The sequence below is a fragment of the Centruroides vittatus genome, unplaced genomic scaffold (assembly GCF_030686945.1).
Source record: "Centruroides vittatus isolate TY-2023 unplaced genomic scaffold, ASM3068694v2 contig_89, whole genome shotgun sequence".
Classification (NCBI taxonomy): Eukaryota; Metazoa; Arthropoda; class Arachnida; order Scorpiones; family Buthidae; genus Centruroides; species Centruroides vittatus.
This window is the reverse complement of record NW_027122580.1, coordinates 310,031-420,582: the sequence shown is the minus strand read 5'-3', so window position 1 is coordinate 420,582 and position 110,552 is coordinate 310,031. Positions and strand designations below refer to the sequence as shown.

Here is a 110,552-nt window from a genome sequence, read left to right as displayed (position 1 = left end):
GGACCCATATATTGGCAAAGTCATTGTTTAACTGAGTGAATGACAAACTGACAAACAGATTGACTCATCTATAGTCTATATTGTGCCTACAGCATTCGAGTCATACTTCGAGCGATTGAAATAAGCTGATTTCCTGTTTTGACAGTTTGCATTGTCAAAAACTGACAGAAACGGTTTTTCGCTCGATAATTTCCAATTGAATTAATTGAATTTCATTTTAATTATTTCCAGATCGGGAGATAGAATTAAAATTTAAATAAGTCCACCTGATGTTACTGTAAATGTTCATTTCAATTTACTGTAATATATACTCGTGTATAAAATCGCAGCTTTTTAAAATGAGCTTTTTTCTTTCTTTGTCATTCCTCTTTCTTTAAAGTTTTAACGGAGGACAAACTCGTGTGTTTATTACTAATTCAAAATCTCCTGTCGATAGTATCTTCGATGATAGTTCTTGTATTAGTAAACAAAGTCCGAATGGCGTTTAGCATCCGTTTTAGTCATCGAATTGCAGTCTCGTACAATATCATTAAATGATCTTTGGCTCGGGGGTTAAATAATTGACGTTAATAGTTAAAAATATCGGATTTTTTCACGTGATTAAGCTGTACCCAATGCTCATTTGCTGTATAATTAGGTCGCTTAAAGGTTTGCGGGCATAATCATTAGTAAATTTACATTATTTCCAATAGGTCTACCGTTCCGGGTTCTCCCCCTTTTTCTGCAGAACCATTAGAGGTTCCCTACCCCTATAGGTTTCCTTTTCTCACTCATAAATCAAGTTAAGCCCTTGTAACAATGATCCCGATACCGACGTTGACGATAATTTGATGATCGACTTGGGTTTTATGCGATAAATAAATCAGTCGATAGGGTTTAAATAAGGACAGGGCATATAAAAATTGTTTGCTTAAATCAATAAAGATGGTCATCGAGATAAGTTCCAGTTCTGTTTGAGCGTATGTTAATAAGAAGGCAGGGGGAAAAGGGTGGAAATTTAACTGATAGTAATCAAAATAGTTTGCGTTTTTTGGGGTGATTATGTTTTTGGACTCGTTGGACGAGTATAACAGTCTAATTTTAGCCAATAGAAGCGAAACGAGTTGGATTTTACACCTCTTCAAATAGGAGACAGAGTAAGGTTTGCATTTCTCCTTTATTCTTAGCTGTAAGATTACTTAATTTCCCTAAATTGATCATTTTTAAATTTTTCTCCCATCTTTTATAACCTCGAGGGATATTTCTGGCGTTGAGACGAACGAAGCTACACTCCGTACACTCCCGTAATCTAGGGAACTTTCTGTGAAACGAAATTTTTCTGTATTTTCTTTTTTAAATGGAAAGGGGCTCAGTAAATTGATATTTGCGAGTGGCTACACCTTAAGGATAACAAAGGGTTTTTATTTAATTATTAAACATAGCCTAAAGGCTTGGCAATTTTACATAGATTTTTGTCCATCCTCGAAAATGGGTTCAGCGAACAGGTTCGTGTCCGTGGTATGTTGACCTCCCGCTGGAATTGGTGTCGATATGGAAGATAAAAATGCCTCAATCCTTCTTATGGGTGTAACGAAACGATCGAAACGGAAAAAAGGATAGATATACAGCAGTGGATTAATTTAAATTTTGAACTGATTTAAACGAGTAAAACGAATATTTTCGTATTCCCCGTCGAGGGTAACTGATTTCACATTCTACAGTTATTGGATAAACGTGACATGTCAAAATAATGATGTAAGCAGTAACTAAAAAGTTCTTATCGCGAGTGGAAAGGAGCAGATGTGTGCATTAATAAAGAACACATCACTCAACCACCGACAAATTTTACCGTTCCGATACGAAAGATGATTTATTCGTAAAACATGAAAAATGACCTTGAGTCGAAATTTGCTAACATCTGCATTTCGCCTTCGTATTCTCAAAATTAAGCATTCGAGCTCGGTGTCCTTTCCGTACTCGAAAAAACGATATCAGAACAAAAGCAATTATGTTTTTTAAATAATAACATTGTTTTATAGCGGAAACACACCACTTCCATCTGCATTAATCCTCCGGATATTCGTTAGTAGAACCGTAGATCGAGTACAACCAGGTGTCACGTGTCGACCTTGACAATGAACTCCTCGTCTTCTATATGTATAGTGTTTTTTATACGTAATCGAGGGTGTGGTATTTCCTCTCTTGCCCCATCTACACCTCCATCGCAGCTTGAAATTAAATGACGTCACGTGTCCTTCATTTACGTAACGATCTTGGTTACTTCCACAACGTGAGAACCCGTTTTTTGCATAGATCTTGTAGAGTTGCTTAATGAATAGAAATGTGTTGTCGGTTAACGAGAATCTTTTCCAGTTCTTAACACGATGACGACATACGAAAGGGTTGTAAAATATTAATTATATTTTTATAAACTGTTGATAGACTAAATTGAAACGCTTCCTTCTCAGATATTTTTCTATTAAATTTAGAGGCAACCATTCATAAATAATTGCCCATAATAGGCATACAATTTCGCTCTCGTGTCTTCATTGTTTTTATATATATAATAACGCTGGGCTCGAATGGAAGGTTGATGACAAAAGCTCTATTACAACTCCTTAAAATGCTTCTGTATTAATGAGCCAGGAGGTAAAGGGGTGCAGCAATTTTCTCAAAATCGCTCAGTCCCTTCTCTTCGGCGAATATCCCCTGTAGAGAGAAACACAAATGTCTGGGTAGAGCGAGAAAACGGTCGCTTAAGGGCAACAAATGAATTTAGTTTTATCTGATAGAACTTAATATAAACCTACTACTTTAAAGGTTTGTAAATGTAACTTTTTGTGTTTTTTAAAGTAAAATTTTTTAAAAGAAAATCCCAATGTTTAACTGTTGAAAGGGAATACTAACAAATCTCGCGTCTTTAAATTTAATTAATTTTTAATTACATATTTTAATTTAGTTATTTTAAGAGAGTTTTAATTTTGAAGCGAATTTTTCAATCCTCCGAGTATTAAAAATGTGTTTTTTTGACAACAGAAAATCCATTTGGAATGGAAACAAACACAACGTATTTGCAAGAATCCTTGTCGATAACCACTTTTACAAACAGCAATCTTCCTGTGTTAAACTTTATCTAAAGCTCTGTGCCTAAATACTCCTGGGAAACACACCTCGTACAAGAATGTGGCAGTGGTATTTCCGAAAAAGGACGTCACGTGGTCAAACACCAGAACCAAGGTCCAATTTTGCCCATTAGATGTAATTGCCTGCTGTCCATAGATAAAGCCACCTGGTCGAGAACTGGAAATGTATTGTTTACACTCAGTTTAATCCCTCGAATGTCAATAGTCATTGAGGGATTTGTCATATTTTTTAAATATTTCGTTCGAAACTCATTTGCATAACGATAAATTTCAAGTGAAGAGAATTAACGACACATCGAACAAGGAATTTGTGTCTGATTCCTTAATTAGAAAAGCGTCCAGACGGATGATTACAAAAGGATTAGACTCGAATATCACAATGCAATTTTGAATTGTTGTTCTTTTATTGTGATATATTCAACAAGACAAAGGTTGTCGACTAATTATTTGAACAATTTCTTATGTGAATATGAATGGGGACGACGCGAAATTGTTTTAAACATATGAATTATTCTGTATTAATTAATATAATTAGACTAAATTGATTCTGGAAAGAGTCCAATTAATCTTTAATTCTGGCTGGGATACAGTTTATATTTATAGTAACTCTACTCTAGGATATATAGATATAATTGTAACATTGTCAGGTAGTATTGTTTCATCCATTGTTTATTTACTTAGCCTTAAGTTAAAAAGCGCATTTACCGTTAATATATTTAAGCAAGAAAGCATATTTTCTATAGATTTACATTATACGAAAAGGTCTTAGCGTGGACATAAAATAGGGATTTAGTTGTTCCGTTAAGACCTTATCTATCTCGAACCCCGAGTGTTTACACATAAATGTGTTAATGCCTGGAAAATGTTTGTCGTTAAAGATTCTTTAATCTCTTTAGCTAGTCCATGGCCGCAACTTGTAAAAAAAGCAATCGAAACTCGTGTTCCTTAATGGTATAAAGGAGAGAGCGTGGGCCGAATTGTGCTTCACTTGGAGAACAAGTTCTAATTGAGTTTCGTTCTAATTTCTAGCGCGGTAATCAACGAAAATATTAAGTTGTGACCATTTAGAGAAAATTCTAATCTTCCGGTGGGTCGTTGGAGTTAAAGATCATCCACCCATTCTCGTTTCTTTCACGATTTAGTCTATCGTGACAAAACAAGTTAAACACGCCAGTTTCTAGTGTTCCTGTCATGTGGCGCGTGAGAACAATGCCACGCTTAACTCACGAAAGTGACATAGACAAGTTAAAGAAATCACCCAAGGAGCAATAAAACAAGTTATTTTTCCTCTAAAAGTTTCTTTCGGACAAAAATTTCCCTGAAAACAATTGATTCGAAATTCCCAATTTTCTGTTTAATGATTGGCTTAGAACTCTTTTATTACTGTTTATGAAAACCTGTACGGAGAAACGCGTATGACAATTGGACTTGTCACGTTGCTGGCCTGTCAAAGAAAGCTGTTGACAGCCAGCTGGTCACGCAGCTGGGGTCCGTCTCCTTTACGTGACCCCTCCACGTCATTTCCGGGACGATTAGCCACTAAAACCATTATTTTAAATGTGTTATTAATTCCCTGTCTAAAATTACTTTCTGATCAAATTTTACAATCGTCTTTCCATCCGTTCAAGAACTTTTAGGGATTTAATTTTTTAAAAAAACGGACGATTAGGGAATTTTTCTCGAGAATTAACTAAAAATGCCTTAACTTTATTAATTTGAAAGTTAATGTACTTTTAGGGATTTTAGGGAAACGAAAATGAATCAACTTTTCGGTTAACCCGTAAAATAAAGCGGCAATGCCGTTTCCTATAAACAGACAAAAGAGCTTTGAAATTATACGTTTTATAAACGAAACATTCTTTAAAACTCAGAATTAGCATGCATAAAATTTCCCATTGGCATCCAAAACAAAGCTCGAAAATGTCGTCGTCTAACGTAGATGACATTTATCATTATTTTAGCTATTTATACAGAAATAACAAGGAAATGGCGCTATGTTAAATAAAGAAAGAAGCTCGTTACATACAAAATTACGGCTGAGATAACCGTTATTTTATGAAGAAACACACAATTTTTTCTTTTCTTCCGTTTCTAAATTATCCTTACGAATAAAACAATTTTCCATTCTGTTTTTCTGTCGATTTTCTAAAAATAGCGAGAAAAAATAATAATAAGGATAAATATTCAAAAATGTATCCTACAACTTATTTATAAACAATTATATATGCACTGCCACCTCAAAACAAGCGAAAATGCATACAAAGGCCATATTTTTATTCCCTCGCGGAGACCGTCGTTCGGAGGTCTGTGTATTCTTTACGTGCAACGTCAACAATTGTCAACACAATTAAGGATACGAGTTAACATTTATGCTAATTTTATTCTTCTGGCTATTTTAAATTATTTACAACTTAAATAATTTAACACCGGATCAAACAAACTACCCATTTATCTTAGGCAGATTATTAGTTTTTAAACCGTCCCTTTTGTATTTCGTTGTATGCGTTCGGTATATTATAACACATATATAATTTTGATGAACAACTGTAGATGTTTTGGAATTCGTCAGGTCAGACACACAGAGAAAGATTTCTCAGAAAAGCAGTATTCTATGAGTTTCTTATAACAAAGAACGTGACTGATTTGTTACCGCCTGACACATACACATGACAGTATGACATGTGTCTCTGGTGGTACCAAAAAAAGCTTCGTGTTTTTCTATTAATAGAGAGCTTAATGTAGCGCTACTGTTATATGTTTGAAGAAAAATATGAAAAGATAAACGTTTCTGGTGTTTCTGAATTATTCATAAGGAAATTTTACTCGATATAGGTTGGAGTTTGTTTAACTTGTTTATTTATTCATTACCGAAGTACAGGGAGAAAATGGTAGACGATAGCATCGTTAATCCCTTACCTTCTATGTACGATTGAATTTATTAAGTATTAGATATATTTTGAACACCTGGAGGAAGGAATTAACACTGTTCTTTAAGATCGAAGACAATAAAATCGAGAAACAAGAGTCCGAGTAGTGTCAATTCCTTGAAAAAACACCAAGTCGGTTTTAGATTTTGTTCTTTTTCTGTTGTGTCCCGGCAACAAATCGAATTTTATCGTAGTCCCACCTAAACAAGATTTACGTAGATTTAATTAGGGATGAAAAAAATCGCTTTAGTTCCAAGAGTGTCACTGGTGTTAAACACGGCATAACGTCTTGTATTAGGTAACAAAGAGTGGGGGATTTTGTGAAAACGATTTGGTCTTGTTCATCAAAACATCATAAAAGTAGACCTGGTCTAGATAGATGTGATATATTATAGTTTTGGATCTTATTGTCATCGTCGTTTGTCATCGTAGCCAATTACCTCAAACGCAACTTGCTGATAACTGCTACTAGATCCTATTTCTGTCTTTAACTGCTATGCAAGACCTACTTTCTAAAGTATTCTTACCTTATAGTTGTAATAATACTTCAGATCTGTATAATTAACCCTACCGATCGAAGGGAGGTTCACTTTGCAAATATAGAAAATTCTCGACAGATGGAACCACGAGCGAATCGACACCGATTTGAATTCTTCAGCTCCCGTTGGCTTACCAAAATGGAGGAGGTATTTTGATGAATCAAATGAAATTATGACGTAAAAAATAAGCTTTCTGAGACTAAAATGGGAATAATATAACACGTTTCTCTTACGAAAATTGGAATAATTGCATTAATATAGGGATATACGGAAACTTCTGTCGATAGACCTATATAGATGCAAATCCCGAATAAGATATTGTTGGAGTTTTCAACTGTATGCCGATAGCCCTACTGAAAAGGTCTGTTTGGCCAAATGCATTTAAGGAATTTATCGAAGTAGTATAGGGAGATATTTGCATATTTTCTTACATTTTAAACCATATGCAGAGTCGGATATGGAAAGCGGGCCTCCACAAAAGGAAAATAATAAAAAAGGAGAGAGACGAAACACAGGGTGATATATCTATAAATGACGTATAAATCTAAAGTAAATTAGATTTTGCACGCGTGTTAGTCGCTACAGGGTCTCCACTGCTGTCAGCGCCCTTGGGGCTACATAAATAAATCCGTCCCCTCTTTATGTTAATTAAACGGGTATCGATGGACTAAACTAAGATAAAATTCGTCAATGCTTAATTAGAGAATTTCCTAATAATGTAATGAAAATGATTATTTAGTTTCATAAAATAATAAAACTCGAATTGTCTCGCAGAATTCATCCTATCAAAAATTACGACTTTGGCTTGTACGCGTGTAGTTTTAATCCTCCACGATGAGGAAGATAATGTTTACTTGAGTGATATATTTAGACAGGTTGTCAGCAGTTAAGTCTACAAGAAAGCGTACTTGAATATCTCCTGGTTTACATTGTATTAACTACGTAGGCATATTCAATGCTTGCCAGTTATTTTGACTTTGTAGCAACCACCAACTACTCTTCTAAACCTCTTTTCCCTATCTTATCCAACTTCTCTTAGTCACAATCCCCTAACAATGGTCGTACATCGCATATTCTTATATACGTTTCAACCAATTTTAAGTGCTCAGACACTTCAAATGCACTCAAATACACCTATTGGTGACTGAGTGTACTAGAATAATTTTCATCATAATCATATATCGTATTCGTCACTATATATTTTTACAGGGCTAGACTTAAATTTGTGGCCCTAAGTTGTAACACGTAGGCTAACAAGTCCTTCCCTTCCGTCAAATAATGATACGTGCCCTAAGCCGCAGCTTGTTAAGCTTAAGTGTAAATTCAGCCCGTGCCTCCGTATTCCCTACTTCAAAACGATTATGTAGTTATGAATATAAATTTGTGCATTGTAAGCTAGATTATTACGTTTAGCACATGCACTGGCGTATTTTTCTACGATACGTTCTACCGAATTTTGAAAAAAAACAGGCGATATGATCCACAATCGGCCATTTTCAATAACTGAGCAACCACGGATTATGGAAAGTTCGTACAAAGTTTCTGTAATGCATTGTCGATTTATTGCGTTATATCTTTATAATTATATACCAATAATCACTGTGGCCTGTTGAAAAAATGGCTGGATTCCAAGGATCCAAAGGATGGCTCTAGTCGTGTTAATTTAATGGTCCTATATATTAGGTAGAGAATGCCATTTTATAAATTACGATTTTGCCACATTTATATAAAAAATGTAGGTTATAAAAATTGAAATTACGAAAACGAGATCAGGTAGACGAATAACGAGAATATTAAATCGGGACTGTCTAGGTCGAGACGGAACGTGCCTACTTGGATTGGTGGTGAAGTGGAAAGTGAGAATAAAAATGGCCGAATTAGTAAGTAAGAACCGAAATAATTAAGAGATTTTCCGGTTAAACAGTAGGAATAACCGCGAAGCAGAGAGGCAAAGAAAATGGCATTTGTAAGCCGGGCCTACTCCAATTTCACTCGACAATCTATTGAACTAACTGCGATCAAGTATTTGACAAGAAAGCATGGAAAGTCTGTCTGCAAAGGAGCCAACGAAGCCAATTTAAGCTCTTCTTCTCCTTCTTTTTTCGCTTCGTGTCTCTTCCGACACTCATAACGCTTGTCACTCGGATTGATCGACAATCTGATACCGGATACAGAATTTCTCATTAGTCCAAAAAGTGTTAAAGTTAATGACAAATTAAAAATGCAAAACTTAATTAACTTATACGTTTAAATATTTATTCGATGGCTCCTGACCTTGCGGACCGATTATCGATTATTAAGTCGGGTAGACATAATGACGCCTCCGACACGTCACAAACGGATATTGGTTGGAAACGCGTGACGTCGGACGACGGTGTTTTTAAATTTCAAAAATTTAAAAAACGTCACAATTTGAATTTACATACCGGAAAGGTTACGAGTTGCTAATACTATAGCGGTATAAATCTAGTAGCTGTTTTATAACTATAGGAGTATGGCTTTGGAAAGATAACATTGTAATTGTTTAAAGAAATTTATACTCGTTTTTTGCTATATTATTTATAACCCTTCTTAAGAACAGAAGGAATAAATAAAATAAATAAATAAGTAAATAAAGATAAGCCGGGCCTAAAAACAAGAAAGAAAATTGGTTATATTTTTCCGTAGTAAAAATTTGATGCGGATTTTTATAAAATATTCATAAATATCGATTTAACTCTTAAACAGGATCAAAAAAGGGCTGGAAAAAAGCGGAATGGGAAGTGGATTAAATAATTATCGGCTGGAAAATCCCATCCGGGAATGTAATTAAATTTGAATATTCGGGGTATTTCTCAACTCGGTGCAGGACAATGATTATTTATCCGACCATCGATGCGTGTTATAAATAGACGAGTGCCTTTTTTCTTGCATTTTTTCCTGTTATGTTATTAAATATCGACTTGTCTCGTAGGGCATTGAAAAGGAGATGTGAAAGAGAAACCAATCTGTCGCCTGGACGATTGACAAACACGTCATGTGACAACTGTCACCGAGTTCCACTCGTACATTTCTAATCCTTTCCAAACACACGCAACTTTTTCCCTGTGGCGGAATCGACGTCGAAAAAAATTCCCCCACTTTAATTAGGGTATTAATAATAAGGATTTAAGATATAGAATTTGTCTTTTTTAATAAATACGTTTAACTCTAACCTAATTTTTAAGTCGTAGTCTATCGCCGAATGAACGTGTACACATTTGCCCCTTTCTTCTTACATAATTTACTTTATTATGCATATTACTATTATTTTAAATGTTAAAAGTTGTATAATGAGGTAACCTGGTCACATTTTATCAATAAAAATGTTTAAAATTACGCTTAATATCGTTTTGCCCCCTCACCCGAAACGATATAATGCACGTTCCGTGTGTGTTTTTAGAAGAAACTGCTACATTATCGAATGGACCAGGGTGCGTAGATTAAGAAGACGATTCTTCGGTTAAACTTTCTTTAGTTTTTCGGGGGTAAATATTTTTTTTATGACGGCCTTTCATTAATGAAATTATTAGAGATGCAGGCGTGCATTATCATCATCTTTCTCTACGGTTTTGCTATCTTTAATATAAGAGACATTACTAGACTTCTTTGGCTAGATGTAATACCCTTTTTCTCTTCTTCTTCTTCTCGCATTCTCTGCTGCTCTTTGCTGTTATCGTCCATTTGCTTTATCTCTAGCTAAAGGCCTACAACTCACCAGCAGCATTAACCAGTTTTCCTCATCATTCTTTCAGTTCAGGCGCCAACACACGGAACTTATCGTATTTTTCGAAATGTCTTTTAATTGTAATTATAATTCTCCATTAACATCGACCCTAAAACTATAAACGTTAATAGTTCATTTAAATAATTGGTCGATACTTTTTATTTAGAAAGACGTTTTTCCATTTTACGGCGCATTCATTTCCTTCAAAATAAAAACATTTTTATAGTGATCGTGAGTAAAATATATGCAGTGTCACGTGCTCAAAATGCAGTCTCATGCTGCGCGTGCTATACTAGCCACAGCCGAGCGTGTGGATAGTTTTGGATAAAATTTCCAGCGTGTATACGTATGGAGATGGAATATTTTTCTAGGTGTCGGCACGTTAAGCACTCCGCGAACGTTTTTTGTCACCCGACCTAGATGTTCACAATGCTACAATAGATGAGTTTCTCGCCATCTTAGCTGCAATTGATAGACTTTAACGTCTACATCGATGACAGCAATCTATAGTCTGGCTTTTGTGTAAAAAACGTGACCGAACCCAAGCAATTGTCATTTGTAAAGGCAAAACAGACAGATTCTTCGGGACGAGTGAAGTTTGCTCTCTTCTTACCGGCCAAAAACTCTTTTTTTCTACTTTTTTACTTTATGAAATGTTCGTATTTTGACAAATTGCTTTTCGTTCGAAGCAATTCGAAGACTTCTTCTTCTTCTCCTTCTTTTCTCTTACAACTCAGTGACTGATTGCAGCCACCGAACGTGATTTGAACTTTGATACACGTAATGGACCGAAGTATCGTGTTCTAAAGAAATAATAATAAAAAATAATAACGTTTTAATCATTTTATCCGCTATAAAACACGCTTTAAATCCATAAATTACAGTAATTTATCTGTAAAATAACCTATTTTATAATCTTTATATATTGTTACATAAACTGCAAAAAAATAAATAAAGAGTCTTGTGACATTTTGACCAAAATTCCGACGATGCCTTGCTCAAGTACGTTGACGTCACGGTGAAAACGCGATTTAAAAATGACGTTAAGAAAGAATTTTTGACATTTTTTAAATTTCGTGTTAAATTTTGAAGGCGTTAATTTAAGAAATGGCCGAAAAAATCACACATCGGTTACGTAATTACACGTAAATGATGTTTTACGTAAGCAATGGGGGTCATAAAATGGAGTCGAAGAAGCCTGGTCAATGTCCTTCTTAATCTAAATTAGTGACGTTAATGATGACGTAAGTTCATTACTCGATAATAGTCCAACTGTCAAATTTAGGTCTATATAAAAATCTACACGCCATATACACCCTTTTTTATATACTGCATGTATTATAGAAAGTAAAGCTTAAAAATAAAAGAAAAATTCGATACGTTCGGTCTTTCTTCGCTTACATTTTAATGACTGGCGTAATGTATATTTTTTCCTTTAAAATTGATAAAAATTCTCTATATTTAATATTTATATCGCAATATTTTTCTTTCTCAACCTTTATTCGAAATAATTTTAACGTTTGCAATTGTAGAAACAGAAAAAAATGAGATATTTAAAAAGGAATGATCAAAAATAGGTCGAGACACCGTTTCCTTATATTAACGGGCACAAAAAACTGCCAAATATTCGTCATTTTCGTCTCGCTTGTATTTTACACGCCTCGAGTTGGCCAACAGGTAGAACGCGATCCCTCGGACACTGCTTTTTGTAGTGTTTCCGACGACGTCTACGTAATAAAAGAGCAGCAGCCAGCAAAAGAGATGTCGGAAAAGACTAATTTAACTCCGTAAAGATCTAATCTTAGGAATTTTTACAGTTTTCTTAATCTTAAAAGCCAATTTTATGCCTCGATTAAAGACATTTAAAATTAATGAAAATTTACTATTTAAAGATTTAATTTTGCTTTTTTTACGCAGATTTTTCAATTTTTTTTGTTTTTTTCCCTATTCGTCGGCACGTAGATTGCCGAGAAAATTGGATTATTATTAAATATTCCTTTAAATTTATCTTTATAAGGAGCTCGAATCGAATAAAATAAGGTATTTTTCGCCACCGGTAAACAAAGAGATGGCCACGTTTTAACACAAACCATGCAGAACTTAACCCCTCTTCGCCTATAATGAGATATTTTTAAAACGATCGGTCTTGAAAATATTCAAATAAATCCATTGTTAGCAGAGATTTAAAGGAGGAAAACATAATCGAGTCGTATCATTAATAAACATGAAACTAACTGGATCATAATAATGGATAAACTAGAAACTCAATTAAATATGAATAATTTAACTTGTTTACATTTAGGAAGATAAATAGTATTAATTATTTTGTATAAATTGCCGACTCGACTCGGATCCTTTATCGAAAAAGTCGAGTCCCTTCGGATCACGGCCGGGATTTGTCAAAGACTCGAAAAAATGATTAAATTATAATTTTAAATGTCAAACTAAGACGGTTGCGAGTTACTTTAAGAGCATTTAAACCTTTAAATTTTCCTGCCAGCCGCAAAAACGGGTAAAGAGATAACCGTGTTGGGCGCGCTGTGAGAAGTTGATCGGATTGATCCCGACCGTATTGCGAAGGCCGAAAAAGTACACAACTCGGGAAAAAATCTCTTTATAGGCCCTGCTTATACCGGTTGTTAAAGAATGTTTTTGTTGTACCGGTTTTTTACAAACTAAAACTACATTCCGCTCCTTCTTGCGATTCCGGTTCCTCATCCCGTTCCTCGTTCAATGAGATCTTGCCGTGACAAAAGCCACGGATTGCAAATTAAAGAGCCGACAATTCGGAGCATTTCTACTAAAACGTAACGTTGTTTATCTGTTCTCGCACCACTCGATAACAATTATTACAGCCGTTTGAAACGAATGCCATAGTCTTAATACGACATTATTGCTAAGCATTGTTTATGTAAAAGATTTCAATGTCATTTATGTAATTTCGCTGTTTGTTTAAGTGCGTAAGAGTGCAATCGAGATTTGTGGTGATCAATCGCTTCCGGGTTTAATTGTTCGTGTGATATGCACGAGCTTAAACTGTCGCCGGGATTAACTCAATCGCCGTGTTAAAGCACTCGAGAATCATTTCGGGTGATAAAATCCTATCTGAATCTACGTTTAAAACAGCTAAGAGAGGTTTCGAGGACGAGAGGGGCAAAAGAAGTAAATTGCCCTGGGCCCCGAGGAAGTAGAACCCCTATACAATGTTTTTTCCGTTTACTTCCTTTACTCGAATATAATAATTTCCTTTACTACAGGACCCCCACTATATATTTTGCTCTAGATTCTTCATTACCTTTTGGGCAGCCCTATATATACAAAATATCAGTTATATGATTCTCTATTTATAGTTATAAAGTAAAAATTTAATTTTAATTAAATTTAATTGCATTACTAAATTTAAAAAGGGAATTGTTACCCTTGTTAAAGTTTAGGACATACTTTGAAAGACACGTGACATTAAATAAGCGGAGTACTCGAAACCATTGTGGAAGTCGCCAGCCATCCATTGAAAAACAGTTTAGCGGACGTAGAATATATTTGTACGAAAGACGGAAAGGGACAATAGAAGAAACGCGGAAGTAGACGTTCGACACACCCCCTTCAGCCAGTAGAGGAGGAGACGCAGTGCGGTACACGTGACCCACGCCATTCGATTAAAGAATGCCATTGTGGAGATACGGGCCACCGCCCGATGACCACTTTTTATTGCACCCCAAAATAGATGGTTACACCTTTCAAACCACCAAAACTTAGCAATTTTTCAAGTTTCTACTCGATTTTCAAATTCCGTTACCTGTTTAATCGATGGAACACCCTCCGAGTTGGAAGTATACCAAAAACTGCGTCGGTAGAAGCACAATTGGAAGTAATAAAAAAGGAAACATTCCCGACTTTAATAACTCGGATATTCCAAACCCGCAACAATGGAAATATAGAAAAGAAGTCGAAATGATCAATCTAATCATGCGTGGATAATAGAAAACTATTGATAATTCGGGATAGTCGGAGTTAAACCGAGTGTGGACCACCTCATCCATTATCATGTCCGTACAACATTAGAGTAACGATTAATGATGCTATGCGATAGAAATTCGCATTAAAGGCGGCGATTCGATGGTCTTCGTTTCATTACGGTCGTGCGTCGTGTCTAAATGACAGACATATGGATTCGATGCTCGAACCCCCGCATTAACCCGCACTCGAAATTAATTAATTGTACAAACATTGGTTATAAAATATTCATTCTGTTGTTGCCATTGTTAAATACTTAAGGGTTTTTTGTAATGATTAAGTACTAACAATTGTAGAGCGGTAAAAATCAATTATTTTAAGTAAGAGTGTCGAGATTCCTTTCGTAGATACATTAGAGTAGGTCGACAATCGAATTACCGAAAGGGAAATTGAATTTTCCTACTTGTTCGATACTAAACACAAATTGAAATTTCGATTAAACCTCTTAAATTAACCAAGAAAACTTGACGATTTTCTTAAGTGTTATATTACTATTTTTGCACGTTTTGCAGCCCCAATCTCCGAAAAATCGAAAAGGTTCTTGCATCGGAAGGATCGGGATGAGTGGTTAACGATCGATCCCGAAGAATCATCTCGAAAGCCCGAGCGGCCAGCTCAAACTACGGATTCGTCAATTACGAATCAAATGCCCATCGACCACTTTGACCTATTCTGTGACCTTAATTCTTCGGGATTTCCGAATGATGTTTCCAGTTATTTATTCTATAAACAACGCAATTCTTAAGAGGAGCCATCTTTGTGCACGTGGCCGGCAATCAAGTTTTTCGTAGAAAAAACTTTAAATAACTGTAAAATAGTTGGTCATTTATATTTGAAAACGCTTAAAGAGGCAAGATGGAGCCTGGTATCCATCTGGTGAAGAAGTGAAAGATGATGATGGAAAGGAAGAGTATGATGGAAGCCATTGTTGTTACGACGTCAGCTAGGAAAGAGTGCAATCGTTTTTCAAATCAATAAATAGTGATGCCTCCGGGGGTATACGATATAATATTAATATACCGCTTTTAGGAAATGATCAAAATGAAATATTTGAGGTAAGATGACAAGCCCGTGTTACAACATCCATTTATAGTAAGTAATGTTGCGTTTGAATATTTCGAGATTGATATTGTCTTGTATTCTATTGCCGAGTGAGGAATACGAATAGAGTGGGCATGAATAAATAATTTGAATGATTTCCATTTGGGTGTAAAGGTTTGTTTCCATTTTTTATGCCCATTTCTAACACAATCAATGCGGGTACTCGCGTATGGCACGTGGTTCTCTAATCATTTTCGTAGGTACTAACTTGATTGGAATCATTCGTATTATCCCCTAAAACACTGGCAAATGTATCGCAGTGTACTGTACGTGTACGAATTTTACGGTAAAGTAGGAATAATTTAACTCTTTCTTTTCGAAATTACATACAAAAGGAAAGATTATGAAAGGCCAAACGAGGAAAATAAACTGTATTGCAAAATATACTCACGCAATTTTATAGAATTTAACTCTTATTTTTATTTTATTTTATAAACTTAACCAGGAAACTTGGAAGATTAATATAAACTTTCGAATATTCTTATCGAATAAGACGAAACGTCTCGGGTAAAATCATTTAACAGCGTTAAAATCTATTAGAAAGCCAATGTTTTATTTTGAAAAATTCACTAGGGAAAGCGGAATTTTTCTGCACGATTACCAACCGCGTATTGTGAATAATCAGGGTTTAAATCCAACTTTCGGAGACATTTTTATGTCGCAATTATGTCGTCACGCGTCATACCCCCATAAGTCGAATGCAAAAAAACATTTTTACTACGCTCCACATTGAAAAGTATTAATGACGGGCTTAAAATTATGTAATTTAAGATATTAGTGTTATTTAAATGTGTATTGCACTAGTCCAATTGGCATAAAACCAATTTTCCGCCACACAATACCTCGAGATTGCGGAAAGTAGAGGACTATAACTGCGGGTCCCCACGGTTTCGAGGGTATTTCGTGAAGATTCCTTAAGGTCTTGTATATCGAGCAGTTGCGTAAGATAAAAGAGCGTTTACAATAGATTGAAAATCTCCAACTATTCAACTAGTTGTCATCCAAAAATAGAAAAAAGAATTGGAAAACTGGAACGAGTTTCGATGCTATTATTATTGTGAATCGACGCTTGGAAGCAAGCCAGATACCAAATGACTGAGGCTGTACAGCCTGCCGAGTTAATTTGATGACGGATCGGACATCCAACTTCTGCACTTACACAAATCAATGTCCTCTGTCGAGACAACATCTTACCATTCTTTCGATGATCACGGCGAAATTTTTGACTCTTCCACACCTCCGACATCGGCATCTGGGGAATAAGGTTATGCCCTTTCGAATACTTCGACATCCAACATTGGCATTTACTTATTGAGGTCTTCTCTCGGTCTTTGGACAGATTTTCTGTTTATAATCTTAAAAAAGTGTCTGACGTTGAGAATTTTCGTGTTTTCTACATTTTTAACATGGATAAAACGAGTTGGAAGTTAGAAGACGAATAAGATTTTGTATGGGATATAAATTGGACCCAAACTCTGTTTAAGCAGCATCGTCTTACCGTTTTCTGATACTAATTGTACATAATTAACATTTACCATGGCGTGTGATACGGAGATGACGAAAAAATGTGACATAAACTCTACAAGTGCTCGGTCCTCCGTTAAGAAAAGTTTCTATTTCAATAGGAACCTGTTCGGCTAACAATTCTAATAGTTTTATGCCACATCAAAACTTTGCTGATATGACAAAAATTAGTATTGTCTTATCATCCCTTAGATTCGGTATATCTCGAAAGATATCTGTTGACTTTTATTCTACTAGAGATTTTAAAGAGAATTGGAAAAGTATAGATTCACGAGACACACCCACAGGATATATCTTTATAGAGAAGCGAAAGCACACCACGAAGATATTGCTGTCAGAATAGAGACTCATATCCTGCTAAAAACGCATCCTTCTATATCCAGAGGATATGAGTTTCTTCCAAGATAACTACAGGATTATTACTAAAGATAAGAGAAAATCTATCGAGTCGGAGATATATTCCTCTGTACGTTGCTATAAAAGATATACAACGAATGGCCGTTAAACACGTGTTTAAGGCGAATTTAGAAGCAGGTAAAACTCGTATTACTCTAAATTAATATTTTATACATTTAAAAATAGAATTTTAGTAACAGTTTCTCGGACGTGATTGCCAAAATTCTCATCCTGGTATCAATAATTTATACAATATCAAAGCATTGGCTCGGATGTTATAATAACAACAAAATAATAACGAAAAATGATATAATTTTTTAGGTTATAAATACACCTATCAATCTAGTTGTACAAGGTCAAAGTTAAAAAAAAGAAAAAATGGCAGAGAAAAAGAATCTTTCAATCCGAGTCAGGAAACATCCAGTTCCTGTTTTGGCTTATACTTTCTAAGAATTACAGGCTTGGTAAGATGACAAAAGTAAACACTCTTTCCGTTCTGTTTTATCCAATAAATACGATAGATATTACGTGAGATCACAGATGAAGCTTTCTTAGAAAGATATATATAAAAATCGAAGAGTAAATTATCGGTCAGACATCCTTACTAACGTTGCAGTTTCCCAAGATGGTGCGAGACTCCGCGCATATCTGTCGATACGTATATATTATTCATAATTGTGTAAACAAAATCTCTGTTGGCTCTCGCATAATTAGTTTCCATACAAATCACGTACTGACAGCGGCAGTTTAAATATAAGCAATTTTAATTCATTTCGAATTAAAAATACGCTATTTTAACTGTCAAATGACGTTTAAAAGTAGATTCGAGTTTAAAAAAACGCACGCTGGTTTAATTAAGCGCAAGTGTATAAAAGAAGTGCGTTAGGCCGGAAATTTCGCTTTAGTCGAATCTGTGTATTTACGAAACGAGTAAAAGTGCAGACAAACGTCTGCGCACCAGTCGCAAACACACAGACTAACGTATTGATTAAAGTACTTTTGGAGTTATGTTGGCAAACTTGCTCGCGACTGTCTGGCACTTCGTAGTGGTTTTCGATGTTCCGTCGTTAAAATTTCCTGTTGAGCCGCAACCGTGTTATCGGGAATATATCTTTAACCCCCCTTCGATTTTTTCTTCTCCTTCTTCACCTTCACCAAATGGATTACCTCGGCGCTTAATTACGATCCGTATTTTTGCTTATTCAGTCGTCATCTTTGCCATTTATTCTATGCCACCGAGCATCCCTACGACTATAAATTTCGAGCGTGATAACACATCGATTAAGAGCGATGCGAAGGATATTTTCGTCCGCAGCCTTGAACTATTTGTGCCTCGTTATTAATATTTTTCCGGCTTTAAAATGGTTATTTGTTTTTTAAAATCGTATTTCGTATGCGTGAGTGATGCTTGGCATTAGTAAAAAATGGATGCTAAATACAATATTTAGAGTCGGATGGAAGATGTCGATGGCTTACCCGTGGACGGGAAGCGCATTATCTAGATGTTATGCTACGAGAACATACGCACGGGGATGCGAGCTGCAGGAAATATCGTCGAACGGAAACTACAAGCGGTGGCCGTGCGTCATTACGGTTTCTTTAAAGGTCGGATGTAAGTATTTCTAAGGAAACGTCGCTAAAATAACAGAGTTTAGCCAACTCGCCGGTGTCTCCATCTGGTTAATGACGGTCGCACTAAGAATTTTCCTCGTCCTCCGGTACAATACGGAAAAGCGTTTATCATTGCAGCTTCTTCGAACAGAAAATGGATCAGAAAAATAACCGATCTAAGGAGAACGTTTGAGGTATTGTCGAACCGTATCTAATACAATTAACCTACATCCGTGACAGTGGACTGTGAATTCGACCTTAACTTTCTCGCTTCAATCGAAATAATTTGTTTTACTTTCGCATCATCGTGGATCGAATTCTCCTATAATCATTTCTCCCTCCTTCGCTGGCAGGATTATTCGCCATTGTTTCGAAAATTACGCAAAAAACATGGAAAATAACGGCATTACTTTCGATATTTTCATGTAAATATTTATGCCAGAGTCATCTTTCTAATTAAAGATTCTTTGGGAACATTTCGCATTCTCGGTTAAGCTGGCAGAGTGCATTGTTAGCGTTTGGAAAGGTGCCAAAGGAGAAGTATTCGATGCGCTGTTACTATGCTCCAGAAGTTACATTTTATGACAACTTTAAAGAGGATTTATTTAGATAAAGGCATAATTTGTGCTCTATTCATATATCTTACTTATCGGAGCCAAGGCATTCGCGTATCGATGCCGTACACTTCCCTACATGCGTTACGATATTCGATATGCGATATCGAATATCGCGTAACACAGAACGTTACGCCTACCTCACCCAGATATTCTTCGCATCTCTTTGTTAAGAATTCTTACAAGTTTCTATCGTGCTAAAGAAATCGTGTTGCCAATCGGAAGCAATGACAGTAAACCACACTCGTAATCCCGTATTACATCGATGGATGTTGGAACATAAACGAGTAAAATATATTTGAAATTTTTCTGGGAAATTTATTAGAATCGTTTAGCAATAAACGAACAAAACGGCCCAAGATGCGTGTTTCGTCAATGGCATTCGAAAAACCGAATACTTCGGAAGGACGGTTACATTAAAGGGAATAATTCGTGGAAGAGTATCACGAAGCACGGTTAATCCGCTGCTACAATTCTATAAATAGGATATTGACTCGCCACTGATTTATAGCGTACGTTATGTGAATACATAGATCACCCCAACCAGGTGCGAACCATTGGAAAAAAATCAGAACTGGTTTCACGTATTCCGGTTTTTGACTTTTTACATCTCTAAATACACACCGCGCAGCGCATTCGGGGAATCTAGTTGTGGGATCACGTGACCACGGGGATCACCGACCTCTTCTGGTCCGAACCCGGGGACTCGAAAAAAATGAGCTGCGGTCACGTGAACTCCCAGGTGTCGCTGGTTGAAAAAATCACGTGTATCCACCTATAAATATTCCCCTCGACGAGCAACAGACGTTTAGCATGTGACTCATTCGGCATACATTGTTTTATGGCAGAGTTCAATCGCCTCTGTACCGAACGTTTTAAAAGTGTTGCGGGGAAAAAAGGAGAAATCAGAAAGACGTATTCGATCATTTTCGGAAAGATAACCCAAGTTATTACGATTGGAAATTAATGGATAAATCGGCACAGACAATTACGATCTATTAACGAGTTGTAGAGAATGGAGACAGAAAAGGAACTAAGAACAGCTGGCGAGACAAGGACCAAGAATTGATGTCTAATAACCACGCCCTCCAATCGTGACTTTAGTTTGCCGTTAGAAAAGACTCGTCTATTCTTTTCCTGCCACTTCAAATTCTCAAATTTACATTTATTAAACTTATAGAAAACGTATTCGATTCTGCCGTCTCCGTCTGCGGTATCCTCGTATGGGAAAAGTGCAACGTGGAATATAACTATAAATATAACCGGCACTAAACGAACAAACGAATTGGTTCAAAATACGACAGACTAATACGTAACGAATATTACGCGGAACACGACTACCGGCAAGCTCTACCGACTAGTCAATGGCGACAAGTCTAACTAGCGCCGTACGGAAGAAGCTTATAACTATAAATAACCGAGTGTATCTAAACGATCGACCGCAGCGTTTAATCTTCGATATATTCGATTCTTCGCGCATACCCCCCGGACACAAGAGATAACAATTAAAATGTTAGTTAATTCTCAATCAAAAGCCACGAAATTCGTCTTTTTTCAACGAGAAATGAAAAAATCGACTGGATATTATCTTTAAACTTTAATAAATGTCGTACGACCGGTTGCGAGTATCATTCGTTAGTCATATTTATAGAATATATCGAGTTATATTGACTAATAATTCTTCTTACGTCTTTACGACGAAAAGCCGGCATAAATCTTTGTATAAGTCGAGGCCTCCTCGGCTTAATCGAAGCTAGGCCGCTGCGCCCGACTGCTTGCCGTTATCTTATCTCCGGTTGTGCCAAAACTAAATAAAAATTCGTAACAATTTCGTACGATAACGGTGGATCCAGAGCCGAATTTAGAATCGTTACGGCCCTGTGCCGAATCCTCCTCGGCCGAATAGTAATCAGCCATATTTACGAACCGATTTGCGAATAAAACCGGGCCCTAAGCCGTGGCTTAGCTAGCTTATACGCGCACTGGCGGGCCCCTTTAAATATCTGGAAACTACGGTATTTTTGGCAGAGATTCCGCTTTTAATTATACACACGCACAATTTTCTTATATTTTGATTTTTTCCGCGTATTCCTTACACGAAATAAAATAGACGAAGGCAGAATAGACGTTAGAGTATATAATGGACGCGCTTATCTTTTACTTGGGCTATTCTCGGGACAGAAGTAAGAAAACAGGATACCGTGGATGGACGGATATCCAAGCAGATAATGTATTGCCAAAACAAAAGACGTGACAGTCGCAGAGTGTATCGAAGAGCTACAATCAATCCAAACAGTAATCGTATATAACGAATGTCCTGTTCGAACGACGGCCGAAAATATAACGAAAGGCTCGAAAACGACGTCAGAGTCAAGGATAACAGTTTCGAAATTTAAATTTATGAGTTAAAAATTTTATCATTTCGGCGTAAATTTCCTCGTTAATTTCGACAGAAATTTCCCTATTCTAACCCTATTATTAATTACCATACATACGTGCAGTACTTTCCTGGCGAAAATAACTTACGATAATGGCATTTACCTTCACACGTTTCCATCGTACAAGTTTATACGGTTTATATTTTTAATAAAATGTATAAATATTAAACAGGATTAGTGCCAAAGCGAAAACTTTTTTGAAAGGAGAAACTCACACTCGAATTTTGTTTGGGGAAAAACAAAAGAATCGGTCGAAAGACGAGAATTTCTTTTTAAAATTTCGGGTTATGTTAATTAGACGAAAGCCGATAAAAAAGAAAGGAAAACGGAGACAAAAGCGAATTCTTATTCGAAAATTTATGCGCGGAATTATCGAGACATTTAATTGCCAACTCGACCAGTTACAAATACGCCGAGACGAGTCTTCCTCCAGGAACGGGATATTCAAATAGATTTTTTACAGTAGGATACGGTCGTTTGGCCGGGTCGCGCCCGCCACCCGTGCCGCCGACGACGCGACGCGTGGCGACAAAGTTTTCCTCTTTCTTCCTCGTAATAGGGCCATCGCTAATAATCGGGTATCGTCGAGTATTTAAGTTTCGGCTTTATCCAAACTTATTTCGAACAAAAGAATAAAATATATAAATATTACGTGTCGGGCGCCGTGTTTAAACGTTTATCCGTACGGGAAAGGACGGACCGGCGTAAGTAATAAATTACAAATTTTCGTTGCGTTTTAATATACGTTATTAATTATTATTGTCTCGACGTAACGATAAGCTTGGTTACGAATCTATCCTTTACACCGTTCCGCCCGCAACGGGGAAAATCGTTTATTCCTATCCGTCACTGGCCTTTAAGAGAATTCGATTCGAACAGAATGGGAATTATTTTAACTAAGACATTTCGTCGGAGGAATTCGTTAGAGATCGTTACGCGAGACCGGTCCGATTCTCGGATTTCCACGTTGACTTTATCCGGCATAATTAAGGCCGTCGTTTCGATAAATTCTCCACGAATAAATATTAAAAAGGGTCGAGATTTATTAAGTCGATCATTTTCGGATTAATTTCCAGCTTTTTAATCGAATCCGAAAACGTTTTTGATTTATATCGGGAAATAATTAAACCGTTGGCTCTAACGACCGCAACTAGGCTAATGCCTAGGAAATTTTATAATAAAATCCTTTCGATACATTATTCTGTCCGGTTCTTTGCCAAAATCCGCGAGAAAACAAAATAATCCGTCTTTTTATCTATTATAATTCGAAAGTAACTAAATCGATTTTCTCTTTTTAGGTGTAAATGTTTTAAATATTTATACTTTAATACGTACTTAATTTTATATTATCCGGTCTATTATCTTCCTTTATATATTAATACACCCACCCACATTATATATATATATATATATAAGCGCGTGTATCTATATCCGATATACCGTATATATCGTATATAAGCATTTGGCGTTTGGGGAGGCGGTCGGCCGGGGCGGAAGGGGTCGATTTGCCCGACATTTTACACAAATGCAAACACCGGTATCGATGTCGCGTCCCGTCACCGTCCGTTACTTACGCGTAGAGTTTAAGAAACTTTTCCTGCCACGGAACACTCGGCCGTTTAGTACAGTATACGAGGTAGAAATAAAATAAATAAGTAAATCTAAGCGTTAAGAAAAAACAAATATTCATTTTCAAATGTTAATTATTTAAAGCCGAGCGAACTAACGCGTACGCCGGGTAAAATTACGTGGTTAACGGCTCGGACGTTTTCCGAATCCGCATCGAGTGGCGCCGTCTGTCGAAAAAGTCTTTTGCTTTTAAGCGGCGTGTTTCGTCTGGAAGTCGGCTAGAACCGAAGAACCCTTTACTAGTATTTTCTTATATAAAACACACATTACGTCGGGGGCGCGTGCATGACCAATATAGGCAAATGCGACATTTAAATAACTTAGGTGGCACTGGCGTTTTGGTCCGCTCTTACGCCACATTTCTTCTTCGATACTAGATTTTGAAGAAATGACAATTTGCAATTTCGTTTCTTCTCCGACCGTACGTGTTTCGGCGCCAGTACTCGCTCCTCTCCCGTTAAACTTCGGTGGATAATTTTTGAATAATATTTGATATAATCGAAAAAACAGAATTGTTTTATAAAGATAACTTTAGAATAAAAAATAATAAGACTATAAATAAGAAATTGCCAAATAATATAAAAGTAAACGAATAACACAAAATAGTAAAAGACCGCGACGCGGGAAAGTACGAGTAAATACGAATCGTGTCGAATAATGCGAAAACGGTAACGAAAAGTAAACGTCCGGAACGAATCGGATACCGAGTAAAACGAAAAACGGTCGAAAGCGCCGGTGCCAAAATAAGTGTTAAATAGAGAATAATTCAAAAAAGTAGTAAGAATTATTCTACAGAATATTATAATAAGAGAAACGTTCCGGACTCGCGGTGATTATCGTCGTTCGCTCTCCGCGGAACCGAGTTGGCAAACGTGGTCTACGCGAACCACTTTCGTAGTCTTATCGGTGCCACGCGAATTTCTTCTTATTAGTCGAGTGAATTTTGCACCACTTTTTAAAGTCGTTTTTTCCGTGTCGGGTGGCCGCCAACTATTCCGTACGTAACGTAATTATTCGTTAGGACGCGGTCGCCGTGCCGGGCTTCGATTTTGAATCGTATTTTTAATTTATTTCGTTTAAAATATACGCTCTCCACCTCCAATTACTAATTAGTACCGTAGTATCTTGCCCCCGTTCGTCGTACTTTCCCTTTAACGACGGAGTCGTGCCGGTCGTCTATCGACTGCTTTCGGGGAAAAAGTTTTCCATCGAAATAACTCGACTTCTCGTTTGCGCCCGAGGTTCGTGTATAGCTAATTGGGGCCTCTCGCCCCTAAGGTTTCCGTATCCGGTCTTCTCTTTCGTCTATCTGACCCCGTTCTCGAGAAAGACGGACGGACGATAGTGGGAATTTATAGGTGTACGATTTTTTCAAATTTCGGCCCAATAAAAGATTTGCCGAAAGTACATCGTCGTACGCGACAGAGGGGAAGAAAGTTGTCGAAAGTGGCTCAAAAAATATACATTATAATTACGCATTAATTGTACATTGATAATTAATGAATGGTGGATCTTTCTTTTCTCTGATTGTTTTTTTCTTTTTGCTTTGCCAGAATTTCTCTCGTCGTTTTTCGTGAATTTGGGAGGGCGGTTGCGCCCTACTTCCCCACTCGTACGTCCATGTATACGTATGTATTATGTGTATGTATATATATATATATTTATTTTTATAATTCAGTACCAATTAAACGACGTAAGTAACGTATAAGATTGATCAGTCATTTTGTTACGGACCGAAAATTTATGGTTAAACGTACATTATATTTACGTGTATAGGTCGGTGTACATTTCGGCCATAAATTTTTTGGTTTATAACGAAATAACTAATAAAATCTGTACGTTTATTCAGCTTAATTGGCATTAAAGTATAAAAAATAATTGCAAACAGAATACGTTGCGGTATAATTTTAAGAAATGAAAGAAAGATGAATGGTGGATAATTTAGCGAATTTTACTATTTAAGATTAATATTTTCGAACAGCGGCGCAAAGAAAGATATTATATCATTGTATCGATGATTGGTTATATTAATTATACCATTATATTATATATTTTAATACGATTCGTACAAAAAAAGAAAGATTAATAGTTAATATTGTCCATTCTTAAGCTGTTAAAGACCGTTAGGTTAGGGTCGTTAAGGTCGACCTTTTCGAATTTGCTCCCTTTCAATTTTACAACAATTCAAACGTGTGTCTGGCGATATAAAATTAAAAACATGTTGGAGAGATCATTGGCAATTAAGATAAGAGTTTCGAGCAATTACCGAAACGTAACACGACGATTCCATTAATAATGTCAATGACTTCCACGTTGAATCGTAACGTTTTACTTAACATCTGTGCTCTAATAAATGCCATTGTTTTATACTTTCTCCCCAAAAGAAACCTCATTTTCCCCTTTTACAAAGTTACGTCCAGGTAGAAAAATTTTACCAACGAGTTATATATTTACTGTACCTAAACCAACACTGGCTGTCGTATGGTCTGGGCACGGTCCGGTGACGATACGGCAGAGATTTAAAATCGAATTCGTATAATTAATTCAAAACGAAAATGTATATTTGCAAATGAAAATTTTACCAACAAACGATATTAAATTTTCAAAGCATTCCCACTAAACACGTGTACAAACGATTTTAATTATTAGTGCTTCTTGCTTTTTAATTAAACTTAAATATATATTCCCAGAAACGTCTAATTAAAATGTTAAAATATCTGTAAATAGAAAAATGTCTTTTAAATATCTTATATTAAGATATTTTAATATTTTATCTCTTACCGCATTGCAGTTCGGCTACGAAATTCTAATAGAAATTTATACCAACGATTCCGTTACAGACAGAGATTATTATTATAAAAAACGATTAACGGATGCGGAAGAGTCGGTTAGCCGTTGTAAAGACTCGACTAAATTAAGTTAACACGCGGGTGTTCTGGTTTAATACGTCAATGGCGGCATTTAAAAAGAAGTCTTTTACCTCCGAGTCTCGGGCCACAGCCGCCGAGCTACCCCGGTAAGTTCAACATAGATTCGAAGACAAATGAGACGTGGAAACGTATCGTTATACGAGAACAACAATAGCGTATACTTAAAAGACGTCGGCCACCTAATTTTGATTAAGGACAACTTATATTTTAATAAATTATAATGTTAGATTTTTAAATGATTAAGAAAGTAAATTTTAAATAAGAAATACGATTGAGATAACGGGGTCGAATTTTCAAATTTCGGTCGTTACTGCGCCGCGTATTTTCGAGCGGATTAGCTCTATTAAACTAGATAAATTGAGACGAAAGTTCCGGTTACTCGTTCGTACCTCGTTATTTGCCGATTATATTATTAATTAGCATTTAATACGCCCGTTGGAAAAGTCCAAGCACTGTACATTTGGTAAATGCGCTAATATAAAGAAAGGACGTTCACTCTAGGAGCGGCGGGTGAAGAAAAAACCAGATTGCGGCCTTTCGGGCCCGTGGCGAAACGACGTTAGTCTATAGAGTTGTCGGGCGGGTGTTAAGAGCCGTTATTCGGTCGGTCGCGCCGAGTGGGGCGGTGGCAAACAGGGAAAGATGCTAACGACGGCACCAAATGTTTCTGATGGTCGAATATCGATCGAAATCAGCGGATGCTTCGCTCGAATTGCCAATTTAAGTCCGACTATTACCGACCGTGCCGTAATCGATGCATTTAATACATTATTGGCAACAATCGCGTTTTTAATCTTTTTAAAATTTCCTTAGAAAATCTATTATGGTTTTTCTCATTAAACTGTTAAATTCGTAGAGGCGACCGGCCCTCGACACCCATCTTCGTTCCTACATTAAAAATGCGTGCGTAACGATGGATTAAAAGGCCTTTCGTACATTTAGGACGATTACGAACGTGTCGAGCGCTATTCGATGCGGTGGCGCATTTTTAGTTTTACCACCGATTAGCCGATATTTAGAAACTGGAAGAAGGAAACGAACGAACTCGATCGGGGTCTTACCCCGGCCTTCGGGAAACAATTTGATTTTCGTCTGTAACTTTTTCGCCGGAGAAATGAATTCACTTTATTCTAGTTTGCCGCTTTTTAGTAAACAACGTTATTTACAGGAAAGCCTTCTTAGTAATAAAAATAAAAATGTCCTCCGATTTGCAGATTTCTTACTAAATTATATCGAATTATATTATACGAAACGTATAATATAAAAATTTATTGCTTGTTGACCGACTATTTATTGATCTCTTGTTACGTCATTAATAATGAGATTTTGACGATATGACTGGCTGGCCGTCGTTCTCGATATTAGATCGTAATTCCTTTCAGGACGGAACAGTTAATTTTCCGTTTTCGTATCCTATAATTCAACCCGATTCTTATCTAAACTCGACCAGGTAGAGGATATTTTTGTCCCAACTTCTCGTAAATATCAACAATTTTGACTGGCAATCGCAGATAAAACGGTCACGCCGTACTTTCCGATGCGAGTTCTTCGTCTTTAACCCAACCGTACGCAATAAAAGCCTATTATTTCTGTCAATATTAGATTTATTTAACGAAAGTTGTGTCGAGAATACGAGTTGGGTGCCGCATTATTAATGCAGTGATTTAATTATAAAAGTTACTGGCGAGTATTTTATGCCGAAAGATTTGCGCTATCTCGAAAATACGTTTAGTTAGGATTAATGTATATTCGTAGCCGACCCGGCCACGCACATTGAGATACTTAGCTATTTATCTTCTTAACGAGAAACGAAATAGTTAAGTCGACGATTTGTACCGCTCGAAAGATAAGGCTTTATTAATGTTAAAAACGAGACTGGTTTCCCCGTTTTTGTCTTTTAAATATCTGCAATATCGCGGTGCATTTCCGTTTTATTCTTTTTGTCAGTTTTTTCCACGCTGGCTAAGGTTAAGGTCTCCGCATCTCGACTTTTTCGTCAATAAAAAAGCCTTTCGTAATTTCCTTCTTCCCACCGGCCTTACGGACGATTTTTACCGACCGTCTAATGGAATGCCAATGCTAATGAAAAGATGTTTTCTAAATAGGCTACTTCTATTGAAAATAACATATTGTGATTTCTATCATTTGAATTTAAAGATCAAAATACCGACAGTTAACTCTGGCTTTATTGTTGCTGTAATGTCCTTCGTTTGCAGGAAACAAATTGGCACGTCCATTATTTCGTATCTTTCGTTAATGTTTTCCTTTAATTGTGAAAATCTAAATTTCCTTAACAGAATTATTAGAAAATATTTCTAGCGTTTATCGATTTGTGTGTTTTGCTTTTAAAAATTTTATTTTTTATCGTCGAACAATACTCCACAAAGCTACTATCACCAAGCTTTATTCTTATTGAATATTCTTTTAAGCGGAATTTTATAACATTTCCCGTGTCCGAGTCGGAGGTTATCCTAAAGAACCGAATTATCGCCGCATTGTCACAATCGCAGTCTCGTAATTTTTAATATTTTAACTGTATAGGCCTCTGCCGCGAGTTCGCAGGTAGTTAATGGGTGCCTTTGGCCCCGAGCTTTCCGTATCTGGATTCGATTCTCATTTCTCGAGACTAACGAACAATGGCAATTTGAAAATTGCGGCCCGACCGGCTTTCGTTACGCATTCGTTTTATCACTGCAGAGACTCCATTTTGGCTTTGTAAGCGTCCGTTATCCGTTTACGAATATTAAGATCTCGTTTTAAGTAATTTTTACATCCGCGATCCCATAAACAACAAAAAGATCATTCGAATACAATCAGACTTATCCGTTGGAACTCGGTTTTCGTTCACGCCTAGATAGCGCCAGAACTCGCTCGGCATTTTAAAGACAAACGTTCCGGGGACTTTTATCATTCGGTATCTTTCAACCTTCAATTAGTTTTAATCTAGTTTAGAGGCATGCCTTATGCTATCGTCTCACGTTTTCTTTTATAACAATGTGTAAAACTTTACAAACTTTTGATAGTAAATGTGTAGATATGACTTTTTAACGGAGAAAGTGGCAGATGTTAAGGATTACGGAAATTAGGTCGGCCGATTCTTTAAAAAAGATAACAATGGCTACGTAAAAATCTATCGACATTCGAGATCGAGTGCTCGGCAAATGTATTATTCGGTTATTCTTACGAAAAATCTCCGGATAGAGTAGGAATTTGGATAAATATCCGTAGTTACAACACATTTTCATTCGTTCGGAACATTCAATAAGTTACGTGGAGGGGGGGAAATTAAGATTTATGGTCATTGAAAAAATTTGTCACGTAACAAGTTGTTAGATAACTGCATCTTGTACTGTACGTTCCCTAGAGAATGCAGTAAGATGACAAATGTTTACGGAAGTGTGGGTGAATGTCATTGGGGCAATAAAAACAAAAAAGAAGAAAAGCTTAACCTCTCGACCGTATTGTTTACATAATATATCAACGAGATACTTTCTTACGTTGGCTACTGTCAAGATACCATATCGTACGCTATCAAATATAACCCATTAAAATTAATATCAATTAGTTTACAATTATTTAAGTGTTACTTATTAATTTTCTATATTTACGGTTTAACATTTTAGAATGCCGAAATCTTTGGATAACGAAAACACTACTTTTACGTGTAGAACAAATTGCTAAATTATATTTCTCGTATTGTTTTGGAATGACGTTTCGTTATAACTGATTAAAAACTTCCGAACAAACCAGACTAATTGGCTTACAAGTTTTTACAAACTGAAAATTGAAATTGTTCCTTTACCGACAAAACCCACTTTTTGTCAATAGAAATTGCTTATAGTTTGATTTTGATACAAATCTGCTGTGTCAAAATCGAATAAACTTATACATTATTCGTTAAATTTGATAAATGTTTAAATAATTTCTATTTGCTCATAGTTACTGCCATTATCTATAGAACTGATTATATAATTTGTATACAAAATATATCTAATCTAAATTAGAATTTGATACCGAAAGCTTTGAAAATCAATTTTGATTTCATTGCCTATAAGAGGAAGTTAATAATTGCATAAGATCTCCCTGTAAACTATTTACTTTCATATATATACAAGTCGAAAGGCCCGAGCATTCTAAATTACAAATAAAAATATAAACTAGTTTATTCTGTTAATTTCAATAATAGGTAGGGGCGTTTTTGGCATACCGTGACAGCTGAAAAAATGGGCAGATTATAGTCGATTCCGTTTAATCGGGGCGGCCGCTTTATTAGGCCAAATCTGAAAGAACGGAAACCAAACTAATAAATTAATACGTAGTTTAATCGCCTAATTGGGACAGCGGCAGAAAAGGAATTTACTAAAATATCAAAAATGGCTAATCTTCCGAAAATATGTAGGCACTACCTACACTAATGTCGTGTAGGCCTAACGGTTGGCAGACACAAAGCAATTTTTTTGTTCGGGCAGTTGGGTTTTTCCGGAGGGGTTCAGCATAGCGGGACGTATATCACACGGGGCTTTCGTAAGTTACCGACCCTGTTCTGGATTGGACCGGACGGATCCCCTTAAAAACGAAGGGACAAAGATGGCCGGACAATTTTCCAGGTCTCTAGACTGAGTTGGAAGACAGCTAGAGTTCCCTCGGAAGGTAATTACAGACAGATTCAGACAGCAACCATCCCATTGTCGAGACCGGCATCGAGCTGGCGGATTCTACGGACACTCCCGCCCAAGTGGTCCATCTCCAAGTAAAAGAAACTGTACTCGAAGACCGTAAAATGATTTCGGACCAACTCTTTTTAGTTAGAACGTGTTCTAACTAAAGAGAAATTAAGGAAAAATTATTCGATCAGGGACAGATCGAATGGTCAACCCCGGTGTACGTCACAACAACACTAGCATTATGCGAATCAATTATCTACGGTCGCGAGTCTGGCAAATTTATAGTACAAACATTTTCTGTATTTTGGTATAATAATAATTAGGTACTTATTTTAATGCTTTATTTTTTACCCACGTATTACATATTTGATAATAGTAATTATTATTAGTTCGTTGGATTGGGCCAAAATGGACTAGGCCCAACGTGTTCCAATTACGCCGAATCGACTGTATATAAATGTCGAGAGAAAACAGTAGAAAAATAAAACTGGTGTTTTTCTTTAAATATTTAACTTCATTATTACAAAATATAAGTTGAAATTAGAAATGTGAAATGTTAAACATTTGTGTTGAATTATGTAACTCAACTTTTCTATTTTCATTTTATGTATTTCTTTGGTTATTCGTAATATACGTTGAAGATAGGTTTTCCTTCCTTTCTTCTTGCACACAGTATTTAATTATTGACACGCTGTTTATCCAACTGCATCCATTAAGAAACAGATATACTTTTTATTTCTGGTTAAAAATTGAAACATTACAAAAACATGTTTACGTTTTCTTTGGAGAAATCTTAAAAATATCAAAATTAAAAAACACACACATTTACAAAAGTTGGAGTTTTACTTGTAAAAGCTGTTTTAAAAATGAAATCTGCCGATTACAATCATCATTTTATATTTTTCATATATTTAATTATAAGCCAACAATTAAACTTGTTAAATATTGAAAGTATAATTGGATAAATTTTAATAAAAAGTAATCTGATTACTATGATCAGATTTCTAAATTAAATTATGTAAGTAATCAAAGATAATAAAGAAAAAAGTTCAAGGTTTTCCAGTAGATGGCAAAAGTAATCAAGGACACACATGTTATTTACAATTTTATCAAATTTGTTGACAATTATAAACATTCGGTGTTTTTCATTAAAAGGCCAAAATTACTGAGGATAAAAGTATTTTATTTTACATATTTTCACACTTAAAATATCATATTATTATTATTTTACAGGAACTAGAGATATATCCAGCGCTTCGGAAGGTAACCACCGCGAAGAGTCTAATGCTTCGAAGCATTCCTAAAAATAAAAGTGCATAATGGTTATTCTCGAAAAACTGCATTACCTGTTATTACAAATAAAAAACTGGAAACTAAGAATTTCAAAGGAACTGGCTTAAATACTTTAGTTTACTTTTTGTTTTTACCAATGATTTTGAAATATATCATCACTAAATTAGTCACAGTACAATATTTAAAAAACTAATTTTTTGAAAAATGCAATATTCCAATTTCCAATAACCAACACAATGGTATATAAGTTTTCATTAATATTAAATCGGCTTTACCCACACGGAAAATTGTTCCGTCCTAAAACTTAACATCTTGCGGGTTAAAACATTTATAAAAGTAATTCTTAAATGCCCAGACGACCATATTTTTCAGGTTTATTAAAATGACCTTGGAAAAATGCCAAAAATTAATTAATTTGATGTTCTAGGTATTCTCTACAAAAGGCGTGTCTTCTTAAAGCTGTCAGAGAAGTGTCTCAATTTAACTTTTTAATATTGATACTTTGCTATCTGATTGCAAATTAATTGAAATTAAAATTTTTTAAGTTGAATGTATTTAAATCAAATTTATCTATCATTTATAAATCTTATTAGATTATTTACATATTTTTTTTTTATTATACTAACCTCATTCCTATAGACTGCAGCTTCGTTGAGCTGTTCCACATCAATTGGAATCTCGTGTTCTGAAATATTATAAACAGCGAATAAAATTAATTGTAAAAAATTCGAAACAAACAGAAAAATGCTTCTTTTGGGTAATTCATTAATTATGGTTATGTGAATTTATCAAACTGATTTCAAAATCATCAAAAATTTCAAAGTCTGAACATACAAGGACAAAAATACAATAAAGTATTTCATCTTAGTTGCATTTAATGAGGAAATTTTTCTCCCAAAGATCTGACAATATTATACGGTTTAATCTGATGGCCGACCAAGTCGAACAAAAACCGTGTTAATAAATTTTTATAAAATATAACAAAAATTTGCTATAATAATTAAAAATTCTATTAATGATAATTTCATTATTCATTACTTGATAGTAACAAAATATGCAATAAATGCAGTTGTATTTGTTTATTACAATAAAATGACTATTGTCTTTTAAAAACTGATGTTTTGTATTACTATGTTTTACAAATAATATTCATGATTTTGAACTATAAGTTTTAAAACTATACAACATAAAGAAAATGCTTTTAAAAAAAAAAAAAAAATACAATGTGTCAGGAAACAAACTGAGAAATGATAAGTTATTGTCATCTTAACATAACCAACTCTATTATATTTTACACTTATACACACCAAGAAAATTTGAAAAAAAAGTCAATACTTTGTTTAACCAATATATCAAAATGGTATACGTTTCTTTCGAACGAAATTCGCAACCGGCCAAAAATTTAAATGCGTCGATTGTCGGTAAACTGATTGGACCTAAAGAGAAACCGGATATGACAATTATTTCTATTGCCTTGAAGTTTTAATGAGTTTTTAAGAGTTTAAAAAGTTTTTGAAACTTTTCAAACATGAATTTAATCAAATTTTTTAGGAAGCAATTTAATTTCAGTGAAAAAAAAATTTTGAAGTTTTTGCTTTTAGCAGTTTTCCCCTCTCTCAACTTACACACAAATACTTTATCTTATTTAAACTTGATTAAATCTGAAAAGGTTTAATTTTCCTAATTTTACTCCAATTCTTAGTAACTCTACATTATAAGGGAAGTATTTGAATCAAGTACAAACATCAAACACTGTCACTAAGTTGCACTTCTAGGAAACCCCCAATTTGTAAGAGGCAGTTATCATTTGCAATTTTAAAAATGTCAAATATCTTAGGTAATTATCAGTCAATCTCTGATTGTTGTATTGAATTGTGTAAAATTATTGAGATTTCCTTTGGGATAGCTTTTATCTTTCAGCATGATGATGCACCACCCTATTACAGTCACAACGTTCAAAATGTACTCAATGACAGACTGATCATTGAATTAGGACAGATGATCCTAGGAGGCCAGCAAGAAGCTCTGATATAATTCCCCTAAACTTTTTTTTGGAACTACATTAAGAACAGTGTAAGTAGAGAAGATCTGTGTTCTACAACACTTAAAAAATGGGATCATTGCTACTATAGCAACTATTATGCCTGAAATGACCAGGTGCAGCTGAGCAGGAATTGACTATTGCTTAGATGTTTGCTGAATAAATGAGGGTACTTAGTTTCAATAAATTGATATTTTTAAACTCACTATTAAAAGAACAAACGTGGAACAAACTGCTCAAAAGCAAACGACTATCTCCATAAAACTGAAAATTATATATTTATCAATAAAGGCTACAAATTAGGTATGATGACAACACCCAATAGTGTGTAGTGTAGTGTGAAAAAAGCTTGTAATTATTACGGAATATTGAGCAGTATCCATAATGGATACTAACTAGGCAGGCAGATGACAAGAAAACAACTTTATTTTCAATATATCATCAATAGTATGTTAAACTCTTAAAATATTATAGTAACCATGAAAATTATATCATTAATGAAATCCTATAAAACTGTTTTTTTAATTAAAATAATTTTGCTGTAACCCAATAGAAAGTGTATAGATCGGTGCCAATCACAACGTCATAAACACGAGAACATTTTTTGATGGCTGACGAAATCTACTGCAGCAATGTTACTGGCGATTATACCAATGTTTCCACAAGAAAAAATTAAAAATTTTTTGAAAATTATCGCAGCATAAAAAGTCTATAATTGTTGCTTCGAATGCTGGAAGTTTATCCTCTTATGAAATAGTATTGTGTGTATAGTCATCAATGAACAATTACACACTTGTTATAAAGGAGACAAACATGGCAACATTAAAAGAAAATTTGGAGTGAAAGATAAATGCACGAGTACACCTTGCTGAAGTGTCTTGGCCTGAGAAAACACACTGCTAATGGTTTTCTCAGGCTGAAAACACTTCTGAATATTTGTCTGTTCTTAGTTTTATCTACTTTACTTTCACACTTCTGATGTGTAAGAAAATAAATGTCTGTCTACTCTCTTCTACTTTTGCAGTGGAAGTAAAGTAGGATGAGTAGACGGAGATAAAAGCAAGTGTGCCAGTATGTGATGTTTAAAAACCTTCTAAACACACAAAATTGTTGTTAATGATAAATAAAAACATGGAGACAGCAGCTTATTTAAGCTGAACAGCATGTAGAATGTAGACTGGAGCATTTTGTTGTGTTTTCAGATGAATCTGAATTTAACTTGCATGGATATGATAGAAAACACTATGTCCAGCATAGATGAGGCCTACAACAGGGATTGCTTTACCATCTGGATCTACTTGATCCAGTAAATAAAATTTCTATTGGTGTTGGAAAGAATATCCAGTAGAGGCATTCACAGACTACACTTTTAAATAGGTCTGTAAATGTAGAGTACTAGAAAAATATCTTATCTGCTAAGCTATTCCAAAAACCCAAGAACTTCCAAGACAACTGCTTCATGTTACAGTGCCAAGTTGATAAGTAAACTATAATGCTCCCTTTCTCTACACTTTGTTAACATTCTTTTCACTTAAACTGGCACAATTTGTTGTTTAAGTAGAAAGATTTTCACAAGAAACTCATATCAGATGCTTAAGCTGCCCAAAAAACAGTCCTGATCTCAACTAATTGCACACCTCTTTCATCACATACTATACTTGCCCAGACCTGTAAATAGCAGACCCTAGCAAGTGCATTAGATACATTGGAGCTTCAGTTACTACACCACAAAATTTTAACATTTAACTCTTTCCCAGATTATTCTGAAATTTAATGTACAGAGTCGGAAAAAATTAATTTAAGATGAAATCATCATATTATTTATATTTTTATTATTAGATTTTATTAAAAAAACTGATTGATTACTACCAAATAAAGATGGGTTTTTTATATGGGAGTCTCTACTAACTACCACCTTGGAGGCATGCAACTCTCCCACACTCGACCTAACTAGTGTATGGGTTATGCTGTACAAGTGGTTAAACAATGATAAACATCCCACAGCATATGTGTAACGTGAGCTTGGATCCACGCATGTGCCGCTTCACCCATCACGGAGCTTGCAGTTCGTTCAAGTTCAAACATTTTTGAAGGTTTGATGCATGTTCCTAATAGTTTGGAAAAAAGTTTTAATTCAAATTATTAAGCGTTCTGTTCTTTGTCAGATTATTTTCTGTTCAATTTTTTCACTAAGTTTTGTTTTCGCCCAATGACGATGTCTATAAGTGCGTCGAAAGCGCTTGCGGAAAAAGGACATACTAAGTATAATGCCGATATTTCTTCAATTTAGAATATAATATTTGGCATGGGAAACACCCTACTCAAATAAAGATGATAATACCAGATAAAACAACAATAAATAAATAAAGGACAATTACTTGTTTTATGATTATTAAACAAGCAATCATATGAAAGTTAAAATAGTGGAAATGTCACCTACTAAGTAAACTGTACAAATTTTACAAGATTTAATTATTTCACAGTGATGGAAAAGTTAAAATTTCAGGAGACTTAAAGAATGACCTAAAAGCTGTAAAGTTGATTTCTGTATTTATTAAGTTGCTCAGAAGCTTGGTATAAAAGTTCACCTTATAAGTAAACATTATTACAAACAAAGCAATCACAATACATAATTGACATTTGAATGAAATTACAAAAAGCATACAATATCCAATATACAGTGGGTGATTGGTTAATGAACAAATCAGATAACAAACACTTTTGCAAAAGATTTTTATGTTCGGACAACGAACACCTCACAGAACAAACAAGCAGCAGCGACGTGAAATAATGAATACCAATGGTCTTCCCTTACCTTCGAGCAATTCAAAACTTTTTAAAGCATGGGATACGTCGACATTGACGCTCCACCCGGTATATACCGATCGGATAGTATTCCTCCAAACTTTGAAACTCCATTGTAATTCCAGCCTTTTATTTTTCCGACAGAAACAATTCTTTTATAGTATTCACGAGAGTAAGTTTTTATTTTCGAAAGGTAAGAGTATAATAGCAAAGGTAGAGTGGGCAGAAGATGTCCGACGTTGCTAGGCAGTATGGCTCGAACGGATCTACAGTAGGCCACAGTTCAATCTTATCCGAGAAAGACACAATATAAGCAAGATGATTCGAGCAGCTAAAGGAGTAACAAAAATCACATCTGAGAAATAAAGAACATCGAAGAGCTCATAATGGATCCCAAAACTGATCTGACGACAGAAAAATGCCAAGAACTCTCAAACGAAGAATACCAAGAAACTTGGCGAGATACGTTTTCTTATGAAAAAGAGGATTAATGCCGATATCTGCTATTAAACATCTTTTGAAGAAGTGAGAGGATGTCAGAACTATGGTATTAGAATAGTATTCAAACCAGGTTGAGGTTAATAGGCTTAGGGATCTCTACAACTACAATGCTATTAATTACTTCTGAAAAATTTCGAAGAGAGAAAATTCGACATTAGACAGACTAACAACCACAAATGGGAAAAACATAAAACATGACTAATAAAAATGCAAGACTGTGTATCTATGTATTTTTATTATTACATATAAATAAATGTAGTAAGAAAGTATATATTTTTTACTTTTTGGGGGTCTCCAGAACGAATGAATGAAATTCCCATAAAAACCTATGGTAAATCAATAACGAACAATTTGGATAGCGAACAAAGTCTTGGAACAGATTATGTTTGTTAACTTATAACCCACCGTATAAGCAATTAGATCAAAGTAAATTTTTTTTTTTTGCAGATTGATACAAAAATACATTATTATACATTTGCAAAAATAATCATCATCCACGAGTACAACTTTTTAATCTATTCAGTATTTTTGGGAAATCAATCTTATCTTCAAAATCATAAAAACTGTTTCATAAGTTTTTTTCCACATTAACATTAAGCTATTTGTCTTTTGAATGTATCTAAAAAGTTTTGAACTACATATGTGATTTTTTTAAAAGTTCATTTCTTAGCAACATGGTTTTGATGATATAAAGCAGATTATTATATTATTTTTTCCTAAAATACTTTAAAAAGTCAAGATGTTAATGTTAAAAGTAATTATGATTCTAAAAACCCATATTATCCATGAATCTAAATCCTTTTTGAACTTTATTTCTTGCTTCTGTAATATTCTTAGCTTTTCTAATATTCTTCCATTAATATTACAGAATATGTTCTCTCTTGGAAAATTTTAATTTCTTTCAATTTTCTAAAACACTTTAGAGCATGCAATTTTACAAACACTTATCAGATTTTCATTCATAAATAAAGAGATGTTATAATCTTTTTTAATTATGAGAAAATCTCTTTCAATTGCATACTCTGCTAATGTTATTGGTAATCTCTACTTAGGGCTTGTCATTGTTGATTAATGTAATTTTTTTTTAAATTTCTGTGCTGCTGATATATTTATGACGACATTTTCCTTATTTTGAACAGTTTACAGTTAATATTTTGCAAAATCTCAGTTTTTCTATCAAATTGTCTTTTCCATTTTTAATCCTGTGAAATGAATTCATAACTTATTTTGGTACACTTTTTAAAGATTCTCGTCGTTATATATTTTTTTTATTTCATTCTGAATTTTTATGATAAATTTCACTGTGTTTTAACTGTTTCAATATTACATTATTAGATTCATTTGATAAAAATTTGCCAGTTTTAAGATAAGAATCTGAAGATTGTCTTGTAAATAAATGGTCCACTTATGTAACAGGACACAAATACTTACCAAGGTTTATATAGGAAATATATAATTGAATTTAAAAAATAATAAGTAATAAACAAATAACTTAATAAGCATTACAAAGTCTATTTTATCAGTTATTTTTCTACACAGATTGTAATCTACTTTGATATTTTCAGAAATTGTAAAAAACTCTTAAAAAATGATGAATGCCTTTAAAACTTAAAAATTAAGAGAAAAATATTTCTATCCATACAAAATATTTTAATATATTACCATTTTTACATCATTATAGATTATTATATTTTCCTAATGTTGGAATCTAGTGTTCTTCAAATTAATTAAACTAAACAGATCTGTTTCCTTCAATAATAGAAAAGTAAAATGACATAAAAAAAATTCAACAAATGCATTGATTGACTGTGACCAAAATTTATACCGAGTGATGACAGAAATCTCATATTTCTGATGTCTTTGATTATAGCCTTGTTATTGTGAATAATATAAAGAACACTCAATTGAATATACATGTAATGTAATGTGATTGCAGTTGCTATGACAAAGGTTTTAAGCTTTTTTTCCTATTGTTCAATTGCTACTCATTCAATAGATCCTTTAGTTATAAGCATAAATTTTGCTTAAGAAAACAAATCATAAAAGGAATTAAGAAAACACACCAGTAATTGACAATTACAACAACAACCAGGAATTATTATATCAGGAAATGCAAATTAAATATAAATTAAAAATTTACATTTACTTTCATTCAGTGGTCACTAGCATAATTTTAAGAAATACAGGTATACCTCGAGTTACGTCGTTCTCGATTATACGTCATTTGTCAAAAAAGTATATGGAAAAATAAAAATCGAGTTTAAGTCATTTTATTCGACTTTACATCTGTCCGCCACAATTATTGAAGTTGTAATATCACTAGAAAAGCGTTAAAAGCACAAAATCATATTAAAATATGTACTGTACATTTACAGTAAATGTTAATACAATCTTCATAAATCCTACAGAACAAAACATGAAAACATCTGTGTTTCTGTGGTGTCATCTTATTTGGCGGTCTTTAAGTGCTCATTATTGGTGTTTCCACGGTAGTTCCAATATCTACCATTTGGCATTGTTGTTGGCGACACTCGATATTGGTAAATTTAACATAAATTAGTTTATTTTCTACTATCGCCTAAATAGCCCAGCAGTGGCCGAGTGGACGCCGTCTCCGCTCATTGCGGCAGAGACCAGACCCTAAACACTGGAGTTCGGTCGTGGGTTCGCACCCCATTCTGACGGGCTGTCAGCTAGGAGTTTTTCCGAGTTTCCTCCTTGCCGATGATGCCTGAATAGGGGCCAGCTTCCCATCAAAGTTCTCCCAAAGTCTTCTATAAGGCCAACTCTTCTGTCGCCTAGCGATCACCATCCTGTCTTTTGGAATACTAGCGAATAGCAATAAACTCCTCTATGATCTGAATATCGCCTAAATAATTTTAATAATTGTATTTGTTATTTAACCTTACAAAGTTATTTTATAATGTCTTAGAGAAACCACATTCAAAAATAAAAGTCCATGGTGTACTGTAAACATGTACGGTACATTTACATGTATGTACTGTACATACATCTATTTGTAAATTTAGATTACTTTTTTCTGTACTATATTAAAAACTAAAATTTGTTTGTAAGCTTAAAATAGATTCTTATTAACCATATATTATTAAAAATGCATTTATAAATAAAATACAGAACTGGGAATGGTAATTTGTGGTTTAGCCTAGTGACAAGTAAATTTGACTTACGTTACCTCTCCTGGAACCAATTACAGATGTAAGGCGAGGTATACCTGTAATCAAAGGACTGAAGAGGGACAGAAAGCTGAAATGCATTTCCTGGTTTAATAAAGTTGGAATTACTGGTATGTTCCTTTTATGATTTGTTCTCATCAGCAAAACGTATGCTTATCATTAAAGGTTTAATTTTGCTATGTCTGGAATTTTTTAATGTATTTTTCTATTTTCATTCAAAGAAATATAGTTTTAAAGAATATTAAAAAGGTGCATATTTAACAGAGTCCACGAGAAGGGCAGATTTGACCATTCAACGTTAAGAACCAAACAAAGAAAAAAACCACATACACAGGAATTAATGAACACTGTAAAGCCAATAATTATTTAATAAATACAAAGGGGTTAATAGGACTTATTATACTGGTGTAATTTCTGATTAGCAAATACAGGCAATCTTAGTCAAAAGTCAAAAAAAAAAAATATCTTTATTTTTCCCTGTCCTATTAATAAACCAGGCCCAAGTAGACAGTATATGCACAGAAATGTAAAACAGGAAAAACATAGAGGTAAAAAAGATTAATAGATAAACCATTACTTATCATTGATCATATGGATAAGTTTACAAATATAAGCAGCAATAGCTTATGACACAGCATAATTAAAAACTAGCCCCTCAAAAAAATTATTATTGTAAAATGTATTTTATAGACAGCTAACATACAAGTATAAATTTTCTAATAGAAAACCATAAGTTTGTTCTGAAATTCAAGCTTAATTAGGTGAGAAAATGATGTGGCATTGCCTGCCAAATGTTTCCAGCAACAAGCATCTGACTACAACATTTTCTTATAAAATAGAAAATTGTATAGAGAAAAATAAAGGACATATGAAGAACAGAAATTTTTTTAATTTAATTATTGCGTTATTTTAGGTTTTTAAATCAATATAAATGATTATTAAATCAGCACACAGCACAAGTAAAATAACTGAATAATCTATATATATAAAAACGAATGTATGTCTGTGTGTGTGTCTGTCCTTCATGCATTACCACACCATTTATCCGATTGCCATGAAACTTCGGGAAGTTGTTTAATACACTCCCGCGAAGGTTTGTGGCATATGTGAAGACCACCATTTCCCCCCTTTCAAAAATATATTTATATATGGATTAAGCCTTTCATGTCCAACAGATGGCGCTAACTTCTGACGACTTAAGTTTGCTTTTCTGTGAGAATGGACTAAAGCAGATCATTTTCTATCTATCTCTATATAAATAAAATATAATGTTCGTTTGTTCCTACCGATTCCTTTGAAATTTTGACACCACGTTGCATTCGAATACGCACGTGTTTTTATATAATATACATGTCGAAATTTCCCCCACTGGGGGGAGAGGGACAGAATTAAGGCTTACTGTGAAAAACTCTGCTTCTATGTATACTATTTTGCTGCGGTTTTTTGCGTTTTTAATTGCGTTTTAATAGGTTACGTCAACAGAATATACACTAAAAAGGGATTTTTCGATATTCCCCTGCGGGGAAAGGGACAGGATTAAGGCTTACTGTGAAGAACTCGGCTTCTATTATACTATTTTAGATGCGGTTTTTTGCGTTTTTAATTGCGTTTTAATAGGTTACGTCAACAGAATATACACTAAAAAGGGATTTTTCGATATTCCCCAGCGGGGAGAGGGACAGGATTAAGGCTTACTGTGAAGAACTCGACTTTTATTATACTATTTTAGATGCGTGTTTGATTGCGTTTTAATAGGGTACGTCAAGAGAATGTACACTAAGAAGGGATTTTTTGAAATTCCCCCCACGGGGGAGGTGTTATACATTTATAATAGATACATTTTGAGCCACAGCAACGTGTGGCCGGGTCTGCTAGTCAAAAATAAAACACTTATAGATATAAAATTCTTCTCTCTACTAGCATTAGAAAAACTTATAAAGCAATTATTTCCCTCATTATAGTCAAAGACATTTGTTTACATTTTAGAGAAGAGGTGATTGCATCTATTTTACAATTTTGAACCTTTAAATCTGACACCCAAATTTTGATTTTGTAACATGAGCTTTCAGGCTACAAACAACAACACAAACAGCATATGGCTGCTGTTAACCTGAAGGGATGACAAAAAATTAAAATTTGGCATGTTTGTTTGCATTTTCAATCATATTAAATAAAAATATTTATAAAATAAATAATACTATAAATCTACAATTGCTTTATATTGATAGAATTGCCAAAAATGATGAAAATAAAGTTTTTATTCAATTTTTTTTAAATGTGATCATAGTTTTTCACAATTATTAGTTAAAAATTTGCTTCTCACAGATACCACATGACTACTACTGTTATTTTTTCACATAACAGCTGGGAGATTAATTCCTGTAATAGTTAGTACTAATTATTATCTGCAATAATTATCTGCGAGGTTCTGGCCAAAGTTTTCATCTCTAAAACACGAACGTCAAATGTCGAGCACTGCTTATAAGATAGTGGCACTCAACATTTGACATTCATGTTTTAGAGATGAAAACTTTGGGCGCAACCTTGCTATCATCATCAATGAATTTTCCTTCTTTTCCACTAGACTGTTTTTCTTCCATTTTAAATTTAGTTTGCAGACCAAATCAAATTCATCAGCATCTTAAGGGTAAAAAGTTTTATCACAAGTCACAGCAAAATTCTTTTACAAAATGTTTGCTTTCTTTAGTACACTCAAACTAAGCACTTTTTTTAATTATAAAAAAATAATTATTACTAACTTTCACATATTTCTTTATATCTGCTTTTTCTTTTAATCTCAAATATCAATAAATATTCACATTTTATATAATACTTTATGTAAAACGACAAATGAATTGTCCTAACTATTTTACTACTAACTTCAAAGTAATATTCAAACTTTTAATATTGATAATTAAATTATTCTAAAAGTTATGAATGAACAATCATCATCATCAAAGTGGAATTCCAAGAAGCATCATTTTCACAAAATTATAGATAGAAAAATCTACAGTAGCATTATGCGAAATGTAAGAATTAACTACTTTTTACTATTTAACAATATACAAACTTAATATGTATAAGAAATTATATACATTTAATATTTGTTGTAATTATGCATTATTGAATAGTGCAAAATCCATTTTAAATTTATTACACAAATTATAGTAAAACACACTCAGTTATTCTATAATCAAATTTCTTGTATCCAATGTGTAAATAATTATTTTTCCCTTTAAAGACAAAGTTTTCTGCACATTATACACTTTCAACTGATTAAAAAGGAAAGTTTTCCTGTTAACATAATTATTAAATAAAAATATTTAATACTATTGAGTATATTGTACAGGCACAAAATCAGAAAATGCAAACATTTGAATGAGAATGTCAAGAATTTCTTAAAACTTAATGTTTGATGTTTTATTAATATCAGTAATTGTAAAAAATTATATTTACCTTCTACCATATTATTTGCATCTTCATAAGATTCATAAAACTGCAAAATAAAAGTGTTTGCAATTTAAATGCTGTTTAAATATAATTATATGATCTCATTTATACTAAGGCTACACTTTCAAGTTAAATAGAATAATTGTAAATACACATCAGACAAGAATACAGCAGAATCTGAAATGTTATAAATATAGATATCAGGGTTGTGGTGTAGTCAGAGGCAGTTTTGAATAAAGCCTGAGTATGAAAAAAGGTACTAATGCCAACTTCAATATAAATACTTAAATTATTAAGTTTTAAGATAAGTGTATAGTTTAAGTTCACCATAATTAGTACACACTAATTCTGTCTCAACACCTATCAACCTTTAAAATGCAGCCTTCTAATTCTAATTCCAAACGTTTTAACTTTGAATTTAACTGCTCTTCGGCTTTAAATTTAACATTCAAAGTTAAATTTAAAGTTAAAATTTATAATGTTCCAGAACAAACAATAAGTTAAAGAAAGAATCATTTCGATTTGTTTTCCTGAAGGCCTTTTAAAAAGACTGAAAACGTTTGGAATTAGAATTAGAAGGCTGCATTTTAAAGGTTGCTAGGTGTCGAGATGGAATTATTAAGTAGTGCAGTTAAAGAAGAATGTTAGTACACACTAAACTTTCATGAAGGAATTGGAGTTAAAAATTTTAAAATTAACCCTTTGCCCCCAAAGGTACCGATCAATCGTTACCTTGGCTTGTTTAGCAAAACTTTGAGGGTACCGATTCATCGTTACTCTGGTCAAATATCGATAACAGATGTCGGCACTTGACGGCATCGTCTTGTCTATTGTCTGTTTTACATATTTTTGTCTGGGTGGTGTTTTGTTGACTTAAAAAATTTTAATTAATGCTTTTTTTCTTAATTTATTGTTTTCTGGTAATTTTTTAATTTCATTTTTAGCATAATCATGCAATAATACTACTATAATAAGTTTATTTAGCTATAATAAGTCAATGTGTTATAAATACTCAAGTTGTGGTCCTCAGTTTTGATATTTTATATATATTTTTATTTTTATCAAAAATATCTGCAAATGTTACATGTATTACTACTGGTAATTATATGTTTATTACAAAAATATATAATTTTGTTCAATATGAAGTGAATAAAGTATATTAGTTCATTATATTAATTGATAGCAGAATAAAATTTTGATTTCAAACACATTTTTGATATAATGTGCAATACCAATATGTGCATAAATTTTATATCCAATTGTACAAAACGATATTCTATGTCTTCCTGGCTCAGTGCCAGCAAACAACTAGGTAACTGGACAATGTTAATTTTCACAAAATGTTACAAATTATCAAGCTTGTGTCAGTTCTGATATATATTTTTTTTCTTATAAATTTTTCTAATAAAATGTATTGAAAAATATCCTATTTAAAACTAAAGATATTAATAAATGTATGTGATTTTTTCATATAGATATAATAATAATAATAATAATTTGATTTTTGGTGAATTTTTAAAATAATATCGCCTGACTGACCTATATTGCCTTAGGAGGGATATCAAAATAAACGTAAACAAGATGTTGGGGGGTTAAGTCATCAAAAGGTGGCGATATTGTATACAGATATCACAGCTTTCATAGTATATAATGTTCAATTTTCTTTTAAAGTTTTGAATATTTGTTTGTAATTAGAATTGTTATATTTTAAATGAATTTGAATAGAACTGTAAATACTCTGAGAAACTGAATTAAATATTTCTTATATTTAATAACTACTGACTCTAGTAGTAGATGAATTGTACCAGTAGTTTGTATCAGGGTAAGTTAAGACATTTCATGCAATTAAATGCAGTTTAAACAATTAAAGAATTAATATAAAAATATAAACAAAGCATTTTTGATAAGAAATCTGACAATATTGTTTCAATATATAATGGATGCCAGTATACATCAAATGGCACAGCAATGAACTGCAATGTGTTCTAGTATTCACCAATTAGCACATCACATTTATCAGGCTGTGGATGTGGCCAGATCTGATTAAGAATATGGCTATATTTAATAACAGTAAAAATATTTATAGAAAATTGAACAAGACTTAGCATCTGTTTTTTAAGTAGACAACTTAATACATTGGGAATGGAACATGAAATATTGTTTTTGTATAGAAAAATAACTTTATTTAAAAAAATGGATGACTGTATGGAAAATTTTATGTGGCCAATATGGCACTGCCCGCTTCCACCACTTTGTCTGGTTGCCAGACACTCCAGTAAAAACTTACCAGAGATCAAAACTTTATTAAAAAAAAGTGTGTTAACCTGTCCCATGTTGTTTCAGAGTATTTTTGTGTTGACCTCATTTGACCTAATCCATTGACCCTGAATATATTTGTTTCTGCATCAGAACTTTTTTTAACATCAGGTGTCGCTATTGTATGGAATTCTGAAATTAGTGACTCATATCAAAAGAATTGTTATGTTATCTAATTTTCACACAGCAGGATATTACAATAATAGGAATAGTTGTTTACAAGAAATCACAAAGGAAAGTAGACCGTTAGTTTGTCTCTGTTTCAACATAGCAATGGCTGGGAGAAATAGTGCTCTGAATAAGTTAGAAATGATCCAATATTTATTTAATTTAGGTTCTAATGAGTCTGAATTTTCAGACAGCAATGACAAATACAAAATAAAAATGTGTGATGGTAGTAGTTATATTGATCACAAAATACCAACTACAAGTGGATACAGAGACCGATCACGCAATCGTGCTCAAGAAAATAATAGCGAAACGTCTGCAATTTAGTAGTGATGATAGTTGGATCCGTACAAACTTCTGAAGTCCTCAAGTAAACAGTTTCACAGGACAAGCAGGAATCCAATGTAATTTACAAGAGTGATGCTACACCATTTGACTGCTTTAGTATATTTTTCGATGACAAACTTGTGGACAAGATCATTGAAGAAACGAACCGGTATGGTGATAGTTTGATGAACTGTGATGATTTACAGGAAAATAGTCATATAAAAAACTGGAAACCAACAACAAATCCAGAAATTAGAGAATTTATAGGACTTATTATGGTCACAACTATCATTAGAAAACCGCACCTAAGTATGTACTTTACAATTGAAGATGTTTTTCTACACCATTTTTCTTGAGCGCAATGTCAAGCAACTACTTTCTGCTTTTGTCACGTTTGCATTTTACAGACAATAATCAAGCCTCAGGTGGTGGTGATAAACTGCATAGATTATGCAGTGTTATTGATCATTTTTGCCACAGGTTCAAATATGCTTACATCTCAGATGAAAATGTGTGTAGATGAAAGTCTTATGTTATGGAAAGGCAGACTGGGATTTAGATAGTATATACCAAGCAAACATACTTGTTTTGGCGTAAAAAGATTTGAAATTTGCAAATCATGAACAGGACATGTTTGGAACTTATTAGTTTACACGGGAGCTATGACAGAATATGGAAATTTTGAAGGTGGGAAAGGTGAGAAAGTTGTGCTTACCTTGTTAGAGCCATTGCTCGGTAAAAATCACAAGGTTTTTCTAGGCAGTTTTTCTCCTCACTAACATTAGCAAAAATGCTTCTAGATAAAACAAACATATGTATGTGGAACTGTGAACAAAAATTGAATTGGAATGCCACAATTTTCCTGATCGTAAATTGAAGAAAGGGGAATTTATGACCTGTTAGAAAGATGAATTATCTGTGTTTTGTCGGAAAGATAAAAGGGATGTGACAATTCTAAGTATGATGAGTAACAACGAATTCTGATTCTGGTAAATGTAACAGATCAGGAGATTGTTAATGTACAATAATGAAGCTGAATTGTGTTTTAGAATATAATTGAAATATGGGTGGAATTGATCTGTGTGATGGAGTCATACACAATTATCTGTGCATGAGAAAAACGGTGAAATGGTACAAAAAAAAGCTCTCTCTCATATGCTGGATATTGCACTATATAATGCTTGTGTTTTGTATCGCCAACATATAAAAAAAAATCCAACCAGAGTTTGTAGTCTGTTCAGCAAACAAAAAGCAAGTAGAATCATGTTATCAGTGTGAACAATGTTCTGTTCCACTATGAATTGTTCCCTTGCTTTGAGAATTATCACACTAAAAGTAACTTCTGAAATAAAATTTTTGTTTTTACATTTTCTAATGTCTATTTCGTGTGTGTAAAATAAAGTAATTTGGAATGATACAATAGCCATAATTATTATTTTTCTAAAACGTGTGATTGTGTTAGGCCTAACATCGAAAAAATTCAATGAACAACACGACTGAGAAAATATTAAACATTGGATAGGTTAATAGTACAAGTAATAGTGTTAACCAAGATATATTAGATAAAGCAGGGGTAATTTATAAATCTGATTTGAGATTCAGACAACTACATACATATATAGGTGAAACAGGTCTTAAGTTAAAATTAAGAATTAGTAAGCATGTACCATACATGTGATTAAGCATAATTATAGTAATTCTGCCATTGCTAAGCACTATAGTTCAAATGGATGAGAGATTAAACTGAATACCATAAAAATAATTCAAAAAGAAAAAAATATAAAAATGTTTATAAGTTTTCTTCTATATCAAAAAACAAATAAGAAAATAAATGACAATCTAGGAAGAGAGCTCAGTCGTAGTGAACATGTGTTACCTACTTTTTTTTTTGTGTGTCTCTAAGTAGCCACGATAGGATGGATTGACTTTGTAAATAGGTATAGTGTAGTTTGATATTGTAAGTAATCTTGCCATCCATATTAGTCAACTGAAATGTATGCAACTCTTTGATGCTTTGTAAATGTTCTTGTTAACACTGTAATTTTAATTGTATTACTCTCATAATAGTTAAAATAGAAATTTGACCAATAAAATAAAAATAAAAAAAAAGAGGTCAACAGACAATAAGGTGTGAAGTATGACAGTTTTTTGGTTTTATAGTATATTGGATTTGATAAAGAAGATAGGGAACATACCAAAATGAAAATATCATCATCAACTACTGAATATTACACAACAGTATATGTAAGGTAGAAAATTAACAGTAAGTGTGATGACAGTGTTTGGTAAATCAACATAAATTTTATTAAAGTTTTTTTAATAGTTATTGTTATAATGTTGTACATAGTAGTGGGTGTAATGTAAACATTGATGTATCTGAATATTGAATTTATTTTTTGTGTGTTTTAATTAAAATACCATATTGTCAAACTGTATATGTAACTTTACTGAAGAGGACTATAAAAAGTCAAAATGCATTATGGGATGTTGAGTGTTAAAGAAATCAGAAAATGTGTGATAAGTCTGACAATTATAACAATAAGGCCAGCAGGCTCATATTGTTATTTACTCATACAACATTTAAGAAATTAAGACTAAAAGCTTAAATCAAACAATCTACATGTTTATGTCATTATGACTATTTAAAATGAAGCAAATTTCAATAAAAAAAACTGGAATCACAATGAATAGAATTGATCCATAATCACAAATTCCTGTAAAATGTCTATTAAAATTAAAACTGCTCTTTTTTTGACAAAAGACAAAGGATGGATTTGTTCAATTCATTTCTATTGTGTGTTTGACTGATTTTGCAAGAAACTCAGCCATGAGATTGCAGTGGTCTATACAGCTTAAAATCACAAAGCATTACAGCACCCTAATAGTGGCATCCCTGGCTTACAAATAACCACAGAAGAAAGTAAAGAAACTAAATGGTAAAAATTCTAGTGATCACTTCTTTGCTAACTAAATCAACTAAGAGAGGGAAAAGGAAAAAAACTAGACACAAAGCACAAATATGTTACTGTAAAATTTATTCAGGTTATTGAACGTGGACACATTTTACAGTAAATTAAACTGCCTGTACCTAAATTGTTTTCAAGCACACCACATTTTGATATGAAACAAAATAAAGGTCAAACGATTGCCATAATGAATTATGGCTACTTTACTGCTACTATTAATAATTAAATTTTAAGTAATTTGGTACTAGAGGCAAATTTTAAGTGCCATCTCTTATTAAATTTGGTAGTGTAACTGGCAATGCATCCTCACAGTAAGCAGGAGTTACGGATTTAAGTCCCGTTCCAGACCAATTCTTTTCTTTTGAAATACTATAAATCCAAACAAAAACATTGAGATGTAAAAATTGCACCAAGTGAAAACTTACAACAGCCAAAAGTTTTCTTAAAGTTTTTCTTTGATAAAGATAAGCTTGGCACTTTGAAGTGAAATGTAGGAAATGACAATATAGGTAAAAATCTTGTGGGTACTGATTCAAAGCACCAAGCTTATCTTTACTAAAGAAAAAACTCCGAAGAAAAATTTTGACTGTCATCTAAATTATCATAAGTTTTTACTTAGCACAATTTTTTTACATCTCAGATGATTTTGTTTGGATATCTATTGTTTTTTTGTTTAATAATTGTATTATTGCATCAAGATGCGCGACAATGAGGTACAATTCAGTCAGTCCCAACTGAAAGCATCACAAATCACCACTTTTGATACACCAAATCTAACATTTGTTTTTAAAGTTTTAATTTTTGCATAAATTTGAGCATTTTGAATAAAATTCATTTGTTTTGATGCAATTTTATTTTTATAATCATAAATTAAGCCATAAAACTGAAATAGGTCTATGGAATACCCCAGTGAACTTTGACCTATTGATCCGGAAGTTTCGTTGTACCTCACTGATAACGAGAAAGGCTTAAGTTTAAAATTTTAGCTTTCTAGACCCAGTAGTTTCTCTCTACATCTATCTACAATGCTAAATGAAGAAAAAGAAGAAAATAGTTTTTTTTTGGCAATTTTTTGCACTTTTCACATTGCTTACATTTTGGCAACCATTTTATAGAAAATCTTGAAATTTTGCACACTACCTAAGAAAACAATTATCTTTAAAAACAGATATTTGGAATTACTTTAGACATTTGGGGCAGAGAAATCGATCTCTAAAAATCAGCAACTCTGTATATATGGTCAATGACTTTTCCTTGGTAGAATGTCATTGCTGTGACACTCAATTATTTAATCAATATTAATTTTAATAAGAGATGGCACCCGATGTCTACATCTAGTACCAAATTACTTAAAATTTAATTATTAACAGTGATTCATTATGGCAATTATTTGGCTCTGATTACATATATCGGAGCTTTGAGATGTTTATATATATACAAAATAAAGGACCGTGCGCAAACCTTATGGGTAAGATTAAAATATTACCTGCTGAAAATGCTGCTGATACTGAGGATCTGTATATGCAGCATACAATGACTGATCGTACGTATAGTAATACTGTTGGGCGGGTTGCTGCTGCTGCTGCTGCTGTGGCTGCTGCTGCTGCTGCGCTGCCGCCGCCGCCTGCTGTTGCTGTTGATAACCTTGCCAAGCTGCATAATAACTCTGATAGTCATATGCAGCAGTTTGATATTGATAATATGCTGAATAATCTTGTCCTGGAACGGTTGAAGTGAACGCCCTGAAAAATGTCTAGATGAGTAAACTAGTAATATTTTGAAGTTTAAGTAAATCTGAATAAATTTCCAGCAATTCACAAATAGGATGACTAAAAATTTTTAATAATACCTTTTTATTAAATATTCAAATTACAATTAAACCTGTCCAATGCTGAAATAGCCAATTCATATTAAGTTCAACATCTATATATAAAAATAAAATATACACTAGCATATATATCAAAAATTATTACAATAATATATTATAATATATACAGTAATTGTTTGGATAAAATAAATTTTCAAGTTTTTTCTATTTCTGTAAATATATTAAATCAGTAATTATATTTAAAAAAAAGCACATAAAGTAAATGGTTATCAATTTAAAATATTAGTTAATTTACTCATTAAAATTGTAAAAATTCAAAGTATCTGTTTTGTACAGTAAGATGTAATTATTAAAGAACAATTCAAAATAAAAATTTAAATAAAATTTTATATGAATCAAAATTTTAAATATGTGATTACGGAATAAAACAAAAAATTAGATTTAAGAAAATACTTTTTTGAATAACAAAGATAATAAAATTAGATGCGAGAATTTTTATAGGATAAAAACAGAATTTGGAAAAAAAGATAAATGTGAAATATAAAAATTAATATACTTACAGATCTGCAATTCATTTTAAACAAAATTTTACGATAATTTTTATTTCCTCATTATAAAAATATCTAGAAACATTTTTTTAATGATTAAAAATGTATCAAAAGCTATTTCTTAATTCAATATTAAATTCAGCAAAATTAATCTTATTTCCCATTATTTTTCATTTTGTTATATATATATATTTATTTTTCCTTAATTAAGAATATTTTTTCAATTACTTAAATTAATTACAAACAAGTTACAGAAAATTATTTGACAGATCAATTTAGAAAATAAGAAAATCTTAGTATTAAATATTTATGTCTATATGAAAATTTTTTTAAGTATTTAAGAACTGTTTTAAAATTATAAATTAGTATGATTATTAAAACATATTCTATATTCACAACATTTATCAATTCAATTTCAAAATAACTCAGGCAAAGTTTAACAAACAACAACAAAAAAAATAAACACTTCCAAACTCAGGCTCAAAAGATAAATGGCAACTAGAACTTTTTTTTAGCTTTTTCAATAGATCATAACAGTACTTACCTCTTCGGAGTAGCTACGCTGACGCGAATGGGTCTTAAACCCACCACGTCTGCATTCTGCATCTCGACTAAAGCTGCCTGATATTCTATTTCACTTGTAAACCTCACAAAACCATAACCTTTACTAACTCCATCTTGATCCAAAACAACTGATGAAAAGGAAAAGATAATAATAGTAAAATACTGGAAATATAAAATGTTCAAATAGATAAAGCACTTTTTACCTTTTGCTGCTTTGACAGAGGGATATCTAGATGAAAAACAATTATACAATTCTAAATCATCCACTTCTGGAGTCAGATCTCCCACAAAGAGAGAATACTCTTTTCTAAAAATAGCAGGTAAACCAGAATAAATTGTCATTACTTCCTTTTAGAAATCACACATGCCAAGTAAAATGTGTAAATTCTCACGACAAAGCACTTTCTTTAAACATTTTTTCAACAAAACTAACAATTTTATAATTACAATATAAGTGGCAAATGCTTTTTCTTACTTTAACTTATTTATTTTGGAAACTTTACTATTACAGAGAGAATGTAGCAATAGATAAATTACAATCAACGAAAGTCAACACCTGTTATGAGGCAATATTTTCACATTAAATACATGAATAAGAATTTATGGATTTAAGCTTAATTGTTATGTTGACAAATAAAAGATTAAATTAATGAAGAAACTATCAAAATTGAGTTTAAAACTGTATTAAAAGTACTCTGACAAATAAATAATTTAGGAAACTGAATGATGCAAATCATCATAAAAATGCTTATTAAATAAGCATAAATATGTTTACAATCTTTACTAATGATAAAAATAATGAAAATTGTAATATTGTAGTAGTAATTAGTTAAAATATGGAAGGAGAAAAAGTGTAAAGATAGTTGTTAAAAAATGATGACACTTCCAAAATTTAAACCCATCTTTTCCCATAAAAAACAAAATTACAAGGTAGAATGACATAGCGTAATCTGACTAATCATTGCAAAGTTTTCTTACTTTTGTGTATTTAGTCAACTTCTATTTAGCATCATCATTTGTTTGCCTAAGAAACTGACCATAAATAATGTAGTAATAAACTGAAATCTCTCGAAACAACTAGAATACGTAATATCAAAGTCTATACAACCTTGAATTTGAGCCAGATGATTTGGTGATATTTTTAACAAAGAATGTACAATTCAATAACAACAGATACTAAATGTATCTAACATTTATGGGAGGAGAATCCATTCACACAAGTATTTATTGGTTCTTTACAAGGGTGGTGCTATATCAAGATTTGGTTGTCATTAGCAAAGATCAAACTAGAAACAACACAATCAATATTTTACTATAAACACAACTTGTTTAAAGTAGAAGCATTTTACACAAAAAAAAAAATAAAATAAAATAAACCACTTACTCCATCACAATAATACAGTATTATTGTGCTACCATTTTAATTAGTCATCCAAATATCTCAAAAAATATGCATCCTATGCAAAAAAATGTTGTGTCAAGAGGAACACAAAATGGCACTAATTACTGCTAAAATGAACATGTCAAATGGGCCTCTTATTTTTTTTTTTTATTACATATTCAAATTTTACAAGGAAAAAGTAAAATTTTTATTTGGAACATTTTGGCCAAATGATGCATCTATTGGAAGTTGCAAACATTGGTATTTTTTTAGTTCAATAGTTGTGCATTCACATGCATATCTGTGATTCAGTGATTCAGATTCAGAGGCAGCTACAGCCTATTAATAATACCAATATCTTTATTGTACAAAAACAACACAAAAGTTTGTATGAATTTTACTTACAATAGCAACTCTGCAAGCAATGACTTTTGAATTTTTTATCTTGGTGCATGCAGTGACTTGCTGTTATAAATAAAATTTATATAAACTTTTGAATTTATTGTTTTTTTGTACAATAAAGGTATTACTATTGCTATCATTCATTATTATTAATATACAGAGGCAGCTGAAGTGTCAGATAAATGTGTCTGTGCAAAATTTCCATTTGAAATATTTTAGTGACAGTAATGCCACCTACAAGGAAACAGTGTCATCTCATATACCCCTTGATGGAGAATATTTTTCCCCCCAGACAATGCATTTTTTTTTGGGATACTTTGGACAACTGACTAAAATGGGACAACTTGTCTATGATATAATTTAAAGTTTAACAAAAACATGACTGATTTATCTAACATTTTAATATTTATCAATAAAATTTAAACCTTAAAGCAAATTCTTTATGTAACCTTCATTTTATAGCAATTGTTCTTTAATTGTCAGTGTAAATTATCTTGTTATTAATTTGCAAAGTATCAAGATTTACATAAATTTCATTTCTGTAAATGCTTAATTTTTTTAAAACTAAATTAAAAAAACAGATCTTCAACTTAACTTGACAACAACGAGATATATTTTAGAATTTATTATTATTCTTAATTTAATTATAACTGCATTTTTTTAAATGTACAAAGTTGTGCGGATGGAAAAAAAATCTCTCATATCAGTACAAGATACATTTTAATACATCAACTAGAAAAAAACCTACCTTAATACAGCAACAACTAACTGTGATAAAAAAAAAATGAAATCATATGAGCAAAGAATTTTTTAAAAATTCACTGTAACTTTATTATATGATTTTACATTTTTAGTTCTTTTATATAGAAAACAAAATTGCTTCAGAATTTCTTCTTGATACCTGAAATAAATATTAATTTTGAATAAGAAAGTTAATTTGTGTTAAATCAGGAGATTTTTCTTCTACAAAAATAATAAAATTTGAATTAATAAAAAATCATTCTAGTCACCATTCATTTCATTATGCCTGAGTTATTATTTTGAAATAATAAAATTAAATTTATTTTTCTATCTTCTCAAATGGAAAAAAATTAGTAAAAAATAATATTGTGATGTATTAATAAAATGAATTGTGTAAAAAAATCATTGAAATAGTTACTTTCAACTGTTATAGTAAATTCTTAAAACACTCAAATTTTAAAATTATTTGAATGAACAAACATTCATATATAGAATGTCCAAAAACTATGAATTCTTATGAATTACTTTCTAAAAAAGATATTTGTTACATCTTGTGCCTTTATCATATTTTGGAAACAAATGTTGATCAATTATGTGATGTCAACCAGTTTATGAAAAAACATTTAAAACATTCCCAAATGGATTACTACTATTACTACTACTTTGAATGTGTTACCAAAGTGAAGTAAAAACACAAGTTGCTATTAGTAAATCATTATCAAACATGATTTTAGAATTTCAACAGTATAAAAGCAAGGATGGCCAAACATTATCACAATAAAAGCCACACATTGTATCAGAAATATGAGAACACCTTATATACACTTAAAATACCATAGTTACAGTTACTATACTATAGTAAATATCATTGTTACTTTACTGGTGCTTTAAGCTTTCAGTTGCCTATTAAAGATTAAATTGTGAGTTACATTTACAATCCCTCTGTATATTACACTATGTGATAGTTTTTTATTAGTTTTCTGACTATGTGTAAGTAGGAGGTACTGTACCAAGTTTATAAAAAGAAATTGTGTAAGTATAAGGAAATTGCAATAAGAGTCTAGAAGAGCTGCACATAGAGCTCATGAGAGTTACTGTATATCCATAATGGCCAAACTGCAACACATTATCATCACAAGATTTTAGATACTCAAGAAGAAGCCATGTACTGAATCTTTAAATTTTAAAATTTGCTATTAAAACAAAAATATACATCTATTTTTGTTCTAATAAATTTATATATTGAATTGCTTATTTTATTTGGAAATTTATTGTAGTACATGCTTTTCTAACAAAATTTTTTTTATCTAATTCATTTTCATTCTCTTGCCAACTCACAAAAAAACTTTGATTTATCTTAATAAATTTTATATTTATGAAATTGCATCCAATATAGCCATACAAGGTGTTTGTCAAAAATCATCTGTCATTTACTAAAACATCAAATATGTTATAGATTGATTCCTATTGATTATCAGTTCAGAAACAAAAAAAATCAATACAGTCATGTTTGTTTTGAAAAGAATTAATTGCTTGTTATAGGTAATTACTTTTTATTTAAAAAAAATCAATTTTCAAATTTTAGACAAAATTAATAAAAATTGCTCAGGTCAGTATTGTACTGTGTCAGTTAATCCACCCCACCTTCAGTTTTGCCTCTAGCAACAGCCATTAACTTCAATGAATTTACTGTTTATTATCTTAAAAATTTCTGTGGAAGACTTAACACACTGTTGTAACTATCCAGCAAAATTTCTTAGGTTTTCACTGGATATATCTACTAGGCTGCATGTTACTATTATCTACCAGTAATACTTGATGCTGTTACAGCATGCATTACATTTCTTTCTCTGGGCTATGGTAGTATCCAACAGACTAAAATTCCAAATCCAATAAACAATATTGTTTGTTGGATTTGGATACTCGATTTGGAATTGTTAGAACAGTGAATATTCCTCTCATTAGAAAAATGCACTGATCGATACTGGACCAACTGTGTATTTCTTCATGCAACTATATTTGATGTCTAAAATTATTCAACAAAAACACAATCTAGTGGGGTAATAATAAAAGTAGAACAATGTGCATTATTAACACTGGCAATGTGAAAATGGCATTTTTATTTACAACAATATATTAAAACAAAACTCAGTAAGGCCAAACCCCATTTACACGTTTTTCAAGAAAAGTGAGAAAAATATACAAGTGAAGCTACTTTTGAATTTCTTGCAGAGTGAATATAATTCAATTCACCACACTGCACCTTTTGTGTTGCCTTGAAAGTTTTATCGAAAAAACTCTCTCGACAACACAAAAGGTGCAGTGTGGTAAATTGAATTAATTATTTGCTGAGCATGTATCTGTTTTATGAGTGAATGTAGTCATCAAAAAAGTATAGCACAACACAAATTAACATTATATAACTGAATTGTGTGTAATTCTTAACAAATAGTCTCAATTTACTACATGTATAATACATTTGAAGAAAACTTAAAAAAAAGTAAACTCCATGTGAAATTAAGTTCTGTACTTTTAAAAACTTGGTAAAACTTCTGTTCTTGTTTTTTAATGAACTAGTCACCACTAAGTGAATGAAGTGAAACAATAGAGAGTCACTCTAAAGGTTACTCATACTGACAGCAAATAGTGAAAAATAAAAATAAAAAAATAAAAAACTAGTGGGGAATTTTTATTTGCTTAGTGAAATTGGTTTACACTACAAAATATGCAAAGTGAAAATTTTCAGAAACAGTGTCACATGTCACTCTGCTTTTCCATTTGCTAGAGATTTACTATCAGAACTAACCCAAACTGAATACATAATTTGCTTTTTCACTTTTCTAATATTGATAATTGCTTTAAATTTTTCCATTTCAAAGTGAGAGATTGTATAAATGTAGAACATATAACTAAAATGTTCTATAACACAGAAAGTACCCTGCAGAAAATTTGTAATGTAAAATTGCAAAAAAATGTGCAATGAAGAACCACATTAACCTGCCGTATGTTTAAATTTTTCTCGAATGTGTGTCACTTCACACTGAATTTTTTTTTCTAATTTAAGCCTAATGAAAATTCCTCCCAAGTAGTGAACTGGCGTGGACGTGGTGGGGGCTAGCGGCAAGTATAGAGGATCTGAAGTTCCCACCTTGGTCTCAGCCATTGATGGAGTCTTTAGACTTGGGCCTGAAGTTCCAGAGCTGTCAGAGTATCATGGGCTTTAGGTATGTACCAGGCCTTAATGAAGCTTGTTGTCCGTGTGCCATGTTCCTATCCATGGCCACCATCAGAGTTTCTAACGTCTCCCTAAACTGGAACCTATCCTTGTTCAGGTGGATGGCAACCAGAGCTGCAATTTTGCATAGAGGCACACAGACTCTCATCAATACAGAAGAGAGACTGGTGCAGTTGAGGCACACTGGTTATCTGCTCTGGTCCCGACAATAAGAGAGCCAAAATGGTCCCTCAGTAAGTCCAAAGCCAGATGATGATCGCTGTAGCTGTAATTAATGGGATTTACAGGGAGGTCTTGTCTTTGAATGAAATAAGTGGAGTGTAGTCATTTGGACTTGTCTGATGCAAATTGGTAGGCCTGCCGATGGAAGTGTAGGCACTTGCCAGCCTGTGGTGTGGTGGCACTCAACAAGGACACTGCTGAAACATGGTAGGGGCTCTCTGTTTTGGTGGAACGGTCCCAAGACCCCTACTCACGATGGTTAAAATATAATTATTAAGCCTTTGTGTCCTTTCTATCGTAATTTAAAATTTATTTTGTATACTAGTACTTTTTTTATATATTAACAGGATTTATTTCTGGAAAATTGGAAAATGTAGAGAATGGGGAATACAGCTGATGAAATAACAAATTTAAAAACAGAAATATGGTATTTACAGAAATGTAAAATAGAAGCCATAAACATTACGCTAGGTGAACTAAATAAAAAAACATTATTTCTGATCTGTAAGACTAAATATCTGCATCCATAGTTTCCAGTATAATAAGTCCTGTTAATATATAAAAAAGTACTAATATACAAAATAAACTTTAAATTAGGTTAAAGTATCTGCTTATATCGAGATGAACACTATACCCTGGGCTAGTGAGTAAAGTCCCTGATTAGCCATACAGGATGCCGAAACTTCAATTTCCACATCGGTACAGACTGGAGGCCATGAATCTGAAAATCCTTACCCTCTGGAATCCGACACACACAAAGCAAACTCCTGCATCCACCCCAGTGGCATGGGGTCAATGTTTTTGAACGCAAAGGCAGGTAAATACAGTCAGTACTGCCTCAGCCTATTGTAACACAGACCACGTAAAGCTCCTTCTGTCCAGTAAAGGAGAATCAGTTTCCCAAGAGGAAGACTAGGCTTCGCACACCCAGTGCTGGCGTGCATATCAAAGCCAATGGGGCAAGGAGTCGTACTCCCATTGCCAAAGCCTTGCCAGTGGCAGGGGGATAGCGCCTGTAGTGGATTACAGGATCCTGCTAACTGATATCTACTGTGACGTGCAGTCAGCAGAGCCGCTCCTTGGCATAGGGCCAACTTCCGCTATGCTTTGGGGGAGTGGTACTTAAAGGCTTGACAATGCATTGGATGGCAGCATATGGTCCTGGAGAATTGGAAGCAGAAACGTTTCCTAGTAGGGATGATGGGGTGGCCCAAGCCAAGCAACCAGCTGGACTGGGGTGACCTTGGGTAAGTGGCCATTTAAATGGGTAGCTGTGAGGTGGGTTGAACCACTTGTGGGGAAACTCTTAAACGCATACTCTGATCCCTGAAAGGATTCTGGGCAACTGTGATAGGTTAGGATCATACAAACCCGTCTCTTTTATTTAATTTTCTTTATGGTGACAAATGAGTGAAAAGTGCAAATGCATTAAGAGTGCGTCGAGTGCAACTGATGCGCGAATTGTTGTCGGAAATCTGAAGGCTACTTCGAACCCGGAAAAAGAGAGAGGGACAGTGGAAAGTACAGTCAATAACAAACCACTGAAAGGGTGGGTCTTGCAGAAGCATAAGCCAGCCAATGACCAGAATCAAGAGTCCAAGAGTGCTGGGTAAACAGATGCCATAGTGTACGAATCATATATAATATTCATACTATATACTTGGTGTTGGGGATTTGGGCCTCTATGGTGGGGACTACTTTGAGCTTAATTGTGCGAAGGGAAATTGTGAAGGTATCAATCCCCATCGAGGCTGGCAGTTCCAATTTGAATACTGGCACAGAGTCTGGGAATGTCTTTAATACCACCTCCTCTAGTGAGGAGAGTGAGTGGAGGGCCACTCTTGCGAACAGCTGCACCAGGTGAAGGCAAAGCAGCCAAAGCTAAAGTGGTGGAACCTGAAGGCGATGAGCCTAAGAGGGAACACCAAAGCTGTAACCATAGCAGAGGGAAAACCCTCTACCAAAAACAAGGGTGGGCTGAAACAGAAGAAAGGTCCAACCGCAGCAGCAGCAGGGAAGAAAAGTCCAGCAGCTGCTAAAACACTGTTGTTGGCACCTGTGGTGACATGGGAGGAACTTGAGAAGGTCAAAAATAGACAGGCTGCATTGGATGGCATGCATGATGAACTGACAAAGCTCCTTGCAAAAACTGACAGCTGGTGTCAGAAAGCCACCTGCGCAGTAACTTACAACCTTTTTAGCAAGGTTGCAGCTATTCTGAACATCCAGGTCAAGATTGCCTCCCTCCAGGCTGAGAACAGGACCTTGAGAGAGGTCGTGGGTGGCTGACAACCACCCAATATGCTTTCATCAGCTGTTGAGAAAGATAAAGCAACTGTGACAAGTTGTGTGTGCTATGTGATTGTCGCATCCTGCCTGGCCTCCAAGCAAAACCAAGAGGGGCCACAGGTTGTTGCTAAACCAAAGAAGGTACTGACCATGGAGCACATGCTCCTGGTGTACTCTAGAAGCAACGAGCAGTGACCAAACATGGTTGCTGCTGAAGACGAGCATTAACCTGGCTCGCTGACCAATATACTGAATCCAGGGAAACCCCATCTGAAGGGTGAACCTTGGTGTTATCATTCATTCAGATTTATTAATGTAACAAAGTTACATGACCTGATGTCACAAATGCATAATCAGGTATTATAATACAATATATTTGTTAGTTGGTTTTACAGACATAAAATAACAGTACAGTAGAAAAAATATAAAAGTAAACTCACACCAAAGTTGTATATACTTCTGATAGATAGCACTGTTTCAGCGCATGCGCCATCAGCCGCACCGACACCCAAACACGCTGACAGTCGCACATTTAGCGCGTGTGCTTTTCGGCACATGCGCCATCAGTCGCGCCGATTTAAAATCTCCTTCGAACCGGCGAAGTTACCGAACGCTAAAAGAATATATTATTTTTTTAAAATTCGCCAACGAAAATTTTCCGTTATCAGTTTGAAACGTTTGGCACGTGCCACTTTCAAATTTGTTCTTTCTTTATTCGCCTGAAGACAACAAACGTAATTTCGTTGAAAGTGCTTGCAGTAAAAAGAAGAATTTACGTTAATGCTGAACTCGGTGCTATTTATCAGAAGTATAAACAGTACAGTATCGTTGTAAAATTGCAGGTGTATGTTTTGATTTTGAAAGGACAGCCCTCAGATGGGGCTGTTCGAGAAAGGACAAACCTCAAGATAGAAGTACTATCAAGACTAGCTAGGCTAGGACTAGTCTTAGCAGAGAAGTGATTCGAGCCATCTATAAGATGAATGTAGAACGTGTTATCTGTTATGCCTGTTATGATGTATGGTGGAAGGATTCCACCATCAAAATGAGCAGGAGGACACTGTTTACGATTCAAAGACCTGCTGCCCTGCAGGTAATGAAAATGTACAGAACTGTGTCTATGGAGGTGGCCGGGATCTTGGCCAGGCTGCTGCCATTGCCTCTGGTAGTCAGCCAAGAGGCAGCCTTCTACAGGCCAACAGTGGAAAGTATAGAGGCTAAGCATTGTAATCAGACGTACCCAGTGGTGATATTCGAAATAGTTAACAAAGGGTTCGCTAGCAGAAAATTTTTCCCTGTTTTTCCCTGACAATCACCGACAAACGAAATGGAAGTTTTGGCTAGAAGTAAATACAATACCCTTTCTTTTGATATATCTAATAATCAGTGGCGTATTTGGAACGTAACGAGCCCTGGGCGAAGACCAGGTAACAATAGTATATTAGTGCTGTCGACCTTTTTTTTAGGCAGAGAAAATTTTCACCCCTGAATGGCACTGCTGATAATAGACAGATGTCATCATCTCTTGAAATACAACAATATCCTTTTTATTTCGCTGTCCATAGCCCGACACGTCTTCCACAGCCATGTTGTATTATCTCACACGCGTGGGATTGTGGAATCTCTCTTATGACTAGATCTAGTTTCAAGAACTTTCTTGAATTGATTACGATTAAACCTTGTTTCGGTCGAGAGAGATCGCACCAAGACATAGTCCCCAACCTTGGTCACAATCTAGATTGAAATGCTCAGTGCGAACGGGGTATAAGGCTCCAGTTTAGTAGTATTACAGAGTATAATACGTATATATTAATATATTAAAAAAAAAAAAAAAAAAAAAAAAAAACAAAACCACTGAGAAATGTTCCGTGTGTTTAACAAGGTTCAGAAAACTGAAAATTTTAACAACGGGTTCAGCCGAACCTGTGCGAACCCGCTGAATATCACCACTGGATGTACAGTACTAAGAGTCCATCCTGCTTATACGATAGGACGAGACTGGGATGTCGGGCAACTGACAGGCAATGGTGTTGAAATATACACTGATGGCTCTAAAGACAGTAGCTTAGTACGTGCTGTGTACTGTGTCTTTTCTGATAGAGTGCAAGTATATTGTCAATCAGACTGAACAAAGAAGCGTCCGTGTTCCAGGCAGAACAGGTGGCCCTGGAAGGGATGTCCCAGTGGATCCTACAACATCCGGGTCCAGAGCTGGTCACAGTTTACTCAGATAGCCAGTCATTGCTTCAGGCCCCGAGTGATGAGTTGGCACAGGAGATCAGAGGTAGGGTACTGAGGTGGTTCCGAGACCAAGACCACATTGGGATCCCGGGCAAGTTGTGTGCTGACCAACTGGCCAAGGCAGGGGCCCATTTGTAACAAGGATGGTTGAACCCTCAACCACATACATAAAGGTACTCACTCTACTGCAACGATCAATAACATACTGGCAAGAGCGCTGGACTCAAAGTACAGTAGGTAGGTCAACCTATGCCTTCATGCCTGAAGTTCGCAATACTCCAGTGTGATGTTATTGGCTTACAATGCAAATACTGACTGGACATGGAAGGTGGTAGCTGCTCCTGTGAGTGTCCTCCTGGTGAGGCAAGGCACAATGTACTTGACTGTCCTCTTACTGAGGATTTCCACCAAGGGGCTGACCAAATTGACTGGTCTATGCCTTCTGATAAAGTACTTCAAACATTAGCAGCTATACCACCCACCAAATAAACCATCACCAGCTCATAACTCAAAGATGAAAATGTTCATAAAAAATTTTTCTGTTTACGTGTAATAGACATCCCCAGGCATCAACAATGTCAAACAAACAGCTCTTAAAATAGAATGTTTTTTAAAAGTTTGGCTTAATTACATAATTTGGACGCTAGGAGCTAGTAAAGGAAACTTAAAGAAACTAAAGGAGTTGATGGAAAAAGTGATAGGTTTCTTCAACCTATAAGCTCAGGGGGCAGGGTCCCCTTTTTTAGGGGAGGGGACCTTGCTGACTGTTACTAAGAGCTGGTCTCTCATTGGTAGAGAACTCAATGTGTAGTACAGGCTGCACCAAAAACATATGTCCATGTTAGAGGTTGGACTTGAGAGTGAGGAAGGCAAGGATGGTTGGTGGTCCCTCTTGAGTTACACCGGAACCTGAGCCCGAGCATTTATCTCAGGTTGGACTTAAAAGAGTCCAAGACACCCAGTATCTGCTGGGTATCAGACCAGGCCTATGGTTAAGACAGTCTCTAGTTCCACTTGGCAGAGCAGAGGCAAATTACTTGGAGTTTGTTATATGAGACTAACAAAAATTACGTTTTAGAAAATAATAACAACAATAATAAATGCTCCCGTGGTCACTACCTGGTTGTGGTGGGAGAGCCCAGTAATTTTACCGAACAACAAAATAAATTATTCACAAACAATGAAAAACTCTTCTGCAGACAAATCAGTACCAAAACAAACACTGATATACAGCACAGTAGCACACCAACAGAAGAAGAACTCACAACTTATTGGTCTTCTCTTTGGTCCAGTGCTGCCATGCACAATGCTGATGCAGGCTGGATCGAAGAGGAGAACAAAAACTTGCATAACATACCAACTATGCCCTGTGCTGAAATAAACGTACACAATATCCGCTACACTGGTAACAGAACACACAACTGGAAGACACCTGGTGTAGACAACATTCACAATTTCTGGTACAAAAAATTTACATCACTGCACCAGGAACTAGCTAAACATCTAACACACATCATCATCAATCCACAAGACATGCCAAAATTTCTTATTCAGGGCATCACCTACATGAAACCTAAAAACAATACCACAGACTCCACACAATACAGACCAATTACATGTCTTCCAACACTGTACAAATTATTGACATCTTGTATTGCAAACAAAATATACAAACACATTGAAGAACACGACATTCTCATGGAACAACAAAAAGGTTGCCATAGAAATCACAGAGGATGCAAAGAACAGTTACTCATAGATTCAGTCATTCTATGGCAAGCACACAAACAACACACAAGGCTTATATAGACTACAGAAAAGCATTCGACACTGTACATGGATGACATAAAACTTTATGCATCCACACAAAAACAACTTCATCAACTCCTACAAATAACACATTCATACACCAAGGACATACAAATGGAGTTTGGCCTAGACAAATGCAAAACACTTCACATAGAAAAAGGAATCCTGAAGAAAGAAGGTTTTGCACTTGAAATGGGGATGTTATTGAATCCATGGAAGAGGGCGAGTTCTACAAATATTTAGGATTCCAACAGGCCAAACTAACAAAACATACACAAATAAAGCAAAGATTAATTAAAGAATACCAAAGTAGGTTAAATGCTATTTTCAGAACACAGTTAAATGCAAAACACACAGTTACAGCAATAAACACATATGTCATCCCAGTACTCACATATTCTTTTGGAATTACACATTGGACTCACACAGACCTCAAGCAACTCCAAAAGGAAAACAACAACAACACTATGCATAAACATCATCGTAAATCCACCATAGAAAGATTAATCCTTCCAGGTAAAGATGGCAGACGTGGCCTGATTGACATAGTTAACCTTCACTACAAACAAATACAGTCACTGCGAGAGTTTTTCTACAAAAAACAAGAAACATCACAGTTACATAAAGCAGTAACTCTAGCAGACTTGAATAACGCACCATTAAATTTACACTCACAACACATGGACACGACACAACATATAAAAAGCATAGACACCGTTAAGCAATCGTGGGCTCAAAAGGCACTCCGTGACAGACATCCTTACGACCTGGCCCAGGATTTTGTTGACAAAACTGCGTCAAACAGCTGGTTAGCTCGGGGATGTCTCTTTGGGGAGACGGAAGGATTCATGATTGCCATACAGGATCAGGTCATAAATACTAAAAACTACAGAAAACACATACTCAAAGATGCAACACTCACAAATGACACATGCAGAAAATGTCACATCATGCCAGAAACTATACAACACATCACTTCTGGTTGCAAGCTTTTGGCACAGACAGATTATTTACACAGACATAATCAAGTAGAGCAAATATAATACACCAAGAGCTTGCAAAAAAACAAAAATTATTAGACATCCACAAACCATACTACAAGTATATTCCACAGACAGTATTGGAAAACATGCACAAAATGTACTATGACAGAGCCATAATCACAGATAAAACAATTTACCACAACAGACCAGACATCACACTCATTGACAAACACAATAAAATCACATACATTATAGACATAGCCATTCCAAACACTCACAATCTACAAAACACATTCACTGGAAAAATCAGCAAGTACACAGAATTCACCCAGGAAATAAGGCATCTGTGGAGAATGGATAGTGCGCTTATCGTATCTGTTGTTCTCTCCTGTACAGGTGTGATACCACATACACTACACAAAAGCCTGGGAACATTACAATTGAATAGAAATACATACATCACACTACAGAAGGCCACAATATTGAATACATGCCATATTGTTAGGAAATTCCTGAATACTGACACTAACACACTTATTTAATTTTAGTTTTGTTTTGGTTGCTATGTGTGACATCTAATGTTTAAAAAGAAGGAAGGTTTCCCCACTTCAAGTCCAAGTTTGGACAAGGAGATGGTAGCTGCTCCTGTGGGTGTCGTCATGGTGACGTGAGGCACTATGTACTGTACTTAACTGTCCTCTTACTGAGGATTTCCACCGAGGGGCTGACCAAGTCGACTGGTCTATGCCTTCTGAACAAGTACTTCGAACGCTAACAGCTATTGTTTCAAGGAGGAACTCACTATCTCGGATCCAACACGGAACAGGTTAAACAGAATTTGACCATAATTAAGAAAATTATATAAAGTATATTAAGCAATATAAATTTACATAAGCAGGATGTTTTTTCTATTTTTTGAATTATGTAGGCTTTTACAAGTTGATGTTGTAAATTCAGAATTATTTAAAACATTGACCATTTGAGATAAGATGTACAGTACATCTGTAATTTGTTAAAATATTAAATTAGATCAATAAAATTCAAATTAGTCTTAGGTACTGTATCATTATAAATACAATCACAACGTCTCAAGAAGAGTTGCTATTAAGAGATTTAAAAGTTTAATTAAATAATTTAAATAAATTTAGGCCTAACTGGAAGAAAAGAATTGGCCCGAATTTAATAATTAGAATTAAAATTCTAATTATTAAATTTAGCAAGAGATGACACCTAACGCCTAACTACTACCAAATTATCTTAAGAGATTTAATTTCAAAAGAAGAGTTTTAAGAAATCTGTAGATTGAATTGGTTAATATTTATCAAACCATGTAATTCTAGATAATAGTTAGGTTTGTGCCAATAGATGAGGTGGAAAGCAACTGCCTCCAGCACCAAGGTATAACAGAGCCACAGTTTATAGAAATATAAGTACACCTATACCTCGATTTACACGGAAGATAGGTTCCTGAGAAAAACGTATAAATCGAATTTGTATCTTTTTGAATGTAAAACCGTGTAAATTGAATAATATGCAAAAAACGCATAATTTCATTGTTTATTAATTATGAATTTTTTTCAATTTTTTAAAGGTACATAAATCAAACAAAAATATTGAAAGGCAAAAAAAATATATATTCTTTTATTAATTAAATACAAAGTACAAAGGAACAAAAAATAAAATCTGAAAGATTCATAAAAATGTAATGTAATTGTGTAATGTAATGTAAAAAATGTAATTAAAAATAATGTAATCGTTTGTTACTTATGAATATGAAAAATTAAAATTTTCTGGTTTAAAACTATGTGCAATGAATGCAACTTCATGCATATGGGGAAGTACCCTATATCGGTTACTATTTGGCAGATTGAAATAAAACTGTCACCTAGTATCCTAAATATCAACTATAACATATAATTAAGGTGGATTGGAATATAGATGTAGATTAGAGTTAAAAATTGTTCCTTTTGATCATAGCCAGTTTATTTTTTAAACCGTGTAAAAGCGAAAACGTGTAAAAGTACAGTGTAAAACGAGGGATAGGTGTACAGTACATTCATGCTGTTTTTAGGCTTGCCTTAGTTGCCGAAATTATTCAAATGGTCCTGATAACAGTTAATTCTTGAGATAAAAGGGAATTCTTTGAAATGATAAGGCAGATTTTTACCAACAATCTGAAGAATGAAAATGAAAAAGTTTGTTAAAGATTGGATAATTATTACAATAGTATAATTTATCTTGCTATTGAAATCTTACCTAAAATTCATGTCTTAAAAGGACTGGCCCATAAGGATTTCAATTTCAAATTTTGATCATCATTTATCAATGCTTAACACTTACCAAGCTGGTCCAGTTGACCTAGTTCCTTACCTGTGCTGACTGATTTAAGCAATTTTACAATATTTTCTACTGAAAATAAAAAACGATTGACTAAAGCTAGGTAAAAAGTAAAAACAGTTTCTGATATTGGAAACATTTATCTGTACAATACTCGATTTTGATGTGTGTGGGCTTTATTTTTATGTATTATGCATTAATGTTATTTTGGCTCGTTTTAGAGATAAAGATACAATGAAAAAAATTAAAAGCTGCAATATAGCTTTAAAATTCATATTCTTATGTATGAAATATATAGTACACCAATGAATTTATTCATAATAATAATGTACTGTATCAATATTATTAGTAGACTTTTTTCTAACTACCAGTTTTTCATAATTGAGTTGGTTCAGCAAATGTACATAAGACGGCATTAGCACTATCAGAAATATAGGAATTTGACTTTTGTAATAATAATAATATCTAAAAAGTATAGAAAGTATGTAATATCATATAAACTATACATGTTTAAAATAATAATGAAGTTACGTGGCTTATTTGTATCTTTTCGATCTCAGTTAGGCCTAATTCATAATCGTGACATTTTTTTCAGATAAATCGATATAATCAACACTATATTTGTTGATTTTTTTATTAATGAATTCAAACAATTATTAATTAGTATGGTAATGCGCCATATCTAAACTTAACTTATATATAAAAAAAATAAAACAACTCGATATTTGCTTGCAAAATATGGCGACAAAAATCAGACAATCGTAATTGGACAAAATTGCTGATATTTCAAAATTCTGAATAAATAGTGCCGACTATTTATTAACAGACATACTAAAATACACAAAGAAATCGTATTTTCATTGCTGAAAACGTATTGTTACATTTTGAAGCTAGAAATTACAGGATATATTAACAAACATAATATTACATTTCTAGCACAGTAAGTGTTAAAATAATGCAACTTTGGACAAGATGTAAAAATTAGAATGCCAACAATTTCACTCTCTCTCTCAATAATATTCCACATATCAAATATTTCAAATGTAGCAAACAGTCAGTTTCAAAATGTTTGTTTTGAGTGTATAGAGCAGTGTTACTCAACCTTTTTTTTTTCTCAGGCCACACACATGATAGCTATTACACGTGAGCTGCAACATAACGATTATAATAAAAAACTTATAATTTCTCACTCACCCTAGAAATTTAGTGTGACTGTTGATATTGCAAACATTTTTTCACAATTTCATTTAAATTAGGCTTGTAACTGCTGCATGCTACTCGTAAAACGGCATCCAGGTGTGAATCAGTAAGCCAATTTCTATATATATGTTCTTTGCATATTTCATTTTTGAGTATGACATTTCACACAGATACAGTGATGCGAACAACATAAAATTTGAGCACATTTTTTTACAGAAAGGATAAAAGGGACTTACCAGTGTGGGTGAAGTGACAATCTATTTTTGCCACAAAAATTTCAAAATTTATATTTTGACTGCATTATTTACGGGCCATGTCCGGGCCACTCACAAAAGCTCAGCGGGCCGCAGGTTGAGTATCGTGGGTATAGAGTATCCAAAATTGTATGTCGAAAGACCTTTGTTCCCAAAGAAATTAGAATTGTGGACTCAAAAATGCACATTAAATTTGTTAGATATACATGGTAGTGTTGAGATCTGAAAATCTGTTAAAACTGAATAGGCACAGCATACTAGTGTTTTGCTGTTAGATTTGATAAAGTCTGGTGGCAGGTTATGTCAAGATTATCAAGTACAAGAAATTCTCAGGAGATCTAGTATTTAACAAAAACAGCATGCACAAATTCTTATTTGTCCTGACAAAAGAATTAAAAACTATATGGAGATGAAGTAAGCCACATTTGTCTAGAGCAGTGGTTCTTAACTAGTGTTCTGTAGACTTGCTCAAATGCTTCACGGGAAAACTATTTTATTGCAAATTTATTCCAATATACTGAAACATATTACTTTGTTTGTAGACAATTCCATGTTTATTTTATTCAATACAATAAAGATTATTAATTTATTGCTTCATTGCAATAGTAAACACAGAATTGTTTATCAATTTTTGAATATATTGACAAATATGCTTCACACAATAAAGAAGTGTATAAATAGTGTTCAATGGTTTCAGAAAGGTTGAGAACCACTGGTCTAGATGCAATCTGACATAAAATCTGCAAGAAAGGTTTTGATTAACTGACAATTTTATAATCACTGATGTCATAAAATGCTTTTTTCTTTATTGCATGTTTTTTGTTGATATTCCACATCAACAAATTAAGATAATTCAAGTGCATATTATGTATTAAATACAAAAGCATACTTCAAAACTTAGTTTGCTTAGAAAAACAATTTGAAATCTGACTTAAATTAATATTTTATAAACTACAGTAATTTTAAAATTTACAAGTTATAATGTAGAAGTTAGGTATCAATTAAATCAAATATTTAAAATCATAAAATAATAATAATAATAATAGTAAACATTTCAATAACTTAAAGTGTGTATTTATTACTAAATTATCATCAACAGAATAACATTATTAATATACATATTTTAAATAAAATTTTATCCAAACAATTACCTAAAAATTTACATCAAGAGAAGATTTATCACCACATGTTCAGTCAGATTCTCTTTTTAATTTATTAATATTAAAATACCCATGAAAAACTGATATTTTTCTTAATTTCAAAAATAAACATTACTTTATTATACTACAAAAAATTTAAATCAGATTAATCACTATCATTTAAATACCATAATTGAAAATTATAATAAAGTAATAAAATTTAAATTTTTATATGACAGGTTTGCACTTCAAATTCATAGACTTATGTATTTTCAAAACTGAATTTATAATATACAAAAATAAAATAAGCAAATAATGTAGGAGTACCATGTAAAATTCTGTGCTTCAATAAATATTTGTCTTTTTTCTACTGGAACAGATAACTTTGAAAACATGTAAGACCATAACATTTTTCTATTAACATATTGAAGAAAAGTATTGATATGACTGCAGAATAATAGTGTTCAGCAGTGATATTGCATGCTACTATTCTGTGGTCATATCAACACTGTTTATATTACGTGGTACGATCCAAAAGTTCGGAGAATGCAGTAATCTATGACAACAAAAGCATGTATTTGAAGTTATAGCGTATGAAATGGATTCTACCAAACCACCCCTACGTGTTCAGGTCTGTTTCGCCCATGTCACTTGATTAAACCGCGAGCGCTGCCTTTTTTTCTGGAGATAGTTACCTTTGTTCTGCAACGTAATAAAAATGGAGTTTCAAGAACAGCGCTGCAACATTAAATTTTGTCAGCATTTAGGTAAAACACCTATGGAGACTTTAAAATTGCTAAGAAAGGTGTACAGTGATTCCACCATGGCGATATCGAAGGTGTACGAAGGGCATCGGCGTTTTAAACAGGGCCGAGAATCCATCGCAGACAATGAACGCTCTGGCCGACCTTCGACTTCACGAAACGCGAAAAATGTTGAGTTGGTCTCTCAATGTGTTTGCAAAGATCGTCGCCTAACCCTTGAAAAAATCGCTGAGGCTACTCACTTATCAAAGACTAGTTGCCAGCATATTTTAACGAAAGATCTTAACATGCACCGAGTGTCTCGGCACGTTGTCCCTTGGTTTTTGACTTCTGAACAAAAAGGAAGAACGAATGAGAATATCGGGTGATTTAATCTACATAGCCAATAAGGATCCAGCTTTTTTGAACCACATCATAACAGGTGATGAAACGTGGTGTTGTTTATTAGATATCCAATCAAAACGTGCTTCTTCAACATGGAAATCACCCTCCTCACCATGATCGAAGAAATTCCGGCAGGACCGGAGCAAAGAGAAAGTCATGATGGAGGTATTTTTTGATTCTCAAGGAATCGTTCATTCAGAATTTATTCCTGAAGGCAGAACAGTAAACAAGGAACGTTATGTAGACATTTTACGTCGTTTGAGGGAATCCATTAGTCGTAAACGGCCACAGATCTAGCGAAGTGGAGACTGGTACCTTCTGCATGACAACGCACCTGCACATCAGTCCCAAATGGTCACACAGTTTCTCGCCAAAACTCAAATTAATGTGCTTCCACACCCCGCCTATTCACCGAACTTAGCCCCGTGTGATTTTTATTTGTTTCCATCAATGAAAAAGCATTTGCAGGGACGCCGTTGTGTGTCATCAGATGAGGTGAGAGCAGCATTGCAGAAGGCTTTATGGGAGGTTTCAAAAAATGGCTTCCAGCAGTGCTTTCAGAAGTTATACGAGCACTGGCAAAAGTGTATCGTCACCCAAGGTGATTACTTTGAAGGTGGTTGTGCATCGGCAATATAAAATTTTTAAGGTAAGGAATTTTATGCTAATTCCCCAAACTTTTGGATCGTACTACGTAGTTAGCATCAGCTAAAATAAACAATTCAATTATTGTATTAAGAAAGGTGAAACGACGATCATGTACTAGGTATTGATGATCACACAGTTTTAACTTAATTTGTGACTATACAAAGAGAATGTGCAAATAAAAATACATCCTCAAATACCAATAATTGATGCCAATAAAATACATATTCTTCAGAAAACAATTATTGTTTTGTGAAGAATACAAAGACACGTATTTCATTGATTTTTCCAAAATTACTATTAAAAATGTTAATTTTATGTCCAACGTAATTACTGGCTTGTTATGCAAACCAATCCCAGCTAAATTTAATATCATAACTAATGACTAATGTCCCTATACAAATGAAGTCCAGCATCTCATTGATTAGATATTAATTCCCTTCAAAAAAATTAAATTGAAAACTTTACTGTCAGAAATATATCAGAATTTTCCACATATAGAAATAGTTAACTATATCCTAGTACTTTTAACTGTCTTGTGACAGAAGTCTAAAGGTTTTTGAAGAGCAAGGACCAATTTAAGAGGAAATAGTTATTATAGATTATCTAAAATGTTAGAGAACTCAGAAAAAGATCTGTGCATTTATGTATTTTTTTTTATAGTTAGATCCACAGAGGTATGTATCTGTATGTATCTGAAAATCTATGATTAAAGGAAGGCATATGCCTCTCTAGAGGTACATTCAGAGAGAAACAGACTGTTTACCAAAATTTAGAAAAATCTATTACAGCAGCATTCTTGAAACAATTAGAAAAAAAGTGAATTATATATATATATATATATATATATATATATATAATTTTCTACATTAAGAAATATATATGATTCTACACAGAAAAGTATGACAATTGCAATTTTATTCTGATTTTTATATTTTTATTAAATTTCATACAGATTTTCTCCAATCTTTTTTGTCAACAATAGTTTTATCAAATGTAAAAAGTTTTAGGAATACATCTTTGCAAATTAACAGGTAATTCTAATGTATTAGAAATTTCAATTAAAATCTTATTTACAATTTTTTGTAATTTAAAATAGACTCAAAAATTAGACTATTTACAAAAAATATAACTTCAATTATGAAGTAAAATCTTATTATTTGAATGAATTTTCAGTAATTTTTAAACAATTCTTTCAACAACAAAAAAAAAATTTCCTGTATAAAGTGATATCTGCTTCATTTACATAGAGAATTATGTTTTTGTGACATTTATCAAAAGTGTCATAGAATTTGCATTAAAATCAAATTTATTTTGATTTAACATATAGGATTTTGCATCATCCAATAACCTATGACAAAACTTGTAAATACAAAAATTATCAATTAATTTTATCAAGCTATCAAAATATTGATTTCATAACAGAAAATTTCTTACATATCTTCTTGTGTTCTTTTTGAATTAATGCTTTCAATGGATGTATTTTTTGAATTAAATATATACATTGATTAATGTCATTTTGTTAGTTAGGGCATTTATTTTTATAATCCAATTTTCATTTATCACAAAATATCACAGTTTCAAAATTAATTCACTAATTTAATCATCTACACAACTTGTGGAAAATGTAGAAGTTACTCTTATAATTCTCAAAATTTTATTTAACAGATAGTTCTGTAAAGGTTTACCAAAAGTGTGTTATAGTTTGTAATTATTGACTTAATTTTGAATTTTTTAAAAAATGTTTAAATTCACAACCTTAAATAAAGTCAGGAAATGCAATAAACTTTCATTATATAATAATAAATATTTAGTAAAAGATTATTCATTTGTCTTACTCACTGCTACACATTCTCTATGGTTTTTTACTATTAAAATAAAACTGATGATCATAAGCTGTACTACTTGGGTTTCATCTAAGTCTATATGACATTCAATGGCTTTCTAAATTATAATTTTGAATTTTCTGCACCAATATTTAAATTGTTAAATATTTGATCTAGGCCAATCTACTTCTCTTGCTATAATTTTTTTATAAGTCAATGAATGTCAAAAACATTACACACAAGATTATTTTGTTTTTTGATAAAAAAAAAAAAAAAAAATTGATTCTCATCCTCTATGCAAATCATTTAATTGGTATGTTGAATAACTTAAAAGTAAACTTAATCTAAAGAAATAGATTTAGAATGACAAGTAATTCAAGAATTATAAAAACAATCCTCATACCGGTACATCTAAAACCTGACCAAGACGAAGATCTCGAAGGAGAATAGAAAACGTTAGTTGGTTGTTAATTTTTCGTCTTGGGTACCGGAAACTTAAAAGGCTTAAGAAGTTGTATTGGATTCAAGAATTATAAATTATTTAACAGAATTTATGATTATTTTTTAAATTGGACTTTATGAAACCAGTGCATAATTAGGTAGTATATGCAAACTATCAAGATTCATTTCAAACCAGTAATACATTTTTGCTCTTTCACACATGATCAAAACTAAGAAAAATGTATATTTTCCATTTAATGATTTTATATTCTTTTATAAATCAACCACACGGTGTTAAGCAATTTACTTAGATCAATGATAAAAAGCAATTATTTATTGTGACATCACAATAATGATAAGCTGCAATTTTTAATCCATTTAATTTAAAATATATGCTCTCCACCTCTAATTAGTAATGTCTTGCCCCTGTACATCAGACTTTTCCTTTAAAAATAGAGTAGTGCTGGTCATTTATTTAAGGCCAGGAACACACATGGTAAAATTCGGCGTAAAATCTAGCGTAAAACAAAGCGTAAAAATTTTTCTGAAATTTTGGCTGAAACAGAACTGAAAATAGAGTAGAACATGTCTCTACTTTTTACGCCGTAAAATTTTTACACCAAAATTCCTCCAATAAAGAGAAGTCTTTTCTGTGACGTCAAAGTAGACATGTGCTTTTTATTCTAACAATGGCGGCAATGAGGGTTAACCCTACAATTGTGATGGTCTCAAAAAAACAAAATAAATGAAATAGAGGAGTTTATTGTATCCATTCGACCACATCAGTGTCATGTATAAAGCCACTATATTTAAACAACGTTTATGGATGGCTATAGGTGCAAAATTTCAAACAACAGGTAGGTCTAGTAGAATTGATTTATAGGCTTAGTATTTAGATTACACGCACGTTCTTTATTTGAATTCGGAATACAAGTGTATTAATTTAAATTTTCTATATTATAGCAGAGAAAGCGAAAAAATGGAAGGTACAAAGGAATAGATATATGACAAGAAAAAATTAATAAAATTAGCACTGTCGGTGGCAGTGGTGTTTCCTATTCGATCAGAATTTTTACGTATTTGTGTTCTGGCATAAAAGCGTAAAACAGAAACTGAACTGAAAGCTGATTTCTGATTCAGTTTTCTGCCACACAATTTTACGCATGTGTGTTCGTGGCCTAACACTTTTCTGTGGAAAATTTTTGAACTAAAATAACATGACTTCCAGTTTGCATCAGAAGTTCGTATATATAATTAATAGTCTGTAGCTGGTCCTGTCTTTCACCTATCTAACTCTTCTCGAGATTTTTTTTTTTTTTTTTTAACTCTTTCCGCCCTGTGGGCACTAAGAGGGCCTCTTTTAGTAGGCCCATTATGGGTTCGGCCAAGCCCACAATGGGGTGACCGGGTGGTGAGGGACGGGGCCCGACATATCCGAACGGACCACCCCCCGAAAAATTCCTGGGGATTATTAGACCCGTTCGGATTCGATCCCGGGTCCCCCAGAGCGGTAGGCTGCCACCTTTACCGCTCGGCCATCCGGCCGTCCTTCTCGAGATTAAGAAAAGACAGACAAACACAGATGGACAGCAGTGGGAATTTATTGGTCTACACTTTTCAAATTGCAGCCAAAAAACATTCTATATTTATAGGTTATTTTCTTTGCACAACCTTTTCTTCTTGGTTTCCAGTTTACATGTTATAGTAAACAGTTTGTCCATTTATCTATTCTGATGATGACCAATCAATTTTCACTTTAGTGATTTGCATGTGCATAAATCTCAACTGTTTCTTTTAGTCTACTGCCTTATTTTTTAGCCTTTAATGTTATCATTATTTTCTTTTTCATTAATTAGAATTCTTTCAATAGTATTCAAGTTTCTCATGCATATGCCATAGAGATGCAACAATTAAAAAGTTTGTTTATATATTTTTTTCATAATGTATTTTAGCTTGTTAAGCCAGCCAGATAATAGTTTGACTGTTGTCATTTCTATTTTGTTAATTTTTAAATCCATGCTGGATTGAAAAACAATTTATTATAATGAATTACTAACGATTGCCTTAACTCCTTGGGACTCCGGCGAATTAAATACTTTTTAATTTTAATGTAGTTAAACATAAAAACGAAAAAAAAATTATAGAAATGTGTTAATTTTGAAGAAAAAGCTTCAAAGTATAATTTCCTTTGTCTCGCCTTAGCGCGAAACTTGACACCGATGTGTCATTGTTTACACAGCTGGATGACCTTGAGAACAGCTGGTGTCGTCTTTCGCGGGACATTCTCATGAAACTCTCGGGAGGAGAAGGGTAAAAAGTAGGGTGAATACTAGATGGCGGTATATTTCTAAATATTTTTTTAAAATTACGATTTTAATTGAAATTTCCGACCCCCCCGACTTAATTAAACGTATATATAATAAAATCTATTAATTAAAAAAATTAAAAAACTATTGGATGCTGTTTTTGACATCAGAAAATAGCTTTAAATAACTTTACCGAAGTAAAATCGACGCACTAGAACTTTAGAAAGATGAATAAAGTTTTATAAAAAAATCCCATAAAAAAACCATTAAGCGTTAATTGCGTGTCATTAAAGGTTAATTAAACTCGCAATAAAATTTTTTCGCGCGGGTAAAAATTTTTCAAAAAATTTGGAGACTTAGAAAACATCCGAAAAATCAAAAAAAAAAAAAAAATTTTTTAGGGGTCCTAAAGGACCCCATTTTTTGTAACGCTATACAACTTGCCCGAGATATCTCGGGCTAAGGGCTGAACGCGTTAAAGATCAGACTATAATTTGGTTAATTAAATGATTAATATTAGCCAAGTTATAGCTTGATCTTTAAGGCAATTGTTGGTAATTCATTATATACTCATCGGGCTTAGAGATGTTTATTATTTATATAATATATTATTTTTGTTTTGCGTATTTTTAATCCACTACATCGATAATCTTGATTAATAACATTAATCTTGATATCAAGATCTAAATAACATTATATATGCAGTGTCACTAAACAGAATTCTTGGTAATAAATCATTGGTACAATAAATATTCATTGTTAATTTTATTCTTTGTTCAGAAAACTTAATTAATTTATATATATAAAATTACTTGTCCTGACTGACTGACTCATCATCGCCCAGAGCAAACTGCTGAACCTTAAGTGGTGAAATTTGGTACACAGTTAAGGTACATCATGGAAACACACACTAAGAAGCGATTTTTCGAAATTCCCCGCAAGGGAGAAGGAGAGCATTAAGGCTTAACCAAAAGAACGGCTTCTACTGCACTATTTCAGATGCAATTTTTTGTTTCTGATGGTAATAACTTAAGCTCATCTTTGACTGCGTGACTTATCAATACCCAACTCGTACCACCTTATATAAGCAGCCTTGTTTAAAAGAATCTAACTAACGTTTTCGATCGTGTTTAACGACCTTCTTCAGGTTAGAACATCGAAAAAATCGAACATAAGAACGTTTAGCAGTAACGGCCGCTCGTTTGGAACGTTTTAAGAAGAACATTTAAATAGGATGGCATGCGCCATCTCTACGTCGATGAGTATTAAATAATACGATACAGGAGAATAATGTAAAGATAGATAACAAACAGTGAACAATAATAATAAAAAATATATGCCTCGTGGGGATATTGAAAATAAAATACTAACAGAATGTGCCTCTTTAATCCCTAAACTAAGAACAATATGCCTACGAAAAGCTATCCACTCTACACGACGCCAAAGATTTTATCTAATCAATACGCTTATTGAACTAGAAAACGAACTGTACGAGCTTGATCCGCATGTCCTAAAGGAAGCTAACGGCCGCGTTGTAAGCCTAGCTACGCAAGTGAAAAACAGACTAAAGATGAAGTATGGGAATAAAATGGAATGGATAAGAAAGCACCAAGATACTCACCCTAAAAAGCAGATAAACCACACTATTATATGCTGGGATGATATCACACTTCCTACGTACCTGAAAGAAGCTTGTAAATACGGCCCTAAATACGCACCGAAACCGATACTCACACTAGATAAAATCATGCCGGAAATCGAGCAAGCATTAGAAGGACTCAGCAAGATTAAGAAAGAAACGTTCAGATGGGAAACCGCACTCAAAATCAAGCATGCAAATAGTATAAAAGACAACGACCCCACATGGCAGTATATCAAGAAAAGTAAAGAGTGGCTGAAAGCTAACAACATTGTGCTAACAAGGGCAGACAAATCAAAAGACTTAGTGGTCATGAATAGGAGCACTTATGATGACCTTATGATAAAGTATCTACATGACACGCAGTGTATTACAACCCACCCAAGCGCACTAGAGAAGCTGCAAGCAAGGATTAAAAGATTTGTATGCACACCGCTTGCTAAAGAACTGGGTATGACTAATATCGTCGTCCACTCTCCCTCGACACCAAGGCTATTTGGATTTGCTAAAACCCATAAAGAAGATAAGGCATTAAGGCCAGTGGTAGATAAAGGGAGCGCACCCACAATTTTACTAGAAAGATTGGTTAACGGCTTCGTTAATAAATATTTACCCCAGAGTCCGTACAGCATAAAACAACCCATAGACCTCCTACAAAGAATGGCTAGCATGAATCCGCAAGAAGTTAAATATATGACCGTATTGGACTTCAAGGCTTTATATCCCTCCGTCAAGCTGGAACCATGTTTCTGCCACCTAAGAGACTTCCTCCTAAGCGTGATCAAGTCCCCAGAAAAGAAAAGAAAACATATACTAGAGATGACGCACTTAACCACATTCTCATCCATCTTTAGCTTTAAAGGCGTCACTTACACGCAACAGAAAGGTGTAGCCATGGGTAGCCCCTGGCAGGTACATTATGCGAGATGGTCTTAAGAACGATGGAGAATGCACTCCTGCCTAAATATGCTTCGCAAATCCTAATTTACGCTAGGTACGTCGATGACGTAGTGGTTTTCTGGAAAGTAAAACCCAACATACTCCAATTCATAACGGACATAAACGAAAACAAATTCGGCCTCGAGATCGAACTCGAACAAGAAAATGATAAATTTATACATTTCCTAGATTTACCTATACAGCTGGATAGCCAAGGAGTTTTCCACACTAAAGTATACAGAAAGCCCACTTACAACCCGATATTCATTCCATGGAACTCGCACGACCCGCCAGCGTATAAACTCGCAGCATTCAGAGCGCTCGCCGCTCGAGCACACACACACTGCAGTAGCACCCAAGACGAAAATAAGGAGATGAATTACATCATGAAGCTAGCTAAGAAGCACGGGATCAGTCACAAAGCCATCACTAGCCTCACCACGACACACACTAAGAAGAGAAACCTCCTAAACACAGAGGAGTTTACGTTGATGGACTATAGAGCGGCACTGAGCGGCATATATAGACGCATAGGAAATGCTACAAACAAAAGAATAATATACAAAAGGAGTCCCACTATATACCAACTATTAAGAGCTGATAAAGACCCCCCGGACACTAATTCCCTCCCGGGAGTTTACAAAATCCCGATTACGGACGCACGGAGGCAGAATAAATTATTTTACATTGGTGCCACCAGAAGATCACTCAAGGAAAGGCTAGCGGAACATCAAAGAAACATAAGAAACGAACAGCCTTGCACAGCACTGGCGACTTATGTCCTAGCAGATCCCCAGGAAGTCCAAGCCGAATGGGCCCAAGCAAGACTAATACAAACAGTTCGTAACATAAAGCACCTACGGTATACAGAGGCATGGCATATCTACAAAGCTAGCCAGAAAGGGCAATCCATAAACTTCCGAGAGGCTAGTAAAATATCTACGGCCTGGCGCTCAGGCGACACGTAAACGCCAGAAAGGCGGATTTGCAGAAGCTTACGCTGAACCCGCCGGTCAGTCTCCGCACAGCCCCTACCCTTCCCTCGGTATATGAGATGTTCAGCACGCACCATATTCTGTTAGTATTTTATTTTCAATATCCCCACGAGGCATATATTTTTTATTATTATTGTTCACTGTTTGTTATCTATCTTTACATTATTCTCCTGTATCGTATTATTTAATACTCATCGACGTAGAGATGGCGCATGCCATCCTATTTAAATGTTCTTCTTAAAACGTTCCAAACGAGCGGCCGTTACTGCTAAACGTTCTTATGTTCGATTTTTTCGATGTTCTAACCTGAAGAAGGTCGTTAAACACGATCGAAAACGTTAGTTAGATTCTTTTAAACAAGGCTGCTTATATAAGGTGGTACGAGTTGGGTATTGATTAGTAATAACTTAAGTTCCAAATGTACAAACCATTTAAATTCGAATTTCTTATTACATATTTGTTTGATTATAGTGTGGCCGTTGGCCACGATATTGTATACTGTGTTTGTATATTTTATTTGAATTAATCTTAGCCTTCCTTCCTGTTTCTTTGTTCTGAATTCCTTCTAGAACTTTCTTGTCTAATACCCTATTCACACTGTACATTTTAAGCCAGCTTAAGGTATGAAATATGAACGGAACTGACTTAACGTTAAACTGGTTTAACTACCAACAACCGGCTCAGCTTAAATCGCTTTCTCAAAGAAGGTTAAGTCGCTTCAAGCTTTCCACGAGGTCCGCCACAAGTTCAAAAATAATGGCAGAAGCAAATGTACAGGTACAAATGTTCGAACAAACGATACTCATCTCTGTTAGCATGTATATGCTGCTTCGGTACAAGAAGTTTAAATAATAATATAAATTTCTTGTTTACGAAAAAAAAAAATATATATATAAATTTCTGTCAAAAAATCCATTCTTATCACAGTTCTATCACTAAAGTGATATAAACATTGAGAGAATCGTGCTGCCAACGACATCACTGATAATAAACGTTAATAATTCCTAACTGATGTCTTATGCATTTTAAATAAGTTATTTATATTTTAAATTAGTAAATATAAATTAATTTATGATGATTTATGAAAAATAAGCAAAAGTTTGATTTTATTTAAAATGTAATATTGAGTACACCCACTTGAGGGCTAAGCGAATAATTCGCTTTAATTACCTAGTGTGAACGAGTAGTTAATCTTGTTTTCGACAATGTGACTTAACTTAATTCTGCTTAAATATTAATCCCGCTTAAAATGTACAGTGTGAATAGGGTATAACCCTTTTGGCATTTGGGAAGGATTATCTTTTCCACAAAAATAAAAAACGGTGTGGGGCCCTGGGGCCAGACGGACAGAGAAAGAGTCACTTTTGGTGAGAACCTCGAAGAAGTAGGGAGGGAAAAAGAGTGCTCCAGACCTCGAGAAAAACGATCTGAGACTGAGAGGTGCTGAAGAAGTTAGAAAGAAAAAAATAGACTACGGACAGAAAACCTTGAGGGCAAACAATAAAGTCAGGAATAGACGAAAGGTCTACGACAAGAAGAGGGTCACGAAGAAAGGAGAGTTTTGAAGTGGTGTTCTATCCAAGAGCACATAACTATGAAATACCCCGGGTATTTCTATTCCTTTCCTATCCCTTTTGCTTTTTTTCCATTTTCCTTAATTGTAAGATAGTTATATGTTAGTATAAGTTGATACGACCTGCATTTGATTGTCACACGTGTGAGAATTTTATACATTTAGATTGTTATAAATTAAATAATTAGTACGGTGTCTGTAATAACGGCAGCCACGATTTTACATTTGTTAATTTTTAAAAAATTATTGTGATAGCGGCAAAACACTAGAGGACATTTTACCATGTTTGCATGTTTGTAGAGGAGGCAGTAGCCTAAAAGGGATGGTTGTCTCCGTAATTTTTGATGGACTACTGATGGTGTGCAACGACGAAATGAAAAAGGCAACGACAAAAGGTTTTAATGTTTGTGAATGCTCCGTATTTTTACATTTTATAATTTATTTAAATTTAGGGAGTTTCAGATAATGTCACTTATGTTTCGTGAAAAATTAAACTCAGATTTATCGTATCTCGGAATCCCATAATATTTGAAACTTTAATTTAGGTGCATTAGCAGTCCATAGTTTGAAACAAACAAAAATCAGTAATTTTACCAGATTAGTAACAACTAATAATTGAGAACCTTAGTGAAGTACCGAGGGAGGGTTATTTCTATCAAATTGCAAAATCCGTGCGGGCGAAGCCGCGGGTAACAGCTAGTACAAATATAAAAAAGCTATACAAATTTATTAATTTAAATCATTAATAGAGGATTACAAAAAGAATAAGATTAAACTTATACTTTTCCAAATAACCTATATTGAAAACTATAACCAAATTTATATATGCTTATAATAAATTTAAATATGTAATTATTAATTTAAACTAATCTGATTTTGTAAAAAATTCTGTGTAATTTAATTTATATCTTAAAAAGGTAGATTGTATAATAATGTACAGTGGAACCTTGGTATACGTCTGCTTTAGAATACGTCCTGTTTGGACGAAACAAATTTTGCTCGGTATATGACTTAATTCAATTATACGTGTCATCTATGAACAAGTAGCACCTTCAGTGTACTAGACCAGACTAGATGTTCACGGTCCCGCGGTTTATAACTTTGTTAAATTTCTTCTGATTTTAATTTGTAAGTAAAATTTTATTATTTTTATTAATCATGAATTGCAAAAAGGCAAATGAAAAGCAACGGAAAACTAAAAAAAAAAAAATGACCAGAATCACAATGGAACTAAAAAAAGAGATTGTTGAGAAATATGAAGGTGGCATGGATGTTCGAGATTTAACTGTTGCATACCATATTCCGAGAATGACGATATTGACAATTGTGAAAAATAAAGACATTATTAAATCTGCTAACGTTGCAAAAGGGGTTTAATCAATTTCTAAACAGATTATTAGTAGTGATGTAACAAATAGTATATTCGGCCTCAGCCAAATACTTGGCCAGGAGTGTGGCTGAATATTCGGCCAAACTATTCGGCTCGATTAACACACGTGCGAAAATTGGCGCGCAAACCGCATTATGGCAAGGATCGCGCACCCTGCTCTCTATTGGCCCGCTGTCACTACGATTTTTTCTTCCAGTAGATCTAAATTATTTAAATTAATTAATAAATTAAATTATATTAAATTATAATTATGAAGTTAATATGAAATGGAGCCTAACATCTACCTCTAGTGCCAAATTGGTTTATAATTTATGTAATAGCTGTAAATAGCCTGATATGATTCAGCAGTTGTTGGTATTTAGATGTAAGTTGTAACTTACATCTAAATACCAAGTTATTTTATTTGCAATCGATCTTTTTAACTCTTTAATTAAACACTAAAATTTTGTTTTTACTATGTATTTGTAGACTGAATTTGTAGCCTAAGGATATACTTTAGTGGAGACATATGGTCTAGTTTCTCCCCAGTTGTGGAACAGTTCAAATATATTATTGGGGGGTTTCTATTTGTGAAGTTTTGTGATATTTTGTTGCTATTGTTTTTGTCAATATTTTTAAAATTAACATAATTTCAAATGTTATCTTTTGCATATAATGAGAAATGCTCATTCTTTGCTTTATATATAAAATAAATTATATATTAGTTATTTATCTATTTCTAGAAGATAGTAAATAATTCTTTCATTAAATACGATAAGTTTCAATAAAACGTTTCGTAAATCATTTTAAAATATCGTAAAAAATATTAAAATATACACGAATACAAATATAACATAATTAACTAAACAATAACATTAATGCCAGATACATTCTAACCTACACGCCATCAATGCCATAAGATATCGGGCTAGATAAAGGCTATAATAATATTTAATTACGAAATAATTTAATACTAGAGTTAGATGCGATTTCTTATTAACTTTAATAATTATAGTTTAATGTTCAGCATTAATAAAGGTTACCAAAATGATTAATTTACTGTGTTTTCGTTATTTCTTACTTCTGTTTTTAGGTATTCGGTATTCGGCCAAATAGTGAAAAATACACCGAATACCGGATAGTAACCAAATATTCGTTACATCACTAATTATTAGTATTAAGGAGAGTTTGATTTGATTTTGACTTAATGATTTAAATAATATAATACAATATACTGTAATAACTTTAAAAATCTATAATAAAATTTATTTTTTTTATTAATGTGCTCAAACAGCATTTAAATTATTTTACAACCCCATTAATATATATCAAGAGGGTTTTTTTTACATGAGAACGGATTAATCATTTTTACATTACTTCTTATGGGAATGGTTGGTTTGGTATATGTCCTATTCGGTATAAGTCCAAACATCAGGAACGGATTAAGGTCATATACCGAGGTTCCACTGTACATTTCTATTTATCTATTTCTATATAATCGAATAAAACTAAAATAAAACTATGGAATACAGAATAAACAACAGTCTTTTCAAAAGTGTTATCATTAAAATGCCAAAAGTACGAAATATTAAAAATATCTACTACATGACCAATTTCTACAATGTCTAAATAATATTTTTATGAGAAATGATGCCATTTTTCAAATTACGTAAAGAATAATTCCAAAAAGAAAAAAAAAATCACACATTGAAAGAATATACGTTGCTCTATATGCTTTCTGTAATTTCTGTAATTTTGGATACTGGTTTAATACTGTAAAATGGAAGTTTTTTTACAACTGAATTTTAGAAGAATTTAGTATTTACCATTTAAATATATAGGCAATTATTGAATATAATTTTAGGTTTTATTTTGTGCTGATTCAAATAGTGATTTAAAAATAATCATAGGATAGTGTTTTCTGATTAAATTTGGGCTAGCGTAACATTTAATTCTAGTAGTTATTAAAATTTAAATAAAACCAAATTTATGTTGTTGTTTATAGAAGAAAAAACCCTAAAGTCAACAATATATATTGCTTTTATATTTGGTTAAGGTGGGGAGGAAAACAGATACTGATTTTATACATATGATCAACACATAATAATCAAGTATGAGGGCTATTTTTTAAATAAGGTCTGTTTGTGAACAAGAGTGAGAATGACATGTGATCGCACGTCTGCTACCAGCATGCTTGCGTGTGTTTAGACGCAATTTGCAGCTGTATCGTCTGTCTGTGTGCTGAACTGTAGACATTTATCAGGTCAGTCCAAAAGTTCATGTGCATTAATAGCATGTATGGGATTTGCGATGACTCATTACCAGATCGATAAGATTCCGAACCTGTCGAAACTTCTCATCGCTTGACTGATGTATTCGTCAGTTTGTCACCAAATTTCGTAAAGATCAGACGCATATCAGTACTGATAAAAAAATGAATATCGATAACGCATATAAATGTGCTGTGTTATATTTTTTCTTTTTGAGTGGTGAAACTGACAGATCTGCAGCAATAAAAATTAATAGTGTACATAATGCACATACTATTAGTGTAAGGAGTGCCCAGAAATGGTTTGAAACATTTAAACTTGGAAAAAGCAACATTAATGATGAACCCCGTTCAGGACGTCCTGTAGATTTTGATAACGACGTTCTTACATCTGCATTTCCCTTCTATCACGCTTTGAAAGAGAGCCATTTTTAGACCGTTTGGTAACAGGTGACAAAAAATGGATTATTTATGATAACGTCACCAGAAAAAGATAGTGGACAGACAAAGATAAGCTGGCAATTCCAACACCAAAGGCGTCTTTACATCCCAAAAAGGTTCTGCTAAGTGTGTGGTGGGATATGTATGGTGTCATTTATTATGAATTGTTAGAACCAAATAAAACCATTGATGCAGATGTATACAGTGAACAACTTTGCCGTTTAAATTTAGAATTGATTAAAAAACGCCCGCGATTGGTGAATATGAAGAAAGTGTTGTTCCACCATCATAACGCTAGACCACATACGGCTCGAACAACGCTGCAAAAAATTAACGAACTGAATTGGGAGCTTTTGCTGCCCCGGATATTGCCCCAAGTGATTTTCAGTTATTTCATGCCTTACAAAATTTTTGCCAAGGCAAAAAGTTCAATTCTAAACAGGATATACAAAGTGAACTCAGAAGTTTTTTTGCTTCAAAACCAGAATCTTTTTACACCAATGGAATAAAAAAGCTACCAGAAAGATGGCGAGATATTGTAGATAGCAGAGGAAAATATATCATAGATTAAAATGTTAAATTGTGTTTTATTTACACCATTTAAAAATTTTGCCAAAATGTGCACAAACTTTTGGACTGACCTGATATAATGTTTAAGAAAATTGAGTCGCCAGCTGACTGAGATAGAATCTGTTATTCGATTCTTGAGTGCAAGAAACTTGGCAGCAGCGGAAATTAACCATCAGATTTGTGAAGTTTACAGTGATAATGCTACGAGTGACAGTAAAGTTCGAAAATGGGTAAAAATGTTCAAGGATGGGCGAGTTAATGTGCATAATGAGCCTCACCCTGGCCGACCTTCTCTGATTTCTGAAGATTTGATTCGTGATGTGGATAACAAAATTCGAGAGGACCGACGATTCACGATTTAGACGTTATCAATTAAATTTCCACAGATTTCAAGATCAGTTTTGTATACCATTGTTTTGGAGAAACTGAATTATCGAAAATTGTGTTCTCGGTGGGTTCCAAGACTGCTTTCTGATGATCACAAAATAAAAAGATTGGGCTTTATCGTTTTTGACTCGATACGATCAGGAAGGAGATGAATTGTTGGACCACATCATTACAGGAGATGAGACTTGGGTGTCTCACATGACTCCTGAGTCCAAGTAACAGTCAATGGAATGGCGACACATATTGTCACCAACCAAAGTGAAAGCCAAACAGACAATTTCAGCACGAAAGACCATGGCAACTGTCTTTTGGGACAGGAAAGGAATTTTGTTAGTGGATTTTATGCTGAGAGGCACAACAATCAATTCTGATGCGTATTGTTTGACCTTGAAAAAACTCCGGTGTGCCATACAAAACAAGCAGCGTGGCCTACTGCCTTCCGGTGTGATGTTGCTCTATGACAATACAAGGCCATATATTTCTGCACAAACACAAGATCTAATCAGTTCTTTTGGATGGGAACAACTGGATCATCCAACTTACAGTCCAGACCTTGCACCCAGTGATTTTCACTTCTTTTGGTACTTAAAAGAGTTCCTTGGTGATCAATGATTCAACGACAACAAAAGTGAAAACTGCAGTCATGGATTGGGTTTCTTCAGAGGCAGCAGATTTCTTTGAAATAGGAATTCAAAAAATTGTTGAGTGGTATGACAAATGTTTGAACAAAAATGGAAATTATGTAGAAAAGTAGATAAAAGTATGTAGAATATGATAAAAATATTTTAATAATATTTACAATATTTTTATTCTTATTAAAAAACAGACCTTATTTAAAAAATACCCTTTGTAATTTTTTATTCAATGAATAAAAAATTTGTGTCAGATATACTGCTACAAAGATTTGTGTCGATTGGACCTTCATCCAATAAAAAAAGTCTTCCCCAATCTTAACCTATTCAAATGGAAGGAATGTGCATGGAACCATTCCAGAACTTCTTACAGAGCAATCTGTGTTCATCCTTTTTTTTGTTTTCTGAAGTTTGTGTGTTTTAGTAAGTACCTTTTTATTTATTTTCTATTCAATTTATTTAATAAAGTGTTTTGTTGTTGACAAAAATTGCCAATCTTTATTCACTCAGACATTTTAATTACAACATCGTAGTATTAACAGTTTCTTGTAAAAAGAAATTTCCTTTCATAATTTGTATATAAAATTTAATGAAAATATTTGGTTATATTTGCATATAAGTTCTCTCAGAAAAATATACAGAATAGAATATCATTATAACAAAGACTGATATACAATAGATAATATTTGATATTTAGCTAGAAAAATTAATTTTAGTAATTGCCAATTAGTTTATAGTGTACTGTTATTGCAATATAATTATCAAAAAGGAAATCATAACTGTTTAATATTAATATTTAAAAGACATTACAATTTCAAGTGCAATCATGAAGACAAAAAGCCTGTTATTTTGTGATAAAATGAAAAAGACGTGCCAGACAGCATATTAGAATATTGTGCAACGTTTCTTCTAATATAGCCTTAATCCTTCCAGTTAATTTCTTTCACGTTTGTTCTAACGTTTTCGGCCCATCCTGGGCCATCTTCAGGAATATAATGAATGAACGTGTAGAATTAGAATGTATACATCGAATGCCTTCCGATTCAAATTACTGTGAAATGGTTAAATTTGTTGAAGCAACAGTTTTGATAGAGAAGGTTTTGATTATACACACAATACAGTAAAAAATTACAGACTTCTTTCAGCAATAGATATTCTGCAGAACAATGAGATTATAAGTATCATTCTATTTCAAATTTTAGTTGTTTCTTCAAGACAGTGCTGATAAACTTTTATAGACAACAGATAGCCAGACGATTGTGGCAGTAAAGGCATCAGCTTGCAACTCTGGGGGTCTCAGACACAAGTTGAATCAGGAACCCAAGAAACTTTATATTTATTGCTCTAAAGGTGCAAGAGGTTTCATTTTCTAATAACTTTTCCAACCTTCTGGTATTTTGATCATGTTTCAGTATAACAAAATTTTGTTACAATTTATCATTGTGTTTCATACTATCATTTAACATTTCAATATAGTTTCACTGTTTTCATTTAAACTTTATTCATACTACCTCAAGTGCCAAATTTATTTATAATCTTTAATTGTATATATCCAAAAGTTAGCTCGATTACTCACAGTAGTTGGTGATGTATTGACTTAATGTTATCGAGTTTAGTGAGTGTTATTTTATTTTAAACTTTATTTAATATGTTACTATTTATATAATACACAAATCAATTTCTTCACAAAAATTCAGAAAAATGTTTTTCTAATCTTAATTATTTTTACTTATATGTAAAAATTACTGATGCTAATAACTAAGCAACAAAAAACAATTAAGTTTTCAAATTAATTTTTTTCTATTAAATCAAACTTTCCATTTCTACTTTAATTTCTTTCTACATATTTGGTTAAATGGCACAAACAGACTAGTTATCTTAACCATTAGCCTGATTTTCTTGTTCATCTTTATTGAAGCACAAAATGTACAGTAATGTTTACAATATACTATGAATGAATTAGCATATAAATTTTAAGATAACAGTATTTACTAAAATTGTTTTTAGAAAGTTCTAAGAATTATGTGAAGATATTTTATATGCAAAACTGACAATATTTTTGAAGTAGTTGAACATCTCAAAAACAAATATTTTAGATTACATTTGCATTGTGAGAACAGAAGATATTCGTAAATTATTTTTTGTTTTCAAATTTTAGCAAATTTTTTCCAGTTACAAATTAAACTTTTAATCAAGTTAATTAAAATTCTCTCGTCAATAAAAACAATAATAGTTAAATAAAAATTCTATTACTAATGTTACAAATATTTGTTATTTAAAACAAATCAACTGTTAATTTTATAGTTTTTTTTAAAATGTGATATTTTGTATTAAAATGAATATTGTATTACTATAAAATTATAAATACTTATTAATTTATGTAAAAAGGTAAGTTGAACATCTAATAAAACACAACTATTATATATAAAAGAAACTGCAAAAAAATATTTTTATACTCACTGCTGTAAATGTTCTTTTCCATAACTTGCATGATTCAGCTTGAATCTCTTGGGCTAAAAAAATAAAAAAATTTAAGAATTTCATTATCTGTGGACAAAATTTAAATTTCATTCCATCACATTTGAATCAATTGTATTTAATAAAGGATTTATCAATCAGTCAGAAGAGAAAACCTTTATGTTTCAAACAGCTTCAGACACTTCATACATAACAGAATATCTGGTAATTCCATTGTTTGCCTATTAGAGAGACAGAAAGTTACTCCAAATTATTGCTATTATTAAAGCAAGCAAACCCATTCTTTCAGTCCACAGCTGTTCATTTTGGATTTATATCTAGAAGAAACAAACAATATTTAATATAAAAAAATTTATAATCATGTATACTTACAGGAGAAGCATTTGGAATAGTCTTTCCATTACAGCGATGCAAGACTCTCTGAGCAGTCTGTTCTTCACCAAAATCCAAAAATCCATAGCCCATTGGCAATCTAAATTTATCAAAATTCATATTCTTAGCTTATAATTTTTTTACTATATGTATTCTTTTATTTAAATTATGACATCATATTAAAAAAAATCTACAACAAACCTATCATTAATACTAGACATACATCTGATACTTATCACCTCTTGCTTTATTTAAGGATTCAAACTGACCAACGAAAAAATTGTGCTTGAATTTGGCTAATGTCAAAAAACATTTTTCAATGTTATTGAAAAATTTAATAAAATTATTTTACAGAATTTTAAGTCTTTATCTGATAACTGGAAAATTTTCAAGTTTTTCTTTACAATTAAAACGACAACATACCCAGTGTATCTGTTCTTTATGACTTTAGCATGGACAAGATTCTCTCCCATTAATGTAAAAGCTTGCTTCAGAAAAGTTTCATCCATATATGGTTCCAGCTAAAAAATAAAAATGATAATAAAAATTTATCATTCAAAAATATTCCTAAAAGTTTAAAATGATTCTATTTTAACATTTAATGCAAAAAGCTGGCAAGGACTCTTGTACAACTTTTCTAGCATTCAGGAGGTTAAGGTAATCAAAAAGAAAGTCCAATAATTTTGAATTATACTACAAGACAAGATTTAAATAATAATAAAAGCTTAAAAGGAGTAATTTTGTTAAATTATGAGAAATTTCTCTATTAAAAAAATATTTGTTTAAAAATGAATTATTAGAGGGGGGAACACTTAAGAGTATAGTTCAAAATTAAAATTGTGGGGTACAATAAAATTTCAACAAATAAACAACAAATAAAATCGAGATTTTATTGAAAAATATTTTTTTTTAATAATAATAATTATTACAAAAAGCAAAAGCCTTATTTTTATGGTAAGAACGAGATAAAAAAAAACAAAAAATAGGAAATGCTAATAGCAAGTAAAATTTTCATTAAGTCTGACTAGATATGATGAATTGTCACAAGAGATGGCTTCCTATACAGCACACTAGCAGTGGAGACAAGGTACTGCTTAACAGTAAGAGTGGAATCAGTATTCATCAGTAATCCTCCACACTAACACAATGGTTGTCCATTCTCAAACAACTGGGATTCTTCACTAAAAACAATATGATGCAGATCCACAGCAGTTCATGCTTCTCTATCATACACCACTGCAAATGAAGCTGACAATGCCAAATACTAACAGCAGAACATGTCACAGTGCCATACATGCTAATTTGCCTGCCAATAGCAGGATGGAAAAAAAAGACAGGATTCTGTAGAGAGGCTTTCACTTGTCTCTGGATGGTGGACAAAGATGTTGTTGTAACTGTGCACATCTCAGCATCAGACAATTCTCTCTTGGTGGCCTGTCTTGGGTATTCAGAGCCTGGTCACTGTTATTTGTCCCAACACATCAACACCTTCTCACAGTCAGGTCAGAACAGCCCATATGGTAGACAATTCAACAAAATGGCCATTCTGCTTCTTTCAGCCTGATGATGAAACCTTTCTCAAACTTTGCCAGCCATGTGTAATGTCTTTGACAGCATTGTTCAGATACTTGGCTTTCAAAGACCTCCAAACAAGTACACTGATATTCTGAACAGAGTACACATTTTTAATAAGATACTGAGGTATTAATTTATGGCACTCCAATGACATTACCTCAACTTTTATCAAACTACAACTGTAATCATTTACATACCTGACACAGCTGTATGCAAGTTTTGCAGTAATTGGACAATTCAGAATGCTTAATTTTTTGTCAGTGTGTATATTATAAATTGCAATACCTAGTACCTAAAATGCAATCAGGGTAAGAGCACACATTAAGAAAGAAGCTACAAATATTGAATTTAGTTACAAAAACATTTCATAATTGTTTGTTGATGTTCAAACTTATAAGTAATAAAATGCAAACATCTAGTAATACATGTACTGTACTTACGAACACAAAAGCAAACACAGTAGAGCATCGTTTATCTGAAAGCCGATCAACCGAAACGTTGGTTAACTGAAAGCTTTCCAGTCGGACTGTGTCGTGCCAAATCGAACATTTTTGATACTAGATTAATTTCTAAAGTATAATTTTTTTTGTTTTTATATTTTTCAATATATTTATTTTGTTTGTACAAAATAAAGAAATAATTTTTAACGGTACAATAGCCACGATTATTACTATAAAAATTTTTGTTAGGCTTAAAATCGACGAAAATTCAATGCAAAGCGACACGCAACGGAGAAAAATTTCAACATGGGATAGGTTAATATATTTTTTCGTACATAATCGGTTATCTGAAAAATAAGTTATCCAAACAACCCCAGTCCCCAATTGATTTGGATAAATGACGCTCTACTGTAATTTCATTACATTAATTTATTAACTGTTTAAATAAACAAACTCTGAATATCCATGCCATTCAGACTAGATTCAAATATATTTTGAACTGTTATTGATTTACACCAAATTTTTTATTAATGGTCAATATCACAAATCATACTTTATTTCTATATACAGTAAAATGTCCAAAATGAACCCTACTAAACCAGAAAAAATTTTCAGTACTGTGCAATTCCATTTTACGCAGGTTTTACTGTATATAACAAACTTTGTATAGGTTTAAATATAAAAATTGTTCCATTCCTTTTATATATAATGAGAAACACAGGATTATGACAGTGTCTTACAATTTCTCTTAATATTTTGAATAATAAACAATCTATAGCAAATATTTTATAATAGATTTTTAATGGACAAAAAGAATCTCCCTTGGGCATCTGAACAAGACACTAATAATTTGGAGTGATAAAAAAATACCAATATTTGGTAGCAATTGCTAAAAGTGTGTCAGATGAAGAGTAAAAAGATTTAGTCTGAATGCCTCTGTGCAACAATCAAGCATCTATAGTGTGTCAGGATATTGGAATGTATTAGTATATGCACATACTAAATATGTATTTTCTTGCCTTTTATTTAAACACGAATTTTGAGTCAAGAGTCAAAATGCCTAAAAATCCTAACCGATTATTACTCCTGTATCTGCTCTATACAAAGATGGTTATTCATGTAATACACATTTCTCATTACGATACAATAAATCAAATGTTTAAGATCAACAAAAATTGCCTGAATATGTTTAATACTGTATTTGAAACTTTATTAAAGAAAAATTTATAACTTTAAAATCACCAAATTATAATTTTTAATATAAAATTGTAAAAACTAGGCTATCTAATGCTATTTTTTCTAATTATAAATTTTGTTCATTGTTAAACTACAGTGGAACCTTGCTTAACAAGCAAATCAAATTTTAAAAAAAATGACTCGCTTAACGAGTGAAGTTTTGCATAACAAGTGATGAAGAGAGGGAAGTCCCAGATTGTGCACATGCTCCATCATGCTATTATCTGTGATTTTTTTGTTTTCTGCAAATTGAATTCGCATTCCAGGTTGGTTCATTCCGTGCTAGAAGAAATGATGATGATGATTCACGCTCCTTAACAATGTATATTGTATAATTTTCTTTGAATAAACGTTATACGTAAAATACTGTATTTACTCGCACATAGGACAAGGTATGACTTTAAAGATCAAAATAAATTATCATCAAATGCACGTATTAAGACAAACAACCATGTTTTCTTGACGATATTACTTGAACTCGCCCTCCAAAGCTTTGTTACAATTCTCATCTTTTTCACTCTTACTCCACAAAGCATCAACCTCTGATCCGTCGAGTGAATTTAAAATGCAGTATTTCCTGAATGACTGCTATCAGCTTTTGAATATTCTTTTCCATGCACCTGATACCCATGTAACAAAACCAAACATTATAATGCAAGTGGCAGGAAAAAGTTTATTTTTAATGATTCAGAATGTACAAATATTCATTAAAAACATCAATTTAACAAATATGAAATGAAATAACTACATTTATAATCATTGCTAAGTGACCAGCTATTTTCGGATCATGTCTTTAAAAGTGACATTCACCTTGGCCTCGATAGCACTCTGCTATAATGGCAACATGAACTATACACAGTTCACAAAAATTATTGCAAAAAAGCAAAGGATCCTTTGCTCGCACGTATAAGACGACCTAGGTTTTCGAAGCAGTGAAAGATAGATAAAACCTTGTCTTATATGCAAGTAAATACGGTATTTGAGTATTTTTTCAGCATGGAACGCATTATTGTATTTTACATTAATTTCTATGGGGAAAGTTGTTTCGCTTAACAAGTGTTTTGCATCACGAGTAAGATTCTGGAATGAACTATGCTCATTAAGCAAGGTTCCACTGTATATAAAAACTTCTGGATAGAGTAAATTAACATCATAACACTATGATGTAATTTTATTTGTTAAGTATTTGTGATTGTAATAATATAAAGTGTAACACAAAATGTTTTCATTGCTAAAACAATCTATAAATAAAGAACTAAATACATTAATTACTGATATGTTTTATAATGTCTGATTTTAGCTTAAATGTCACTTTATCAATTTATTGGGCAATTATACCTTCAATAACTTCATGAATTTCTGGCTCCATATTATCATTTCAGTATCAATAATTATTAAATAAAACGTGCCCAGCAAAAATTATATAAACAAAATCTAACACCTTATCTTCGCTGAGAAAGTTTAATTTTAAACAAACGTTTTCGGCCTATTCTATAGGCCATCATCAGGCTAAGAAATTGAATAGTATCGTTCCATAAGAACGAATACAAATATTTAAACTTTAAATTAACAACAGATTAAAAGATGATACATAATAAACTAATATTGTATAGAATTAAAAACAAAATAAAAATCAAAAATAAACTCAGAAAAACTTCTAAACACAAGCATAGAACCATAAAATAAACATGTAAATTAAGAGTTCCTTGCAGAGTTTTTAACCCTATACTTCCAGGCCGATGGAAGGCCCTCAGCGTCCCTCGCATTTATACATGCCCCTTCCAGATTGCTCTTGTAAATCTCTATTTTCTCAGCGGTCCTCGCCAACGTTGGGGAGCTCACGGGTTTTATAATGTCCGCTTCATCCCATTTAACTATCGAGCTTTTGGTCTGAGCCATTTGGGATAGTACTGTGGTGTTGGAGCTTTTTCTGATGTTATACTTGTGCTCCTTGAGTCTTGCACTCAAACTCCTTGTCGTAACGCCGATATAATCTTTCTTATTTCCCAGCTGTGCGTTCTCGTATGGTATCCTATACACACCCGCTTTTTCTTCCTTCCTAATGCTATCCTTGTCATTCCTTAAAATCTTATAAAGGTTCGGGGCTCTTTTCAGAATTATTGATGTCTCATTGCGGTTCGCAATTTCTTTCATAATGCTTTTGGCATATCTGTTATAAGTGAATTTAGTGATCTTAGCGGGACGTTGTTTAGAGCCTCTTGCTACGTTCTTCTCGTACCTTTTAACCATTCCTGTTATTGCGCTTTTCCTGTATCCTAAGGTTTCGGCTACCAGTAGAATTCTGTTAATTTCCTTTGCTCTGTCCATAACGTTATCACAATATAGAAAGGCCCTTCGGATTAGAGCCCGGAATGCCGCCATCTTATAATGATACGGATCATTTGATTGCGAAGGGATATAAAGCGGACTGTGCATTGGTTTAACGTAAACACTGGTAGATAAATGCCCGTTCTTGAACTGGATGTTGATGTCTAAAAAATGAATTGTTACGGAACTTTTCTGTTCTAATTTCAGTTTTAGGCCATCGTTATTACGATTGATGCCTTCAATGAACTCATTAATCTTACGGTTATTCTTCCATAATATAAAGATGTCGTCTACATATCTTTTAAAATATACTATATCCTTACGGAAGATCCTATATCCTATATCCTTCCCTTAGGAACTTTTTGCTTAATTTGACTCAGGAACAAGCATTACACCAGCAAGTCATTGAATTAGCCCATCTCATCTGTTATAATTCTATCTTTGCGTTCGACAGAGAAGTCTACAAACAAAAAAGGAGAGTCCCCATGGGTAGCCCGGTATCCGGAGACCTATGCGAAATGTTCGTTAGACAACTTGAACTAAAAATACTTCCACTGTTCCTCCCGAACATCTTACTCTATAGGAGGTATGTAGACGACATCCTCATCATGTGGAAGACAATACCTGACATCTCAAATTTCGTAAAAACTGTTAACGATAATCCCTACGGCCTAACGCTGGAAATTGACCTCAGTATTGCTAGATTGATCTATTTCTTGGATATAAACATTAAAGCAGAAAGATCTGCCATCGTCACGTCGGTATACCGTAAACCTTATGCCGCCTCTATATACATACCGGTGGGTTCATCTGACCCATTCACCTACAAAGCTGCAGCATTTAGTACTTTGATTAAAAGGGCATTTTCCCACTCGCCCACCACGCAAGCCCTCAACACCAAATTGAATTATATCAAGAGGATAGCAGTCAAGCACGGTTACCATGGTCTAACACACCGTCTAATTGAGCGACATCAAAGCTCACAATACACACCCACTGTGCACACGAAGACCAGGATGAACGTACACGCCTCCCGGTCACCTTTAACCCATATGTTAAAGCGATATACGCTGAGATCGCTGGAAAACAACGATTACAAATAGCCTATAGAAGATGCCCGACAATCTACGACATCCTGAGAAATGGAAAAGGCAGTCCGGTTCGTGGCAGGCTTCCGGGCGTGTACTCTATCCCGCTGAAAGATAACAGATGTAACGAGAGCCTTGTATATATCGGCTCAACCAAGTGATCCTTAAATACCAGAGTGCAAGAGCATCAAGCAGACCTTCAGCATGGGCGGTACACCACGGCCCTAACCACATTTGCATCTGATCCCGATATAGAACCGGAGTTCGACAAAGCTGACATCATCGACACTACGCCCCACCTGGAGCAACTAAAATGGCGGGAAGCTATATCCATCTGTAAGGCTAACCATCGGACCACATGTATAAATCAGAAGGATGAGATTAATCTTTCTATAGCGTGGCAGGCCCTCATAAACAACGATCTATAAATAGCAACATCAGCGCACGAATGCGCATGACCACCGTAATGATCGTTTGATATGCGAGTTTCATATTTTTTATTTAAACATCTGCGTTCTATTTTTAGATTCGGTTTTTTATTTAAATATCTACATTCCATTTTTCGAAGCGTTTCGTCGGAATTTTTCTCTACCTGAAGAAGAGCTGTTTAGAAAGCTCGAAAACGTTTGCGAAAAGAAGATTTTTTCACGCAAATTACACCGGTAACAGGTTCAGTATTTTAGTATGACTAGAATCACAATGGAACTGAAAAAAGAGATTGTTGAGAAATATGAAGGTGGCATGGGTGTTCGAGATTTAACTGTTGCATACTGTATTCAGAGAATGACGATATCGACAATCGTGAAAAATAAAGACATTACTAAATCTGCTAACGTTGCGAAAAGGGTTAAATCAATTTCTAAACAGATTATTAGTATTAATGAGAGTTTGATTTGATTTGATTTAATGATTTAAATAATATAATACAATATACTGTAATAACTTTAAAAATCTATAATAAAATTTATTTTTTTATTAGTGCGCTCAAACAGCGTTTAAATTATTTTACAACCCCATTAATATATCATATCAAGAGAGTTTTGTTTACATGAGAACAGATTAATCATTTTTACATTACTTCTTATGGGAAATGTTGGTTTGGTATATGTCCTATTCGGTATAAGTCCAAACATCAGGAACGGATTAAGGTTGTATACCGAAGTTCCACTGTATAACAAATAGATGCCATGTGACCTCAATCGTGGCACAGGATTTGGCATTTTTGTCATTTCTCTGGCTGTGTATTCTTGGCTTGTCCTTTCAACCTCTACCAGAGGTTGAAAGGACATGTGAAAGGATCTGCGATTGTTGACATATATTGGCAATGGTTTGAATGTATAATAATACAGTAGAGCATTATCTGACCCCTGATCATCCATCACACCAGTTAACCGACTGCATTCTAGTCGGCAAATTCAAATGTCCGCTAGCGATGTGGCACTACAATATTTGACTATGTCTTGGCTACTTTAATAATATTTTTGTTAAATTTTTTGCATGTTTTAGCTGGCAACACTGGCTCGACCATGAAAGGGAGACCAGTATTTAAACAAGGCTTGATTTTATTTAATGATGCTATCCAATCGCTGTTTTTAAAATGTGCGAGATTTAGTAGAAAAAAAAAAAAAAAATCAAGTGTCAGCTGTAAAGCAAAAGAAAATTTTGGACTTCTTTTTCTAATGTATAGGCCTACTTTATGTAAAATATATAACCCAAATATATATATATATATATATATATATATATATATTTTTTTTTGTTTTATATTTTTCAATATACAGTATAGCACTGTATTTATTTTGTGCAAAATAAAGAAATAATTTTTAATGATACAATAGCAACGATTATTTTAAAAAAATGTTGTTAGGCTTAACATTGATGAAAATTCAATGCGAAGTAGGTTAATAGCAATACACTAATATGCTAATTAGGGGCCGTCCATAAATTACATAAGGTATTTTGGGGTGGGGGGGGGGGTCGGGGTCAAGGATTTTCTTACGATTTCTTACTCAGGGGTAGGGGGTAACAGATCTCGTCTTACGTAATATTCTTATTTTTTGATGTCGTTGAGTAGTGGAGTTTTGAATTTGGCGGTTTCTATTAAGAATGCTCGTTGTACTAATGCCATCAAGTGTGACGTAATAGAATAATAATGCTAACAGACTCACGCATTTTTTATCTTGGGAGAAAGGTCATGTAGCTATTTCTATCTCTCTCTTTTTTTATTTGAATAAGTGCACCACTCCTATGAATGTATAACACTAAGTATACATGGTACAAAGTAAACATAAAATTAGTATTTGGTTTTTAGTGAAAACTAAAATGTAAAACTAGAAATTATAAATAATCTTATCTTCCATATTTTTTGAACATAATTGTAAAAGGCATCAAACAGTGGCTTCTGAACAAGCTTATCGAGTGGATATGGCCACCTAAAACCAAGCGTAAAGATTTCTGATTTCAGAATAAGTCTATCTTGATCGTAAATTGGGCAATAATAGATCATATGGTGGATGGTGTCTAAGTTTTCTGGAGAGCAAAAGCAAGAGGCAGTTTCTGCCCGGTTATACACACTCAATAAGTAGTTGAGCAGTAGCAAACGTTAAATCTCTAAGTGGTGATGAGAACCTGCATTCAACACTAGGAAAATAAAGTTTTGTTATTCTACCAGTTTTACTGCTCAACTATTATTGATTCCACTTTTGCATAGAGTTGTCATAAATATAATTTTTAAGGCTGCTGCGTGAGAGAAGGATGTGAGTGTAGTCCAAGTCAGTGTCCTTTGCAGCTGACTTAGCCTCAAAGTCGGCTTTTTCATTTCCTAGGATGTCAGTATGGCCACGAACAAACACAAAAGTTATCTTATTTACAAGATTTTTAATATGGTGCTGGATATATGTGATTTTATTGCTATTGTAATTGAAATTTAATAGAGCTTTTAGGACAGACTGAGAATCCCTGTAAATGTTGATAGACAGCTTGGTAGACAGCATTGTCTTCAGCTTGATATGTGGAGGTATCTGTACCTTCAACATATTTTGAGCAATATGTCAGTTTGGAAGAAGATACAGATTCTTGAGCCAACATGAAGGGTACTTTTGACCCATCTGTGTTGATATTAATGTCTGCATGGTTATCCATGGAGGAAGCAGATGATACCAAATGTACAGTACCCTGGGGGTAACTTTGTTTACAGGGTGATGATCAGAGATAGGGTAATTGCAATTTGGTAGCATTTGAACAGCCATAGATAGGATTAGAGACTGTTGTTGAGCCTTGATGTTTGTAGTTCTGAAGTATTTCAGAACCTTTTCTATAATACATAGTGGCAAAGGAAGGAGCTCTGCTAGAATCAGAGAGGCACTAGTAGAAACAGTTCTGCAGCACTTTGAAATTCTGATGGTAAACTGTCTTTGAAGAGAGTAATTTACTTGCTACTGAATTTTTACTAGTTACATGACTCCAGCTATGGGCCACGTAAAGTAGCACTGGTTGTGTGCCCCATTATATAGAGTTTTATAAGCTTTACGATTTAGTCCCACGGTGCACCGAGCACGTTTTAGCAGCATGTAGTTTATTTTCTTGGCCTTAGCCAAAATGTAACCAATATGGCAACGGAATGTGGTTTCTATTATCTCTTGTTTCATTTTGTATAGAGTTTCTGTTTACATGTGCACTAGCTGGTCGATTCGTCAATGTTTTTTGCGTCGTTTTGTGAAAATTAAAATTAATATAAAAATGATTATTATAACGTTGATTAATGATGATAATAAAAAGATTGTTAATAATTAAAAAATAAAGTTCTTAAAATAAATTGTTCAGTCAAATTTATTAAATTTTTATATTTGTTCACAGTCTTTTATAAATAATAGTGAGAGTACATATTAATTAACTAATTAATAATTACATATTTTGGACCCAAGGTTTTTAGGGTTTCATTAAAAAAATTTATTTTTGTTAAAATCTTTCTATAAAATTATGCCTAAATATTACGTAAGATAGGGAATGAGGGGAATCAAAGAAAATATTACGGTTTCTTATATAGGTGAGTGGGAGTCCAGAATGACTAAAATCGTCCTTACATAATTTATGGACGGCCCCTTACATGGGATATACTAATACACTATACTAATAATGTATTTTTTCATACTTTTTGGTTATCCGACCAACCCCAGTCCCCAACTGAGTCAGATAATCGATGCTCTACTGTATAACTAGATATTCGTATTTGGTATTTGTCAACATTCTCTGATTTCAGTCTTTCACTGTAATATTTACATTAGAAGAGAGGGTCTTTACTAAACTTCCTGAATTGCCATTTTAACTATTTTGTCCATACAATCATTACCATAAAAATATGTTACTACATTAATTGACATTGTTTTAATTGATGTACTAAAAACATTTAATTAATTTACTTTGAATGTTTTTAAAAACAGTACCACTAATATGGCATTAATATAATCTTATGGCTCACTATGCAAAATGAGTGATACTACTGGTCTCTATCATCTGTCTCCCACTCATTGCAAAGCTCACTAGCAACCAAGTGGATGAAATTGATGATTGCAGGTTTATTCGCAACCAACAGACTATGTTGCGGTTTTCTGGGTTTTCTTCACACATGAAATGTCTAAATAGAGTCCAGTTTCACATAGAATATCCATCCAAAAGGCACTCCCTTTAAAAGATCACCATGTTGAGCTGCCTTAAGCCTTGGTCACACTATGCGATTTCCAGCCGCGCAGGCGACTGCAACCACAATGGCTGTTCCCGTTAACTAGGAATCCCTCTCGAAAACTGGCGGGACTGCAACCAGAAACAAAAAGTTTGTTCTACTTGCAACAGTTGCAAACGCGCATCCAATCAGAAAATGTCTTTGTGCCACGTCATACTGTGTGTTGTATATTTGTCAACATATCTCGATTATAACATTTGTATTAACTGAGTTTCAGTACATTTAAATGCTGTATTTGATATAAATCAAATCTGAATTTATAAAAGTTATTGTTAAATTTGATTTAAAAAGTTTGATTACAATTGAATAAAATCATTCAAGCTTTCCTCTAAACAACACTTACCCTCAAATATTCACTTTTATAAGATTGATAAATAGCATCCAAAACTGGGATATTGACTGATATTGAATTATGGGCCACTCTAAATTGATATGCCAAACTACAAAACGTTTTGCCTAAATTATATATAAGTATAGGTATTAATACAGATATATCCCCTATAACCTTCGGCATCCGAAAGCCTTAATTCATTCATCAGCTGGTGAAAGCGAGATTGTTTAGCCCGTTATTTTCATTTCGCCAAGTTTTAACCCAGCATGAATGTTTTCTCTTATTTTTCTCTTCATATATTCTCGCCAGCTTTAACAAAATTATCACCTTTTTTCTTTTATTCATTCCAGGAAAGGAACTGCTTTAATAAGAAAAGTAGCTAAAATTCCGTAAATACACAAGAAACGAGAAAATTCACATCCAGGCGTTAAGTGTTAACGAATATCGCTATAATCACTAGCGCTTTCGACAAAACTATTTTCGTCTTCCTCAGGTGGATAAAAACGGATAAAATCCTCTTTCGAATCAAAAAATGAGGGCAATCAAATGCTCAGGCATTGTAATAACAGGAATGTCGTGTTTATCTGGGAGGCCTTTCTTACCGCTGCACTAAATCCGTGCAACACGCCCACGCTTGATTTGCCTGTTATGTGGGTTAACTTATATAACAGATTAAAACAACACCTCTAGCTCCACATTTCAGTAATTTATAGCGCATGCGCTACGTCACCACGCGCGCACATTTAAATTTCTTCTCGCTCTGTTCCATCGGTGAGTGTGTTCCAAAGTTCTAAAGCGGTTTTTGCGTTTCGAAAATTTTTTGATTCGAAAGAGGACTTTATCTGTTTTTATCCACCTGAGGAAGACGAAAATAGTTTCATTGAAAGCGCTAGCGATTATAGCAATATTTGTTAACACTACTCCTGGATGTGAATTTTCTCGTTTCTTGCTTATGAAAGAGATCGGCGTGCAGTCCACCATCGTTACGATTCCGTAAATACTCTGAAGTAGAATGTAAAATGTCAGTGAACACATGAAAGTAGACAAAAACAAGCTACTGTAATTTTATTGGTTTATTATAGGGTCACGTGTTCCGAGTTGCAACGTCAACGAACAACGTGTGACCACGAGAAGACTCGCGCTTGTTGCAGTCGCCTGCGCGGCTGGAAATCGCATAGTGTGACCAAGGCTTTATCCCACCAATTCAATCATATCATTCATTATATGGTCAGCACGCTTCAGAAATCTGTCAACATATTTTAACCAGACAAACATTCAAAAATCCAATTACAAATATCATCCCACCAGCAGATAGAATTTTTGATTTCTTGCTCATTTTCTGACAATTGCAATGTCCAATAAAAATTGGGTATCTGCATTTTCTCATGTTTCTTCTTTGTCTTCTATGACAATAGGTTTGAATTCAGTTCTATCAGCACAAAGTTACCAGCTTTTGGTTTTCTGAAGTAGGGGCTATGATAATGCATTTGGGGGAATTTAAAAAGTAAGTCTGGGACAGCAGGCACCAGTTTAATACACCACAGGTGATAAGTTTCCAAGGAATGTCTTACAACAATCCAAGAAAGCTCTCCTCTTATGTTCTTCATATGGGCAAGAAAACTAGGTTGCACTAGCCACCAATATTAGCCACAACATTCTGTCACTAAATAAAACAAAAGGTCACTGCAATTAAAGAACTGTCCTTAGCAAATAGGGATGGGTGGCAACACTACTCACATTACCTATGTAGACTAAAGGTAATTTGGAAAGTCAAACAAGTTAAATGAGAATGACATCATTCTTACTCTTACTTTCATTAGACATTTCAACTGATTTGTTTACAACAAAATGGCTGTTTCTAAAATTGAATTTATGAATATTGCTAGTGCAGTCTTATCTGAAATATTTTTCATAGATTGTTTCAGATGGATAGTTATTTGTGCCATTTTACCTTTTAATCCACAATTTAAACACTCAAATAGATTTAGAAACATCAATATTGTTTGGCTCTATTTTCTTCACAAAGTAAATTAACTCTTTCCTTCATTATAGCATTGTTTGTAATGTCACCAATGAAAGCATGTTCACAAAGTGGAATTTGCTCTTTATGACCAATTCATGTTTAACTTGTTTGACTTTACAAACATACCTCAAGTACTGTACAATCAGAACTTATTTTCATATGCAGAATTGATCAATTAGAAAAAATTAAAAGATTAAGATATTAATATATGAACTAATACATATATGCATATAATATTAATTGTAATTAAGAACAATTTATTTAGTCAAAAAATTTTATTTACAAGGAGTGACAATTTAATTTCTGAAATGGCCGCACAGTGTCACCTGTGACAATTATGTAGAAATGACACGTGCATTCATGTTGAAAAGTGTTTGAACTAGTATGGACGTAAATTTCAAGCCGATAGAACTAGTTGTTAATTAGCTATTCAGAAGTTTATAGTTATCTGCATGTACTTGTTGGCATAAAAATGGTTGATAGAAGTTTAGAGCAGGGCTTCTTAAACTATGGGTCGTGACCCCATTTGGGGTCGCTTAGCGAAATCTTGGGGTCAAGAGATTTTAATGCAAAATATTGAAAATAATTTGTGAGAGTTTGAAAATGTTCTTCTGCCATTCAACACCACATATTTATGTGAAATTACTTTTTCAGCTTTATGTTATTGGAAAAAATGCAGTTTTAATGAAAAATAGAGTATATAATTTTTGTAATTATAATAAATACAATTTTACAACTGTTTGTGCAATTTTTAATTTTATATTTTTGTATGTTTTTAAACAAATTCTAAAACTATATTTTTTTTCATATGTATATATATTGTTACCTAATCAATAAATCATCACAAAATATTTATATATCTTTATTTTATATTTTTTTTGGGTCACACAAAAAATCAATCATAAATGGGGTCGTGAATAAAAAAGTTTAAGCAGCCCTGGTTTAGAGCAATGTATTAATATTAATTTTGTGTGAAATTCAGCAAATGTGCTACTGAAACATTACAACTGTTGCAAGTGGCATATGGCAAAAAGATGCCATGAAAAAGTATCAAAAGGAAATCCAAAAGTTCACAGTGCCCTTAAAAAGGCACGCATGTGGTGCTCACAGTTTAAGACTATGCTAATAACACCATGCTGGTGTAATTGAAGAAACACACTAAGCATTTATTGAACAGAGACAGACAGTTAAACAACAATGCTATTTAGAAGTATCACAGAGATTATGAAACCGAAACAAAAAAAAAAAATAACTCAAACTGTGGTACAATGTCACGATCATTCATCATGACAACTTACCAAATCACAGTGCACCGAGAGGTATTTTCTGGCCAAAAAAGCAATTACCCAATTAGATCATCCTGCCTATTAACCCGACTTAGCTCCGTGACTTGGTGGTTATTTTCAAAATTAAAAGCTATGTCAAAAGGACCAAGATTTTCTAATACAGTCGACTCTGCTTAAGTTGACACCATCGGTTAAGTAGTCAGTTTTCTGTGGTCTCGGCCGACTTACATAGGCATTAATGTTAAAAAATTCTGGTTTACTCGACACCGTTTAACTAATCACTACTGGATAAGTCGACATACTTTTGCTGTCCCATACTCCGATTAGTCGTCACCCACTCCCGAAAAATGAATTCACTCAGCACGTGTGGTGCAAACTCATTTTTTTTTTTCCAGGAGGGAGAGTCGATTTATTTATTAATATATAAATTAATATATTTGATAAGGCATTTTTATTAATAATATTAATGTATTATTATATTAACATTTTATGTATTTTTATGTATAAAATAATGACAGATAAACAAAAAGAAAATATACAATCTACATCAACGTCACACCAGAATCCAATTTTGCATTTTCTCATGCTAGAGCAGTGTTTTTCAACTGAGGTGCCAAGCCACCACGATTGGAGTGTCACAAAGTTTAGGGCCGATAATAAAAGTAGATTTAGAAAACAATAGCGAGATTATTATTTTACATGTAGGTAATTTGACAAAATTCAATGGATTTAAATTTTGATTTTTAACACTAGAAGCGCATTTTTTGCATCAAAATGCTACTTCAAACTGTCCCCACCCCAGCATTGCGCGTAATATTCGTTTTCACAAAAGGTTCATCTGGCCCATTAGCCTTCCCTTATTTAGATTCTAGATCCACCGCTGGTCAAGGGTGTCACGTTTTTTATTTTTCAATCAGGGGTGCCACTCAATGAAAAATGTTGAAAAACACTGCACTAGAGGCATTAAGAGGCTTAGATGTTACTTGCCAACAATTCACAATTGCAAAGTTGATGTTTTCAAGGCGTTCACGATCGTTGAAAAAGAAGTTGAGACAGTTAAGTGCTCAAGCTCAAAACAAACAACACTAAACGAATTTTTCAGCTTTTCATCTAGAGTAATTGTAAATGGAAGACACAATGCATTGTAAGCCTATACTACTGTATAATGCACTACTGTATTTTGCACTACTGTAGTTTTGTAGTTTTTTTTCCAACTTCACTTTAGTCGTCACATCGGATAACTTGACACATTTCCACTTCCCCTTGGGGTGTCGACTGTATAACCGATCCAGCGAATGCGAGACATCATCTCAATAGTATTCTGAAAAATGAGTTCCGGATCTGCTTCCGGAACTCATTTTTCAGAAATAGCAACACCATATAAATCAGCATATAGATGCACAAGGAGAGTACTCTGAAGGTGACAGTAGCCATTAGTATACAGTTCTGCGTGTATATTTTTTAAAGGTGAATTCTGGGAATTAAATTATTACACCTTGTAAATGCACGTGTATGTCTAAACGAGTTTTCAAAATAAATTTTCTCAAAAAAATTTTATTTTAGTAACAAGTTTTAAAGTTAGTTATTTTTAAAAGTATTTTTTTGCCTTCTATTACATTGTTGATTTTGTGGGGCATTGATTATTCACAGTAAACAGATTTTACATACGGTAAATAGGTAATCAAAGCAAATCGTACGAGCCAACGACATAAAGTATCAAAAATAACTTCTACGTAAACAGACAAACGGCGGACGACCTATAAGCAGAGGCGTCTATTGTAGAGGCCACGTTTCGGACACGTCTAGCACATAGTCTCTATCTTAAATAAAATTAAGAGAACTTCGTCACAAACATAACAATCGAACAATTCTTATTTTTAAACCGACATCTGTTCCGGACGTTCCCGACAAAGGCCTTTCAAAGTGGCCGAAACGTTAAAAAAATCGAATCAAAAGGCTGCATTATAAAGGTTTTTGTGTCGACGCTAGAGTAGTAATTAAGTACAATTAACAAAGAGCGTAAAATTAAGAGAAAAAACGTTGGTGTACGGCTTATAAACAACTACCAAAAACAGTCTTAAAGATTCAATTTTCTGCTAATAAAACTAACTGGGCCAGGAGAAAAATGCCCAGCTCCTACTCTCGAGGGTTCTGCCTTTAAGTAACTTACATCGAGCCAATATACAGTGAGGATTTTCACATTATTTGTTTTGTCGCGGTTTACCATTTTTTGATAAATTATTTAATTATGCTTCGTTATAACGTTTGTGTTTATAAAATTGGAAATTATCGAAAACGAGACGCGGAGAATAAGAATTCGTTCCCATCACTTAAGCCTAACGTGTAGAGTACAAAAATACAATGTGTAATTGACATTGTGTTTAATGATAGTTTAAACAGTGTCATATAAAATATAAATTTGATTAAAAAGCGTTTTATTTAACTTAGAATATCGAGAGAAAGCGAAGAAAGAAAGAACAAAGCGCGGCGAGTAAGGAAGTAGCGAGAGAACAACTTACGTCCCCCATCCAAAGGGTTCCACCTCTCATGCTCATAGTCGCCAGTTTGAAGTCTGTAAGGGAAACAAAGTAAAAACCAAATAGAATTTGAGTACAATATTTAATAATTGAAGAGAAAATTTAGTTAAAAGACGAGACAAAATGGCATCAATTATCGATAATCTCGCACCCGATTAGAGAAACTTACCTGTAGAGCGCGCCATCACACGGTCGAATACGAACTGTGAAAGAGAACGGCGTTCGGTTTATCTCGTTTGGCGTAACCTTGAAAAGTGGACGCCTCGACGTTTCTATCCTGGTGTTGGATATTATGATATTTTCCACGTCACTTTTTAAAGAAAAACTTCAGAAAATAGTTTTCACATTCGAATAAATGTTAAATAAATTCATATTTTATATAAAAATGATTCAAATATATATATTTTTTATTTGACGTGTTGCTTACGTTTCCGTTGCATTTATGAATCGTAGGATGAAAATTTCTGTGTAATATTAACATATTCTAAAAATTAAATAATATGTAGTTTCACACGTTTGAAATAATTTACATTACTTATATTTTTATAAAGTTCCTTATTTCATAATGTATTTGATAGCATAGTATATTAGGTGGCAACAGTTGATTTGTGAACGAGTTCGGGAAATTTTTCTTTTATTTAAGTAATGATAAATTATACCACCAAATTATTGATATAATCCTTCTATTATAATAACTATTCGTCGCTTTAAACGATAATAACAGGAAATTATCTTATATCAAAAATAACTATTTTATTGTTGTCTATTTTTTATTTAATTAATACCATAGGAGGTTGACGGCCGGATAGCCGAACCGAGCGGTCAAGATGGCAGCCTATCGCTCTGGGGACCCGGGATCTAATCCGGACGGATTGAAAAAGCCCTAGGAATTTTTCGGGAATGATTTGACCGGATATGTCGGTCCCCGTCCCTCACAACGCAGCCTCCCCATTGTGGGCTTGGCCGAACCCATCATGGGTTCCTAAAAGACGCACTCTTATTGCCAACAGGGCGGAAAGAGTTATAACGTAAACATATACCGAAAACCATAAGAGGCCTTGCACAGTGCCTCCATGGATTCTGTCAGATGCACAATAAGAGAAGACGGGTTATGAAGGACGGATGTGATATATCTGATAAATTTATCTGTAAAAATTTCTGTCTCGATCCATTTCGAACCATAATCTCCATTGGTGTCTTACCGAATTTATCTGCCCATAATTTACTATAAAAACTTGATTTTTTAGTAAATTATGCATCGTATTTCGCATCTGCGATAAGAAAACATGTCGCCGGCACAAAGTAACGTCAATTTTCAGCTCTGAGAGACCGGGAATAGAATCCAACTTTAATTTCCAACATTTTCATGAGTTTTTCGCTACCAGTTCGGCCATCATCTTAGTCCTCGCCGTTCAGTATTCCTTTGCTGGTCCAACCGAATGTGTGAAGTTT

At 33.5% G+C, this 110,552-nt stretch overlaps 1 protein-coding gene and 1 long non-coding RNA gene across 7 annotated transcripts; one reads left to right on the top strand and one right to left on the bottom strand.

Moving 5' to 3' along the window:
- Positions 1-32,416: 32,416 nt before the first annotated feature.
- Positions 32,417-109,411, bottom strand: LOC136983821 (tRNA selenocysteine 1-associated protein 1-like). 6 transcript variants are annotated; one of them, XR_010882098.1, is made up of 12 exons: positions 109,270-109,411; positions 109,083-109,135; positions 91,942-92,039; positions 91,519-91,618; positions 91,129-91,181; positions 55,885-55,939; positions 55,787-55,806; positions 53,459-53,562; positions 53,236-53,383; positions 52,704-52,766; positions 52,165-52,206; positions 51,946-52,057 (listed from the first exon to the last, which is right to left on the bottom strand). XR_010882098.1 is itself a non-coding variant. In XM_067280687.1 (9 exons), the coding sequence occupies exons 1-9, from the start codon at positions 109,283-109,285 to the stop codon at positions 32,477-32,479; spliced, it is 753 nt and encodes a 250-aa protein (XP_067136788.1). In that variant the 5' UTR covers positions 109,286-109,411; the 3' UTR covers positions 32,417-32,476. The 6 variants fall into 6 exon arrangements, 1 of the variants encoding a protein (XP_067136788.1); XR_010882097.1 differs by having other exon boundaries at positions 53,236-53,562; XR_010882101.1 differs by lacking the exons at positions 55,787-55,806; positions 55,885-55,939.
- On the top strand, positions 72,013-73,158 carry LOC136983833 (uncharacterized). The gene is made up of 2 exons (XR_010882103.1): positions 72,013-72,560; positions 72,791-73,158. It is a non-coding gene; the product is annotated as an uncharacterized lncRNA (long non-coding RNA).
- Positions 109,412-110,552: the final 1,141 nt, after the last annotated feature.

What these genes read in the sequence shown, in the direction of transcription:
- LOC136983821 (XM_067280687.1), bottom strand. An exon ending in ATAAAGAACAGATACACTGG is followed by an intron (nt 91,619 to 91,941) that starts GTATGTTGTCGT and finishes TGATAAATTTAG; the next exon opens with ATTGCCAATGGGCTATGGAT. An exon ending in TGCAAATAATATGGTAGAAG is followed by an intron (nt 33,233 to 44,544) that starts GTAAATATAATT and finishes ATAATATTTCAG; the next exon opens with AACACGAGATTCCAATTGAT.